The sequence below is a fragment of the Sciurus vulgaris genome (assembly GCF_902686455.1).
Source record: "Sciurus vulgaris genome assembly, chromosome: 11".
NCBI classification, from domain to species: Eukaryota; Metazoa; Chordata; class Mammalia; order Rodentia; family Sciuridae; genus Sciurus; species Sciurus vulgaris.
The window spans coordinates 26,164,023-26,308,201 of record NC_136472.1 but is presented as its reverse complement, the minus strand read 5'-3'; the positions used below and the strand labels follow the sequence as shown (position 1 = coordinate 26,308,201).

At 40.4% G+C, this 144,179-nt stretch overlaps 3 protein-coding genes, 1 long non-coding RNA gene and 3 pseudogenes across 20 annotated transcripts in view; 1 reads left to right on the top strand and 6 right to left on the bottom strand.

Moving 5' to 3' along the window:
• Window positions 1–13,208, bottom strand: part of MTCH2 (mitochondrial carrier 2) — a 19,307-nt gene extending 6,099 nt beyond the window's left edge. Inside the window, exons 1-9 of the mRNA XM_079105048.1 lie at window positions 13,025–13,208; window positions 10,711–10,795; window positions 10,450–10,556; window positions 5,267–5,293; window positions 5,044–5,106; window positions 2,956–3,013; window positions 2,642–2,693; window positions 2,151–2,210; window positions 784–877 (exon numbers count right to left, since the gene is read on the bottom strand). Coding sequence (XP_078961174.1) covers window positions 784–877; window positions 2,151–2,210; window positions 2,642–2,693; window positions 2,956–3,013; window positions 5,044–5,106; window positions 5,267–5,293; window positions 10,450–10,556; window positions 10,711–10,795; window positions 13,025–13,111 — 633 coding nt within the window. The 5' untranslated portion in view covers window positions 13,112–13,208. The remainder of the gene's footprint in view (window positions 1–783; window positions 878–2,150; window positions 2,211–2,641; window positions 2,694–2,955; window positions 3,014–5,043; window positions 5,107–5,266; window positions 5,294–10,449; window positions 10,557–10,710; window positions 10,796–13,024) is intronic.
• LOC306638510 (sepiapterin reductase-like) lies at window positions 6,500–9,221 on the bottom strand (annotated as a pseudogene). Its single transcript has one exon. The product of its transcript is annotated as a sepiapterin reductase-like (transcript).
• Window positions 13,209–28,344: 15,136 nt separating the features above from the next.
• AGBL2 (AGBL carboxypeptidase 2) lies at window positions 28,345–91,902 on the bottom strand. 7 transcript variants are annotated; one of them, XM_079105030.1, is made up of 18 exons: window positions 89,842–91,902; window positions 89,515–89,578; window positions 88,155–88,289; window positions 75,043–75,228; window positions 70,290–70,397; window positions 56,729–56,882; window positions 53,637–54,419; window positions 51,644–51,800; window positions 50,173–50,299; window positions 49,775–49,875; window positions 47,629–47,756; window positions 42,594–42,660; window positions 41,622–41,744; window positions 41,016–41,123; window positions 38,616–38,699; window positions 36,520–36,592; window positions 29,964–30,043; window positions 28,345–28,403 (listed from the first exon to the last, which is right to left on the bottom strand). In XM_079105030.1, the coding sequence occupies exons 1-17, from the start codon at window positions 89,875–89,877 to the stop codon at window positions 29,967–29,969; spliced, it is 2,511 nt and encodes an 836-aa protein (XP_078961156.1). In that variant the 5' UTR covers window positions 89,878–91,902; the 3' UTR covers window positions 28,345–28,403; window positions 29,964–29,966. The 7 variants fall into 7 exon arrangements, with proteins under 7 accessions (XP_078961156.1, XP_078961155.1, XP_078961157.1 ...); XM_079105029.1 differs by lacking the exon at window positions 28,345–28,403 and having other exon boundaries at window positions 29,127–30,043; XM_079105031.1 differs by lacking the exons at window positions 28,345–28,403; window positions 29,964–30,043 and adding an exon at window positions 34,796–34,827.
• Window positions 61,908–65,988, bottom strand: LOC306640263 (myeloid leukemia factor 2-like; annotated as a pseudogene). The gene has a single exon. The product of its transcript is annotated as a myeloid leukemia factor 2-like (transcript).
• A 5,263-nt stretch (window positions 91,903–97,165) lies between the features above and the next one.
• FNBP4 (formin binding protein 4) lies at window positions 97,166–133,552 on the bottom strand. Of its 8 annotated transcripts, none has more exons than XM_079105022.1 (17): window positions 133,222–133,549; window positions 132,133–132,225; window positions 127,130–127,266; window positions 126,637–126,820; window positions 125,293–125,440; window positions 125,054–125,174; window positions 123,157–123,498; window positions 121,934–122,144; window positions 117,247–117,368; window positions 114,590–114,694; window positions 113,014–113,147; window positions 111,857–112,044; window positions 105,069–105,379; window positions 104,801–104,945; window positions 103,925–104,274; window positions 98,459–98,616; window positions 97,166–98,198 (listed from the first exon to the last, which is right to left on the bottom strand). In XM_079105022.1, exons 1-17 carry the CDS (start codon window positions 133,526–133,528, stop codon window positions 98,108–98,110), a joined length of 3,147 nt encoding a protein of 1,048 aa, XP_078961148.1. In that variant the 5' UTR covers window positions 133,529–133,549; the 3' UTR covers window positions 97,166–98,107. The 8 variants fall into 8 exon arrangements, 5 of the variants coding, with proteins under 5 accessions (XP_078961148.1, XP_078961147.1, XP_078961150.1 ...); XM_079105021.1 differs by having other exon boundaries at window positions 117,247–117,371; window positions 133,222–133,548; XM_079105024.1 differs by lacking the exons at window positions 97,166–98,198; window positions 98,459–98,616; window positions 103,925–104,274; window positions 104,801–104,945; window positions 105,069–105,379 and adding an exon at window positions 105,386–106,366 and having other exon boundaries at window positions 117,247–117,371; window positions 133,222–133,551.
• On the top strand, window positions 117,705–119,182 carry LOC306640649. Its single transcript, XR_013757842.1, has 2 exons — window positions 117,705–118,469; window positions 118,582–119,182. It is a non-coding gene; the product is annotated as an uncharacterized lncRNA (long non-coding RNA).
• Window positions 133,553–138,184: 4,632 nt separating the features above from the next.
• Window positions 138,185–141,082, bottom strand: LOC306639807 (glutamine synthetase-like; annotated as a pseudogene). Its single transcript has 2 exons — window positions 141,075–141,082; window positions 138,185–139,316 (listed from the first exon to the last, which is right to left on the bottom strand). The product of its transcript is annotated as a glutamine synthetase-like (transcript).
• Between the last annotated feature and the right edge of the window lie 3,097 nt (window positions 141,083–144,179).

The following is a 144,179-nucleotide window of genomic DNA, read 5'->3' as shown; positions in this document are numbered from 1 at the left end:
AGTGAGATCCTGTCTCTAAATACAATATAAAAAAGGGCTGGAGATGTAGATCAGTGGTTAAGTAACCCTGGGTTCAATACCCAGTACCAAAATAAATTAACAAAATAAAAATTAGGTATCACGGGAATGGTGGCACACGTCTGTAATTCAGTGGCTCAAGAGGCTGAGGCGGGAGGATCCCATGTTCAAAGCCAGCCTTAGCAACTTAGGAAGGCCCTATGTCTAAATAAAATATAAAAAGGGCTAGGGATATGACTAAGTGTTTAAGAGTCTCTGGGTTCAATCCCTGGTTTAAAAAATAAAAAATTTAGGTATCAATGAAAAAGTGATCTCAGCTGGGCACAGTGGTGCACACCTGTAATCTCAGCTACTAGGGAGGCTGAGGCAGGAGGATTTCAAGTTTAAGGCCAGCCCGGGAAACTTAGTAAGAATCAAAATAAAATGGGCTGTTATATAGCCAAGTAAAGCACTTGGCTAGCATGCATGAGGCCTTGAGTTTGATCCCCACCACCAACCTCCCTGCAAAAAAGTGATCTTTTAAATATCATGAAATAAAGACAGGGCTAGATCTCTCAGGCAAACTCTGTCACACCTTAGAGATTTTTTAGGTGCATCTCTCTATGTAGTACTTCATTAGCTTTTGAAAATTCGACTGATAATTTTTAGGTATATAAGGTTTAGTTTGGCATATTAACAAACTCCTATCTTACTTTCAAGCTAAAGGGGTTATCAGGAAAGTGGAAAAAGCCCATAGCAACACATTTCATCAAGGTCACAACCTACCCCGCTATCCAGTGCATAGGTATTGACGAGGTAGGCCAGTGAGTTACAGAGCCACAAAGAAATGATGTCACCTAGGAGGCGAGGAATTAGACCCCTACATGGAGAAACAATAAAAATAACCAAAAAATGTTATTAGTGAAAAGAAAATCCACTCATACAAACACTTCTCAAAGAACTGGAAATTTCAAAACTTTCTAGGGGAGTGAAGACATAAATTCCAGAACCTAGACCTCACAGCTAGTTCAGTGAATCTGACACACTTGCTCTCCAATGACTTTTGATCCCATTTTAAAAATGCAGTTTAGCCATGCCCTCTCAACTATGGCCAATGGCTCACTTTACTATTAATAACTGTAAGCAGGGAGGCCAAAGATTTGTGAGGTGCTTTGTACAGACTTAAATATGATTTTACTAAACAATGTGATCCTCAATTTGGAGGGCAAGGGTGAGAAAAAATGCCAAGTGAGAGAGTGGCCAAATATATATAGATGAGAGACATCAGAAACGTTTCCAGGGTCTGGATGACCTAGATGAAGCAGCATGGAACAGTGGGAAGAACATTATTCTGCAGACTGAAGACCAGGGTTCAAATGTCAGCTTCATCCTTCATTAGGAGGTGATAGGCAGCAATGAATGCCCTTTAGCATTGGTGCTTTTTCAATCTCTAAAATGTGACTTTTAAAGACAGCTGTCTATTTTCTGCCTATTTCCCAGAGTATTGATGATAACCAACTAACAAACAAACTGGGACTGGGAGTACTGCTCAGTGGTACAGTGCATGCTCAGAATGTGCAAATCCCTGGATTCAATCCCCGCAATAAATAAATAAATAAATAAAGTAGCGGAAACACTGAAAATTCAAAAGGACCATTTAGTTATTAACTCAGTTTTTCTTGTATAAGAATAAATGTAGTAGTCTAAGCTCTTCCAAAATAAATTCAAGCTTTGCAAAAACTTACTCTTAGGATAGGGAAAACACAAGCTAAGATGATCTTTCCATTTTTCAAAAATTAATTTTCCTGCTGGGTGTGGTGGCACATGCCTGTAATCCCAGCAACTTGGGAGGCTGAGGGAGGAGGATCACAAGCTTGAGGTCTGCCTCAGTAAATGTGAGACCCTATCTTAAAATAAATAATAAAAAGGGCTGAGATGTAGCTCAGTGGTAAAGTACCCCTGGGTCCTGGGTTCAATCCCCAATACCAAAAAAAAAAAAAAAATTAAGTCAAAGGAGGCTAAACGGAGATTAACATGAAATAAACCCAGGGAGTACTTTTCTGAGGGATTAAAAAAAGATCCACTGGTTTCATTCTCAGGAGAGCTTTACTACCACACAAAAATCACATATAGACAAATCAGCATTTACTCACGCAAAAAATCCTAGGATGCCCTCTTCCCGATAGATGGTTACTATGGAGTCACAAAGTCCACTAGATAAAGAAGAAGGAAAGATAAAATATGTTACGATCATGTAGGAGCTATAAAAGAGTAATTCTGATGATTACTTTTGGCAAGGTCAAATTTACAACTTCCTTCCCTTGCACTTTCCTAGCACCTTCTCACTCTGCAAAGATAGTTGAATTTGAAGAAAAAAGTGCACATATCAACTATGAAGGGTGTAGGATACAGTTCAGGGTGAAATGGGCTTCAGTGGCTCTGCAACTTACTCTGTAGTCCTCGGGAGGCTCCTAATCCTGCCCGGGTCTTTTTGTCCTATTTTAACACTTTTTGTGCAGATTTAATGATGTAACATATGAATTTGTTCTGTAAATGTTAAGAACTCGTAAAAATGGAAAGTAGCAAAGCTCTACCATTTTGGCCTCAACAGATTTCTTTAAGTACTTAAAAACAAAATACTTACCAGTACTTGGATTCTCTGCCAATGAATTGTACCATAGATCTCAGAGTGATCACTGCAGAACACAGAGAAAAGATTCTTAAAACTATGTTGAGATAGATTTTGATAGCCCTGAAAAAAAAAAAAAGGTTTTTCCACCTAAAGATACTTTGCTCTCTGGAAAAATCAGAGAAAAGCCAAAACAAACAAGCAAGCAAAATACATGTACGTAAAGCACTTCGGTCAACTGCCATGTCAACCTATTTCAGTGGGCAGGAGAGATCAAGTTGTAAAAGAAAGATAAGAAATCAGATTTCAGTTATCAACTGCAAACATACCGTGGAAGGGATGGGTGATGAGGGTAGCAGCAGAACGAGCGATCATCTCTCGAGTTGTCTAGAAATAATCAACACACAACTTCTGAAATCTAAATAAACAACACTTGAACTCTGTGAGAAGGAATGTGGGCAAGTATTGCAATACAGGATTTTTAAAAAGTCGGGGTAGGGACCCACAGCCCTCCTGCTTATTATATAGATATAATACTCATCACATCTCTCACTCCTAGATTTGAATGTTCAGTTATAGTTACTTCTCAAAATCTCTCTACAAACCAGATTCTTCAAATTGAATTTTTAAAAGTTTCACTCATTCAGAAAAAGAAAGAAACAGAAAGGGCCACCAGCTGGAATAGAGGACGAGGCCTATGTCTAGACTACTGAATTGGTCTCTCGTTGTGAGTAATCTCAGGGAGACGCTATCTATGCTAGACAAACGTCAGGCTGCTCTATGAAATCTGTACAACGTCTCAGCAAGAACAGAACAACTCTAATTTAAGATCAAACCCTGTTACTGCAGTCTGAGAGCTGCTGTGATTATCCTAATTTATCTTCTTAGTTTGGGACTCTGTAAGGAGATGATGAAGGAAGTTATACCACAACCCATGGAGGCTGGTCCTGGTGTTGTAAAGCCAAGTTTGTCCTTTTTTTTTTTTTTTTTTTTTTTTGCAGGGGTATAAATATAATATCCAACACGCACAGGGCCTGACTCCTACTTTAATACTTCTGTACTAGAAGTCTTCAACACTATTAGAAGACTTTCAGTAAAAAAATCATTTTATTGAGGGGCCTGGAGGTAGAAGGAGGAAATAATGAAGTGCTAAAGAGGATAACGAGATATGACATTCTTGGCAGAAGGCAGATTCTCACTATTGCCAGAAAAAAACCCTATCATTCTTTTTTGCATTTAACCATTCCCTTCAGTCATGGAGTTGACATTCTTCACCTCTATACCAAAGGTAGTTCTGAGAAGATCCTGTGGGACAGGATGGCTAACTAAAGTTAAGGAAATACAAAGTGTACATTACTATAGCCCAACTTTTTAATTTATTAAAAAAATTTTTGGTACTGAGTTACATCCCCAGCCCTTTTTTTCCCCTTCACTTAATCACTGAGCCACATCCCCAGCATTTTAAAATTTATTTTATTTTTTGAGACAAAGTCTCAAAAATTTTTATTTTACTTTTTGCTTAGGGCCTTGCTGGGTTGCTGAGGCTGGCTATGAACTTGTAATCTTTCTGCCTCAGACTCCCAAGCTACTGGGATTATAGGTGATCACCAATACTCGCACACATAAATTAATTTATCACTGAGCCAGACCCCCAACCTTTTAAACAAACTCCCTACTTTTAAACAAACTCATCTCACAAAAAATTTCAGAAAACATTTGATTTATCTGATATCTAGACCTTTAGACATGTCTGTTCTGGAATAAATATTTTAGAAGGCAGTAATTATTGAAAAGTTGTTACCTCATCAAAGACAATTAGACAATGTGATGTCTAAGAATTAAGAGTGGTTCTGAAAGTCAGGCATGAAAGAAACCTCAATGACAGAGGATGAAGGTGGAAAATGAGTGATAAGACACATTTCGGTGTCAGAATAACATAGAAGCATCTCTGGATAAATAATACCCAACACATACAGGGCCTGATCCCTATTTTAACACTTCTGGAATTTTTCAACACTATTAGAAGACTTTCAGTAAAAACTTCTTCAATTTTTTTTTTTTGTTATTAGAGTCTTATGGTTATTCATAGTAGTTATACAAACACATTCATGTATGGAAATCAATTTCAGTTCATGATTTCCCCCCCACCTTTTTCATCCTGTCCTCCTAATAAACACCTCTTCAATTTTAAATATGAAATGAGTGGGCAAAAAAAGTATCCTTGATTTGCTAAGCAGCAAGCACTGCTCCTCTCTTATTTATGTCATGCATGTAGGAAAGCCCGATTTAAATGGAAGGTTTAATTTCATTTGGGAATAGACACGGAAATACAGGTCATTATGATCCTGATTCCACAGATGCTGCACCACTTACAGTTTGAGCTAGGTAAACAGCAAGGAATATTATCTATCTCTTACCTCTTTGATAACTCGGTCAAAGGAAGATGAGCCTTCTTTTTGTACATTTCCAGGTCCTAACTCCTAGAAATTAAAATCAAAGAAAACAGAGATCTTGAAGGTTTTAAATAGAACTTCAACCAAAATAAAAATGAAACTAACTTGGCTTTTCTCCCAAAGTACAAATAGCAATGATAACTTGCAAGGAAAAGGGAATCACACACCGACATCAGCTTCCACATACCTCAATCTTGTCGCTTTCTTGGTAATGCTAAAGAAATGCAAAGAAAGATGGTTAGGGCCATTAATGTGTCATGTGAGAGAAGACAAAATGAAAATTCTATTGGCATAAAATAGCTGATTTTTTTTTTGGGGGGGGCTGCAAATCACCTATTGATTTCTACTTTTAATTAATCAACTGGAAATAAATGTCTCCAAGATGATATTATTGCTAAGTTTAACACAATGGTCAGCTGGAGAAACAAGCAAATGCTCATGAAAATGTTATTTTTCTTGTGGAACTGGGGACTGAATCCAGGGGCACTCTAGCACTGAACTATATCACCAGCCTTTTATTTTGAGACAAGGTTTTCCCCAGGCTGACCTGAATTAGTGATCCTTCTGCTTCAGACTCCTGTGAAAATGACTATTTAAACAAAATAAAATGCAGCTGCGCATGCTGGTGCAAAGGTGAAGACCCAGCACAGGAAGGGTAAAGTGGGAGGATTCCTTGAGTCCAGGAGTTCAAGACTAGCCCACCAACATACAGAGACCCCACCCACCCACCATGGTCTCAAACAAAACAAAAAATAGGGAAACAAAAAAGAACATTATTTACTAAACATACGTTTAACAGAAAATAAGTTGGTAAAAATGCAGCTTAAGGTTCCAACTCCTTTCATGGAAAAAAGCAGAACCAATACCACATTAGGACAAAACTCTTTTCTTTGCTATATAAAAGAACAGAGAATTGGTGCTGAGTTTGAATAGCTAAAATCATCTCAGTTTTCCTTTAGTCTCTGACTCTTTCTAAAACAGGCAAGTGAGACTTTTTTTTTTCCTCTTCTGGAGAAAAGAATACGAATACCACTAAAGCCCAGACTATACTAGATGAGGAAATATTTGTGGGATATTACAGACATAGAAAGTGGGCTAGGTAAAAATAAAAGAATCAGACAAATGAGTTCCTTATTACATGACAATAAATTTTATTTTCTAGTCATATCAGATTTTAAAAATACAATTTTATTTTGTATAAAGAATTACTTAAAAAAAAAATCATAGGCAAGGGCTGGGGGTACAGCTCAATGGTAGAGCACTTGCTCAGCTCTGGGTTCAACTCCCAGCACTACAAACAAATGGAAGCAAGAGAAGAAATGTTAACATTAAGCAAAGTCATGTGTTTTGGCTAAATTGTGGGTTTGGCTAGAATTAATTCTAAGAGTTTCAGGTCTCTAAACATTTTCACTCATTTCCATTTTTGTTTTTTACTTCACTGATAAAATTATCTACTTATCTCTTCTACATTATCATGAACAAAATGAAATTTAATTTTTATTCAGATATAAAGAACACTCTCTTGTAAAAGTTAATAGTTTTCTTCATCCCGAATAGGTCTTTCTTCAAACTATGTAAGTGGCTTTTGATACTAAGTGCTACCTCTTTTTTTTTTCCACATTTAAAAAATTGGTACATTGTAGTCTTATATAATGATGGGATTTGTTATATATTTGTGCATGCACACAATATAAAAATATAATTTGGGCAATATTATTCCCCAGGAAGTACTGCTATATTTTACTGCACTACATGTGAAACATACTCAGGGTACCTGGCCACCTAAAGTTTGTCTTAGTTTTCCTGTACATAAAGAAACTTGTTCTCAAGCAGTAATTTCACTTTTGCTCTTAGTCTATACACAAAACTCTGAATAGATAATGACTGCCTTTCCACATATGAATCTCACTGAGTTGAGAACACCTTCACTGAGCCCAGAGTAGAGTGTAGTTGGAAAGGAAAGAGTAGTCATCAACCCACAAAACACCGGTCCATTAACACTCCCCAGCACTATGTACTCTGGCTTGGGGGTCACCCAAAATGATGCTTCTAGATTCAGCAAAACAAATGAAGGGTGAAAGAGTGTCTATGAAAACTGCCTGAAAAACCTCTCAAAGTCAACAAAGGCTGCACAGAATTCAAAATCTGAGCCAAGTAAGGAAACTGTCCAATAAAATCATGATTTGTTTATCAAATGATAAAACATTAGAACTGGAGGCAACTTTAAAATCTGAGCCGGGTGCATGACTGTAATCCCAATAATTTAGGAAGCTGAGGCAGGAGGACTGTGAGTTCAAAGCCAGTCTCAGCAACTCAGTGAGTCTCTAAGCAACTTAATGAGACCTTGCAACCTCGTCTAAATAAAATATTTAGGGAACTGAGGATGTGGTTAAGCAACCCTGGGTTCATTCCCCAGTATAAAAAAAGAAAAAAATACACTGAGGATTGTATGAAGTACTATTTACATGAGCTTAGTAAACACTTACAATTTAACATGATATATATACTGTATAGTTTGAAAATATTATATAGATTTGGTGAGCAGATCTCAGCTCTTGCACATATATATGCATGCACTCTCCCTCTACTGTTTATTTTGTTTGGTGCTGGGGGATTGAACCTATGGTCTCCCACAAGCTCAGCACGCACTCTAGGTATAGCCCTGCTGCTATATTTTTTAGGAGTTACAGTAAAGAAAATAACTTACTTTTGGTCTCAGTAAGAGACAGAAAAACAAACTAGGAAAACCCTTATTTATATTCTTAATCATACTCATGCTATACAACCTTTTTCTGTGCTGTTTTAACTGATAGAGAATTCTCATTCATAGCACCTTTATAAATATAGCAAAGGACAATTCTGCCTGTAGAAGCATTTTCTAAATCTAAGACTGCCTTTAAGGTTAATTCAGCTTGAGCTACACTGTAATAGGTGCAACTGAGAAACCAGTACAATCGAAATAATAGGAGCTTTCCTATTAAAAGTAAAAATAAAGCTGGCAAAACAAAAGGATCACTAAGAAAGAAACAAATGTAACTGATGTTTGTAACTTTGACTTTTCTTTCTTTTTTTGGAAGGATAATCCACATTTTATTTGTATATGCCTTTGCCATGTATATAGAATCCCTGTAGAGGAAGGATGGTGGGTGCCGGAGGAAGAAGTCACCAGGATGAGGATATGACCTTCAACAAAAGGTCCCCCTATCCTGAGCAAGGAAGGGGCATACACATGGGCTGGAACTCACACTGTCCTCCCTTCCTTCCAGGCCATCTGTGAACCTACATGGGTTTTTCTATTGACATCAGATCACTCCCTCCTGTCCCCATACTGACCATGGGCAGAGACCCAAACTTCTCTCTTTGATATTTCAGCTTCTTTGTTTTTTCATCCCAAAATTCTATTCTGAAAGTGAGAGAGCAAACTGACACCCTGACCGAACCTCTCTCCAAGCCTCCTACAGAAGCAGCCTCATCACCCAGGCTGACAAGACAGACTCCTGACAATTGGTGACACCAGCCATCCTGAGGACAAGACAGTGGGCATCTGTGCCTTACATGTGTTAGGCAGGACCACTATGGCAGGACGTGGGAAGTCACCGGACTCTTGGGGGGTGCCTGAAAGTGGGGACTGAAAGGCCCAAGAAGCCAAGAACATACATTTATTTATCATGGAAGTCCACATGGGCTCCAGACTTGAACATGTCTTCTTGCAGAAAGTTCCACAATTTCTGGGCTGATGATCCGCAATCTACCAGCTCCCTCTTCATCCTCAACTTCTGTAGCCTTTTTTCTAGGTATGGGTCTATGGATATTTCCCAGGTCAACTGCTGCATATTTGTGTCCAGGGGGCTGGGGCATAGTTCAGAACTCTCACATTAGGTTCCTCTGTGGCCAGGAGTACAAAACCCTGTCACAGGCAGTCTTCCATGCACAGTATAATGTCCAGTCCTTGAAGGACTACAGGGCACAGAGGTATGAGATGTTAACTGCAGCCCTGCTGTGGATAGGACTGTCAGGAAAGGCCTTCAGGATGCTGGAGGTCAGGTCCAGAGCCCAGTAGCTATTCACTTCAGCTAGGTCATTCAGGTTCATGAAGTCTTTGGAAACACTGCCAAGAGTGCCATGTTGTTAATGAGCAGCAATCATAACGAGCTCATGAAATGTGCTGAACAGTTGCTGCCAGTTGGCCTAGAAGCCCAGGTTGGCAAGCATTTAGACCACGTGCAGGCCAGGTACCACAGGTCTAGACTGGCCTTCAGCTGCCATAGCACCTCACTGTGAGCACTTAGGAGGAACACCAAGTTCGGAGTTGGGCCAGTGACCTGCTGAAGCCACTCTTCTTGCCATTGCCATTCTTCAGGCCACTGACCTCTGCTATTGGTACTGGGAACTAAGACCTAGCACTGACCACATAGTCATAGCAGAAGCCTTGAGTGGTGTGGTCAGAGCTCCACACAGCATGGGCCAGGGTGGGAACCTAAAATTTAGGGGGCTCAGCGCTGGGAGTTGATGTTTTCTAAAAATATTTTATGGGCTGGGGGGTAGCCCAGAGATTAAAAAAAGTTCATGCTTATCGTGCGCGTGGCACTTGGTTCTATCACTTACATCATTAAAAAAAAAAAAGACATCTCAAATATATGGAAATAATTTAAAATACACTTCCTTATACTTCCATCACCAGGGAACCATGCCCTTCAAGGAACCTAGTATGAGGGTGCTGAGCTATGCCTCAGGTGCCCTGGACACAGATACATAGCAGATAGCCTAGGAGGATACTGTGGACCCTTAACGTTTTGCTCTTTTTTGCTCAAGATAGCTTAAGTTCTACCACTCATCCTTGTCTCCTTCTCAAAAATAGCTACCATGAGCTGGGCGTGGTGGCACATGCCTGTAATCCCAGAGGCTCAGGAGGCTGAGGCAGGAGAATTGAGAGTTCGAAGCCAGCCTCAGCAAAATCAAGGCACTAAGGAACTCAGTGAGACACTGTCTCTACATAAAATACAAAATAGGGCTGGGGATGTAGCTCAGTGTTGGGGTGCCTGCCTAGCATGTGTGAGGCACTGGGTTCGATCCTTAGTACCACATAAAAATAACAAAGTCATGCTGTCCATCTACAACCACAAAAAAATTTTTTTTTAATTAATGCAATGTAACATATACACAGAATAATGCACAAAACACCCATGTACAATATAATAATCAAAAGGTCAATGTCCATATAGCCATGTCCATAGTAATTTAAATCCAATGTCCATGTAACTCTTGTAGTTAGAGTTATAAATGCACCTATGAAATTGCTCTTAATTAGTAGAACAAACTGCATAAAAGGCAACCAAAACCTATAGGAAGATTAACTGATTTTCCTCTTACCTGTAAAACTTTACCATGGACAACAGTTCCAAGGACTCCCGAACACAGTCTTGGAGTTAAGCCTGTGAACAACCCACGCCTCCCATCGATGCTCGCAATGTGCTGAGCTAAGAACACAAGTTAGAGATTTAAGTTCTAGTTCAAAGAAATGGCTACGTAGAAATTTCAAGGCAACATGATTTCTATATATATATTCTTTTAGTAACTCTTGTCTACCACAGTCTTCATATCACCTATTCCCAAAAAATCAAAGACACTTACCGTAACAAAAGAGACCAGGAAGCTGACATACTTGCCGCCCAAAAATATTTCGTCCTATTGTTGGGGGAAGAGGCTCATATCCCACCTTTAAAAGTAAGGGAATAAATACTTTAATACTAAGCAATATTCCCAGTAATGCTTTATCTGCAAGGTCTTGAACAAAGAACAAAATCAGGGTTAAAATTTTTAATATAAGTAAAAATACACTTTGTTTTCCCTGTCAGTTTTTTGCTCTGTCAAATTAAGACTGGTTTCAATGAACTACATGTTGCCTTTTTGTTCAAAATCTATAAAGTAAACTATGTAGCCAAGATAGACTAATGTCAGGGTTTTTTTGTTTTTTAGTGTTGGGGATTGAACCCAGGGGAGCTTCACCAATGAGCTACACTCCCAGTCCTTTTCATTTTGAGACAGGATCTTGCTTAAATTGCATAAGCTAGTCTTGATCCTCTTGCCTCAGGCTCCCAAACAGCTCAGATTATAGACCAATAGAATAATATCAGTTTTTTGGTAACTGAGAAGAAGAAAACTTTTGTGTTAGGAACATTTTACTGAAGAGGCTCAAAAAATATATTCTACAAAAAATTTAGGGCATTTAAAATATTTGAACAAAATGAGAAACTATCCATCCATTAAGCCAGCACCAACTGCCTTTTGGCTAACTAGACAAAAAACTCAAAAGGCAAATGCAGATATACCCGGGTAATTGACTTAGGAAAAAAATTACAAGTTAGGTTCATGTTAAACAAACACACTCATTAACAGTCTAATGAAGGGTATCTTATACAATTAATGACTGCCATTTTATTTGTACAATATATTTAGGATTTCTAGTGCTATGGGGGATAGTTGAGAAAATAAATGTCATAGAACACAATTTTGACTCTCAATTGCTTTGATTCCTTACAATTAAATAACTACTGAGATTGCTACCATGTAACTATTTTTAAAACCAATATTTGGGAATTTCACCAAAACCCCTGAGATACTTGGCAACACATATATGTTATGAAATCAGAATTAGGATATTCAAGTTTTTGAGGAAAGAGCTCTGAATGTCACTAAAAAACAATGTCTCCTGAAGAACTATTGAGTGGTGGATTCACATTAGGTATACTGTAGAATGTTGTCATTTCAGGCTATCTAGCCCGAAATGTGTCAATTCTCTGTTTTAGACATAACAGTACATTTCAATCTGTCTTTGTTTTAGTTCAAATAATTTATTTTACAATATTCTTTTACATATGGAATCTGAATCTACACGAGTCAAGTAAGCAACAAATAATTTGGATTAGTAACACCTCAAGAGTAAGAAAAGTGGTCCTCCCTAGTGAATTGCATATATTTTACAGAAAGGTAGGGGGCAAGGGTTCTAAAAACTATTTCCCTCCTTGTTACCAAACATAAGATAATCACGTCAATGCTCAATAAAATATGGGGGGGGGGCGGGGAGAGTGACCTGGCCATAAAGAGGAAATTTAGAAAAGCAATTGAAAACGCTATCTATCATCAGCTAAAATTTGGCCTACTTCTCTGTGACTAGAAAATACCATTTAATAAATATTTTACAGTAGATTAAAAACTAAGGGCTGGAGACATCAGGAGTTTAATGCTCATGTTCAAACTCGCTAGAACTCTTTTAACAGAACTGATTTCCAGCTCTGACAAACGTGATTTTCACGGCCATGAACCACATGGGCTGCAGGATAGCACTCAATGGAGTCTTCCGAAATTTGACTTCAATATCACTTCTGAAAGAACTCCTTGTGTTTATCTGAGTAGCTGGTGTCAAAATCTCCGAACGGAATAGCAATAGTAACAGTAGCAAGGAAAAAAGAAAGAAAAGCGAATAAAAATAATAAAATGTCGGGTCCCCTATGATTTTAAATGTGTCTTCATCGAGTATTTCATGTCTTGCGTTTGGGAATTTTTTTTTTTTTTCCGGTGGAGAGGGAGCCAGGTAAGGTGAATGCTAATACCAGGGGAGTGAAAGGGGAGTCTGGAGCCCTAGGTGGCGACCAGCCAGGATTAACGCGGGGAAGGAAAAAACAAAGTTCAGCGGTGCCACTGAGCAGGACAGGGTGGCAGTTGGCTGCGGGAGAAGGAGCGGGCCTCACCTCCCGGAGGGAAGGCGGGATCTCGGGGAGGCCCACCAGAGGAGCCGCGGGTCGGTGGAGAGGGAAAGGGGCAACAGAGAAGGGGCAGCATCCCGGAGGCTGAAGGCCGGGGAAAGGCTGGAGCCGATCCGCAGCAGCCTTGGGCAGTGGCGACCCGACAGGGCGCTGGTGGGGAAGGAAGTGGCGACGACTCATACCTGGATGAGCACTTTCACGTACATGAGCGGCTGAGAGAGGATGGTGAGACCGGAGCCCAGGAGCACCTGACTGGCCGCGTCCGCCATGATGGCACCCGCGGACGGACAGACAGACCCAGCCACCAAGCGACAGAGCCGGTCGCAGATCACGTGCCGGGGCCGCCGGCTCCACTGGCCCGCCCGCGGCGCGCGCGCGCGCACACAGCAGCACGCCCCGTCCCAGGCCCCGCCCACCACCCCTCCCAGAGAAACGGCAGGCGCTCGCGAACGGGCGTCGGGGGGCGGGGCGGGGCTTACGTGCCAGGAGCGCATGCGTACTGTGGTGGGGCCACGCCCTCAACTGGGAGTGACAGTTTTGCGCATGCGCATTGTGGAACTGTCCGGGAGGAGAAGCAAGGGAGTGGCAATGGGGGGGTGTGACCCTGACAGCAAAGGCAAGGTCAGAGGAATAAAAAGAACTGAATGGGTTTCTGAGATATGCTTCCCTCTGTGCTTGCCTGTAGGCATCATCAACGTAAGATTCAAGGGGTATTCCGCGAAAGAGACTTAACAGATTAGTGGCCAACAAACGCTAAATAAGGCTGACATCGAATAATGAATTGTTTGAGGGTTGCTCTTCTTGCACGCATGCATGCATTCATTCAATTAATGTTGTCTTCTCAGAACCGCCTTTGACTACTCTACTACAGTCACCTCCCCTTTGTTTCCTACCCATCGCGCTGTAGCACTTAGCGCTGTTTGCTCCTCCTCCGCTGGAATGCGCACTTCACGAGTTGGAGAACCTGACGGCCTTCTCTCACAGTTGCATTTCCAGTGCCTGGCACATATTACGTGCTCAATAAATATTAATTACACCAATGAACAACTATTTTAGTGCCGACAGGCTGCAGAATCCAGGCTTTTCCTTTATATCTGTCGTTTATACTTTGCTTTCAGAGTGCGTACCTAAGTCTATGGTTAACACTGCTACTTACCTCCCAGGGTTGTTATGAGCATTAAAGAAATTGTGCATAGAAAAGGATGTTAAAAAACTGTATTGAAATATAAATGTTAGTTTTATTCACATCACTCTGTAGTCAGTTCAGGCTAGGTGATATTGGGAGGCAGTTTGTAGGGCAGAGGGTGCATGGGCCTTGCAGTCCAATGGACCTGGTCCAAATTCTACCTCTGCCAGTTACTGTGTGACCTTAGATCACATTACCTCCTTGGACCTTACACAGTTGAGTATAGCAATGGCTACTTCATAATGTTGTGAGGAATAAACGATATAATATGCCTACTGAGCTTGGCACACACATGAAAAGCAATATCAAAAAGAAGGAGAAAGAAAAGGAGAAGAAAATAAAGAAAAAAATCAAATGGTAGCTTTTAGAATTACAAGAAACTTACAAGTTACCTTTCACTAAATCCAGAAACATTTATTTTGATGGTACTAGGATTGAACCTAGGTGTTCTACCACTAAGCTACACCCTCAGCCCTTTTTATTTTGTATTTTGAGACAGTCTCACTAAGTTGCCCAGGCTGGCCTCAAACTTGCAGTCCTACTGCCCCAATCTCCTGAGTTGCTGGGATTACGTGTGTCACAAGGCCTGACTTTTCAGAAACTTTGACATCAATCACAACCAGAGAGACAACTTACTAAGGGAACTCTTTATTCATAGATTTGTGCATTAGTGGTGCCAAAAAATATTCATTAACTCTAGCCCACTGAAGCCTGTAGGCAACGAGAGGCACAGTGTATTTTGCAAGGGGAGATGGTTAATTCAGGCTGCTCCACTACTTTCTCCAATGGTGCAGTGCAGAAGCTGCCCAAGAAGTTTTGGGAAGTCTCTGCAGAGGGTAGGGAAATGAAGTCAGTATTATAGATAAGAAAAGTGCAGAAGGTACAGAGCTGCTGTGTTCAGCTGCCCTGGCTGAGCACTGCACAAATGGGACCATTCATAAAAACTATGATCCGAATGGCATTCCCTGGTATAGTTCAATATGGTGATCCTTAAATGGCTTCTAACCAGTGACTCATTTAAGTGGTGAGAAGAAATGCCAAAAGGTAGCAGAACTAATTGGGAAGGGAAACAACTAGGACAACATAATGTTACTGAAGTCAAGAAAAAAAAAAAAAAAAAAAAAAAAAGGGTTAGAAAAGCATGGCCAGTAATGTCAAAAATTTCCAGGTGCATGCGGTGGCACATGCCTGTCATCCCAGCAGCTCAGGAGACAGAGGTGGGAAGATCACGAATTTGAGGCCAGCCTCTGCAACTTAGTGAGATCCTGTCTCAAAATAAAATAAAAAGGGCTGAGCGCATAGCTCAGTGGAACAGTGCCCCTGGGTTCAATTCCCAGGACCACAACACAAGCAAAAACCCAAATAAAACAACCCTTCCAAGAGGTCATTAATAGTGAAGCCCAGGAAAAGATAAGTGAATTCACCAATTAAGAGATTCCTGGCCGGGGAGGCAGTATGACTTGGGAGAGGTCAAAAGTTCTCCTGTTTTTCAATTCTGATTCTTGCACTTTCTAGATGATTTTTTTCTTTCTTTTTTTTTTTTTTTCAGATGCTTTTATTTATTTTTGTGTGGTGCTGAGGATGGAACCCAGTGCCACGTACATGAGAGGCAAGCGCTGTACCACTGAGCTACAAGCCCAGCCCCATGACCTTGGTTTTTGATCTCTTTGAGCTGAGGTTGGGTGGGCTGTGGTCTCACGGTATCATCCTTACTGGTTCACTTTGAAAACATTTAGAAATAACCTGGCATTCCCTGATCTCCTTTTTTTTTTTCTCTCCTTAGCCTTTATCATCTTCCAAAGGACTGTATCATTCATTTAAAAAACGTTTTTTTTGGCAGTAGTGGGTATTGCATTTTTGATTTTGAGTCTCACTAAGTTTCTGAGGCTGGCCTTGAACTTGGGGTCCTCCTGACTTAGCTTCCCAAGTAGCTGGGATTACAGGTATCTGCCACAGCACCCAGCTAAAATAGTTTTTTTCCTACTAAAAAGTCTATGAATTTTATTATCTATAGGCTTAATGAGCACTATTATCTATTAACTTAATCAGAATTTTCTGGGTACAAAAATCTCACCCAAACTGGTTGGGAGTAGGATGGGAGGAAGGGAATTTATTGACTCACAGAAGCGTACTGACTTCAGGCATGGCTGGATCCAGGGTCTTAAAAAAAATACCATACCTGCATTGAGCCTTTCTACACAGATAGAATAGCTCCTCAAGGAGGCCTCTTTATCAATGATCACTGGAGAGATAAGGTTAGTATTGTATTTCTTAACTAAAAAGTGCTCCGAGAGTTAATTTATGCCTGGAATTTGGAAGGTCTTCAAGGAGTTGGTTCATGATTCTTTAGTCAGTCTACATGGTTGAGCCTACTATAAGACCACTGCCTCACAGTTCAGAATAGGTTGCAATTTCTAGTGCTACTTCGCATACGTTGTCATTTATTGGATTGTTATAATGACCTTGTGAAGTAGGGTGGCAGGTGATCCTCTGCTTTTATTTTTAACTAGTTATTTATTTTGCAGTACTGGAGATTGAATCCAGGGTGTCACACATACTAGGTAAGTGCTTATCACTGAGCGACACCTCCAGCCCTTCCTCTGTAGTTTTATTTTTTGGCACTGGGATTGAACCCAGGGGCACTTTACCTCTAAGCTATATCCCCAGCCCTTTTAATTTTTTATTCTGAGGCAAAGTCTCACTACATTGATTAGGGCCTTGGTAAGTTGCGGATGCTGGCCTTGAACTTGTGATCCTCCTGCCTCACTCCCAAATTGCTGGGATTACAGGCATGTGTCATAGCACCCAGCTTCTCTCTGTTGATGAAAAAGATGAAAAAGGAATTTTGGAAATGTTAGTGACTCTTCCAGGGTCACCTAGCTACTCAGTTGAGGTCTTACAACTAGACATAGGTCTTCCAACACAGGGTTGCGAGCTAAATTTCAAAAATGTATCAGTTGGGGCCTGCAGAATTTGTAGTTCAGTTAGGGACACCAACCTGTTAAGGACTGAATTGTGTCATAAATGCATACATGCAGAGAACAGAGAAATCCCTGAGGATTAGAGTTTGGAATGGACAGTGCTGCTTAGAGAATGTCAGAATTGAACTGAAATTTTATTTAATTAATTAATTTATTTGGGGGTACCAGGGATTGAACTCAGGGGCACTCAGCCACTGAGCAACACCCCCAGCCCTATTATTTTATTTAGAGACGGGATCTCATTGAGTTGCTTAGAGCCTCTCTTTTTCTGAGGCTGGCTTTGAACTCATGATCCTCCTGCCTCAGCCTCCCAAGCCCCTGGGATTACAGGAGTGCACTATGGAACCAGGGCTGAACTAAGATTTGAAGGAGAGAAAATTCACTCCACTCATTCATTCTCTCTCTGCCTCTCTCATTTGACCAATATTTTTTGAGAGCCTCCTACTTGCTGGGTCTTGGCTAGAGAAAACTGCTTGAGCAATGCTGTGTGGCTCCAGTGGAAGGAAATTTGTGCAGCAGGGAGGGTTTGGAGTTGAGGTAGGATACGTGAGAAAGGAAGGTTCTGGACATTTTGGTTATGAGGCCACAGGGAGCCTTGCAGGTATTTTTTTGTTTTGTTTTGTTTTGTTTGTTTGTTTGTTTGTTTGTTTTGCTTTTATTTGCCATGCTGAGGATTGAACCCAGGGCCTCCAGCATGCTAAGAAAGCACTGGACCACTGAGCCACATCCCTAGTCCTTTTTATATTTTACTTAGAGACAACTTTGCTAAGTTGCTTTGGGCCTTGCTAAGTTGTTGAGTCTGGCTTTGAACTTGTGATCCTCCTGCCTCAGACTCGCAAGCTGCTGGGATTACAGGGGTGTGCCTACAGGTTTTTAAACAGGGAATAAACAGTACACATGGGAAGGCCACTTGGCTGGGAGTCAGAAACCCAGAAGTTCTGCTCTTGTTTGCTTTATGACTGTGGGTCCCTGCCCCTCTCCAAGCCTCTGTTAGAAAAGGGAGGCTGAGGAGCTCCAGGGACCACGCAGGGGAAAGTCTGTGGACTCACAGGGCTCCAGCAGCAGCCTGGTCCTGGGTGTCACAAGGATGAACTAAACAACAAAGACGACATTTGCTTTTTTCCTGCTAGGGCCTCACCTGCAAGCCTGCTTTCCACCCCTCTGCTCCCTCAGCCCCGGGGACCATCTTCTCCTTTAGTATTCAACCTCCCTCTCTCATTCTCTTCTCTGTTCTGTGGGCTTCCTCCAGGCCTTGATATTGTGCTTTCTGTTTTAAGATATATTAAATCCTACTCCAAATGTAAATAATATAGCATATGTTTCGTATTACAGGAACTCAGGAGTTCAGGTGGCCTTTTGAGTTGGATGAGTCTGTGACCAGAGGATGTTATCAAGGGCTGGGAACAGTAGCTGAGTGCTTGCCTAGCATGCCCAAGGCCATGGGTTCAACCGCCAGCACTGCAACAGGGGAAAATGTGTTGAAGTCTGCCATGGAACATTTGGCAATGTCTGGAGATATCAGCAGTGTGGTTGTTAAGGAATTCCAGGGTCAGGGTTGCTGAGGCGCCAACTACAACACTCACTCCAGTCAGGGAAGTTGTGTCAGCTGGGGTCTTGAATTAAGTCTAACAAGGACCACAAAGGGTCATCTAGTTAATGGCACAGGGAAACTCTGCTGGACTAACACCTTCCTCCTGTCTTTCATAAGCTTACTAAGGCATATCTAAAACTTTCCTTGCACCTCTGAAGGCCTCTTAATTGAACAACCTTTGCAAAGCTTCATGACAGGCTCCTCTCTTTTGCACTAAGTTCATGTACTTTAGACACTTATTCTCATTCTCTGATAAGTGGATGCTGATCCATAGTGGGGGTGGGGTAGGGAAGAATGATGGAACTTTGGAATGTGCAGAGGGGAGTCGGGGGAGAGGTGGGGTAGTGGGGATGGGAAGGATGGTAGAATGAGACAGACAATATTACCCTAAACACATGTATGATTACACTACTGGTGTGACTCAGCACCATGTATAGCCATGTATGCTCCTTTTGTGTACAGTGTGTCAAAATGCATTCTACTGTCATGTATAATGCATTAAAACAAATTAAAAAATTTATTGGCAGAGCATGGTGACCCAGTCCTGTAATCCCAGGGGCTCAGGAGGCTGAGGCAGGAGGATGGAGAGTTCAAAGCCAGCCTCAGAAAGAGTGAGGCACTAAGCAACTCAGTGAGAACCTGTCTCTAAATAAAATACAAAATAGGGCTGGGGATGTGGCTCAGTGGTTGAATGCCCATGAATTCAATCCCTGGTACACACCCCCCCAAAAAAGTTTATTTTCAGATCTAAGATGGGCACAGGGGCGTACCCCTGTAATCCCAGCAACTCAGGAGACTGAGGCAGGAGGATCACAAGTTCAAGGTCAGCCTGGGCAATACAGGGAGACCCTGTCTCAAAATTAAAAAATATAAAGACCCAGGGGTATAGCTCAGTGGTAAGCACCCCTGGGTTCAATCCCAGTACTGAAAAAAAAAATTGTTATTTTCAGACCTCTGATAATGGGAAGATGTACTTGTATTATATTTTACCCTCCCTCCTTCCTTATTATAAGACAAGATCTTACTAAATTGCTCAGAATCTCACTAAGTTGCTTAGGCTTGCTCTACTTGCCTCAGCCTCCCAAGTAAGTGGGACTACAGGTGTGCACTATTGCAACCAGCAAAGCATTTATAGCTTTGTTGCTGCCCACAGCAACAATCTCATGGTAATTTATTGGAGGTGGACTGGAACTGAACTACTTCTATTATCTTTATCTGGGCCACTTCCTTGCTTGTTTGCTTGTTCGCTAGTTTATAGAGGAAGAGAAGCTTTGCTTACTTTTAGTCTTAGAGGAAGAGAGGCTTTGAGAGGAAGAAAGACTTTGCTTAATTTTAGAGGTGCTACTTCTTAGAGTTCTGCTGCTTCTTCTTAGAGGTGCATCCTGCATCCTGCGTCCTAAAGGTGCGTGCTAGAGATGCGTGCTATCAGAGGTGCTTTCTATCAGAGGTGCTTCTTCGTGGTGCGTCCCGTGTACTACGTCCTTCATTCTGCGATCTGCAACCTAGAGGTGTGTGCTTCCTCCCGCGTTCTGCAATCTGTAATCCCCGCGTTCTTTGATCTCCTCCCAGGCGAAGAGAATGTCTTATATACCCTAAGGCAGCCAATCAGCTTAGATTAAGTAGCACGGTTGGAGCATGCGCTATGGTACCAATCAAGAAAGAATGATCAACAGATGTTGACCACTAGCGCAGAAGAGACATTAACTAATCAGGCAAAAGTAGATCACGCCGTGTTAACACTAATTATGCGCCACCTCTTGGCCCAACGCCAGCTGCCATCCTAGGGCTCTCTACACGGCTTCTAAAATAGTTTTTGTTCATAGCTTAGAAACAAACTTTTAGTATATGAACTGTTAGCATATTATTTGAAAAATTACTGTTTTAGATAGAGTGGTTATTTTTTGTGACTACAACTTTATATTATTTTCTTAGTCTCTTTTTTAGACAGTATTGATTTCCTACTCTGAGCAATCCTGAAATAAATTTACACTCACTTCTTTCCTTTTCCCAAGTATTTCCGACTTCAAAATTCCACATAATTGAATTATTTTTTTTATTATTATTATTTTTTTGGTGTGTATGTGTGGTGCTGGGAATGAGACCCAGGGCCTCATACATACTAGGCAAGCATTCTACCTATGAGCCACACCCTCACCCCCTAATTTCATGTTTTGAGTAGATGGATATTCTATTTACAGGATTGAAAAATGCAAACACAAAAGGTAGACTTAAAGCAAGTTAAAAAACAATCTATACAATATGATCTCATTCTAACAAAAAATACATTGATATTTATATTAAAATATTTGGAAAGCCTGGCACGGTGAGGCATGTCTGTAATCCCAGAGGCTTGGGAGGCTGAGGCAGGAGGATCATAAGTTCAAAGCCAACCTCAGCAACTTAGTGAGGCCCTAAGCACCTCAGGGAGACCCTGTCTCTACATAAAATACAAAAAGGTCTGGGGATGTGACTCAGTGGTTAAGTGCCCCTGAATTTAGTCCCCGGTACCACCCCCCCAAAAAAAAATCTGGAAATATTAAAAGATGGCTGGGACTGTGGCTCAGTGGTAGAACGCTCACCTAGTATGTGTGTGGTACTGGGTTGAATCCTCAGCACCACATAAAAATAGATAAATAAAATAAAGGTTTTTTTTTTTTTTGCAGTACTGGGGATCGAACTCAGGGCCTTGTAAAATAAAGGTATTGTGTCCATCTACAACTAAAAAAAAAAGATTAAAAAAAAGATTAAAAACTAGTTTACTGCTGGGCACAGTGCACATGCCTGTAATCCCAAGGGCTCGGGAGGCTAAGGCAGAAGGATTGTGAGTTTAAAGCCAGCCTCAGCAAAAGCAAGGTGCTAAGCAACTCAGGGACACCCTGTCTCTAAATAAAATACAAAATAGGGCTGGGGATGTGGCTCAGTGGTCAAGTACCCCTGACTTCAATCCCTGATACCAAAACAACAACAACAACAACAACAAACAAAATTAGTTCACTATGATAGATATTGGAAATTAAATAATACACTTTTTGTTTGTTTGTTTTTGAAAGGTTAGGGATTAAACCCAATGACTCGCAAAGGCCAGGCAAGGGCTTTACCAGTGAGCCACTTCTCCAGTCTCCAAATAATTATAAATAACCAATGATAAATAATCTATTTGTAAAGAAAAATCATAAAGGAAACAAGAAAATATCTGAATGAAAACAAAAATACAACATATCAAATTTTGAGATGCAGCTAAAGTAGTGTGTAAAGGAAAATTATAGCTTTAAATATTTATTTTACTGAGAGGAACAGAGATTTAAAATCAATAGGCTTCCATTTCAAGAATCTAGAGAAAGAAGATCAAATCAAACTCAAAGTAAACACTAGGGAGGAAATAATAAAGATCAGAGATCAAACAGAAAACAAACAATAGAGAAAATCAATGAAACAAAAAGTTTGTTCTTCGAAAATGGTAAAAAAAAATGCTGATGAACATTTATTTAGACTCATCACGAAAAGGAAGAAGAGACAAGCTACCCAAATCAGGAATGTAAGACCTTGCAGAAATGAAAAAGGGTCATAAAAAAAGTTATGCCAAGAAATTAAGTAATTTGGATGAAATGGACACATTTCTATAAAGACACAAATTATCAAAACTGACTCAAGGAAAACTGAAAAGCTGATCAGAATACAACAATTAATTGAGTTATAATTAAAAGTCTTTCCACAAAGAAAAAACCCAGACCCAAACAGCTTCACTTTTGAGTTCCATCAAATATTTAGGGGGTATAAATCAATACTGAAAAAATTCTTTCAGAAAACAGAGAAGGAATGAATATTTTCAACTTATTTTACTAGATTTGTATTACCTCAAAACCCAAGCCAAAGTTATTACAAGAAAAGGAAACTAAGAACCAGTATTCCTAACAAACATAGCTCTAAAAATCCTAAGTACTCACAAACTGAATTCTGCAAATATTATACACCATGACCAGATAGAATTTATCACAGAAATGCAAGGTTCATTTAACATCTGAAAAACAATGCATGTGATACATCATCTTACTAAACAACAGAGCTGTACGATAAGCTAGGAATGGTGGTGTATGCCTGTGGGTCCATCTACTCAGGAGGCTGAGGCAGGAGGATCCCAAGTTCAAGGCCAGCCTGGGCAACTTAGTGAAATCCTGTCTCAAAATAAAAATGAAAAGGGCCTGGGATGTAGCTTAGTGGTATAGTACTCCTGAGTTCAATCCCCAGTACAAAAACAAAGAAAATACCCTCCACATAATAATTATGTCAATAGATGAGAAAATAGTTTGACAAAGTTCAATACTCATTCATGAAATACATTCAAAATAAACTATGGGGATGGGCTGTAGCTCAGTGGTACAGCTCTTGCCTAGTATGCCCAAGGCCCACAGGGTTCAATTGCGAGCACCAGAAAACAAACTAGGGATAGAATGGATCATCCTCAACATGAAAAAAGGCATCCATGAAAAAACTTTAGCTAACAAAGTTATATGATATAGGATAAATATACAAAATTCAACTGTATTTTTATATACTAGCAATAAAAGAATCTGAAAATGAAATTAAAGAAATGATTCACAATAGCATAAAATAAATACATAGGCATAAATTTGACAAAAGAAGTGTAAAACCAGGGCTGGGATTGTGGCTCAGTGGTAGAGTGCTTGCCTCCTCGCACATGTGAGGCACTGGGTTCAATCCTCAACACCACATAAAATGAATAAAAAAAATAAAGGTATTGTGTCCATCTACAACTAAAAAAATAAAAAGAGAAATGTAAAACCGGTACACTGAAATCTACATAACATCATTGAGAGATATTTTCAAGAATCTAAATAAATGGTGAGACATACTATATTCATGAATTGGAAGAATTACAATTGATAAGATGGTAGTTCTCCCCAGTTTATCAATAGATTCAAAGCACCCCTTTTCAAAATTATGTCAGTCATTTTATTGTAGAAATTGACAATTCAATCCTCAAATGTATATGGAAATGCAAAGGACCTAGAAGAGCCAAAACAATTTTGCAAAAGTAGGACAACTCAGATCCAAGATAGTGGACTAGAGGGAGGCTGCGTTCCTTGTTGCTCTGTAACTCGGGTTTCAAGCAGAGGAAAATCCGTTTCTCTGTGAGGCAGTCTTTGGTGCTCATCAATCCCCTGCTGTTTACCCCATTTGTCCACCGAAATCACCTGCCATCTGCCAGCATATCACCTACATTTTGAGTGCAGATCACTCACTGATTGCCACCTATCATCTACCATTTGCCGATTTGCCTGCCTCTTGCCTGTCCATTGCCTACCTTTCACTTACCCATCACCCACTGTCTGAGGTCCACCTACCAATCGTCCACCAGTAACCTGCAGACTGCCCGAAGGCTGATAGCAGATCACCAGCTATTGCCTGGAAGTCCACTGTCACAGTACCCAAAGGTTTGGATACAAGTGGCTGCCACTCTTTTGGGACAACAGCCAGGACCTGCAGGACCCCCGGCCTGACTGACTGTGCCTAACCTCCAGGATCCTGGACCCGAATGAATTCACCCCACGTGGACTTGGGGCCCACACCCCATGCTACAACTCCCCATCTACCAACATGTTTGGAACCCAGTGCAGCCATCTTGAATAATCCTGGAAGTGGAAGCCACCATCTTTAGGTAGGGCCAATCCCATACTGAGACTCCTGCCAGAGACTGGAAGCTCATTGTCAGGTGCCTCTCATGCATCAGGCTACTGAAGACTGAATAGTAAATGACTGTTACAGTGTAGATTTATTTCCTCCTTTTTGAAAAATTTTAAGTTTTTATTTCTCTTGTTCTATTTTCCTTTTGTTTACCTGTTTCCTCAGAGTTTCTTTCTCTCCTTTCTCATGCTCACAACCAATTTTTTTTGTGTGTGTGTGCTATTGGGGTTTGAACCCAGGGTCTATGTGCATGCTAGGCAAGCACTCTACCAACTGAGCTATATCTCCAGCCTCTAACCAACTTCTTTTGATTCTGCTTTCACTCTTCCTACACTCTTCCTACTTCTATACACTCTTTTCTTATCCCATTAACAGTTACATCCTACACCCCTCCCCATCCTCAATGTCCACCTTAGAAACTGTTGACCTCATTGCAAATCTCTTATACTGTAGATAATAATTGAACTCATCCTCTCTGTTTATTATGACAATATTGTTAATGTCTTCATAGGGGCTATTTGGTTTAGGGCTGCAGATTGTCTGTACTGGGTGCGGCTAATATTGACCTCCCCCTAGAGAAGAGGTTTTGGAAACCTGCAGGGTCACTATAAGCCTATGGGGGGAAACTGCAATACCCCAGATCTGCACTGCAAGAGAGGAAGATACATGAACAACATGTATGATTACGTGAATAGTGTGAATCTACATTGTGTATAACCACAGAAATGAAAAGTTGTACCCCATTTGTGTACAACGAATCAAAATGCAGTCTGTAAAAAAAAAAAAAAAATAATTAAAGTATATTTCATAAAAAAAAAGTAGAACAACTTGGAGGCTTAACGCTACCTTATCTGAAAACTTACTATAAAGATATGGTTTAAATAATGTCAAGATGGACATAGTATTGGTGTCATGGAACAGACTTGAGAGTCCATTAGTATTCAATTAATTTTTTAAAAATATTTTTTTAGTTGTCAATAGACCTTTATTTTTATTTATTTATATGTGGTGCTAAGAATCGAACCCAGTGTCTCACATGTGCCAGTCCAGTGCCCTACCACTGAGCCACAACTCCAGCCCTCAATAAATAGGAACTTAGACCTTATCTCATGCAAGATACAAAAATTAATTTAAAATGAACCGCAAGACCTAAAAAAGAGCCCAATCTATTGAACTTCTTAAGACAACAGAAAATCTTTGTGACCTTGTGTTATGTAAAGTTTTCTTGGATGAACCGAAAAGTGATCCCATCGCTTTCAGTGTATGGAAGAGTGTGCTTCTATTTGTTTAGTCTGAGATCTGCAGCCAAAGTCATCTTTTCTCATATCTCTCTTTGACTTTCTTGTTATTTGACAACTCTTTCCTACATTTGTTGTTTGGGGATTTTGGATGTCTCCAATTTGTCAAAAATGGAGTTCACAATTGGTTTTATGTTGTCACTTTTGTCATTTTTGGAAATTCCAAAAGCCGAAGAAGGTATCACTAAATTTACTATGACATTTTAAAAATGTAAATCTCAGTTTAGGGCTGGGGGATGTGGCTCAATGATAGTGTGTTTAGTATGCACAAAACCCTGGGATCAATCCCTGGCATGCACACAAATGTGAGTCTTCTAATGAATATTTGACTGACTGATAGAATGACTATTTAGATAATAATAGCAGCAATGGCCATACTTATCCTATGTAATTAATATGATGTACTTCATTTTTTATGATAATAATTCTCCTTTGCACATATTATCTTATCTGCACTTAGGGGTTTTTGTTGTTATTGTTGGAACTGGGGTACTGGGGATTGAACTTGGTTACAACCCCAGCCCTTTTAATATTTTTATTTTGAGGCTGGTCTCAAATTTGTGATCCTCCTGCCTCAACCTCTGGAGTTATTGGGATTACAGCATGTGCCACCATGTCCTGCCTTGTATGTATTTTCAACCATTGCTCAAAGGAAGTTTAAAAAGATTTTATTTTTTGCAGATAAGTGACTAATTCAAGTAATGAGCTTTCTCAAATCTTTCCTTCTAGAAATAATTAAGGAAACAAAATTAAATATGATGAGTTAATGGCGGGAATGAAGCCAATAATCTAATTTTCTTGGCACCATTTCACTAATTTCCTTGGTTTTACCCAATACAAATTCAACCCATGAATGAGAAGCTTTTCCTCATTTGAAAACAACTTTCATATCTTACTGATTGGAAACCATCTTTAGGAAAGCATTAATATCAATATAAAAATACTATGTACACTTAAGCATGTCTGTCTTCTCTTGGCTGTATTTTTGCAATGTAATTGGGGCCATGTCTGAAGGTGTCCTTGTGCTTCCACAGAAGGGGAAGGCACAGATTAGACAAGTGTGTCAAGAGCCAAGGCGGTAGTTGCTGTCCTCTCTGGAAAACAAAGTATAGCAGATACAGATACTTCTGGATCATTTGTCTTCCAAGTGAAGCAGATAAGATCTGCTCTGTGGGTCCAACCTTAATTTTTTTTTTTTTTTTTTTTTGATACCAGGGATTGAACCCAAGGTGCTTAAACTGAGCCACATCCCCAGGTCTTTTAAAAAGTATTTTTATCTTGAGACAGGATCTTGAGAAGTTTCTTAAGGCCTTGCTAAATTGCTGAGGGTGGCTTTAAACTCGCAAATCATCTTGCCTTGGCCTCGAATTACGTTGTGCACCACACCAATGCCCAGCTTAAAATGTTAAAGGGAAACATTCCTGTTTCTCCTTTAATATATGCCTGCCTTAGCCCACATCTGGTTGTTTGGATTTGCATTTCCACGGCTTAGTTTAGAGATTGCCAAGATTGCTTAATGTCTAGTAATTTTTCAAGGGAAATCTTTGAAAGTCTAAAGAAATACTGAATGTTTTAATCTATAGGTAATTAGGTGTAAATGACTTAAGTATTTATTAATAACTAACAACTTGGAAGCTTTTGAAAATGCCATATATAATTTGAAAGTAAAAGGAATCTTTAAAATTTTCTTAAATCATCAGTTACTTTCTAATAGGATATGTGTACCTGTTGAGCTGAACAACTTCATTTGCCTGCCAAATTGGACAGTTCTAGACTGAGGTAGATCTAAGATCAAATCTTCTCTGAGCCAGGTATGGTGGCGCAGATCTGTTAGGCCAGTTGCTCTGGGAAACTGAGGCAGGAGGAGGTTGGAGGCCAGCCTGGGGAAGGTGTTAGAGAGACCCTGGGCTAAAATAAAAACGGCTGGGCATGATCTCAGTGGTAGAGCACTAGCCTAGTACACACAAGGCCGTGGGTTCAGTCCCCAGTACTGCAACAAACAAACAAAACAAAAGACTTCTATGAATCCGGGCTTTCTCACCTGTGAAATAGGGGCATACTAGCTACCTTTCAAAGGAAGGTAAAGTTCTTTAGAAATAGTGGGCCTACTGCAATGGTGGCTACTACTGAGGGAGGTGATAACTTTGAAAAGGGAGGAAATGGAGACGGTAAGGAATGGAAGCTTTTGTGCTTTCTTTAAAGACAGGAAAAGGCTGGCATGTTTTTAGGACACAGAGAAGTTGTTGTTGGAGAGGGACAGAGACAGAAGAGAAGAGAAAGCAATGAGGAGAGTTTGGGAAGATAAAGTGGGGCCATGGAGTTGAAGCATGAGATAGAAAGATTAGCCTTAAGTCCACAGTTAGGCATGTTTATTCTGTAAGAACAAAGGACAGGGAGGCAGGTGGACGAGGACGATGGCGACAGCCATCCTTGAGTGATCATGTGTGCCAGGCACTCCACTGAGGGTACTGCACGCACCTCTCGTCCATTCCACCCAACGACCTGGAGAGGGGATGCTGCTAGTATTCCCATTGTACTGAGGAGGAAACTGAGTCTTTGGGAGGGTGACTTGCCTAACATCACAGAGCAGGTGGAACCAGCCTTTGAACCTGGGCACCCTGAGGCCAGAATCTAAATTCTTCTTGGTAGAATGCTCCTCTGTGCCTTTGTCTGATGTTTCCTTATGATTAGATTCGGGGGATGCATTTCCAACCAGAATACTTCATAAGTTATGTGTCCTTCTCAGGCTTCACATCAGAAGGTACCGGATGTTCACAGATTCAGCTGATGTCCAGCTTCTCCCTGATCACCTGGTTAAGGTGCTGTCCAATTTTCTCCCTTATATATTATTATTATAATTAATATTTTTCCCTCTCCGACTAATAAGCAATCTGAGTGGAGACACTTTAAAACCATACAAATAGCCTTCTCCTCTTATTTCCTTCTAAATGTAGCATCAATAGATGATTCTTGTCTGATCCATTTTAATATAATTGCAAAATGAACTCCCAAGTCCAGAACTCCCTCCACATTGACCATTGACCCCCAGCTTCCTTCTCCTTGAGGAAGAGCTCTCCCCCACCTTTTCCCCCCCTTTTTCATCAATATGAAATCACTGATACCTAATTTTTTCAATGGGTTACAATTTATTAATGACCTTAATCTTCTTGGTACCTAATAACACAGATTTGGCTGGTAGAAGCCCCTTCAGAGTGGTTCCTTAATTCTGTGAAATGCCTCCTGTTTTTAAGTTCTTTTGTATCTTCTGGAATAACAAAATGTTCCAGGTTCCTCATCTCATATCTATAATGCTCCAGTCTCCAGAATCAGTCAGTTCTCTAATGATCCCTGATACTTTTTAGTGGGAATGGTATTAGAAACCAAGATCTCAGTGTACAATGTGCTTATTACTAATGGGGTATATTTGATTTATAGGCCCTTTTAGCAGACAAAGCAGAATATGCATACACACATATACACATATATTTAAAAAACATATGCACACATATACTTGTATGTGCATACATCTGTATTTACATACATATACAACTGACCTTCCAAATTCATGGGTTCCACATTTGTAGATTCGACCAACAGCATACTGAAAATACTCAGGGAAAAATTTGCATCTATGCTAACTATGTGCAGAATTTTTTCTTGTCATTATTCCCTAAACAATATGGTATAGCAAACATTTACATAGTGTTTATATTGCATTATATATTATAAGTAACCTAAAGATTATTTAAAGTATACGGGAGGATGTGGGTAGACTAGAGAGAAGTGCTATATCATTTTGTGGGTTTTTTTGGGGGGTGGTTACTGGGATTGAACCCAGAGCCAACTGCATGCTAAGAACACTCTCTACCCCTGAGCTACACCCCCAGCCTACACCATTTTATATAAGGGACTTAAGCATATTTGGACTTTGGTACACACAGAGGGTCGTAGATCTGCCCCCACCCCCAGACATGGAGGGATGAATGCTACAGCATGGGTTCATACAGATACCTCCAATTCCAATCCATTCTCATAGTGGTTTTTTTTTGTTTGTTTGTCTCCCTCTGTTCATTTTTTTTTCTTAACATCATCAACACATTTATTTATTTGTTCTATCATACATCTAAATTTGTTCTGGAATCATTTTGCCAAAACCACAGCAAAACAAACTTGCCAAAGAGAGTTCTGCAGCCCCCCCCCACACTCCAGCCTGGTTCTGAACCACCTGCCTCCTAGCAGGGCTCCTGGCTGGTGGAAGGTGGGAGCAGAGAGGAAGCAGGGGAATTGAGGCCAGGGAGAAGGTGTGACATAACCATGGAGGGGGAAAAGCAAGGCAACTTCAGTTTCAGAAGCAGAGGATACAATTCAGAGGCTGGAGGGGAAATGTGTGCCGTGGCCCTGGTCCGCTCGATAGCAAATTTTCCTGCAAGCATCTTGGCAGCCTAGGCATAAGAGTAGAAAGGACAGATGGTTGAGATAGCTGGCTGATCCAAAGCTGGGGAACTACCAGGTGGACGTGGCAGAAGGGCAGAGGGTGAGGACTGCTGGCAAGTGAGTAAGTGACGCCATGATTCCTGGAGTCTGGGCTGAATGTGGGAGGAAGTGAAGCCAGGAGGGAGAAAGGGGAGCTAACGGGGCTTTGAAGAGGGTTACTGGACTGACTGGTCACTGAACCCACTGATCAAGGAATAGCTAGTCCAGGGGGCTGTGAGGTGAGGTGACTTGTGACAAAATTAGTTGGGACAACATGGGAGAGAGCATACTCAGAACAACCAAAGAGACCTTGTTCCCTCAAGAACCAGAGATTAGTTCTAAATGGGCTAAGCTGAAGAGGGACACCATTTAAGGTGCATTATTGCAGTGTATGACCAGTAGCTGGGTAGTGTTCAAATACATGCAGTTTTGTACAAAAAAGAGAGAGAGAGAGAGAGAAAGATCTATTGGGTGCAGTGGTGCACACCTGTAATCCCAGTGGCTCGAGAGGCTGAGGCAGGAGGATCGTGAGTTCAAAGTCAGCCTCAGCAACCGTGAGGTGCTAAGTAACTCGGTGAGACTCTGTCTCTAAATAAAAATACAAAATACGACTGGGGATATGGCTCAGTGGTTGAGTGTCCCGAGTTCAATTCCTGGTACCAAAAAAGAAAACAATAAGCAAAAAACCAGAGACCTTAGAGATTGGTAGACCTGCATAGTCACTTCATTTTATTTTTACTTATTGAGGTGCCAGGGATTGAACCCAGGGACACTTAACCACTGAAACACATCCCCAGCACTTTTTATCTTTAATTTAGAGACAGGGTCTCGTTGCGTTGCTTAGGGCCTGAGTTGCTTAGGGCCTGAGTTGCTTAGAGATTATAGGCATGCACCACCGTGCCTGGCTGTCACTTCACTTTAAAGGTCAGGAAGTGAGGGTCCAGAGCAGTTCAGTAATTGTCCCACCTCCCCCGACCCCCAATCTGGGTAGGATCCAAACCCAGGTGTTCTAAATGCCAAGTTGGTGTCTCTTTAATCCACTCCTGCATTCTGAAGCTAGCAAAATGTCTGGCTTGTTTTTGTATACTCATTTTGGTTCTCCACCTGGACTTTAAGCTCAGGGGCAGAAATGGAAGCTATGCATCACTGTTCTCTCCATAGTTCCTAAATCAGTTACTGTTCCAATTCTTTTTTTTTTTTTTTTTTTTTGTACTGGGGATTGCATCAAAAGTGCTCTACCACTGAGATATACCACTGGACCGTTTTATTTTTATTTTGAGACAGGTCTCACTAAGTTTCCCAGGCTGGTCTCAAACTTGCTACCCTCTTGTCTCAGCCTCCCACATAGCCGGAACTACATGGGTGTGTCACTGCACCCAGCCCCACACATTCTTTTTGGTTCATGAATTGGTGGGAATAGCCCGTATCTTAGTGTACATGTGCCAGCAGGGAGTCAGGATTTTTAAGCGGCATTATAGATGATCTGAAATGTTTGGGACCAGAAGGGTTCTAGATTTTGTAATTGTTTGAATTTTATAATATATGCATATACATAATGAGGTATCTTGGGGATGGAAACCAAATCTAAACATGAAATTCATTTATGTCTCATATATACCTTATACACATAACAGGAAGTTACTTTTATACACCATTTTTCTTTCTTTCTTTTGGCAGTGAACCTGGGTCTTGTGCTTGGAGCACTCTGCTGCTGAGCTACATCCCCAGCCCTTCTTTCTTTATTGTTTAAACAGGGTCTCACTATGTTGTCCAGGTGGGTCTCAAACTCCTGAGCTCAAGTGATCCTCCTGCCTCACTCAGCCTCCTGAGTAGCTGGGACTACAGGTGTATGCCACTGCAACTGACATTACACTATTTTTAAAAATTTTGTACATGAAACAAGTTTGTGCTGGGGATGTGGCTCAGTGGTGCAGTGCTTGCCTAGAATGTGTGAGGTCCTGGGTTCAGTCCCCAGCACCGCACAAGCATAAACACAGGTTTGTGTGATGCAGCTGGAGGGGCTGGGAGGATCTTTTCCCCCTTGGAGACACTGAATAAACTGTGTGTTGTGTACTTGCCTTTTGATCACAACCCATAACATGAGGTCAGGCACAGAATTTTCCACTTGTGGTATCATGCTAATGTTCCAAAAATTTCAGACTTGGGAGCATTTCAGATTTCAGACTTTTGGATTAGGGATGCTTAACCTATATTTCTTTCTGTATTCTTAGGGCATTTTCCTTTCTTATGACCCTAATTAAACTCTGGACATGGAACACAGTTTGTCACTAGAGCTTTATCAGTAAATACACACTAAAACAATGCTGCTCAGAACCTGATTTCACAAGGAAGCTTGTTTTTCGTAGAGCACATGACTCAGCTGCAGTGCCAAGGTGGAACCCACTTAACAGGGAAAATAAATATGGGATTTCTTTCTAGTTGATCACACAGCATCAGAATAAAGAAAAAGGGATAAAGATGTTGGACCTTGGTAAGCATTAACAGAGGTGAGCTTGCCCTCCCCAGAATAATCTGCTAAGAAATGGACAGAAATGACTTTGGTGGAATTAATTCAACAAATCTTAGCCAAGTTGTACAGTTTGTCTTTGTAGTTTAAAGGACAGAGTAGGCTCTGTCACTTCAAAGGCATCTTGCACAGAAGGTGCCAAATCTCTGTGACCTGAAAACATCTCTGCTATTCTACATAATGAAACCAGAATTAGTCTGAGAACAGCTTGGAAAATCAGAAGTTTGTAGTTCTATTTCTGCAAAGCAGAGCATTTTATGGGATATTCTTGCCAATAGTTGCTGCTATGGTTTAATTATGTGCACCAAATCTCATGTGTTAGAAATTTGATCCCCAAAGCAGCAACGTTAATGGTATTTGGAGGTAAGACCTTTGGGAGGTAACTGGGTCATGAGGGTCCTGCCCTCATGAATGGCTTAAGAGAGTAAGTAGCTTTGTTATAAAAGCAAGCTCTCTCTGGTACGCTTGCTCTATGCCCTGCACCACTCTGGGACTCTGCTAAGTCCCCACCAGCAACAAGGCCTTCACCAGATAGAGCTTAGTGGTGGAGTGTTTGCCTGGCATACACAAGATTCTAGGTTTGATGTCTAGCACTGAAAAAAAGTAAAAATAAAAAGGCAGCCCTCACCAAATATGGTCACTAGACCTTGAACTTCCCAACCTCCCAAACCATAAGAAATACATTTCTCTTTTCATAAATTACCCAGTCTATGGTATTCTGTTATGGCAACAGAAAATACAGTAATATAGCTGTGATCAAATTTGGTGATAACATAAATAAAGCCAATGGTGATGGTAGTTTGAGTGGCTAAGTATCTAACAAATCTCCAAATCGCAAAGTCCTTGCACTTAATGACAAGAGTTCCTATGGTTAATGCTCCACCAAAAACATCTTAAGAGTGATGCTTACTGTTTTTGCCTTACCTGTTTATATGTATGCCACTTATGTCACTTTCAAGAGGTGTTGTCACCTCTCCAAAAATAGAAAACGGGCTGGTTGCAGTGATGCAGGCCTGTAATCTCAGCAGCTCAGGAATCTGAGGCAAGAGGATCAGGAGTTCAAAGCCAGCCTCAGCAATTTAGCAAGGCCCTAAGCAATTTTGCAAGATCCTGTCTCTAAATAAAATGTTTAAAAGGGCTAAGGATGTGGCCCAGTGGTTGAGTACCCCTGGGTTCAATCCCTGGTACCAAAAAGAGAAAGAAAAAAAGAAAGAAAAAGAAAAAGAAAAAGAAAAAGGGTGTGCTGCCATCAGATGGTAAAACTACACCTATTAGGTCACGTGGTCCTAAAAGTAAGACTTAAGAAAGTGTTGACCTGAAATCCATTTTGAATCTCAAGAAATTACTTTTATTAGTAACTATGCAGTTAGTTTATAAAGAAAACAAAGCACCGAGTACATTCATGGTTCTTCCCTATGTCCCTGACCTCCATCAACAACAGTTGGATGTAAGTTGAACTTGTGTGTCCAGAGACCTGATTGAAATCAGGTCTTTTTCAGGGCTTATTTTCAGGGCTGGGGAGATAGCTCAGTTGGTTGAGTGCTTACCTTGCAAGTACAAGGCCCTGGGTTCAAGTCCCCAGCACCGCAAAAAAAAAAAAGAAAAGGAATGCTTATTTTCTGCTTTACTGTGATTCCACTCTCCTAGCTATTCAAAGTCTTTTTTTTTTTTTTTCGATGCCAAGGACTGAAGCCAGGGTACTTAACTACTGAGTCATATTCCCAGCCTTTTAAATTTTTGAGGGTCTCTCTAAACTGCTTAGGGCCTCAAAAAGTAGCTGAGGCTGGCCTTGAACTTGCAATTCTGCCTCAGCTGGGCTGGGGAGATAGCTCATTTGGTAGAGTGCTTGTCTCACAAGCACAAGTCCCTGGGTTGAATCCCCAGCACTGCAAAAAAAAAAAAAAAAAAAATCTGCCTCAGCTTCCTGTTAGAAGTGTGTACCAGCATGCATAGCGCTGTTCAAAAATTTTTGCTTGGGTATAGTACTAGAGATTGAATCCATGGGTGCTCTACCACCGAGCTTATGTCCTTAACTTTTTTTTTATATTTTGAAACAGGGTCTCACTAAATTGCTAAGAGTCTTACTAAATTGTTGAGACTTACCTCAAACTCACAATCCTCCTGCCTTAGTCTCCTTAGTTGCTGGAATTATAGGTATACACCGCTGTGCCCAGGTGCCATTCAAATATTTCTAGCCAGAGTGACTCCTTTAGCCTCCTACCAAAGCTGAAGGAGAAATGACAGGCACCTTGGCTCCTAGATACTATAGCATGAAAATTCCTGTGTGGTACTTCTTCCATATCTGAGAAGGAAAACTTGCCACACTCTTCTGAAAACAAACAAATACCAATCCTTTATAAAAAATGCCACTTCATATGAGCTAAATAGGGCTAGATATTTGTTATCATGGTCTTTTAGCAATTATTATTATTAGTGTGTGTGTGTATGTGTGTGTGTTGCTGGGAAATTGAACCTAAGGGCTCATGTATACTAGTCTTTTAGCAATTATTTGATGTGGTGCCTCTCCTAAGTTTCATAGGATTCTCTTCAACACACATCCAAGCCACATCCTTAGGAAGCTTTGTGTTCAAAATACTTTTCTTTTTTTTTTTTTGAGATGGGCATCTATGTTGCCCAGGCTGGTCTGGAACTCTTGGGCTCAAGTGATTCTCCTGTCTCAGCCTTGTACAGGCATGTACAATCAGGCTTGGCTTCAAAAAGCCCACATGATCAGTGATAAAAACCACTGATCATGTGTTCTGAATTTCTTCCAAATTTATTTGGAGCAAAAACAAGTATTTCTGAACAACTTTCAAAGTTTGCCTCCAGCATTTTATATATATATATATATATATATATATATATATATATATTTTTTTTTTTTTTTTTTTTTTTTTTTTTTTTTTTTACAAAGGATTGAACCCAGGGTCCCTTAACTACCTAGTCACATCTCTAGCCCTTTTTATATTTTATTTAGAGATAGGGTCTCAAAAGTTGCTGAGGCTGGCTTTGAACTCTCAATCCTCCTGCCTTAGCCTCCAGAGGCACTGGGATTATAGGCGTGCACATCATACCCTGCTAGAAAACTTTCAATCCAAAGTGATAGGAAAAGTCAAAACTAGGGGTGACCTGGCATAAGCTGTAGTGATCTTCTTTAATATGACTCTAGCATGCTGACATGACATGCTGAAAACAGCAGACAATGCTTGGTGTTCATGAGGGACCACTGCACAAAAAATGGCTAAAATAAAATATCTGTTCACATAAGATTATGCAGTTAACCAATCAAAGGAAACAAGTGTTTAGAGAGAAAGAACTTTAATCATTGAGTTAAAAAATTTACATAACCTTGTTGAACATAATATATGCAATATTAAATTCTGGGTAAAACATGAATTGTTATCTCTCTGTGGCAATAACTTACTTTGAGCAAACCTGATATACAAAAGTCTAATTGTTTATCAATTGAAAGCTTTGACACAAGACTTGTTTTAACATAGCACACTCCCCAAACATGTTTATAACAGAGTTTGAGCTATTAAAACTTATTTGCACCTAATTTTAGAGAACATATATTAGTTAAAATGAGATTTATCTGTGTGGTAGTTCCATGAGCACAGACGTCACCATAACAAAATTTCATCTTAAGAAAAAAAAACTGAATGCATGAGGTATGCATTGAGGATGCGCATGTGGTGTAAGTACAAAGCGTAAGGTCAGTGTGTGATGAATGTACAACACGTACAGCGCAAACCCTTACAGAATGTGTATGACCCAAAGGCTGAAAAAGTGCCTGTGTGGCACAGCCAGGGCACACCTAGGGGTAAGTGTTTATGTGCAAGGATGGGTATGCTGCCATGGCAGTGTGGCTTCTTTTTGTGACAGGATTTCTGTTCCTAGGCCAGTTCGGCTTCATACCTGGAACTGGCTCGTGGCTGGAGTCTGTGCTTCCTCTCTGGGGGCATGATGCTGTAAAACCTGACTTCTTACTCTGTGCAAACAAGATAAAAAAGTTGAATTCACTTTCTGTTGCAAATTCTAGAGTTATAGTTCGGACTGAGGTTGGCCTTACTAGGAGTTAGTGGCAAGTATTTGTGTTTCTCCCCCAATACCCAAGTGGTCAACATTGTTACAGGGCAGAGGTAAATCAAGCATTTGTGCTGTCTCTCAAACAGCCAAGTCAAGGTCCAGAGGCAACACTTTAATTGCCCCAAGAAGCACAGGGACTGTATTTCATAAGTTGTCTAGAAACGTTACACAAAGAGAAAAATTTGATCCATCAAGATGGCTGCCCCATGTGTTCATGTTCGTTTATATGACATGCCCACATCCCTGTTAGACAAGTATTCCACTAGAAATTTTAAGCAAATTAAGTAAAGATAAAGGTTTGGATGGCATACATCCAATGTACTGAATTTAATTTAATCCTTGGTTACTTGTTACAGTCTAACCAGCATGTTTCAGTTTGGGGATATGGTTTTAAATATCTAGAGACTTTGTGAAATTCATGCTGAATGAGGAAAGAGAACAAGTTCATCATTTACCAGTCTTCATCTCCAGTCCTTTTTATTTTCATTTGCTTTTTAAAAATTTAAGAAAGAAAATTTTGGCGGGCTGGGTTGTGGCTCAGTGGTAGAGCGCTCACCTATCATGTGGGAGGCACTGAGTTTGATTCTTAGCACCACAAGTAAATGAATAAATAAAAATAAAGGTCCATCAACAACTAAAAAGATATTAAAAAAAAAAAAAAACAAAAAAAAAAACTGGGAGAACAGGGCGTTGCTAAGTTGTCCAGGTTGGCGTCAAAGCGGCAAGCCTCCTGTCTCAGTTTATACATGTGCTATAACGCTTGGAAGATTTCCTGAAACTTCCTTTCCTTGCTCTTCAGTTTCTGTTACTCCTAGAGGATCTTGTCTTTACGGTCTTTAGGAGTCCCACACATGGTAAGCAGGTTCTCCAGAAGACCCTGATAGGTAAATGAGAGCATCAACCCAGGAATTCCCGAGTCGCATACTTGGGAAAACAGCAGGGTCACCATGGCAAGACTGTCCATTCTGTCTAGTATGCCTAAGTTAACCCAGTTGATTCTCAACCTGTGTTACAGTCAGACTCGTGTGAGCCACACCTTCCCACAGATATGCCCGGGGCTATGTGAAAGGACAGCTTACTAGCTGTATGCCCCTTCCTCACCATTTCCTCCCTCTCAGGACAGTATATGTAAGTGCAAATGAGCATGAGAGATGTATTCAAGGGACTAGGTTAATTCTTGTGAGAAATACCACAAAAGCAGGTTGTAATAAAGTGAGGCTGCCCCTGTGCTTTGCATTTTTAGTTTGTCCCACTTGCTGCTCTATTTTTCCACTATGTCATGATATAGCACAAGGCACTTGCCAGAGGTATATGCACCCAATCTTGAAATTCTGGCCTTTAGCACTGTGAGCTAAACCAACTTCTTTCAATTATAAATCACATAGTCTCAGGTCTTGTGTTACAACAACAGAAATGGATGAAGTAAGACATTCGTAAACCTCAGATTGAGTGATCAGTGGTAACACTGGCTGTGAGGTACACTCACAACTGATGGTGATATCCCATGTGTTACTAATGCTGCCCTGGGTATTCTCTATCACTATCTAACCTGACATGTTGCCATGCAGTTACAAAACAATGGCAGTCTAACAGATGTTTGTTTAAATAAAATTAAATTCTTGTTAGCAAGTTTTCAGCTCTGGTTGGTCTTTCTCAAGTTCTGTAGTACCTTGTGGGCTAAGTCCCAGGGTGGCCCACAGTCCCAGTGGTTTATAGCCTAAGGGCATAAACTGCCTTAGATGTTTACCTGGGCAGACAAATCTGAGAAGGACAGTGGCATCACCCCTCCAAACCACATAATACATTTGAAAAATAATATTAATTACTGGCATATATATATATATTCCATACATACGACAGCAATTTATACACACACATACACACAAAATACATAAATATATACACAAATATACTATGTGAAGTACCTGCATTTTCTCTTTATTCTTACGTAGAATCAGGGTCATTTGTGGGTCCATGGAGGTGTTTCTCTCTCTTCCACTTAACTGTGTCTAAAAGAAATTAACACATCCTCACTAAATTTTCCATGTGAGTGTGATTTTATTGAATATATAGTACTTGTGTGCATTTTATTCATACATGTTTACTCATGATGATAGTCTAACACAAAAAGAGGCAAGACACAAATGAGCAACAAGTCAAAGAACAGAAGGTGATAATGTTAATTGTGAGCCTATGATATGCCACATACTTTATAGTTTCACTTCTAATGTTCACAATAAGTGAAGATGAAGAAATCATCACCCCAATATTTCAGATGCGGAAACTGAATCGTTGGCTGGTTAAGTAACTCACAGAATTCAGACTTCAGTATCCCTCATCAGAAATGCTTGGAATTGGGCACAATCGTGCATGCCTCTAATCCCAGAAGCTCAGGAGGCTGAGGCAAGAGGATCGTGAGTTCAAAGTCAGCCTCAACAACTTAGCAAGGCCCTAAGCAACTCAGCAAGACCCTGTCTCAACATAAAATATAAAAAAGAACTGAGGATGTGGCTAAGTACCAAAAAAAAAAAAAAATCAAACAAACAAACAAACAAACAAACAAAAAAAACGCTTGGAACCAAGAAGTGTTTCAGATTTAAGATTTTTTTCTGATTTTGGAATATAATGAGATAGATAGCTTTTTTTTTTTAATGTGGTACTGGGGATTAAACCCAAGGCCTTGTGCTTATAAGGTAAGCACTCTACGAACTGAGCTATATCCCCAGCCCTGAGATAGATATCTTGGGGGATGTGATCCAAGTCTAAAACTGAAGTTAAGCCAAGAGTGGTGGGCACACCTTTAAAGCCAGTGGCTCAGGAGGTAGGTTGAGGCAGGAGGATTACAAGTTCAAAACCAGTCTCAGCAACTTAGAGAGGCCTTAAGCAACTTAGTGAGACCCTGTCTCAAAATAAAAAATAAAAAAAGGGCTAGGGATGTGGCACCCCTGGGTTCAATTCCTGGTACCAAAAAAAGAAAAATAGAAAAATGAAGTTCAATTATGTTTCATATACACCTTATGCACATAGCCTGAAGGTAATTTTACACAGTATTTTTAAAAATTTTGTGCATGAAGTCTCGGGCTGTAGCTCAGTGGTAGAGCACTTGCCTTGCATGTGCCACGCTTTGGGTTTGATCCTTAGCACCATATAAAAATAAATAAATAAAGATGTTGTGTCCATCTACAACTAAAAAATATTTTTTAAAAATTTTTTTGTGGGCTGGGGAGATAGCTCAGTTGGTAGAGTGCTTTCCTTGCAAGCGCAAAGCCCTGGGTTCAATCCCCAGCACCACAAAAAAAAAAAAAAAAAAAAAATTTGTGCATGAAACAAGTTTTGTGGTACAGAATTTTCCCTTGTGGTGTCAAGTTGACGCTTAAAAAGTTTCAGGTTTATACAGCATTTCACATGTTCCACCTGTATTAAATAGTGGGGATGGGGCTGGGGTTGTGTGGTTCAGTGGTAGAGGGCTTGCCTAGCATGTGGGAGCCACTGGGTTCAATTCTCAGCACCACATATAAATAAATGAATAAAATAAGGTCTATCAACATCTAAAAAATAAAAAAAAATAGTGGGGATGGAACTGGAACTCAAGACAGACTCAAAGCTTGTGCTCTTGCCACTGTTACACTGGACACCAAATGGTCCCCGATACTGAACGGTGCTCTGTGGGGGTTCCCCAGTGTAGAGTGATGAGACGTTACTACACCACCATAAACCGCATAGCGGCATTCCATGCAAGGGATTTTGTACCATATCCTCTAAGAATTAACTACTATTGTGCCAAAACCTATTTTATATATATAAAAGAACCAAGGATTATATAGTCACAAAACTTTCAAGTTCTAAAAATTGGGTGCTCTCCTGTGTGTTGCCACTGCATCCTACTGACATAAATTCCTGCTTGGTTATTAAAATCACACCCAGTCTCGGAGGCCCCTGGTATTTTATGCAACGTTGCATTCTCAGCATCCGGTAAAGGGCCTATTAAGTAATATGTACATGATAAAATATGTTATGTGAGTGAACGGATGGCTAAATAAGTGGATGGTAAGTTCACAGCCTGGTCCTGTGTTCTTGGTATGAAATCATGAATGACCAATATTTGCTACTGGAATTCAGCAGTGTCTAAACAAAGCTGTGTCAGTGTTGTCCCCTAGCACCACACACACACACACACACACACCAAATTTTATGTTCCCCTGCTTCCAGGGGCACTGACAGGTAAGGGTAACAGAAATGGCTATTGCATTCTTTACCCTGTGGGAGACATGCAAATTGGAGAAGTGAGAGAATCTGTGTGACAGAATCAAACAAAAAAATATTACCTCGTCGAGGCTTAGCTTTTCATTTTTCATTACTGAAGACGTGGAATTCTCCAAATTTTTGTAAAAGGTAGGCTGCTTTTGCAGAGTAGGAGCAAGTTCTGCCCTTTCCTAGAAGAAATGAGTGAAAAGAGAATATTTTTTCAGTTGATTCATTCATAATTGACCCATTGTACACAATAGCAACACTCACACCTCTGAAAGCATTTTTGTCTTTAGAGAGCAGAGGGTTCAGGATAGGTGTGGCATCTAGGAGCAGGATAGAGAAGGAGCTGTCCTGGTGTCCTTATCCTGGACCAGGCCTAATCCCTCAGCTACCCAGTCACTCTGAACTAGCTCTAGCCACCTCTTTTCTAGTACCCACCTCTTTCCTCTGGAAATCTAGACTTGATCAAAATCCAAACTTGCAATGCCGGACTGTAGGAAAGGATCAGTGGGCCATGGCTGAAATCTGCTCAGAAATAGTCAGAGGACCCAAAATAGAAAGTCCCCCCTGCCACTTGCTAGCCCCAACCCTTTCTGGTTTACAGTAAACTTTAGCTTTTTTCCTGCTCCCTCTATGGAACACTCAGGAACCAGACAGCAGAGTGAACAGCAGGGTTTTCTTACTGAGGCCTCTTCTGTTAATGTGAAGTCTGGCATCAACTTATTTTTCTGATGTTTCTCATTTCGCTGTTTCCTAGTCTGAAGTGGCTTCTTTTTTTTCTTCTTTGACATCATCTTTTGATTCAACTGTTCCAGAAAGTACAGAGAAACTGCTCACTGGGGGTTCCAGAACTATGCTTCCCCTCACATGCACTCTTTTTACGCAATGGTCAAAATACAGTGTGGGAGTGGGGTGCAGTGACATGCCTGCAATCCCAGCAATTCAGAGGAGGCTAAGGCAGGAGGACTGCAAGTTTAAGACTTGCTTCAGCAGCTGAGCAAGACCTTGTCTCAAAAATTAAAGAGGGCTGGGCATGCCTCTTAGTTGTAGAGCATCCCTGGGTTCAATTCCAGGCACCAAAGAAACAAAACAACAATAAGAACAACAGAACGCAAACCCCAAAAACACTGTGGCCCTCATGTTGTTGGCCTGGAGAATAAGTAAACTGTTATCTCCTTACCAAGCGGTACTCCCTACTTAACACACTCGGATTCCACTATTACAGGTATACTGCCAAAGGGGCACTTACACCAATAACAAAAAACCTGTGATTTACAAGATGAAATCAAATTACCACGGCAATATGTCAGATCTAGATCATTAGGTATGTGGTTAAAAGATTCAGTTTGTTGTTACCATAAAGCTTTAATAATTAAGCATAAAAAGTTATAAAGGACAAAATGAAAGACTCTAGGACAGAGTGACCCAGACAGAACACTATTGCTCTTTTCTCTTTCTTTTTTTGCAGTTCAGGGGAAGGAATCCAGGGTTTTGCCCATGCTAGGCAGTGTTCTACCACTGAGCCACACCCCCAGCCTTATTGCTATATTTTCTGTAGCTATTAAGACATTTGGAAAACTCATGAAATTATGCAGTAATGTCATGATTTTTTTAAGATTGCTAGTTCCTGGGTATAAGAGTCAATATAATCTTACCTGATCTACTATGTTCAGTAGGTGAACAGGTAGACCATCTGAGAGGGAGCTGTCAGAACCACTGGTGCTAGTTGCAGAAGGAAAGAAGAAAGGGAAATAGCTGTAGGATGTATTAGATTTACCAGACCAGCCACATGGGATTAGGATATCTAGTAACTATTTGCTGTATTGTCTATGTATCAATTATAAAAAATTCTTTTTTTTCCCCCACTAGGTACTGGATATTGAACTCAGGGGCACTCGACCAACTGAGCCACATCTCCAGCCCTATTTTGTATTTTATTTAGAGTCAGAGTCTCACTGAGTTGCTTAGCACCTCACTTTTGCTGAGGCTGGCTTTGAACTGGAGAGCCTCCTGCCTCAGCCTCCCAAGCTGCGGGGATTATAGGCATGCGCCACTGTGCCTGGCAAAAATCCCTTTTTAAAAAAATACTGTTTAGATGTTGATGGATCTTTATTTTATTCATTTATTTATATGTGGTGCTGAGAATCGAATCCAGTGTCTCACACATGCTAGGCAAGCTGTCTACCACTGAGCCACAACCCCAACCCCTCAATTATAAAAAATTATTGACAAGCACATTCATTTATTCCTTCTGAACACCTACTGTATGCCAGGCAGTATGTTTAGCACAGAGGAGTTGGAGGAATGAAGCAGAGGCTCTGCACCAAGACGTTCACGATTCATGTGGCAAAGGGATACTGGCCCGAAGTGCAAAACTGCAGAGTGTATGAGGCCACAGCATTCTTAACGTGTAGCCCCAGAGAACAGCAGAGGCTTTTCCTCATTCATTCCTGTCTGGCTAGCACTAGTTCTGAAAGCCAGAATCCTACCAGGTACTCTGAAAAAATGTGTTGAATATGTAGAAAAATAAATCTAAGAATTTACTGGCCACAGACCAGGACATACCCTTCTCCCCTGCTGGGGTGGAGAACGTGCAGCTAAGGAGGCCCTCAACCACTGAACAACACTGAGCCCCAGAGCAGTGTTACTTTTATCATCCCAATTCTCCCTTCAAAAGTTTTAGATGCATATCTAGACTAAAGTCTTCCTCCACAAACTGTCCCCTCCTCTCTTTTACAGGGGCTAGAATGAATAGGGTCTCAGATAATTGATCCTTTCTTCCTTGCTCATGTCCTTTGCTTAAATGGTGCCTTATATTTTCCCTTTCCTGGGGTTTGGTTGGCTAGAACTGAGAGCTATGATAAGGACTCCATATAGTAAGTGTCAGGCACAAAACTCAAACCTCATAGGAAAAGACAAGATTTGAAATCATTCTTTTGCCCAGCCCTTCATTCTTTTAGGGTCCCCCTTACCCCAGTGCACACTGAGGAGCCCTATGGCAAGATAGCAGGAAGAAAGCCCTGTCTTCTGTGATCGAATTTCCAATTCCCTGTTCTCATGAGCTTTTCCAGTCCAGCCAAGCCTTTGCTCTGCTACTAGTCTCTGAAGTTCTTTTTGGAGATAACATAAAACGTTAACAAGTGAAATTTAAAAAAGCATTAGATGTAGTATCTCCCAGAAAGTGTCAGAAACCATGTGTGCACATGTAGAGCAAACTCAAACAGCTTGTGCTCTCACCGCCTGCCTTTCTGCCCAGTTATGAGAATGGACAGGTGGCGCCCTCTGGAGGCTTGTGATATCTGGTTTCCTGCTGCAGAAGTTGGCAAATCGTTTTCAATATATATATATATATTTTTTTTTTTCTTTCTTTCTTTTTTTCTGGAACTGAGGATTGAACCCAGGGGCACTATACCACTAAGCAATATCCCCTAGTCCTTTTCTGATTCTTATTTTAAGACAGGGTCTTGTTAAGTTGCTTAAGCTGGCCTCAAACCTGTGATCCTCCTGCCTCAGCCTCCCAAGTTTCTGGGATTACAGGCATGCACCACTGAGCCAAGCTGTTTTCAATAACTCTTAACTAAATTCATCAGTGTCCCTATGGAGCCAGCTACAGTGGAGAGTCTGGCTAATTCTGAGCTGATTACCCTGGGCTCTATATCCATATGTTGACATGCAAAGGACATTTTCGTTTTGAAGCTAAACATCGAGAGGGGTTGGTGCAGTGGTTTTGGAAAGTTAGGCAAAGGACTGAGGAAGAGTGGAAGGGGTGATGTGATGAATGGGGCACCCCACCTGGCCTGACGGTCTGGTTTAAGGTCCCTAAGGAAACATTTATGAGACAGACAAACCTGCTTTAGGGCCCAGATCTTGATGTAACACATAGAGGGGATAGAAAGCCAGCCCTTTTCACTGTGCTCTACAGACCAGAGTGCAGCCTCCAGCAGAACTCCAAGCCCAGACTAGCAATCTTTTAAAGGAGCTGGGGCAGTCCAAGGCACCCTGACTGGTAAGCTGGAGTAGAAGGTGGTACTGCACACCTGTGAGATACTCACCCACTGGGGGGCTTCTTGAAAGAGCTGGGGAGACTATAGGGTGGAAGTGAGATCCTGCATCCTAAATTAATTCAACAAACATTTATTGAGCTCTCCCTCTGCTAGGTACAGAACAGGTCCCATTCCAGGTACATGAGACACATGTAAACAAAATAAAGATCTTTACTGCCTCCCAGAAGGGGGAGAAAGACAATAAACAACAGACACAATGAAGACTTTTAAATGATAGATGTCAGAAGGTGATAAATGCTATATGTAAAAAAAGTAGAGCACCTAAGTGGGAACAGGGTAGCAAGTTGCAGTTTTAGAGTAATGAATATGGGCCACATTAAAAATGGTAACATTTGAGCCAAGACCTGAAAGAGGCGAGGGGATCAGTCATGTGTTTATCTGGGGAAGAGCATTCTAGATGTCAGAAACTATTAGTTCAAAGTCTCTGAGGCTGGAGAGGGTCTGGAAAGCCTGAGGAAGCATGAGAAAGCCAGTGTGGCAGGAGCAGAGTGTGAAAGGAAGGGCAGAAAACACCGAGGTGCTGGAACCTGCAGCTTTGTAGGCCACTGAGGGTCTTTGGCTTTTTATCTAAGTGAACTGGGGAACAGTGAAATGCTGTATGTTTTTAACTTTTTAATTTTTTGGTATTGGGTATTGAACCCAGGGACACTTCACCACTGAGCTATATTATCAGCCTTATTTAATTTTTTATTTTAAGAGAAGTTCTTAGTAAATTGCCAAGGCTGGCTTCAGCCTCAAACTTGCAATCCCCCTGCTTTAGCCTCCCAAGTCACTGGGATTATAGGTATATGCCACAATGCCTGGCACCATTGTTTTAAACAGAGGAAAGGCATGATCTGATTTAAGTTTTTTTAAAAAATTCACTCTTCTGGGTTTCTTCCAGCTTCTCGGTCTCCTTTGCTGGTTCCTTCCTATCACGTTTTTTAAAAATAATTTTTTAGTTGTAGATGGACACAATAACTTTATTTTTATGTGGTGCTGAGGATTGAACCCAGTGCCTCACACATGCTAGGCACATGCTCTCCCACTGAGCCACAACCCCAGCCCCTCCTCCCTATCACTTTGACCCTACTGAAGTAGAGATCCCCAGGTTGGGCTTGGATCTCTTCTTTACTCTGTATGCACCTACTTCCTCCAGGTCCCACCCTGTCTTAAGGTTTGAAGATCACCAATCTAAAGATGATGCTCCATGACTTCTCCACTATACTCCAGACTCAAAGAGTGAACTGCTTATTTAATACCTCCATTAAATATCTAGTGTGAATCTCAACCTAACAAGCCCAACACTAGACTCCTGATCTTCATCAACTTCCCTAACTTTTTTGAGTTCCTTAATTTTCCCCATCTCAGGTAAAGGCAACTCTATCCAACCAAAATTCATTCTTTCTTTCAGGTTCTGTATCTAAGCCATAAGCAAATTCTACTGTTTTTAACTTCAAAAGATAGCTGGAGGGCTGGGGCTCAGTGGCTTAGTGGTGTAGTACTTACCAAGCATGCACAAGCCCTGGGTTTAATTCTCAGTACCACTAAAAATATATATATGTATGTATATGTATATATATGGTTGATTAGTTAGTCAGTTAGAAGCACAATCTTTCATGGAGGTTGGGCCATTAGGTTTGTGTCCTTGCCATGTGAGGGCTCCCAGGTGCCCACGTTTGCTAGGAATTCAGCTCCTCCAGGGCTGTGGTTGCCACATCTGCTCCAATGAGAAAGAGAACACCAGAAATGACCACACGCTAGCAGGAGGACCCAGATCCTGAGGATAAAAATCTCTATGAGAAGAACCCAGACTCCCATGGTTTTGACAGAGATCCTGCTGTGAGTCTCTGGAACATGCAGATTATTTTCTTTGGCTTCTCCATCATCCTGGTCCTTGTCAGCTCCTTTGGTGACCTATCTCCTGACTATGGGATACAAAAGTGGGCCTGCTGGTAAACTGAGAGGCTTATGAAATACCAAGAGGTCAACAGCCTGTCAATTTGACTCCAAGATTCAGCTATTGGAGGATGAGGACTGACCAGTTGTTGAGGGGGACTCAGAAGCACCAGCTTGCCCACTCACTATCTGCCTTTCTGCCCTCTCCTCAGAGCACTTAATTAAAGTGACTGCAAATTTTGGGGGGGAAATCATGAGCAAATTCTAAAGTTTGTAATTTCAATCTAGAATTCAAGTCCAAAGAGTCATGCATGATTCACATACCTCTCCCTGGTCTAAGCCACCATCACCTTTCACCTAGGGAGCTTCACAGTCCATTTTCCACAGAGCAGTCTGTGTTCCTGTTGAAACTAAAACCTAAGCCAGATCATGACACTGTTCTACTCAAAACCTTTCTATGTCCCATGGATTCAAAGGCAAAGGTTTTACAATTGCTTCAAGGCTCTCCATAAACTGTGTGCTCAACTCCCTATTTCTTTCTAGTGCCTAGAACAGAGGCTGGCCCAGACATGTGCTCAGTTTGTGACTGCCAAAGGAATGAAATGTATTTAAGTGTGCCATGGACTGAGGATATGATTTATTCTGTCTTTTACTCTTGAAGTTCAAAACCAACAAAACAAGGAAGCAAACAATACAACTTAAAAATAAAATAAAACTTCTTATTTTTCTTTGAAATGAAATTTATTACCTGGATTCAATGTCAGACAAAGAGATGTCACTCCAACTCCCTTCTAAATTCACATCTCCAAGTTCATTGAATTTCTTGTGGATTTCCTGTTGTAAGAGTTCCCTGAGTTCGGCTAGACACTGAGTAAACTGTGACAGTGAAAAAAGAACTATTTTTGATCATCTATGTATTTTCTCATCAAATATTTCCTGCGTATATGTTGAAAGGGGGGAAAAAAGATGAGTTGAGTTGCAACCCTTGCTACTAAGGACAGATTAACAGATAAATTACATAAGCTGTAGAAACAGAAGTATTTTTAGGGCAGATGAGGCATCTGCTTTAGCCTCTTTTCTCTGGCTGTGGTCAACTTCTTAATAATGCAATGGTCTGATTTATTTCATTTTTCTAAGCAGCAAGGAAGAAGAAATTTGAATGGAGTTATTCAGATTTTGGCCATGTAAGGATGACTTGGCTGGGAGTATAGCTCAGTGATAAAACACTTGCTGAATCTGTGTGAGGCCCTGGAATCAATCTCCAGCACAACAAACAAACAAAAAAGCAAGCAAAAAGAGATTAAGCAAGGCACAGTGGTACATGCCCGGAAGCCCAGTAACTCAGAAGGCTGAGGCAGGAGGATGGGAAGTTTGAGACCAACCTCAGCAACTTAGCAAAATCATATCTGAAAATAAAAAATAAAATGGGCTAATTTAGCTCAATGGTAAAGCAACCCTGGGCTCAATTCTCAGCACTGAAAAGAAAAAAAAAAAAAAGGAGAGAGAGAGGAGGTGCTAGGGGGTCAAACACAAGGCCTTGTGCATAAGAGGCGAGTAGCATTCCATCAGTGAGCTACAGCTCTAATCCCCAGATTTTCCTTTTATTTTTTTTATTAAACAACTATATTCAGAATGGTGCATATCAAGCCAACATTTCAGAAGGAGTATAAGAGATGAGTTAGACTCTTAAGTACATATTCCCTTTTAAGTTGAGTGATGAAGGGAGATAGAAATAATCCTCTGGAGAACCAAGGCCAAAGGAAGCCTTTGTGTTTTAGGAGAGGGGCAGTTTGAGAATATCTACGGTTGAGGGAAGAGTAAGAAGATAAAGTTGGGGCTGGGGTTGTGGCTCAGTGGTAGAGCATTTGCCTAGCATGTGTGGGGCACTGGGTTCGAATTTCAGCACCACATCAAAATAAAATAAAGGGGGGCTGGGGCGATAGCTCAGTCGGTAGAGTGCTGGCCTTGCAAGCACAAGGCCCTGGGTTCGATCCCCAGCACCCAAAAAATAAATAAATAAAATAAAATAAAATAAAGGTACTGTGTCCACCTAAAACGAAAGAAAAATATTTAAAGGAAGAAGATAAAGTCCACCAGTGCATAAAAGGCAGGTTAGTTTGGTTTCAGCAGCTAGGGAGGCTAAGGCAAGAGGATTGTGAGTTCAAAACCAGCCTCAGCAACTTAGCAAGGCCCTAAGTAACTCAGTGAGACCCTGTCTCTAAATAAAATACAAAAAAGGGCTGGGGTTGTTGTTCAGTGGTTGAGCGCCTCTGGTACAATCCCTAGTATTTAAAAAACAAAACAAAACAAAACCAAAAAATCCACGGGTTTGTTTGGGAGAAGAGCAAGGACACCCGATTTTCTTAAAGTATGTGTACCAAGAGAAAGGAAAGGAAGAACTGGTGCTGCCATGAGCAAGGCCAGAGGTGAGGAAAAGAGTGCTGAGGGAAGGACAGCCTCTACCTCGAAGAGAATTATGAGGGCTTACCACTTCTTGACAGTGTGCAGGATGGGGCTTTTTAATTTTCCTTAATTATAAAAGTTTCAGAAAAATATTAAGATGAAAAGAAAGATCACATGTAGGGCTGGGGTTGTGACTCAGTGGCAGCATGCTCACCTAGCATGTGTGAGATCCTGGGTTCAATTCTCACCACCACATATAAATAAATAAATTAAATAAATAAATAAATAAAGATCCATTGACAACTAAAAATATATATAAAAATAAAATAAAGGTATTGTGTCTACCTGCAACTACAAAATATATATATAAAAAAAGATCACATGTAATATTACTCTACTGACTTTGGACCCATGAGAAACTGATCATAGTAAAAGCACCATATTTGATTAAAAAATCATTGATTAAAAAATGATTAAAAAATCATTTTTACCTTGGTTTGGTCAGGATCACAGAAATCCAGAAGGGTGTCACAGACGTGATAACCTAGGGACTTCAGGTCCTCAATAGTAAAGTGAATATTTCTTTTACTGCCTGGAGAAAAATCCATAAACATTTCTTATTATATCTTAAGGACTGAATGGAAATCTAATTTATGAATAACTTTTAAAAAATACCACCTCTGATTCTCGAACAGTAGGCTTCTGAACAATACAATACTTTCAAATATTGTGTTGCACATTCATGTGCAGGGTACTCAAACTTAGCAGAGGCTAGACAAGGAATCCTCTAGATCACTATCTCCCCAGCATTCCAGGCTTTTCATCTCCCGAGGTGCTATGCGTGGTTTCCCCTTGCTAGGTGACTCATGATATACACAGGAGAGCTCACCTAGGGTGGACCCACCGAAGGTAGACTCCATGGTATAGCTGTTTAGGATTCCCATTCGCCACATCACGACTCGTCCTGTTCCTTCTTTGCACTTTTGGACCTTAAAATTACAACTATGAAAAGAGAACTAAAGAGAAATCCAAAACTGTTAATTATAAACTGGCAAATATGTCTACCATTCATTAACATCAAACAAGAATGGTTCTCTTGGTTGTCTTTACATTATTTCCTAAAGTATGTTCCATAAAACATGAAGTTTGGGAGATGTCAACAGTCTTCAGCGGGTGAGAGAAGAGGAGTTCTGTGGTCATGTCAGTTGGGGAGGTGAAGGGTTAACAAAACTGAACAGACTTCCTCTGCAGGACCACTCACAGCACTGCATATGACTGTGATCCTCCAAAGGGAAGGGAGTACATTATTTTGTCTTCAGTCTTACTTGCCCACCACTAATGGGCATTTTGCTGGAATAGGGTTCCTAGAACAACTGGAAACACTGATTTACTTTGTCAATCACAGGATTAAAGATGATAGATAACTTTGCCTACCAAGAGTTTCAACTAATGCAAAAACTCAGCTTGGGCTGGGGTTGTAGCTTAGTTGTAGAGCATGAGCTTAGCATGAATGAGGCCCTGATTTGTTGCCAGCACCAAAAACTAAAAAAAATCATTTTTACTGAGATATAACTCAAATACCATAAAATTCATTCATTTAAAGTGCACAATTCAATGTTTCATGGAGGTGTGTAACCATCAGCATAATTTAAGTTTACAATATTTTCATTACCTCAAAGATGAACTCAAGGGTTGGGGATGTAGCTCAGTGGTAGAGTGACGCCCTGGGTTCAATCCCCAGCACTGCATGCACACCCATGCATGCACAAAACAAATCATGCCCCACTCCACCCTCCCCACCAGCCCTGGGCAATCACTGAACCACTGTCTATCTCTCGATTTGCCTTTTCTGAACATTGCACAGAATGGAATCATATGTTAAGTAGCTTCTTGTGTCTGGCTTCTTTCACTTAGCTTAATGTACTCAAGGTTCATCCTTACTCTACAGTATCAGCACCTTAATCTTTTTATTGCTGAATAACATTCCATTGTGTGGATATACCACACTTCATCAGTTCACTGTCTGATGGACACAGAGCAATTCTTTTAAAAAAAATTTTATATGTATATTTTTAGTTGTTGATGGACCTTTATTTTATACATTTATTTATATGCAGTGCTGAGAATCAAACCCAGTACCTCACACACGCTAGGCAAGCGCTCTGCCACTGAGCCAAAACCCCAGCGCCCAGAGCAATTCTTTAAGTCATACTTTTCTAAATTCTTAAAGTCTGTGTTGCTGGGATTTACCAAACATAATAAAAAGATATACAAAGTGCCAAATAAAACACTCCATCTAAGAAGGAGTAAGCTCCCTTGTCCCTGAGTCTAATGGACAGAAAATTACCTTACGTGCTTACCTTATCTGGTGCATTTTTGCTTAACATTAAAGGAAAGACGCGCTCGTGAAGCCAGTGCTTGCGGTTATTGTTATTGCAGCCATATAAGAAGATATTATTCTTGCGGCTGTGACCATGAAAATCACAATATAAAAGAACCTCTCTTTCTTCAAGAAGTCTGTTGAGAGGGCAAACAAAGGACTCAGGAACCTCCAATTGCATGCAAACGATCCAGGATAATATGGATTGTCTTTCAGTAGTATGGCTGTTGATACCTTCCCTCCTCAGAAAATCTCAACTCTGGTGGCCTTCAATGGACCTTATCCCCTTCCACTGCTGGAAACATGCTATCAGGTCAGGTGTGGTAGCACATGCCTGTAGTCCTGTGACTCAGGATGCTGAGGCAGGAGGATCCCAAGTTCGAGGCTAGCCTCAGCAATTTAGTGAACCGTAAACAACTCAGTGAGATTCAGTCTCAAAAATAAATTAAAAAATAGGACTGGGGATGTAGCTCATTGGTAAAGCACCTCTGAGTTCCATTCCTACTATGAAAAAATAAAAAAATAAAAGTAACATATGCCCCTGCTAGAGGGGCTCAAAATGGAAAAGTTCTGTGAAAAAAGTAGTGAGTAGACCTGGATAAGTCAACAAGAAGTGGAGAAAATCTATTAAAAGAAACCCACTGTGAAGACAGAGGGCAGAGAGACTTCAGTTGTAAGGGGTGGGGGGGAAGAATCACAGATTGTTGGTTCCTGACTTTCCAGAGCCATTTTCTACAAGACTCAGGCCTTCTTTGTCTCTTGATCACTCAGGACACTTACTCCAACTTTTCAAACGTGGTCACTTTCTCCATGATGATGATGATTGGATGAAGAGGGTAATAATAATTATTCACATTTAAAAGGTCCTGGTACTATGATAAATAGATCACATGGATCGTCTCATTTAATCCTAGGAGTAACCACCCAATGCAGGTATTATCATTATTACCATTCTACAGATGGGGAAGCTGAAGCTCACTGAGGTTAAATCACTTGACTAAGTACACAGATTCAAAAAATAGTGAAACCAGGTCTCAAGCCTGGGCCAATCTGACTCCCACACACATGCTAGCCACTGTCTACCAGTCCAACACTACTCACGCCTGTTCACACAGATATGGTTAGAAGATGTGCATCCACACTTTTTTTTGGACTGAGGATTGACCCCTGAGATACATCCCTAGTCCTTTTTATTTTTTATTTTGAGACAGGGTCTTGCTAAGTTGCTGAGGCTGGCCTTGAACTTGTGATCCTTCTACCTTGTCCTACCCAGTTGCTGGGATTACAGGCATGTGCCACTGTGCCCAGCTGTATCCAGACATTCTTACCTGCTGAACTTTCATTCCTTTAAGGTGGGTACTATTACATTTTAACGTTTGACTGCTTTTATACAGGCATGAAAAGTGCTGACTGATTTATTATTCTTTCTTCATGAGAGGCAACATAAAATGGTAATAAGGGACTCAGACTCTGGAACTAGAGAGACTGTGTTCAAATATCTACCCTATCACTCACTAGCTGTATGATCTTGTTCAAGTCATTTAACATTTCTGGTCCTCAATTTCCTTATTATATATAAGAGGATCTCATTAATGTGGAGATTAAATGGGTCATATATGTAAAGCACTAGCATACTGTCACTTCATATATATGCACTAATTATTGGCTACTATTGTTATTATACAAGTTTCATCATGAAAACCTATAACTCCTCTGACCTTTTCCACTTAGTCATCTGACTTCTAAGTGAAACGACTCTAGTCAAAGCATTGTGTGTTTAGTTTACATCCAAAGATCTGATGTGATTCAAAAGTCTAAAAATTAACAAAGCCACTTGATGTCAAAGGGACTGGTAAAAACCCTCCAAAGCCATACTTGATGACAGAACAAGAGACCTCATTCCCCATAAGACTGAGAGGTATCTGACACAAGGCTCAGCACTCACAGAAAGACCAACAGATAAGAGGTCTCACCTTTTGACCATGTTTCTGGTGTGCCAGATGCAAGGAAAAGACTCCTTTAGGAGGGTTTGATAATGCCTGTTCAAGTCCCTTCCAGCCAATGAACACCGGTAATTCCCAACAATCACACCATCTGGATTTAACATGGGAACTACCTTGAAGACAAAAATATCCCTGAGGAGCTGGGCATCTGGGGAGTTACTAAGGATGAAATCCAAAAAGCCTTTCATAATCCAGGAGGCATTACTTTCCCCAGGGTGCACTCTGGCACTCAAGACCACAGCTTTCTTTGCAGCCGCCTCATGAGGGGTCAGGGATGGGTTGGTGATGGTGAGCAAGTAGACAGTATTTCCTGCTAAGCTCCTGCATAAAGTTCGGAGCTTGCAGAACTGAGACTGGATGGGGTTCTTTGCCACTGACAAGAGGTAGCACTGCAAATCAGTGTATGTATACGGGTAAAAGTGTGCAAAGAAGCAAGTGTCCTGATCATGTGGAAACTGAATGGTCCACGTGAGACAGTAGAAAGACTGCTGCCCATCCTCTGTGTTGTTCTTGTAGTACTTGATGTCATCTCCTTCTCTCCTCCAGCCAATGTTGTAGGTGTTGGCATCCAATTGGGAGTACATGAGTGGCTTCATCCCCACAGCGTACAGGCTCTTAGGCTTCAGCAAGTTGACAATGGTGAAGCGATATGTGACATCTTTCCTGGTGTTCTGAACTCGAAAATAAAACCACTGAGTGTGTTTATTGGTGTAGAGGTCAGTTCGCAAGGTGAGTTCATACTCGTAGGTGTCTCTGCAATAGAGAAAACAGAAGAATATCTCTGTAATCTCACACTCTCTTCAGAAATAAATCTGGGAAAACATATTACAACAGAAAAACCTTCTATATCATGTTTATTTACTAATTCTCCTAACCCCAACTCACATAATTAGACAAGCAGAAACTTGGGGAAGGAAAATTTGGTGTGAAAAAGGAACATTCAGGATTTTAAAAATCTTTTAAATTCTTTTGGCTTTTTGGTATCTTTCTAGAGTAGTGTCTACTAGCAGTTTCTAACCACTGCAATATATTTCTCTAAAACATACTGAGCGGTAGGGAAGTCACAGCCCTCTTTTGGCAACTAGCCGTCTATCCTAGAGATCACACTTTGGAGGAGACCCTTAAGCCTCTGTTATTTTTATCTCCAGCCATCAATTATTTCAAAATGAGGGGGCACCTCTCGAATGCATTCACCTTGCATAAAAGATGCAAGAGTAACTTGAAAAAGAGGAAATACAAATGGCAAATAAAATAAAAGATGAAAAGATATTCACCCACATGGATAATAAAAGAAATACAAAGCAAAACAAGATGTGGTCTGGGGGTTAGCTCAGTGGTATGGTGTGTTTTTAGCACATAGGCCTTGGGTTTAATCCCTACACAAAAAATTTTTAAAAGTTAAAAAAAGATGCATCTTCCCCCTTTATCTGCCATTATTCCAGCTTTGGGAAAGAAACACTTTTATATACTGATGATGAGAAATAGAATCACATCAGAAGGCAATTTGGGAATAACTAGTGTTTAAACCCTTTGATCTCACAATTTTATTTCTAGAATTCATCCCCTAAAACCACAAATAGTTAAAAATATAATGCATAAGTGTGTTAATTCTGCAGAGATTAAACAAAACACTATAAACATCATAATTTCTACCAGTTTGGAACAAGGTAAATAAGCAATGAAATATCCAAACAAGAGAATGATGTGCACTATTTAAACATTTAGAGATGGGGTCTCACTAGTTGTCCAGGCTAGTTCTGAACTCTTGGGCTCAAGTCATCCTCCTTCCTCAGCCTCCTGAGGAGCTGGGAATATAGGTGCATGCCACTGCATCCAACTTGCACTATTAAAAATAAGGAGGAGCCACATCAATTTTCATAGCTGCTCAATTCACAATAGCTAGATTGTGGAACCAACCAAGAGGCCCTTCAATTGATGAATAGATAAAGAAACTGTGGTATATATACACAATGGAATATTACTCAGTCGTAAAGAAGAATAAAATTATGGCATTTGCTGATAAATGGATGGAGCAGGAGAATATCAAGCTAAGTGAAATAAGCCAAGCCCAAAAAACCAAAGGCCAAATGTTTTCTCTGATAAGTGGATGACGATACATAGCAAGGCAGGGTGGTGTCTGGGGGAGAGAAGAATAAAGGAACATTGAATGGTGTAGAGGAAAATGGGGCAGGAAGAGTGGGGGAAGGAAAGATAGTAGAATGAGACAGACAGTTTTACCCTATGGATATGTATGGTTACCTGAATGGTGTGAATCTACATTGTATACAACCATAGAAATGAAAAGTTACACCCCATCTGTGTACAACGAATCACAATGCAGTCTGTAAGAATAAAAATTTTAATTAAAAAACAAAAAACAAAAAAATGAAGCAGGGCTGCAGATGTAGCTCAGTGGGAAAGCACTTGCCTAGTATGTGAGGCCCTGGGTTCCATCCTTAGCACTGAAAAAGCAAACCAAAACCAAAACCAAGGGGGCATATCTGTGATATTCCCATAGAAAAACACCTACATTTTATTAAATGGGGAAAAAAGCAATTTGCAAAACATTACATATAGCATTATCCAATTGTTATTTTTAAAAATACATGATTTGTGTAAATTATACACACAAACAATTAAGGCATATACACAAAACTATTAACAGTTACTGTATCTGGGAGGTCTGATTATGGGACTTGGGGGCGGGCACTGGGGATTGAGCCCAAGGGTGCTTTACCACTGAGCTACATTCCCAGTTCTTTTTATTTTTTATTTTGAGACAGAGTCTTGCTAAATTGCTGAGGCTGGCCTTGAACTTGCCATCCTCCTTCCTCAGCTTCCCAAGTAGCTGTGCACCACCATAACTGATTTAGAAGAAACAATTTAGATAAATGCATTATTCTGGGGAAAAAGAGGAGTCATAATTATTGTATTCTCCACCCTTGTAACCATTTCTCATCACCTCTCTTTCTAGCAAACACTCCTCACTCCTCGAATCCATTCCTGAAGACACCTCTAAGGCTCTCAGTCATCATTCTATCCGGAAATTCCTGGTTACTCACACTCGGACAGCTTTTTGCAGATTCCCACTCTCAAACCTTGATTCAAAGAGTAGAGTATTATCTTCTGGTCCTTGCAATGTGACAGAAATTTCCTTGATAATTCCTCGTTTGCCTCCCACTCTTGAACCAGTGAAATAGGAACCTTCAGTGGGCACTGTAGATAAGAGACATCTTTAGGTCAGGTTCCACTCAATCCATTCATTCAGCACCTACTTACTGAACCCCTCAGGAAGCGTTTCAGCTATCTCGTCTTGGCCAAGCTGCTCCTGCGCCTGGTTTAATCTCAGGTTGCTTTGCCCATCAGGGCCTGGCAGCACCAGGCTAGACCGTGTGTGGACCCTCTACCTGATCAGCACTACCCTAGGTTGACAGCAATAAATGTTTAAATTTTCAATTGTCCTTGCTGAGACTTAATTTTCAACAATGCATTACTTTGAAGTCTTTAAGAGTTTAGAACACTTCCTTTTTTTTAAATAAAGCTATAAATTATTTCTTTGAACATTTTTTTAACCTTTATTTTATTTTTTATTTTTAAGTGGTGCTGAGGATCGAACCCAGTGCCTCACACATGCTAAGCAAGTGCTTAACCACTGAGCCAGAACCCCAGCCCCAGACCGCTTCCTTTTGCTTCACAAATTGCCCTTAGCATCTCAGGTGCGTCTTGTCCCAATCAAAATCCTAATTTAAAAGGATGTTGATAAGACATAATATTCTCAATGCTTAAACTTGAATGTAATCAGACAATGCTATTTCAACTACTTTCCATGGAGAACTTAAAAATATTTGCAATCTTATTCTACTACTACTACTTCTACTATTAATACTAATATTAATAATAATACAGCTGGGTGTGGTGGCCCATGCCTGTAATCCCAGCACAGTGGAGGCTGAGGCAGGAGGATTGAGAGTCACTAAGCAACTCATTGAGAAATAGTGTCAAAATAGGGCTGGGGATGTGGCTCAGTGGTCAAGTGCCTCCCCGCAAAAAGAATCAACTGCTGAATTATTTATTTATTTTTACAATGCTGGGGATCAAACCCATATGTACACTAAGTAAACACTCTTCCACTGAGCTACTTTCCCATACCCCAGTAGATTTTTTTTTTTTTTTTTTTTTTAATACTGGGGATTGAATCCAGGGCATTGGGTATGCTAGGCAAGAATTCTGGGGCTGGGGAGATAGCTCAGTTGGTAGAGTGCTTGCCTTGTAACCATAAGCCCCTGGGTTCGATCCCCAGCACCAAAAAACAAACAAAGAATTCTACCACCATGTTATATTCCAGTCCTGTTTTTTTATTTTTTTCTCTTGAGGCAGGGTCCCTCTCACTAAGTTGCCTAGGCTGGCTTCCTGCCTTAGCCTCCAGAGTACCTGGGATTACAGATACGTCCCACTGCACCCAGCTGTTGTTGATTTTCTTTTTCTTTCTTTCTGTCTTTTTTTTTTTTTGGTGGAGTTGTAATCATTCAGACAGACTCAGTGAGGGTGCCATTTAACATTTTCTACTTTTATAGTTCTATTTACAAAAATATTTAGAGCTTCACTTCTCTTTATTCCACAATATTGTTATTATTGTGACCTATTTTGTCATCTTTCTTTGGCTTTCTCTTTGTTAACTGATGAAAAGTTTCCAGATCCTTATTTGTCAAAAGCTTTTTGATTCAATTCTTTAATGTTCATCAGCTTCATAAAACCCTGAATTTCTTATAAAGATCACAATTTCACTTTACAAGTAATTTTTATTCTATTTGTATTATACTGTCAGATATCAACAATATGTACCAAATGGCAAGAGACTGATAAAGCTGTTGATCATAGGGCAGGCTAGATCATAGGGCAGGCTAGATCCTAGCGTTAAACAAATAACCAGCCAGTTCCTTAGCAAACATGTCCATATGAGGGCTTTTGCTTCCATATGCAACTGTGCTACTGTGAAAAGTTAGATAATAAACACCTGGACAACCAACTAGCGCAAAGGAGAAAGCAAGGAGGTAAAAGTGAACAAAAGGGAGGTGGGGCAGAAGGCGGGAAGTGCTGGGGAGTGGTACTGGCAAGTGATATTGTTATATTGTGTGCATGTATGAATATGTAGCAACAAATTCCATCACCATATACAACTATAATGTGCCAATAAAAAATGTGGAAAAAAAAAAAAAGAAGTGAACAAAAGAAGAAAAGCACAGAAGAGGAGCAGAAACAGAATCAAGGGGACATACAATCCAACTAAAAGCTGGGGCCCCATGTGATTTGGTCTCTTCATGGAATTGTAAAGATCAGTAATCAAATATTATTAATGTACACTTTTCAATATTTTCTTGGGTATCTTAAAGGAAGATTAAGGTGAGCCAATTTATAGTTCATGGTAACCTTTCTTAAAAATCAAATTCTTGTAGGATTTTATAGTACAAGCCTGTAATGCCAGTGACTCAGGAGGATGAGGTAGAAGGATCTCAGGTTGAGGCCAGCCTCAGCAACTCAGAGAACCTGTCTCAAAATTTAAAAAAAATAAAATAAAAAGGGATGAGGGTATAGCTCAGTAGTAGAATGCCCTGGTTTTAATCCCACAAAACAAAAACAAAAAAGTGAACACCTTTCTTCTTGTTCCCCCAACATTCTCATAGCATATAGTTGCTTGGGAATTCCCAAACCAATGAATTTCTGAATCCTCCTGGAACCCCCACCCTCAATTCTCAGTTTGTTTCTTCATTCTTTCAATAAGTTGGGCTCAACTTTTTTACCCCACCCCCCAGTGCTGGGGATCAAACCCAGGGCTGTGTGCACACTAGGCAAGTACTCTACTATTGAGCTACATCCCCAGCCTCAACTCTTCTCGTTTCTTTTTTTTTTTTTTGGGTGCTGGGGATCGAACCTAGGGCCTTGTGCTTACAAGGCAAGCACTGTACCGACTGAGCTATCTCCCCAGCCCCCCTCAACTCTTCTCAATGAATCCGAGGGACAAGATGATCAAGGCAGCCATCACAGGCGCATGTTAAGAGGTCAACTGAACAATTCACAAAAGCTGCCTTATCAGAAGATAACCCAAGTCTATTCACTTGTGAAGGCATCCTTTGTCTAGTGTCTCTGGAACTGTTTCAGACACTCCATAAAGTGGAGCTGGGTAGATTGTAGTTTGCTTCACTTTATTTACTTCATTGCATTTACTTTTTTTGTCACAACATTAACATGAGGAAAAATTAGAATCAAGGCAATTAGGAGTGAAGTTGTGTACTTTATATTTTAGTTAGACCCTCTGCTTAGTTCATTTTATTCTTCTACTTCTAGTAAGGTAAAAACCATGAAGTTCCTCTCTCCTGTTTCTCTAAGAGCCTCCCCTAAATTCACTGAAAATACATTCTAACTAAACTTGGTATATACTCCTCCTTCAATAAAATAGATTTCCTTTCTGATCATTATTATTTAGAAAAGCTTGGTTTTGAAACTATGAAATTATGCTATTTTAAGACAGTATTTCCCAACTGTAGAGAACTTTTAAAAAGTTTTGTCTAGCCCTGGTGTGTGCGTGTATGGGCATGAGCATCAGATGACTTGGGGTGATGACCAACAGTGTCCTATGGGCAGCTTCTCTATCTCCCCATGTCCATGCCTATTACCAAGGTGCATCCTATTATTCACTTAACTTCCCCTTTCTTGGAAAGGTTCATAGACTTTTTTTGTTTCTTATTCTTTAATATTATGTTCCTTATTTCTGTCTGAAATGTTTCTGTTACCACCTGCTCCACATTCTCCCTAGACTTGGTAATGTTTATCTTTTTAATGTTTTTTTAGTTATCAATGGACCTTTATTTTATTTATTTGTGGTGCTGAGAATCAACCCAGTGCCTCACACATGCTAGGTAAGTGCTCTACCACTGAGTCACAATCCCAGCCCATGTTCATCTTTTTATAATAGCTCTTCTAGTGAGTATGAAAAGCACCTCCAGTTTAAAATTTGTTTTTGTTTTTTTTTTTGGGGGGGGGGGGACTGGGATTGAACCCAGAGGTGTTCAATCACTGAGCCACATCCCCAGCCCTTTTAATATTTTTATTTAGAGACAGGGTCTCACTATGTTGCTTAGGGCCTTATTAAGTTGCTGAGGCTGGCTTTGAACTTGTGATTCTCCTGCCTCAGTCTCCCAAGCTGCTGGGATTACAGATGTGCACCATAAATTTGCATTTCCTTAATGACTAATGATGTTGAACTTTTTTCCTATGCTTGTAAGTCATGTGTATATTTTATTTGGCAAAATATTCAAATCTTTTGCCCACTTTTTAGTTGTGTTCTTATCATGGATTCTGGATGAGTCCTTTATCAAAAAGCATGATTTATGCAGGATTTACAGCTCTGGGGCCCCTTGTCTTCAGAGAAGCCCATGTTGCTTTTGCAATAAACCTGCTGCTTGCTATCTCTGTGCCCTGTTCTTCCATTCTTTGCTGAACAGAGGCAATGAACCCAGCACTCCTAGATGGTAACAGAATGGAGGACTCATCCCAGACAGAAACCATTGACTCAAAGAGACAATAAAACTTCAGATGGTTCTACAAATGGAGCCTGAATGGACATCCCTCTGGACTTCTACCACAGACCTCTCAACAGATCCAGTGACGTATACATCATCAACTTTAGCCTCTGGATCAGCCTGCTGCTTCCCACTTGTCCTAGACCCTCCTCAGAAGGATAGTCTGATTGCTCTGACAATGCCTCTCATCAGTCTGAAATAGCTAGAGCAGTCTTCACTCCAACTCCCAACAGTAGTCAGGGTATCCTCTAGAGGGAAATGAGGGAGATAGAGGACTTAGGCAGCCAAGGCAAGATGGCAAGTGAGGAGGTCAGGGGCAGGAGCAGAACAAAGGAGCAGGGAGAGGGTTTTCTGATGAGGTCAACTTCCTGCTTTATGAAAGTGCTCCTGGACACAAGTGGGGATCCAATCAGACAGACACTTCTGTACTTATGCTTCTAAGTGGGGGATCCAAAAGAGAAACTAAAACAGATACTTGGACAGAGGGGGCACCAATAAGTAATAATGAGGAGAGCATGGACAGGGGAGGAGATAAGGAAAGGAGGAAATTCCAGAGACCATAAAAAGATCAGGCCAAAACTCCCCGACCAGATTCCCATCTCTGGGGTCCCTTCTCTTTGGAGAAGTTTATCTCTGTTGCTTTTGCAATAAACCTGCTGTAAAACAAAACAAAACAAAACAAAATCCATGATTAATGCCATGCATGGTGTCAGACTCTTATAATTCCAGTTACTACTCAGGAGACTGAGGTAGGAGGATTGCAAGCTGGAAGCCAGCCTGGGCAATTTAGCAAGGCGCTATCTCAAAATAAAAAATTGAAAGAACTGGGGAATGTAGCTCAGTGGTAGAGTGCCACTGGGTTCAATTCCTGGTGCCATAAAAGAAAAAAAAAGGTTTATCTGCAACTCTTTTCTCCTATCAGTTTTAAAATGTATACATATTTTCAGTTGGAGATGATCACAATACCTTTATTTATTTATTTTTCTTACTTGGTCTTTTTATTATTATTATTCTTTATTCTATAAACACCTAGTTACAGTTTGTACAAACCAAGAAATAAAGGCAAAGAAGGGTGTAGGGAAGGTTTTTGTAATGTGTGTGGATGGGAGGGTGGGGAGGAGGAGACAGAGTTGGGAAACAGTTTGCTCCCTCCACAGCCCTGGACAGGACTATGGTTCCTGTAGTTGGTCTCTGAGGAAGATGTGGGCAAAGATCCAGGGTAGCTGAGGGATGGAGAAGGTCTCTACACCCAGAGCTCACCCCTTCGATTAATGGCAGGGGTACAAGGGGGAAAATGAGGTTTGAAGATGAACAGCAAAAGGAAAAATCAAGTTAGTGGATAGTAGGACAAATGGAGTCATTGTGGTAAGGGGAATTAAAGACAAAATGTAGGTATCGGGCAGTGTAAGATTCTCCCTGAGACCCCCAGGGAGAGGTGGGCCAGCTTGCCTGTTAATTTAATACTAAATTGGGGGTAGGAGTTGGGCAGGAAAGGTTGTTCAGGGGTTGATTTTTCAGCCTCTTAGCCTATACAAGAAAGGCTGAGGACCTAGGGCTTTCACCAGTCATAGAGGCAGGACTGTGAGGAGTGCGGGTCGCAGGTCCCTGGATGGCCAGGAGGGGAGGCCCCTCAGCCCTTCAACCCGCACTCTTACAGATGTCTCACACCATCAAAATTCCAAAGGGCACTGCTGCTGGAATCTGGATTTCTTCTGCTGCCACTCATCAAATACTGCTGCCTCACTCTCATCCAGGTTGACACAGGCCTGCTGTTCCTCCTTGTCTCCTGTGCAGTGATTTCAGGAGGATGCAAGTCCTGTTCCAGACATGATGCCCAATGGACATCCGCTCTAGTCCACTGTCTGAGTCCCGGAAAGCTCTCTGTGTCTCCCGGATCCTGTCTGGTGCTTAGCGCATCTTCTGATGTCTCCTGATATACCTTGGGGGCACCGTCACCGGTACTGGAGTAGGAGATGACAGTGGAGGATGAAAAGGTCTGGCAATTGCCTCCAGCTACCATGTGCTCCATATTCCCAATCATGTCGTTCAGCATCCCAAACATGTTCATGAAGCCACCCAACATTTTCAGCATCCCAGGGGGAGACAGCCCCAGCCTGCATCCTGTAGCTGGCACGCCAGGTCCCTTGCATGTTGCTACCTGTGATGCTAGGGAAGGGGCTATATCCAAAGCCACCTGACAACATGAGGCTCACAAGCTGACAAGTGGTCATCCATCAGGAACATGGGATCCTCAGGCTCCACGTCCTTCATGAAGCGGAACACCCTGATCTCAGCTCCAGGGGGCTCCAAATGGTCTCTGACTCAGGCTCAGCAGTCCATCTAGCCACTTTTGCTTGTCAGTGCGCTACAGGCTCAGGATTGTGGCCGGGGATGGTCCTGACTTGAGCTCCAGACTTGAGCTCCACAGCCTCCTGCACCGCCTCCTTCCTCAACTGCCACCTCTGTACCTTCCAGCCTATCATTTTTAATGATATCTTTAAAAAAAATTTGTTTTAGTTGTGGATGAACATAATATCTCTATTTATTTTTATGTGGTGCTTAGGATGGAACCCAATACCTCACATGTTCGAGGCAAGAGCTCTACCATGAAGCTACCTCCCCAGCTCCAATGATATCTTCTCAATAGTGAGAAGTTCTTAATTTAGATAAAGCTCAATTTATCAATTTTTTCTTTTATGAATCATGCCTCTGTTTTTCACTGCTTGGGATCAAACCCTGGGCCTTGCCCATGCTAGTCAATACTCTTACCACTCTGAGCTATGTCTCCAACCCTCTGAATTGTCTTTGGTCTTACATTTTAGACTGTGTCGCCAAATCCAAGTTTACATCTGTTTTTTTTTTTATTTTTTGCAGTACTGGGGATTGAACCCAGGGCCTCATGCATGCTAGTCAATTGCTTTACCACCAAGCTACATTCCCAGCCTTACACCTACGTTTTCTTAAAATATTTATAGTTTTAGAACTTCTACTTAAGTCAGAATATCCACTTTAATTTTTTTAACATGGTGTGAAGTACAGATTCAATTTCATTCTTCGGCATGTGCATATTCAGTTGCTCCAGAATCAACTATTAAAGAGATTATTCTTTCCCCACTGAAGAGTCTCAGCAACCTTGTTGAAAACCAACTGATCATTCTGGTATAGATTTATTTCTGGGCTCTCAATTCAATTCTATTGATCTATGTGCCAATTCTGTGCCAGTACTATATAGTTTTGATTGCCATATTTTTGTAGCATATTATAAAATTAGGAAGTCCTCCAATTTTTCATTTCTTTTTCAATATGGACTCTTGTAATTCCATATGAATTTGAGGGTCACCTTTTCCATTTCTGCATAAAAGGTCATTGGAAATTTTTCTTTACAGTTATGAAATTCTGATAGGATTTTTATTTAATTTGTAGATGTTTGAGTAGTACTGCCATCTTAACAAATTTAAATCTTCCAATCTGTGAACATGGAATGCCTTTCCATTTTTTAGGTCTTTAGTCTTTTTCCCCCTGATCTAATTGTTTGACTAGAACTTCTAACACAATGTTGAATTGTAGTAGTAAAAGTGGGTGTTTTTTCATCTTTTTCCTGATCCTAGAGGGAATGCTTTTATTCATTTACCATTAGAATATTACTCCTTGTCATGTGTAGTCATTTAGTCTTTGTTACATTCAATCAGTGGTCAACCAGTGAACTGACAGATATAACCTTAAATACCTGGAGCTAAAACAAAAACAAAACACTAGGTGTGGGGGCACACACCTATAATCCCAGCAGCTCAGGAGGCTAAAACAACAGGATCAAGTTTGAAGTCAGACTCAGCAATTTAACAAAACCCTGTCTCAAAAAGAAAAGAAAAGAAGAGTGGGGCATGGGGGAGCATGGCTCAGTGGTAGAATGCCCCTGGGTCCAATCCACAGTACTGTAAACAAACAAGCAAATGAAAAAAGAGAAAAAAAAAAAAAAAAAAAAAAACGCCACAAATCTTTCCTAGCCTTTGCAGATTGGCTGAGGCAGTGCACTCCTTAATACTAATCCAGCCCATAAACAACTCACCCTAAGCCTTCATTCACCTCCTTCCTACACAAAGCCCAAAGTCCACCCAAAGTCCAACCAGAAGTGCAAGTCTACGATCTTCTCAGGTCTTTTCCAAATGGGTCTAGCCTATGCATGTCACATTCTTTGATGTATGTGGTAACACTTCCAGAACCTCATCCCCATCCCCACAAGAAGAATCTTTCTCCTCACCTCTTCCTTCCCAGGCTTTTGGGCCTGTCTTGCTTTCCCCCCCTGACATCCCTTGGCCCAAGTGGCAGTAGGTAGTGTATGTCTTTAATTGTTTTTGACAGATGCCACTTGGTAAAACTGTTCCAACCAGATAAGAGAAACAAAAGTCAGTGTTTGCTCTGGGTCCTCAGGGAGTTGAAAGATAGACAAAATAAATCACAACCACAGAGTTTTGAGGATGTGGCCCATATTGCTATCCCCAGTACCATGAGAAGGTCCAACCAGGAATGAGGGTTTCTTTCCCCACAATCTCCACCAACTGGGGATGGGGATAATAGATGGGTAAACAAGCTGGGGTGCTTTACCACTGAGCTACATCCCTAGTCCTTTTTATACTGAAACAGAGTCTCACTAAGTTGTTGAGGCTGGCCTCAAACTTGTGATATTCTTGCCTGTCTCCCGAGTTGCTGGGATTACAGGTGGGCGCTAATAAAGCTGAATCTTGAGACTTTTTTTAAAATTTATTTTTACTGTTAAAAAAATGAGATACATCTTGTTTCTCTGTTTGGACATGAAGTAGAGGCATATCATTTGTGTAATACATTTACATAGGGTAATAGTTTTTTTTCATTCTGTTATTTTTTCCTCCCCCCCACCCCTCCCACCCCTCTTTTCCCTGTATACAGTCCCTCCTTCCTCCATTCTTGCCCCCCTTCCACTCCCCATTGTGTCATCATCTGCTTATCAGTAAGATCGTTCGTCCTTTGGTTGAGATTGGCTTATCTCACTTAGCATGATATTCTCCAATTTCATCCATTTGCCTGCAAATGCCATAATTTTATTATTCTTTATAGTGAGTGATATTCCATTGTATATATATACCACAGTTTCTTTATCCATTCATCAATTAAAGGGCATCTAGGTTGGTTCCACAATCTGGCTATTGTGAATTGAGCAGCTATGAACATTGATGTGGCTGTATCTCTGTAGTACGCTGATTTTAAGTCCTTTGGGTATAGGCCAAGGAGTGGAATAGCTGGGTCAAATGGAGGGTCCATTCCAAGTTTTCTAAGGAATCTCCACACTGCTTTCCAGAGTGGCTGCACTAATTTGCAGTCCCACCAGCAGTGTATGAGTGTACCTTTCTCCCCACATCCTCTCCAACACCTACAGTTGCTTGTATTCTTGATAATCACCATTCTAATTGGGGTGAGATGGAATCTTAGTGTAGTTTTGATTTGCATTTCTCTTATTACTAAAGATGTTGAACATTTTTTCATGTTTGTTGATTGTTTGTAGATCTTCTTCTGTGAAGCGTCCATTTCCTTAGCCCATTTGTCGAGTGGGTTATTTGTATTCTTTATTTATTTATTGTAAACAAATGGGATACATGTTGTTTCTGTTTGTACATGGAATAACAGCATACTATTTGCATATTCATATATTTACATAGAGTAATGATGTTTGATTCATTCCGTTATTTTTTCCTCCCCCCCCACTTCTCTTTTCCCTCTATACAATCCCTCCTTCCTCCATTCTTGTCCCACTCCCACCACCCATTAAGTGTCATCATCCACTTATCAGTGAGATCATTCCTCTTTTGGATTTTTAAGATTGGCTTATCTCACTTAACATGATATTCTCCAATTTCATCCATTTGCCTGCAAATGCCATAATTTTATTATTCTTTATAGCTGAGTAATATTCCATTGTATATATATACCACAGTTTCTTTATCCATTCATCAATTGAAGGGCATCTAGGTTGGTTCCATAGTCTGGCTATTGTGAATAGAGCCGCTATGAACATTGATGTGGTTGTATCTCTGTAGTATGCTGATTTTAAGTCCTTTGGGTATAGGCCGAGGAGTGGGATAGCTGGGTCAAATGGTAGGTCCATTCCAAGTTTTCTAAGGAATCTCCACACTGCTTTCCAGAGTGGCTGCACTAATTTGCAGTCCCACCAGCAGTGTATGAGTGTACCTTTCTCCCACATCCTCTCCAACACCCATTGTTGCTTGTTTTCTTGATAATCGCCATTCTAATTGGGGTGAGATGGAATCTTAGTGTAGTTTTGATTTGCATTTCTCTTATTACTAAAGATGTTGAACATTTTTTCATATATCTGTTGATTGCTTGTACATCTTCTTCTGTGAAGTGTCTGTTCATTTCCTTAGCCCATTTGTTGATTGAGTTATTTGTATTCTTAGTGTAGAGTTTTTTGAGTTCTTTATATATTCTGGAAAAAAATGCTCTATCTGAAGTATGAGTGGCAAAGATTTTCTCCCATTCTGTAGGCTCTCTCCTCACAATGCTGAGAGTTTCCTTTGCTGAGAGAAAGCTTTTTAGTTTGAATCTATCCCAGTTATTGATTCTTGCTTTTATTTCTTGTGCTATGGGAGTCCTGTTAAGGAAGTCTGATCCCAAGCCGACATGTTGAAGATTTGGACCTACTTTTTCTTCTATAAGATGAAGGGTCTCTGGTCTGATTCCAAGGTCCTTGATCCATTTTGAGTTGATTTTTATGCAGGGTGAGAGATAGGGGGTTTAGTTTCATTCTGCTGCATATGGATCTCCAGTTTTCCCAGCACCATTTGTTGAAGAGGCTATCTTTTCTCCATTGCATATTTTTGGCACCTTTGTCTAATATGAGAAAATTGCATTTATTTGGGTTTGTGTCTGTGTCCTCTATTCTGTACCATTGCTCTACCTGTCTATTTTGGTGCCAATACCATGCTGTTTTTGTTACTATTGCTTTGTAATAGAGTTGAAGTTCTGGTATTGCGATACCCCCTGTTTCATTCTTCCTGCTAAGGATTGCTTTAGCTATTCTGGGTTTCTTATTCTTCCAGATGAATTTCATGATTGCTCACTCTATTTCTGTGAGGTACGTCATTGGGATTTTAATTGGAATTGCACTGAATCTGTATAGCACTTTTGGTAGTATGACCATTTTGACAATATTAATTCTGCCTATCCAAGAACATGGAAGATCTTTCCATCTTCTAAGGTTTTCTTTAATTTCTTTCTTTAGTGTTCTGTAGTTCTCATTGTAGAGGTCTTTCACCTCTTGTTAGATCAAGTCCCAAGTATTTTATTTCTTTTGAGGCTATTGTGAATGGGGTAGTTTTCCTAACTTCTCTTTCTGAGGATTCATCACTTGTGTATAAAAAGGCAATAGATTTATGAGCATTGATCTTATATCCTGTACTTTACTGAATTCACCTGAGTTCTAAAAGTTTTCTGGTGGAATTTCCGGTTCCTCTAAATATATAATCATGTCATCAGCAAAAAGGGATAGTTTGAGTTCTTCTTTTCCTATTTGTATCCCTTTGATTTCCTTGGTCTGTCTAATTGCTCTGGCTAGAGTTTCGTGGACAATGTTGAATAGAAGTGGAGAAAGAGGGCATCTCTGCCTTGTTCCAGTTTTTAGGGGGAATGCTTTCAGTTTTTCACCATTTAGAATGATATTGGCCATGGGCTTAGCATAGATGGCCTTTACAATGTTAAGGAATGTTCCCACTATCTCTATTTTTTTCTAGTGTTTTGAGCATGAAGGGATGCTGTATTTTATCGAATGCTTTTTCTGCATCTATTGAAATAATCATGTGATTCTTGACTTTAAGTCTGTTGGTATGGTGAATGACATTTATTGATTTCAGGATGTTGAACCAACCTTGCATCCCTGGGATAAAACCCACTTGATTGTGGTGCACTATCTTTTTAATATATTTTTGTATGCGTGAATCTTGTGACTTTTCAAACACATAGATTATTTAGAAATATATAGTTTAATTTCCAAATATTTATGGGTTTCCCAGGTTTTATCCTATTGTTGATTTCTAATTTAATTTTGTCAGAAAATATAGTATAATATTTTAGTCCTTTTAAATGTGTTAAGACATTGTGGCTTAGGATATGTCTGTCCTGGGAAATCTAACAGGTATTTTTGAAAAGAACGTGTATTTTTTTGTTGGTTACAATCTTCTTGCTCTCCCTTTCCTCTTCTCCTTTTCTTTTTTTTTTCTTTTCAGTACTAGGGATTGAATCCAGGAACACTTAACCACTAAGCTACATTCCCAGCCCTTTTTTATATTTTATTTAGATAGAGGGTCTTGCTAAGTTACTTAGGGCCTTGCTAAGTTCCTGAGGCTGCTTTTGAACACATGAGTCTCCTGCCTCCCTTCAGAGCTGCTGGGATTACAGGCCTGAGTCACCGTGCCCAGTTTCCTTCCCTTTTTCTTTTTGAAACAGGATCTTTCTGACTTTGAGACCTTGCTAAGTTGCTGAGGCTGGCTTTGAACTCGAGATCCTCCTGCCTCAGACTCCCCAGCTGCTGGGACTACACACCTGCATCACCATGCCCAGCAGATACCCTTCATATTTTTGCGAAAGACATGGATTCTACCCTGGAAGTCTGCAACTTATGCAGGCAACCATATCCCAAGTGACATCATTCACATGCACATAACAAAGTACTCACTAAAGTATAAACAGGAGGTAGAGAAAAGAAGGGTGGCTACCCCCAAAGGTAATTCAGTGTCTGATTTTCAGGGGTAATAATAAGAGAAGTAGCTGTAAAATGTACTTAAAGCTATTAAGAAAAATGTACAATGTACCATCATTTTAAAAAGCAATTTGAAATTTTAAAACTGAGTCATGACTATTGGGGCTCCCATTTACATTGGTCTGGAAAAGACAGTTTATTCATCACTAAACTAAGGATTTTTAAAATCACCTCAAGTATGGGAAATATGTTATTATAACTTTGTCATGATTAATCATTCACTTTTCAATATAATGATAATACCTGAATCTAAATGGTAGACAACTGTGCCTTTTTCCTCTCCTACAATTTCCGGTACTTTTTCATTTCCTGTAGGTTGATAGAAATATTCTGGCTGAGGTGGAACCCACTCTGAAAGAAGGCATTTTAAAAAGCACAAAATAAGAAACATAAAAGGTACTATCAGAACTAATACAAAATAACAATTATTCAAATGACTAGTTTGGTCAAATCAAAACAAATTCTTACTCCAAGTTTCCAGCATATTTATAAATTAATTATGTCTTGCTTCTATCCATAAAGAATATAAGGAGACTTTTTTAACAAAAAGTATATGCAATGAAATAATAAATTTTAAATCACGAGTTAAGCCTGAAAGGTCAATACAATTGCTACAATAGCTCTTCAAAACAGCCCTGCACTTCCCTGAAGTTAAGAAAACGTGGTCAGCTATATCTTTATTACTATAAAGAAACAACCCTATTATTTGTTTCAAAAGAAAGAAATCTTTTTCATTAGCACTGAATTAAAACGATTTCTGACACTGGGCATGGTGATGCATGCCTATAATCCCAGTGGCTCTGGAGGCTGAGGCAGGAGGATTCAGAGTTCAAAGCCAGCCTCTGCAAAAGTGAGGCACTATAAGCAATTCAGTGAGACCCTATCTCAAAATAAAATACAAAATAGTACTGGGGATGTGGCTCAGTGGTTGAGTGCCCTTGGGTTCAATCCCTGGCACCGGCACCCCCCCCCCAAAAAAATTTCTCACATGGGACTTGGGCAACTTCTCAACACCACTTCAAGTATGATGGATACTGATGAAAGCCAGGGACATTAAAAAAAGAACTCAGTACAAGATGATGATACTAATTTCTTCTTCTTCCTTTTTTTTTTTTTTTTTTTTTTTTTGGTATGTGTGTGTGTTACTGAGGATTGAACTGAGCTTCACAATGAGCTCTGTCCCAGAGCTTTTGAAAAATTTAAAAAGCTCTATTTTGAGATAGGGTCTTGCTAAGTTGCCCAGACTAGCCTTAAACTTGCAATCTCCTTATCTCAGTCTCCAGTCACTGGGATTATGGGTATATACTTCTGCACCCGGCAGATGCTTTCTTCAAGGCTTTGGCAATTCAGTTTAACTATAACGTACTTGGTAATAAACTTCCTTGGAAAAAAATTAGTGGGTTGGGTGGATACTGGGGATTGAACCTAGGAGTCCTTTACCACTGAGCTATATCCCTAGTCCTTTTTATTTTGAGATGGGGTCTTGCTAAATTGATGATGGTCTCACTAGGGTCACTGAAGCTGGCCTTCAACTTGTGAGCCTCCTACCTCAGCCTCCTGAGTTGCTGAGATTATAGGCATGTGCCACAAAGTCTGGCTGCTAGAATTTTTTTTTTAAGAATTGCTTCACTTGTAGTCCTAGCATTTTGGGAGGCTGAGGTAGGAGGATCACAAGTTCAAAGCCAGCCTCAGGGGCTGCAGTTGTGGCTCTGTGGTAGAGCACTCGACTGGCACGTGTGAGGGACTGGATTCAATTCTCAGCACCCCATAAAAATAAATAAATAAAATAAATATATTGTGTCCATCTACAACTAAAAAAAAATCAATAAAAATTTTAAAAGATAGCCTCAGTAACTTAGAAAGACCCTGTCTCAAAGTTTAAAAATTCTAAAAAGGGCTGGGAATGGGGCTGGGGAGATAGCTCAGTCGGTAGAGTGCTTGCCTTGCAAGCACAAGGCCCTGGGTTCGATCCCCAGCACCGCCAAAAAAAAAAAAAAGGAAAAGGGATGGGAATATAGCTCAGTGGTAAGTGCCCCTGAGTCTAATCCCAATACCCCACCCCACAACTGCTTTTTAAGATCTACAATTTTAGCCGGGCACAGTGGTACATGCCTGTAATCCTAGGGTTTTTTGTTTTTTGGTGTTTTTTTCCGTGTACATCTTAGATCAAGTTCTAAATACCCATATGAAGGCTGAGGATATAGTTTAGCAGCAGAACACATGCCTACTATACATTAGGTTCTGAGTTTAATCCCCAACACTGAAAAAAAAAAAAAAAAAAAAAAAAAACCTTGGAATTCTATCTTTGTTTGGTACCCACTCATTTTCACTCTTTTTATATAGGGAAGAGCAAATTCCTATTGTCTGACCAGATCAAATTGGACTTGTATATAAAAACTACAGAGTACATGATGATCTTAGGTCTCAGTCATTGTGCCAAATCAAAACCCCTCCTCCCCCATTTCCACACACCCCAAGTGCAGTGCTATCCCTAGCTGAGAATACTAAGTGGGCCCTGCAAGTATTTGCAGCCTCTCATCTCGTCTCTCATGTTCAATGCCCCATGGTTCCTAAAACATGCCATATTCTTTGTGTTTCTTCCAAATGTTTTTCCCAGATCCTCTCCAGTTAGAAGGGTCACTTCTAAATCATCCTTTGGAGCTCAGCTTACATGTCAACTCCTTTTGGAAACTTAAAGTGATCTCTAGGCTGAACAGATATCCCTAGAGGAACCTAGCTCCATATAATTGCTTGGTAAATGCTCAGTGTCCCCACTAGTCTGTGAGCACTGGGAACCTCCACCTTGCTCATCATTATAGCTCTACCACCAAGCATTTTGGTTAGCATATGGTGAATGCTAATATGCATTAATTGAATATTATAAGGAGGCAGTGGAAAAATACAAAACAACCAATCATTTATCCAGAAGCTTAAAGCACAGACTTATTGTTTGGTAGATTAATATTCTAGTAGTTAGAAGTCTCCACTTTTTCACATAAGCCACTTCTGTAAATGCTTCATAAAACAGAGGCAAAAGATCATGGGCTAGGGGTATAGCTCAGTGGTAGAGCACTTGACTATCACGCATGAGACCCTGAGATCGATCCCCAGTACCACACACACAAGAAAAGATTGTGCTTAGGCTGAGGTTGTAGCTCAGTGGTAGAGCGCCTGCCTAGCATGTGTGAGGTACTGGGTTTAATTCTCAGCACCACATATAAATAAATAAAATAAAGGTCCACTGACAACTAAAAAAAGTATAAAAAAGAAAAAAGATTGCGTTTGCTTCATTTTTATGGCCATTAATGTCATAAAAAGACTATATCATTCCCCCCAAAACTTGAATAAACTCAAACTCAAAATATAGTTAAAAACAGTAAGAAACTATTCTGGAATATATAGCTTTCATCAATTATACCAAGACTATAAAAACACAATTCGGTTGCCCAGAATTTCTAGGCCAAGTAACACAATGCCTTCCTTGGAGAACTGCATCAACTGAACTGTTGCTGCTATTACTTCTGATGGGAAATGACTGTGGGGTCACTGAAAGGTTTTGACTAGATCATTAATTTGATTTTGGATGAAAGTCAGGAATCAACATTCAGCTCTTCACAGGCAGTAGAGCAAGTGGGACTAGGGCTTGTTAAGAGGTGACAATGTTGCAGTCATTGAAGAAATTGATGAAGAGACAGATTCTGCACTTGACTTGGAGAACATTCAAGCAGCACCTCCAAACTATCACACTGAGGAAAACTACATACATTGGACATCTATAAATCATGTTCAAAAACTGATTAAATTTTGAAGAAGCTACCTGGAATTTTTAGGAATGTGCAATTGTGAATTTTGACCTCATATTAATTCATTACACTATGTAAATTATTTTTACTTTTTTTTTTTGGTACCAGGGATTGAACTCAGGGGCACTCAATCACTGAACCACATCTCCAGCCCTATTTGGTATTTTATTTAGAGACAGGGTCTCACTCTGTTGCTAGACATTTTTATTGAAAAAATATTTTGATAAATTATAAGTATAGTAGCTTGGTTTTATTTTTCCTTTAAATCTAAAAACAAAAATCTAATGATTTTGAAAACTTAGAAAAAATAAGTACTCTGATATTTTAATATTTATGGAAAACTAGTTGAAAAGAAAAATGTTTAGACCATATAAATTGTGCATGTTGGGCTGGGGATATAGCTCAGTTGGTAGAGTGCTTGCCTCGCAAACACAAGTCCTTGGGTTCAATCCCCAGCATGGCCAAAAAAAAAAAAAAAAAAAAAAAAAAATTGTGCATGTTGCCAGGTGTGGTGGTGCATGCCAGTAATCCCAATCACCAATCAATGACTTCAGGAGGTTGAGGCAGGAGGATCTCAAGTTCATAGCCAGTCTCAGCAACTTAGCAAGGAGGCCATAGGTAACTTTACGAGACCCTGCTTCAAAATAAAAAATAAGGGCTGGAGTCAGGGCTCAGTGGTGGAGCACTTGCCTTGCATGTGTGAGGTGCTGGGTTCGATTTTCAGCACCACATAAAAATAAATAAATAAAATAAAAATAAAAAATAAAAAGAGGGCAGGAGATTTGACTCAGTGGTCAAGCACCCCTGGGTTCAATCCCTAGTACCAAAATAAATAAATAAATGGAGCTTACAAATAAGATCAGTAATGCAAGCTAAAAAAAAAAGAACAAAACAACAACAAAAAAATCAAGCAAGCATATTAATCCTGAAACAAACTAACAAAAAATCATGTAAGCATTTATACATTTGGGCCTCTAGGAAGGTATGTTCCCATTTCAAAAACCTCCAGTTTACAGTTTGATGTAACTTTTCAATGATGAATGTATATCAGTTTCCCAGAGCTTAATCATTTCAGGGCGAGTTATTGACGTTGACTCTGTCCTGTCGCATACTTCAGAATACAGAACTTTAAATTCTAAGGCCTTGAAACAGTCAGGCAGAACAGCAAAAAGACTACACATAAGTTGTATTACCAATATGATGAATGCTTTCTTTGATGACCTCACATTCTATTGGCCATCTTGGAGCCTGAAGTGTTCCTTTACTAGAGAAAAAGGCAAAGAGTTCTCGAGGTTCTCGAAGACGTGGGTTTACTTGGTTCAACTCATCAAAAAGAAGCTGTTTGCTCCTAAGAAGTGGCGAACTCAACATAAGCGAATCTGCCAAAAGGAAGAGGAAATGCATGAACAACTTTCTTTTTCTCCTTGTGAACTTTATTGCTCATCCCTACCAGCTAAGGAACTCTTAAGCACTGTATTAAAATATTAGCACAGATGTCTAGTCCTATGATACATTTATCCTTTAAGAAGGAGATTTAGTCCAGGATAATAGATTTGAAATTATAAAATGTTATATTAAAATTCTCATAATCCTTTAAATATTTAAATATAAAGCTTCAGAGTAAGTTAGAAAAAAATTTAAATTATTAAGTCCAAGACATTTTGACAAAAAGATACTTAATATGTCGTACTATTTTATTTTGTTCAGAAAAAAATATATAAAATTTATTAATTATAGTGAAACAAACTACAAATTAGATTCCGGGTCCATGATATATCCATCTGAAAGTTCAAAGGGACTTAGAAAATAAAGAGGATGGAAAGGGACAGAAGAGAAAAAGAGTTTGTAGGAAGAGGGGGTGAGAAAAATGAGAATAAAACAAGAGCTTTCAGAAAGGCAGGGGAGGAAATGAGACAAAAGACAGACAAGGAAAGGAAAGTGGGAACCGCAGTCTGAAGGCCTCTCAGCGCCCACCAGATGTGAATTCCAGGTCTGAGGCAATTCTGGCTCTGGTGGGGAGAGGAGGAGAAGACACATTCTCACCAATTCTGAAATTCCTGGTCTGGAAGGACATGAAATACCTCTGCTTACAGCCTCTACCTGAATGTGTAGAGCTGATGATAAACAGGCCCTTGAAAAGAAGGCACACTTGTCCTAGGGTCTTTGTCCTCCTCTTTTCTGCCCACTATTCCTCATTCCTTCTCACCTCTCATCCCAATTTGGGCCTCAGCATTTCTTTCTTTCTTTCTTTCCATCTATCTATCCTTTTTTCGGTACTTGGGATTGATCCCAAGGGTACTTAACCCCTGAGCCACATTTCCAGCCTTTTTATATATTTTATTTAGAGGCAGGGTCTTGCTGAGTTGCTTAGGGCCTTGCCGCTTGCTGAGGCTGTCTTTGAACTGGTGATCCTCCTGTCTTAGCCTCCCGAGCCACTGGGATTACAAGAGTAAGCCACCCCATCCTGCTACATTTCTATCTTTACACCATAATTTAGTGGGGGAGAAAAAGCAATGAACATTTGAAAAAATGGAATAACTACTGGATTTCACTCACAATTACAGAAACGGAAATCAAAGTGACAGATACTTTTTTTAACTTAATGGGTAAAAAAAACATTTACATGAGTTTCCACTCATCCTAGCAAAACAGGTACTCTCAGAAACTGCTGAAAAGAGGTTAAATTGGTGCAATCTTCTCAAAAGCAGTTGGTAGTAGCTAGTAAGATTTACAATACTTTGTTGCTGCTGCTGCTGTTGTTTTCAGTGCTGGTATTCAAACTTAGGGCTTCACACATGCCAGGCAAGAGCTCTGCCACTGAGCTTAAGCCCCTTGGACTCTATAATACTTTCTGATCTACCAAACCCACTGCTAAGAATTTACCTTAGAGGTTTGATTACAAAAATTTGTCAAAATACACATATAAAGATGCTCACTGTGGGCTGGGGTTGTGGCTCAGTGGTAGAGAGTTTGCCTAGCACGTGTGAGGTACTGGGTTCAATTCTCAGCACCATCTAAAAAAAAATAAATAAATAAAGGCACTGTGTCTATCTACAACTTAAAAATTTTTTTTAAAAATTAAAAGATGCTCATTGCAGTAATGTTCGAATAACAAAAAAAGTAGAAACAACCAAGGCATCCATCAAAAGGGGAGTTAAAATAATCATGATACACTAATGAGAAGAAATACCATTAGTGCCTTTAAAAATTTTTTTTGTTGTTGTTTGTGGTTTTGGGTGCTTATGTGAAAAGGATCTCTCTATCTCTTCTCTTTGCATTATTATAGTTATCTCTTTGCATTATTAAACAAGACAAAGATCAAAGGAGATTATGTATGTGATCCCTGTATTGGCCAGGAATGTAGCTCTGTGGTAGAGCACTTCCTAGCATGTACAAGGCCCTGGATCCCTAATACTGGGGCAGAAGGGACTGTCTGTATAAAATCAAAATGAAGTTGGAAACAGTTGAATATGCCTGTAATCCCAGTGACTGGGGAGTCTGAGGCAGGAGAATCCCAAATTCAAGGCCCACCTCAGCAACTCTGTGAGGCCATGTCTCGAAATACAAAATAAAAGGGCTGGGGATATGGTTCAGTGGTAAAGTGCCTTTGGGTTTGATCCCCAGTACCGCCCCCCTCCAAAAACAGAAAAAAAAAAAAAGTGAAAAACTATATAGGTACAGAAAGATATACCTTTTCCCCGACTTTTCCACTTAAAAGAACTATAAAAATAGTAACCATATTAAAGGTGGGAGAGGGAGGGCTTTTAGTTTTCATTTATGTTTTTTCTTTTTTTCCTTATCTTTTTCTTTTTGTGGCCTTGCAAATGCCAGGCCAGTGTTCTACCACTAAAACTACAACCCTAGTCCTGTTTTTGTTTTTTGTTTTTTTTTTTGTGTGTGTGTGTATGTGTGTGTTTCCTGTCGTTTGAATTTTCTAAACTTACACATCCTTTAAAAAAACAGGTGGGAGGAGGTGGGAATGGAAAAACAGTAGAATGAAACACACAATATTGCCCTATATATACGTATGATTAAATGAATGTCGTGAATATACATTGAGTACAACAATAGAAATGAAAAGCTATACCCCATATGTGTACAATGAATCAAAATGTCTGTGAAAAAAAATATTTTAATAAAAAAAATTAAATTAAATAAAAAAAAAACACCAAGCAGATCATAAACCATTATTATTTCCTTTGTGCTTTTCTGGTTAAAAACAACAACAAAGAAACATAAGTGTTTTGCTATAAACAAAGAAAATATCTTTCTTTCTTCCATGACCAAAACAGAAAAGAAGTCAGATTACCAATTATACTAAAATTCATAATGTTGTGAATTTTGCATTTTTTTGTTTTTTATTTGTAAAGACTGGCAGCTTTTTTTTTTTTTTTTTTTTTAATAATGGAACTTTGTCAGCGTGCTGAAGGGGGGGGGTCACTGCTGACTCCTGAATCATCTCACCCCAACTAGTCTCCCTTGCTCAAGCCTTGCTTTTCTCCTCCCTGCCAGGAGCTCATGGACACAGTGGAAGAAGCTTCCTGGCACTGGTGTGAAGAAACATAAAGCACACATCTGAAAATGGAACTGCTACATCAAGGGTTGAGAACTGCTTTAATTTTCTCAGCTACTGCCAAATTGCCTTCCTAAAACATTTTGGTAGTGAAGATTTAACCCAGGGGCACTCAACCACTAAGCTACATCCCCAGCACTTTTTATTTTGAGACAGGGTCTTGCTAAGTTGCTTAAGACCCCACTAAGTTGCTGAGGCTGGCTTTGAACGTACAATCCTCCTGTCTCAGCCTCCTGAGTCACTGGGACTGTAGGCATGCACCACCACACCTGGCTGAATAGCATCTTTAATTAGAAGTGAAGTAGGGTACCTTTTCATAAGCTTATTGACTTACACATTATTGTTCACTATAGCCCTCCTGCTGTGCAGAACACCAGAATTTATTCCTCTTACCTAACTGTACCATTGTACCTGGTGGCTGAGCTCTCCCCATGCTCACTTAGTCATCTCTTATTTATTGATTTGCAAGAGATGTTATAAGGTTTTCTTGTTTTTGTTTCTTTGGTACCAGGGATTAAACTCAGGGGCACTCAACCACTGAGCCATAACCCCATCCCCTTTTTTATTATTTATTTATTTGTGTCTTGTGTGTGTGTGTGTGTGTGTGTGTGTGTGTGTGTGGTGCTGGGGATTGAACCCAGGACCTTATGCTTGGGAGGCAAGCACTCTACCAATTGAACTACATCCCCAGCCCCTTATATTTTACTTAGAGATAAAAAAAATCCAGTGAGTTGTTACATGTTAAGGAAATTAACCTTTTGACATATCATTGCAAGTATTTTTTTCAGTCTGTACTTTTATTAGTAGTACTTTTTCCAAACATAAATTCACATTATTTTCTTCCATATTTTTTTAGTTGTAAAAGGACACAATACATTCATTAATTATTTATTTATTTCTATGTGGTGCTGAGGACCGAACCCAGTGCCTCACTCATGCTAGGCAAGTACTCTACCACTAAGCTACAGCCTCAGCCCTTCTTCCATAATTTTTAATTGGTGTATTACACTTGAATACAATGTGGAATTTATTGTTACACATCAGTACGTGCACACAACGTGATGATGTAACTTAGTATGCCTCCCCAACAAGGCCTCCCTTGTTCCGGATCCTTGTTCCCCTTTCTGTTCTACTGATCTTCCTGTGCCTTTCATGTGATCATTCCCCATCTTCCTTTTCCTTTTTTCCCTCTAGCTTCTATATACGAAAGAAAATATACAACCCCTGACCTGAATTTGGCTTATTTCAGTTGACGTGGTGGTTTCAAGTTCCATCTATTTTCCTGCAAATGACATAATTTCATTTTTCTTTATGGCTGAATAAAACTCCGTTGGGTATATATACCATATTCTACCATATTTTCTTTATCCATTTATCTGTTGATGGACATCTAGGCTCGTTCCATAGATTGGCTATTGTGAACTGTGCTGCTTTAAACATGGGTATGCATGTATCACTACAGTATGATGACTTTAATTCTTTAGGTTATATATCAAGCAGTGGTATAACTGGGTCATATGTGGTTCCATGCCTACTCTTTTTGAGGAACTTCCATATTGATTTCCATAGTGGTTGCGCTAATTTAGAATCCCACCAACAGTATAAAAATATTCCTTTTTCTCCACATCCTCTCCAGCATTTATTATTGTTTATTTTCTTGACGACTGCCATTCTCTAACTGGTGTAAGATGAAATCTCAGTATAGTTTTGATCTGCAAGAAGTTTAATTTTTTTTTTTTTTTTTTTTTGCGGTGCTGGGGATTGAACCCAGGGCCTTGTGCTTGCAAGGCAAGCACTCTACCAACTGAGCTATATCCCCAGCCCGAAGTTTACATTTTTGATGTAAAAATTATCAGCTAGACATGATGGCACACGCCTGTAATCCCAGCAACTCAGGAAGCTAAGGCAGGAGGATTGCCAGTTCAAAGCCAGCCTCAGCAACTTAGCAAGGAGTTAAGCAACTCAGTGAGACTTGTCTCTAAATAAAATACAAAAAAGGGCTAAGGATGTGGCTCAGTGGTTAAGTGCCCTGAGTTCAATACCTGGTACAAAAAAAAAAGAAAAATTAACAGTATTATATTCTATGGCTTCTTCTGGGTACTGGGGATTGAACCCAAGGGATTGAACTTAGGGATGCTTTAACACTGGTCCACATCCTCAGTCCTTTTTAGTTTTTTTTGAGACAGGGTTCTGCTTACGATGCCCAGGTTGGCCTCAAACTTGTGATCCTCCCGCCTCAGCCTCCAGAGTTTTTGGCTTTATAGGCACTTGGCACAATATATGACCTTTTAAATCTGTATCATTCAAAAATTTTAAGTAAAAAAGGAACATATCTGCATATAAAAAAGAACACTACTGCTAGGTACAGTGGTACACATCTGTACTCCTAGTAGCTTAAGAGGCTGAAGCAAAAGGATGGCAAGTTCAAAGCCAGTTTCAGCAATTTAGTGAGACCCTGTCTCAAAATAAAAAATAAAAAGGGTTGAGGATGCAGCTCCGTGGTTAAATGCCTCTGGGTTCAGTCCCTGGTCCAAAACCAAAATAAAACAAAACAAACAAAAATATACTGCTGTGTGAAAATGGATTGGGGAGGGGGTGCAGCATAGAATAAGAGAAGAAATCAGGAGGCAATTTGGAGGCTGCTTCAATAGTGAGAAATGATGGGGAGATCCAAGATGGCGGTCTAGAGGGAAGCTGTGTTCCTTGTCCGCAACGCCGGATTCAAGCAGAGGATATCTGTTTCTCTGTGAGGCAGTTTTTGCTGCTTATCGATCCCCTGCTCTTTACCCCATTTGTCTGCTGTGATCACCTGCAATCTGCCAGCATATCGACACCTTTTTTGAGAGCAGATTGCTCACTGTCAGACGTCTATCATCCACCATTTGCCTGCCTCTCGCCTCTCGCCTGTCCATCGCATGCCTTACCCCTATCCATCACCCAACGCTCGAGGTTCACCTCCCGATCGTCTGACAGCTGCCAGCAGATTGACCGCAGACCGCCAGTGGAGAACCAGCTGCCTGCTGCTGCCTGGAAGTTCACTGTTACAGTACCCACAGGTTTGATTACACATGGCTGCCGCCATTTTGAGACAACAGCAAGGCCCTGTAGGAACCCTGGCCAGACTGACTGAGTCCCATCTTCAGGATCCCTCAGCCCAACCGATCACTCCCTACCTCTGGAGCCCTCACATCAACTGACTGCTCCTTGCCGCCAGGACCCCCAGACCAACTGACTGTGCCCTATCCCCGGGAACCCAGACCAACTGATTGCATCCGGCCTCCTGAATCCCACAACCACACCAAACACACCTGACCACCAGGACCACTGCCGGACCAACTGCATCCTGTCTCCAGGACCTCCAGCTGACCACGTCCACCCCTGAGCTGCAGCTCCCCATTTGCCAACACATTTGGAAGCCAGAGCAGCCATCGTGGATAATCCTGGAAGCTGTAGCTCCAATCTTCGGGTGGGGCAAATCCCATCCTGAGATGCCTGCTGGAGGCTTGAAGCTCATTGTCAGGTACCTCTTACACATCAGGTTACTGAACACTGGGAGGTTTCATTCGTATATGACTATTATACAGTAGATTTTCTTTTTTCTCCTTTTTTAAAAAAAATATTTAAGTTTTTATTTCTTTATGTTTCTTGCTTTCTTTTCCTTCTGTTTACCTGTTCCCTCAGAGTCGCTTTCTCCCTTATTTACATGATGTTATTGTCCCCATAGGAGCTATTTGGTCTAGGATTGCATAGTGTCTGATATGGGATCTGCTAATATTGATCTCCCCTTAAAGAAAGGGTTTTGGAAACCTATAGGGCCACTGTAAGCCTATAGGGGGAAATCTGCAATACCGCAGATCTGCAGCGCTAGAGGGGAAGATACATGAACAACATGAAAAAACAAGGGAAGAAAATGATCCAAACAAATCTAGATTCTATAGTAATAGATTCCAATGACAGTATGTTAGAAGAAATGTCAGAAAAGGACTTCAGATTATACATGATTAAGATGATTCGCGAAGCAAAGGAAGAGATAAGAGAGCAAATGCAGGCAATGAATGATAATGCCAATAAGCTGAAAGAGCACCTGCAGGAAGCAAAAGATCATTTCAACAAAGAGATAGAGATTCTCAAAAAAAACCAAACGGAAATCCTTGAAATGAAGGAGACAATAAACCAAATAAAAAACTCAATGGAAAGCATCACCAACAGACTAGACCACTTGGAAGACAGAACCTCAGAAAATGAAGACAAAATATTTAATCTTGAAAATAAAGTTGCCCAAACAGAGAAGATGGTAAGAAATCATGAACAAAATCTCCAAGAACTATGGGACATCATGAAAAGACCAAATGTAAGAATTATTGGAATTGAGGAAGCCACAGAGATACAAACCAAAGGAATGAACAACCTATTCAATGAAATAATATCAGAAAACTTCCCAAACCTGAAGAATGAAATGGAAAATCAAATACAAGAGGCTTACAAAACACCAAATGCACAAAATCACAACAGATCCACACCAAGGCACATTATAATGAAAATGCCTAACATTCAAAATAAACATAGGATTTTGAAGGCCGCGAGAGAAAAGCATCAGATTACATATAGGGGGAGACCAATACGGATAGCAGCAGACTTCTCAACCCAGACTCTAAAAGCTAGAAGGGCCTGGAACAACATATTTCAAGCTCTGAAAGAACATGGTTGCCAACCAAGAATCCTATACCCAGCAAAACTAACCTTCAGATTTGAAGATGAAATAAAATCCTTCCATGATAAACAAAAGTTAAAAGAATTTACAAATAGAAAGCCTGCACTACAGAATGTTCTCAACAAAATATTCCATGAGGAGGAAATGAAAAACAACAATGGAGATCAGCAAAGGGAGGAACTACCTTAGAGAAAAATCACTCAAAGGAGAAACCAAGCCAATTTAAAACCAATAATAAGCCAAATGACTGGGAATACAAATCATTTCTCAATAATAACCCTGAACGTTAATGGCCTAAACTCCTCAATCAAAAGACATACACTGGCAGAATGGATTAAAAAGAAAGACCCAACAATATGCTGCCTGCAAGAGACTCATCTCATAGAAAAAGACATCCACAGACTAAAGGTGAAAGGATGGGAAAAAACCTACCACGCACATGGACCCAGTAAAAAAGCGGGGGTTTCCATCCTTATATCAGATAAAGTGGACTTCAAGCCAAAGTTAGTCAGAAGGGATAAGGAAGGACATTTCATACTGCTTAAGGGAACCATAAATCAGGAAGACATAACGATAGTAAATATTTATGCCCCAAACAATGGTGCATCCCTGTACATCAAACAAATGCTTCTCAATTTCAAGAATCACATAGACCACAACACCATAATTCTGGGCGACTTTAACACACTGCTGTCACCACTAGATAGATCTTCCAAACAAAATCCAACCAAAGAAACCATAGACCTCAATAACACAATCAATAACCTAGACTTAATAGACATATATAGAATATTCCATCCATCAATGAGCGGGTACACTTTCTTCTCAGCAGCATATGGAACCTTCTCGAAAATAGACCATATGTTATGCCACAAAGCAGCCCTTAGGAAATGCAAAAAAATAGAGATACTGCCTTGTGTTCTATCAGATCATAATGGACTAAGAATAGAAATCAATGACAAAGTAAAAAAAGGAAATTACTCCAACACTTGGAGACTAAATAATATGCTATTGAATGAAACATGGATAACAAAAAACATCAGGGAGGAGATTAAAAAATTCTTAGAGGTCAATGAGAATGATGATACAACATATCAAAATCTCTGGGACACTATGAAAGCGGTACTAAGAGGAAAATTCATTGCATGGAGCGCATTCCAGAAAAGAATGAAAAGTCAACAACTAAATGACCTAACATTACAGCTCAAAGCCCTAGAAAAAGAAGAACAGAATAACAGCAAAAGTAGTAGAAGACAGGAAATAATTAAAATCAGAGCTGAAATCAATGAACTTGAAACAAAAGAAACTATTCAAAAAATTGACATAACAAAAAGTTGGTTCTTTGAGAAAGTAAACAAAATAGATAAACCCTTAGCCACACTAACAAAGAGAAGGAGAGAGAAGACTCAAATTACTAAAATACATGATGCAAAAGGAAATATCACAACAGACACCACTGAGATACAGAACATAATGAGAAGCTACTTTGAAAATCTGTATTCCAACAAAATAGAAAGTACCGAAGACATTGACAAATTTCTAAGAGACATATGCTCCTCCCAAACTAAACCAGGAGGACATACACGATTTAAACAGATCAATATCAAGCAATGAAATAGAAGAAGCCATTAAAAATCTACCATCCAAGAAAAGCCCAGGACCAGACGGATTCTCAGCCGAGTTCTACAAGACCTTCAAAGAAGAACTCATTCCAATACTTCTCAAAGTATTCCAGGAAAGAGAAAAAGAGGGTACCCTACCGAACTCATTCTATGAAGCTAATATCACCCTCATACCCAAACCAGGAAAAGACACATCAAGGAAAGAAAATTTTAGACCAATATCCTTGATGAATATAGATGCTAAGATCCTTAACAAAATATTGGCAAACCGTATCCAAAAACATATTAAGAAAATTGTGCACCACGATCAAGTGGGGTTCATTCCTGGAATGCAAGGATGGTTTAACATCCGTAAATCAATAAACGTAATCCATCATGTCAATAGACTTAAGGATAAGAATCATATGGTTATTTCAATTGACGCAGAAAAAGCATTTGACAATATACAACACCCCTTCATGCTGAAAACACTAGAAAAAATAGGGATAGTAGGAACATACCTGAACATTGTAAAGGCTATTTATGCTAAGCCCATGGCCAACATCATTCTTAATGGAGAAAAACTGAAACCATTCCCTTTGAAAACAGGAACAAGACAGGGATGTCCTCTTTCACCACTTCTATTCAACATTGTCCTCGAAACTCTGGCCAGAGCAATTAGGCAGACTAAAGAAATTAAAGGGATACGAATAGGAAAAGAGGAACTTAAGCTGTCACTATTTGTGGATGACATGATTCTATATTTAGAGGATCCAAAAACCTCCTCCAGAAAACTTCTAGACCTCATCAATGAATTCAGCAAAATAGCAGGCTAGGCTATAAAATCAACAGGCATAAATCTATAGCATTTTTATACGCAAGCGATGAAACAGCTGAAAGGGAAATGAGGAAAACAACTCCATTTGCAATAGCCTCAAAAAAAAATAAAATACTTGGGTATCAATCTAACCAAAGAGGTAAAAGATCTCTACAATGAAAACTACAAAACACTGAAGAAAGAAGTTAAGGAAGACCTTAGAAGATAGAAAGATCTCCCATGTTCTTGGATAGGCAGAATTAATATTGTCAAAATGGCCATACTACCAAAAGTGCTATACAGATTCAATGCAATTCCAATTAAAATCCCAATGACGTACCTCACAGAAATAGAGCAAGCAATCATGAAATTCATCTGGAAGAATAAGAAACCCAGAATAGCTAAAGCAATCCTTAGCAGGAAGAATGAAACAGGGGGTATCGCAATACCAGAACTTCAACTATACTACAAAGCAATAGTAACAAAAACATCATTGTATTGGCACCAAAATAGACAGGTAGATCAATGGTACAGAATAGAGGACACGGACACAAACCCAAATAAATACAATTTTCTAATACTAGACAAAGGTGCCAAAAATATGCAATGGAGAAAAGATAGCCTCTTCAACAAATGGTGCTGGGAAAACTGGAAATCCATATGCAACAGAAGGAAACTAAACCCCTATCTCTCACCCTGCACAAAAAACTCACAATGGATCAAGGACCTTGAAATCAGACCAGAGACCCTGCATCTTATAGAAGAAAAAGTAGGTCCAAATCTTTACCTTGTTGGCTTAGGATCAGACTTCCTTAACAGGACTCCCATAGCACAAGAAATAAAAGCAAGAATCAATATCTGGGATAGATTCAAACTAAATAGCTTCCTCTCAGCAAAGGAAACTATCAGCAATGCGAAGAGAGAGCCTATAGAGTGGGAGAATATCTTTGCCTCTCATACTTCAGATAGAGCACTAATCTCCAGAATCTATAAAGAACTCAAAAAACTCTACACCAAGAATAAAAATAACCCAATCAACAAATGGGCTAAGGAAATGAACAGACACTTCACAGAAGAAGATGTACAAGCAATCAACAGATATATGAAAAAATGTTCAACATCTTTAGTAATAAGAGAAATGCAAATCAAAACTACACTAAGATTCCATCTCACCCCAATTAGAATGGCGATTATCAAGAACACAAGCAACAATAGGTGTTGGAGAGGATGTGGGGAAAAAGGTACACTCATACATTGCTGGTGGGACTGCAAACTAGTGCAGCCACTCTGGAAAGCAGTGTGGAGATTCCTTAGAAAACTTGGAATGGACCTATCATTTGACCCAGCTATCCCACTCCTCGGCCTATACCCAAAGGACTTAAAATCAGCACACTACAGAGATACAGCCACATCAATGTTCATAGCGGCTCAATTCACAATAGCCAGACTATGGAACCAACCAATGGATAAAGAAACTGTGATATATATATATATATATATATATATATATATATACACACAATGGAATATTACTCAGCTATAAAGAATAATAAAATTATGGCATTTGCAGGCAAATGGATGAAATTGGAGAATATCATGTTAAGTGAGATAAGCCAATCTCAAAAATCCAAAAGAGGAATGATCTCACTGATAAGCGGATGATGACACTTAATGGGTGGTGGGAGTGGGACAAGAATGGAGGAAGGAGGGACTGCATAGATGGAAAAGAGAGGTGGGAGGGGTGGGGGAGAGGAAAAAAATAATGGAATGAATCAAACATCATTACTCTATGTAAATTTATGAATATGCAAATGGCATGCTGTTACTCCATGTACAAACAGAAACAACATGTATCCCATTTGTTTACAATAAAAATAAATTAAAAAAAAAAAGAAATGATGGCAGCTTGGACTGATATGTATGGTTTGTATGGTTGAAAGGGAGCTTGCAGAGAAAACAAATGGTCTGACATTTGTTGGAGATGTATATATATATATATATATATATATATATATATATACACACACACATACACATACACTTATTTTTTTTAGTTGTAGATGGACACAATACCTTTATTTTATTAATTTATATTTATGTAGTGCTAAGGATTGAACCCAGTGCCTCACACATGCTGGGCAAGTGCTCAACCACAGAGCTACAACCCCAGCCCTCCTTGGATACATATTGAGAGAAAAATTCAACTGAATTCGGGCCATTAGATTTGAGATGAATATACCCCTGTAAAAAATTGCTTTTATTTAAGCTAGCTGGGATTGGTTTATATTCTACTCTTATGCAAAAAGCCTTACAAGTCCACTCACCAAAACTGTGTGAAAAATCAGTATGTTCTCTTGATAAAAGAATCTTAATACATTTTCAACAATTTTAAGAAAATCCAGAATGTACAGCACTTTAATTTAAATGTATAATCCAAAGTAGACCTAGAGGACATTTTTGAGTGAGGTCAAAGGGCCAAGGCCACTCCCCTGGCCTCTCCCCACATGAGGCCACATTTTCCTAAATTTCTGGAGGAATGGTTAAGGCAGAAACATTCTGGGAATCACACACACACACACACACACACACTGATTACTACTCACATAGAAGTTTCTCCTTTTGCAGGGTATCTGGTATCAAAACGTTTCTCTCTCCAAAAGAGACATTCAGTAGGTACCGAGAATTATTCTTCTGAACATGCTGATGTGTAGCTGAATTTGGTGAACTGCCTCTCTGAGCTAAGAATAAATGGTTTAATTAAAGTTGTTGGCAGGCTGGCTTATCCCCTCTAATATCACAGTCAATACCAAAACACAGCTACCCAAATCACCACTACTTTTATCGCTGCCTATCTCCTTGGGCCTTTACAGTGAAATTATTCCATTTTTAAAAGTTTTCACATTCTAATTCATGTGAATTAAGCATAATTATCCCCATTTTACCACAGAGGAAATGAGTAAGGAGACTTGAGAAGCGGTATGGTAGAGTGGAATGAAAAAGGACTTGGGAGAAAGATCCAGTGACTGCAAAAGATGCCAACAGAGCCAAACCCAAGTAAAGGCAGGTTAATAAAGTGGAAGTGAAGTACTGATGCCAGAAGACATTTTTGTCCTGAGGGCATGTGCTGAATCTGGTAAACTTGAAATTCAGTTTGACAGATAGGTAATCACTTAAAAAATAAAACATTCAAGTCAGGCACCTGTAATCCCAGAGAGTTGGAAGGTTGAGGCAAGAGGATTGCAAGTTCAAGGGCAACTTAGTGAAAGCCTGTCTCAAAATAAAAAATTTAAAAAGGGTTGGGGATGTGGCTCAGAGGTAAAGTGTCCCTGGGTTCAATTCCCAGTAGCAAAAAAAAAAAAAAAAAAAAAAAAAAGAAGAAGAAGAAGAAAAGAAAAAGAACAGTCAAGACTCTTCTGAAGTACAAGTAAGTAAGTACAAGGGGCAAGGTGGGAGGGCATGCCTTCCAGATATCAATAGTTATTTTTTAAAATATTTTTTTAGTTCTCAATGGATCTTTATTTTATTTATTCATTTATTCATAATTCATTTATTCATATATTCATTCATTCATTCATTTATTTATTTATACATACATACATACATACATACATACATACGCAGTGCTGAAGATTGAAACCAGGACCTCACACACCAGGCAAGTGCTCTACCAATGAGCCACAACTCCAGTCGTTCAAGAGTATTTTAACCTCATATAGTAATTAAGGGTATATTGGCGCAAAGGCAGACAAACACACAAATGAAACAGAACACCTACAATAGACCTTTGTATAAAGCAAGTCTCTCACTTGATAGAGGTAACACTGAGCAGATCAGTGGGGGGAGGACTTTTCACCAGTGGACTGGAAAAATTACTTTAGTATCCAAGCACAACTCTCCCAGTTAATGAAAGGATTCACCTCCTGAACCCGGGAAAGATGATGTTGGATGAGAACGTGGTATTACCTTTAAAGTAGCCATAGTACTGGAGATGACGGTACATGAAGTCCTCATAGGGATCAGGAAGAATCTGTGAAAAGAAAAGCCATCTCAGTCAGGAACGTACTTTAAAATGATACTGAATTCCTAAGGTAAAGCGCAGAAGCCTTGTTGCACAGGGCAGTGTACTTGAGGGCCTTTGTAAACAAACCAAGTGAAATCCATGCGACTTATTTTATCTTGAAGATCAAGATCTCCAGCTGGACAAAGGTGCCACCAGAACGTACCTTCTGACCTAGGGTTGGATTTCTGTGGAGTGCTGCGGGGAGGGGTTGGTGCGGGGTGTGTACCGACCTCTTGCTTTCGCTCTGTTTCCAATGCCGGGAACATGTTACTTCTGCATGGTATGCTCAAAGCCAGTCAGTGGCGTCGCATGCAGCCGCAACCCCTGCCTAATTTCCAAAAGGGCGGCGGATTACACAGAAGCTAAAAACCAGAAGAGGAAAAGTCAAAGAACTGTGCTTCCTGCTCCTCCCGGTCCCCGGCTCCCGCTGGGACTTCAGGAAGCCCTACCGACCCAGCCTCTCAACCAAGAGCCGGCCGAGGTTCCCACACCGAGGCCGGCGGCGCACCTGAGCAGTCAGGGGCGGCAGCTTGTCTTCCCGCCTCCTCTTCCGGAGGCACCGCGACCCTGGCTGGCCCCATGCTTCGCCCTCCCTGAGAAGGGAGATGACCACCACCAGGACGCCACAGGCAAGTGAAAGAAACGCGGGAGTCTCAGCGGTTGAAAAAGTCAGGTCAGGGGTCGAGAGTGGCTCCTGAGAACGGATAGGGGTTCAGAGCCACCCGGTCGAGGACGCGTGGACGGGCCTCCTGAAGGGCCGAGGAGGGGAGCAGGACAAAGGGCGCGGCAGGAGCCCGGGGGAGGCGGAAGCCCACCGCTCGCAGGACAGAAGCTCGGCGGTCCACCCAGCCCGGCTCACCTGCCACCGCTTTCTGCGCGGGCGCGGGTAGCCTAGCAACCGCCACTGGCGACCGGAAGGACTGAGCGCCGGCGTTCCCGGAAGCGAGGCCCCTCCCGAAAGCGCCCTGGGGAGCCCGGGGAAGGTGGGCCGCCGGCAGGGCAGACGCCAGAGGTCATTCATTCTCCCTCTTTCCTACTTTACAGCATGTAAGGAAAGTGGAGTCGATCCGCCTCGCTCACCCCGATACCTAGGAAGCAACGGTTAAGACGCTTTACGTAAGGCAGGAACAACGGCGCATGCGCCTTCTCTTTTGGGGCTTGAACCCAGGGGCCGTGTGCCTGGGCCTTGTGTTGTAGCTCTAACCACTGCGCTGCATCCCCAGGCCGCATGCGCATCCTTATATAACCGCCTGGTGGCATGTTTGGCCCGCTGCTGGATTTGTGGTAATTCTGTATACAAGCCAAACAGGACTTAGTTCTCAGTGGATTGCCCACCCATCGCTTAAAGGCACGTCAGATTTCTCTATAGCTCAGCCTTTGGTCTTCAGCATGCACAAATCAACAGCCAACCTGTCTGGGATCGAGTGGTTGCATTACAGTTAGCCTAGTTGGCAGGATTTGCAGTGGCCGGACATGGAACCCGCCGCACTTAGGGAGGAAGGGATGGAGGGATGGCCAGCCATGAGCATGTAGAGCATGTGGTATTCTGTTGCTGAGCTTCCTTGTGGTAGAGAGTTTCTCAGAACAAATAAAAAGGTAATATGGAGCTTCTAAGTAGTAACTAGCAATGAGCAGTGAAATGCTGACAAGGTCACAAGTGTTCTTTAAATTACTTTAGGGCCTTCTTTAAATAACTTTCAAAGTCAACGAGAAAGCAAAGGGTGGTAGTTAATTTGTAGAAAATGGAAGCAAGGGAGCTAGTTGAAAATCACATCAAGAGAAAAAGTGTTGGGGCAAGGGTTGTGGCTCAGTGGTAGAGTGCTTGCCTAGCATGTGTGAGGCACTGGGTTTGATTCTTAGCACTGCATATAAATAAATGAATAAAATAAAGGTCCATTAACATCTAAGCTATTTTCTTTAAAAGAGACAAGGATTAATGGGACTAACTCTTGGCAGGGCCCATTGATGTGGATGTAAAGCTAGGAATTATAGCTATAAGTTCCTTAGATTGTCTGGGAAGGAAGAGTCCTTTAGAAGTACAAGCGCATTAAAGTAACCTCTGACCAGCTCTTGACCCAAGTGCCCACATTAACATGGGATTGACTTGTGGATGCAGACCCTGCAAAAAAGGATGGCCACCATGACAGTTCCAGAGAGGACCAACTAAGGTCAAAAACTCCACCCCCAACATGAAGAAGGAATTGAACGCCTGACTGTTGAAGAGTAAAGAAGGTGGTCCCCAGTTCTCCTGGGAAACATCAGACAGTAATAAATTTGGAGGGAGCATTGTCTCCTTTATGGGTCTGTTTGGAGATGGTCCACTCTCTCAAGAGTGTTTTAGCTTAAGCCTTACTTTGCTTTTACTTTACCTTTACCTATAATAAAGTTCTCTTGCATGACTTTTGGTGTCTGAATTTAAATTTTCTTTCATTGTAACACAAGAACAAAAGAACCAAGGTTTGGAGTTTCAGCTCCCTGCTATCCTGTGACAGAGCTATCAGATTCAATGTGAGCCCTCCACAACTTGGTTGTAACATTGTTGCTACTATGTAGTATGGAAATAGAAAGGTCAACCAGGAATGTGTATTACCTAATATGGACAAAGAACTAATACTTAAAAGAAAACTAACAAAAGTAAGGCTATGCCCCACTGGGCATCTGCTGAGCCAGTGCTGACACAAGCACTGCTTCCTGCAGAGAGACCTGGTGTCTTGTGTCTCTGAGTTTCCTACAACATTCTGGCTACCTGGGCCCCTCCACAGGAATGGGCAGAGGTTGATGGTACCTGTGGGAGACTGGAAAGGTCTTATGTCAGGTGGGAGAGAGCCTGGAAAAGTGTAGTATGCATGCAGCCGCTGGGGCCATTGGATGGTTGCTTCTTACAGCTCTATGGGAGGTTACCAAGGAGATGCAAGAATTAACAAAATGAAAAAGAAACCCTGGAAGTTAGAATACGATCATTAGAAGAGAACCTCCATACCTTGGAGAAATCATCCTCAGCCTCCCCATAGTGTTGTGGAGGCAGAGGAGGAAGAAGAGGGGGATCATCTGCAAACCCAACCAATTATAATGCAGAAAATAAAACAACAGCAGAATGTGGCTCCAGGTGAACAGTGAGAAGGGCCGGCCCAGGTAACCGAGTTCACCATGTACCAACCATTTACTGAAGCAGAGTTGGTATTTAGATAGAGGTCAGGAGAATCCCTGGTCATTGGTTATTAATGCCTATATATGGATAGCATATGTTTAGTGCCCTGGAAATGGAGAAATTAGAATCCATAACTATTCATCCCTCCTTGCAGCAGAGGTTGCATAACAGTCAATGCCACAGGGGTGAACAAGGAAATCACTCTATTAGATTGGGTAATAACTGCTATCTGCACTGTTGTTGTAACACAAGAACAACACACGAACAAATGTGGGGGATGTCCCTGAGACCATGAGTAAATGGCAATCATATGCATACCTGGTCCAGGTACTTCGAGAGTTGGGGATGAGACTGGCCATGTTTAACCTGAATATTCATGGGCCAGATGATGAACAGTTTATAACTGGCATGAGGGACCTAATATTACAGAAGTCCCTTTAACATCTTTTGGGACCCTCATGGCCATCTTAGTTCCTTATGTGGGTCACCTATTAATGAGGTAACCACTATGGTGGTCACCTTGGGGAAGGTGGAGGACAAAAATGGGTCCAAACCACTGCTAAGACTGCCCCAACAGTACCTCTTATGATGAGAAAGAGACCCATTAAGGTAACAAGGGCCCATTTAAAAAAAAAAAAAAGTAACAAGAATCCAAATGTGGGTAGAATGTTGGGGAGCAGGGGTCAATAGAGACAAAATAGATGGCAAACCAAATATTTGCTGGATTTATGGAAATAGTTGAATAGGGACCAGCAGTTTCTCCATGTAAAGAAGCAAAATCCAAGGGTAGACATTAAAAGTTCACATAGAGAGGCTTGTCCCCTACATCTAGAGGATTATCTCGTTTCCCAAGGTATTTTGGACTGTACCTTCTTCGAGTTTGAATAGGGAAGATGGTAACATATCCATTGGCCCCATATAGAACTGGCTATCCACTGGTTCCTCACTAATGTACAACAGGTATTAGCTCTGGTAGATACTGGAGCCAAATGTACTCTGCTGTACAGTAACCTGGATAAGTTCCAGGGGTTGATTTCTTTCATAGAATAGATGCAAAGAGCAAGCCATGGAACTCTCTTTGGTCATTGACTGTTTGCCCCACATGAACATCCAGTCTGTATATCTCCAGTCCCTGAGTACATTTTATGTATGGACATCCTCTGAGGCTTATGGTTGCAGATAATGGCAGGAGAGTTTCACCTGTGTATCTGTACCATAAAGACAATGGTGCTGCCGCCGCCACAATGCATCACCAATTTCAAGCAACATAAACTGCCTGGAGGTCATGAAGAGATAACCACATATGATGAAGAGCTGGAAAGGGTGGACATAATGTAACTTGTCCATCAACCCTTCAGCTCCCTAGCATGACCAATGAAGAAAACAGATGGATCCTAGAAAATGACTATAGTCTATCATGAGTTCAATATAATGATTCCCCCAGCACATGCTGCTGTCCCTTTGGTAGCTGACTTGATAAATGGATTGACTAATGATTTAGCGACATATCATTTTGTAGCTGATTTAGTTAATGCCTTCTTTTCCATAGATTTTTTCCCCCACAGATATTGCTGCTGATAGCCAAGACCAGTTTGCTTTCCTCTGGGATGAGCAACAGTGAGTATTTACCATGCTGCCTCAGGATTATTTGCATAACCCAGCTATATCATAGTGTAGTAGCCTCTGACTTGGCCCAGCAGCCAAAATCATCCACTGTATGTCAATTTCACTATGTTGATATTTTGTTAATCATTGATTCTCTTGCAGATTTAGAGACACTGTACTGAAATTGCTAGCACTAGTCCCTAAAATCCAGATGTTCCACCCATGTCTCCTTCCAATGATGTTATATTAAGAAGTACTTTTGAATTGTCCTCTGGTCAATTATGAATTCCTCTTTACTAATACAAATTGAATCTGAGAAGCGCATGGAAGCACTTCTGAAGGTGAGGTACTGCCAGCCAGGTCAGCCATGGCTGCCTGCAACAATATTGTCCACGGACTCAAAATTGGCCTGTATTTTGTGGGAGGGACAGAGTTGCCTTTGTTAATTACCTGTAACTGCCTTGCCTTTTCGCCCTTGGGTTTGTATGGGCCAATATGCTGGCTGACTGGGCGTACACATGTGCTACTGTTGCCAGTCTGCATGCTGGGTATGCACTGAAATGCTGCTAAATGTTGCATGTGACCTGTCATGACAAATTAATCCAGCATCAACCTCTATACGTGGTTGCAAACAGGGAACATGACTGACCCTCAGTGGAATCATACAAAGAGTCATATTAAAAAATTTGTTTTGGTTTTAGATGGATACAATACCTTTGTTTTATTTATTTATGTGATGCAGAGGATCATACCCAGTGCCTCACACATGCTAGGCAAGTGCTCTAACACTGAGCTACAACTGCAGCCCCAAGAACCATATTTTTGAAGGTGTACAACAGTGGATCAATCTCTCACAATCCTTCATTCAATATTGGATGACTTTGGATGGCTCTCTACTGAAGCTGTAAAAAACCAGGGGCAAAAATATCTGTGGGGTGGACTCTGCAAGCCTTATGTACTATAATAGTTAATGGTTCTAACACGAAATGATAGTTGTGCCTAATTTGTCCCAGGATATTTATGGGTATATGGACAACATGGATGGTCATATTTACCTACCAAATGGGCTGGCCAATGCACTTGGGGAAGCCATCCCTCCCAGCAAAGGTTCAAGACCTTATTTGGCTATTTAGTTGGGACACTTTCACGAAATGGCATCATATAAAATGTACTCCATGGTGGAGTAGCCTTGTTTTCATCATACAGGGCCACCGTTGTTAACGAGATATTTCAGTACTGGCACTGCATACAGCCAGAGCCCTCAATGCTATCCATGAGTCCCTTCCCTCTTAAGTGTACCAAATGAGGAAAGCAGTGTCGTAAAATCAAATGGCCCTTGAAAGTTTCCCAAGGTGGAGTATGTCCCCTTGTAGGCAGTGAATGCTGCCTATATATACAAGATGAGTGTCGTAATGTAGGCCAGGCACGGCAAACCCTAGCCCTTGAAACTCAGCAAATTGAACATTTAACAGTGGATCTCCTTCAAGAATGGTGGGCTACCATGGCGGCCCCATGGAGATGGGTCTTGTCTTTCAGGGAACAAATTATTAGTAACTTGCTGTTGTGGGTTATGGGAGCAGGGCTCTGCCCTCCTCACCAAGGGATCTTCATAGAAGACACCTGTTGTGTAGACTATATGGCAGGGGACTCCCTCACCTGGATATCTAAGAAGCAGTGAATAAGATGCCTTATGAAAGTCAGGAATGACAGTGCTTGTACACTCTTATATAACTGCATATCACTCTGCGTAGCCCTCTGCTGGCTTTGTTGCAATTCTGTACATACACTGAATGGAACTTTCTGCTTTACAGATTGCTCACCCATAGAATAAAGGCTTGTCAGCTCTCCCTATGGATCCATACAGCTTCTTCAGGGTGCCTGGGACTGAACAGTTGCACTACACAGTCCCAATCTGGGAATGGAAATTAGATTCACAAGTACAGTACCAGAAGTCTTCAATGTATTTCCATGCTTTGCTGGCAGCATTAGGTAACTTATTCACTGCTCGAGGGGGCAGACGGAGGCCTACGTCCCGTCTTTTCATTTTATATTCTTCCCACCCTCTAGGCAGAATGGAAAAATTATATTCTACGTTGAAAAACTAAGAAAGTTAGCAAACCCAAACCACACCCAACTAGCAAACTTCAAATTTTAAATGCAATGTGTAGGATGTGAGGAAGCCACTGATGATCTGTAATTCCTCCAAGTTTGAAAAACTGTTATAGGCAGGTAAGACAAAAGCTTTGACAGCTAGTTGATAGCCTTTATTTGCAGAAATTTACTCTATGCAAATAAAACAAATTTATGTACAAAATTTGCACCCCAACATTAGCATAATGGTAAATTAATCCAGCACACTATCACACAACTGGGTAAAATCTTTAGTTATATGCATAGCAATACACTGGAATAAACTTCAAGCTATTGTTCTTTGGTTAACTTTATAGGAATATATCCATATGTATTTATTATATATTTTTGTAATCAGCTATGTATTACTTAATGTAAAAAAGCTATAAAGCACCTTTTTCATTTTTGGTCAAAATTTCAACCACATTACATTATTTCCAGGACTTAAAACTGAGGTCTCATAGCACCATTTGGTGCTAGAGGCCTTTTTCTAACCCTGTCCCCCATCATCTCAAGATCTTGCTGCTCTTTTTCCTGAAAGTTGTTCAATGTTTTTACATGCCTCGCACCATATTTTACTAGGAAAAAATAATTAAGAACTGATGTAAAATTAAGCTCTGATTACATAATCATGGAATGACAGGTTTAGAAGAGCAAAGGGATAACCAATCACAAGTATAAAAAGAGCTTTATTAGTGCATATATACAAATTTACAAGGTCAGAAACTGGAGAAATACAAACAGCTTTAAAACACAATTTGCCTTTTCTTCAGTTTAAAGTGACTTTACCTGATTGTGACACAATAGAAAATACAGAACAGTAAACTGCTTTTTAAATACTGGAATTTTATGGAGAATACATTCACACATAGAAGGGAGGTGGATTTTGAAACACAGTAAGACCATGGAGACACATCAAAACAAAGTGGCTTTGTGAAACTTACTGCCACATACTTTGGGGGAAATTTCTGAAAATCAAGGATATGAACACCTGCTGCTACTGTATTAAAATTTAAATATGCCACCTAGCATGTAAAATGACTATCAATTCTAGGATTTGTGAGAAAGGGCTACTCTATGAAGAGTGTGGCCACCAGCACAAGGTATAACACTCAACAGATCTCAACAATTCAGGGGTGGCAGCCTGAGGAAGAGGTCAGAAAGAGCTCCTGATGATCGCAGTCAAACAAGGTAGAATACAGAGCTGCCTTCTTAATTGCACTTGTTCTGGAGTAGAAATCAGAGAATGTGCCACACTAGGAATGAAAGCAGCCTCTATTAGGCAGGGAAATCCTTCACTTTTTTTGTCAACGAGCCCTCTACAGGAGCCATACTCATGAGCCACATGGTCTTTAAGATTGACCAACTGATGCCTATCATGCTAAATCTGCCAATGTGAGAATAAAGGTAGTCAGGTCAAAGCAATTCCAACTGCCTCACCGGTGCTTCAGCAAAACAGAAAAATTACATTTCACAAATGGACAACTTTGAACATGTATGCTCCTGCCCAGGAAATGCATATGCTCACCCCCATTACATTTATAGTTTATTTGACAACAGTAAAACTGGCTAAGACTCTGAACTGAACACAAAACAATTAAAAAAATTTTCGACTATGTGTTTGGAGTCATTTTCCTTCTCTTCAGTCTTGCTCGCCAATCCTCAGGAAGGGCTTCAAAATTAGCATTTCTCTCTGCCATGCCACTGTGAAAACAACACACACATTACTTGACTCGAAATGAAAAGAACAAAATTTATTTTCTAGCAAACAAAAACCTCTAACTTAAAATGAAAACCTGAACATCATGAAATGTTTTAAGTTTCTTAGCCAAATACTATATTCTCCTCCTTTGAGGTCTGTGTTTTCAAGAATATGACTGTTCCAAGACAAAAGTACCACCATTACCCTTATAACCCGTGTGCCCCCAACTGACATTTCTTTCTTTCTTTTTTTTTTTTTTTACCTGACTAGCTGCTGCTGTTTCCACTCTTCAATTCGCTTCTGCGCAGTCGATTCCCGGTCCTCTTCACTGGAACTTGAGTTCTCTTCCTCATCTAATTCACGCTGGATACTCTGCCATTTCTTTACCAAAGATGGCATTTTGGTTTTACTTTTCTTTGCCTGTAATAAATGTTAAAGATCAGAAGGAATATGATACATAAAATAAGGAAATGGGTCCTCTACAAAGAGATCAAGATCTTTCCCTGATTCTAAGGAATAAGTGAACTTCCTAAGTATGATATATTGAATGAAGCATGGCAGAAATATTCCCTGTACCCTTCCTATTCTATATCCTGTCCCCGCCCCCGCTACTGCCTTGAGGTGGGGACAGAACCCAGGGCCTCACTCAACCGTCAGGTGTGCTGATGCACACCTGCAATCCCAGAAGCTTGGGAGGCTAAGGCCTTAGGCAACTAAGGCTGGGAAAGTAGTTCAGTGGTAAAGAACTGAGCTACATCCCAAGTTCTTTTATTCATGTTTAATAGGTATTAACTGATTTTGCTGCTCTTTTCAGAAAAACTGGGCCTTTACTTTTCAGTTTATCACTTGATATGAACACTATAACTCTGAGGAGACAAGAGCAACAGTTTTGAATTCTATACAATAGGAACACAGCTCAATGGTACAGCACTTACCTCTTGCTTGGTGTGTGCAAGGCCCTGGGTGAGGCCTCCAGCTTGGGGTTGGGGGGGAAGCTATGAGATCAAAGTAGTAATGATAAATTCCTTCCAAGATATGGTATTATAATTATTTTTCTTCTTCTGGCTTACTTTTACTTTCTAAAAATTTTCACAATAAAACATTTTGTAAAGTAGAAACATGTGTCCAAAATGGCCTGTTCTTTCATTATTATTTTGCAGTACTGTGAATTGAACCCAAGGCCTCACGCATGTGCTAGACCAGTGCTTTATCAATGGGCTATATTCCTGACGGTTGGCCTGCTCTTTCCTCACATGCAGGCTTATGTTCATTGCCACCCTAGCACAAAAGCCTTCTCTAACTGTCTTTTGAGAGATAGCACCACCTCCCCAAAGACCTTGTCTGTCCTCTTACACTGCTTATTCTTCTTTGCTGATTTCATTTTAAACACCTCCCATGTATTTATTTTTTGCTTATCTGTTTTCTCAGCCCATCCAAACACCCGACAGAGGAAATGCAACAAAGGCAGATTTTTGTTTCATTGCTGAATTCCAAGCCCCAAGGACAGTTCTTGACAAATAGTGTACACTGAACACATATTTTTTAAAGTCTGTGTTTAATTTTGTGAAATTAGAGAGCTATGATATTAGACATTCATAAGACCCATTTTTAACTATTTTTAACTGAATCTAACAGGTTATGCTAATGCCAAAGAGCTCAAGTGGCAGGTGTGATGGAGTATTACACTGGGGAGAACTGATATTCGTGGCTGTACTTGAGATAAATTGATTTCTTGAATAAAGTCTCCATAAATCTGAGAGAATAAGCTGAATATTTTCAGTTTTTTTTTTTAATACTATGTGGTTTCCTGCTCCATACCCTATTTTGACTGTCATTGACAGTTTCTGGGAAAAGGAGTGCACATCTATTGTGCTCAACCTTTAGCTCCCTTCACACACATTCTCACATTCTATTCTGTCACGTCACCTGTGGCACGATCTGCCTGCAAACATCCTTCCAACAAGCTCTAACACAGTCCATTCTGGGAAAGCATGAAGCCAACTGAATAAAAATAAGATGGATTAATAATGAGCCCAGGGAGCTCATGGGGATAAAACTTCTCAATCTCTGCAAACCTAATTAAAAAACCACAGATATAAGTATGATCCCGCTGTTTCACTTTGATGTCTATAGTGTTCAATGAATTTCTAACATATCTGAAGTTATGTGGGCCCTATCACATTTGAAACCTTGGGTCCAAAGAGTTGTACTGGCTGTTTGAGTACACTTTAAATAGGGGAACACGACAGACAGGAAAACAAAAGTAAATGTAAAGAGTAAAGGAGTCAGAACTCCTTTGTGGTAGCTTAGTTTTTCTTTTGTGGTACTAGAGATTGAACCTAGGGTCTCACACATGCTAGGCAAGTGCTCTACAACTGAGCTACATTTCCAGTCTTCTTTATTTTGAGAAAGGTCTTAAGTTGCCCAGATTGGCCTCAAACTTGCAATCCTCCTCCTGCCTCAGCATCCCAAGTAGCTGGGATTGCTGGCATGTGTGACAGTGTCTGCCCTTCAAATTAATTTCCTATTAATTTGTCCACAAACTCTTCAGGAAAAAAGACAAACTATTGGTCCCAAATATTCTTCAGTATCAGAGACATTAAGAATATAGTTTATGTTCTTAAAAAATGGCCTGTCACAACAAAGAGATAGGTCACCATTTATTTTTAGATATCAGGTATATGAAACTGAAGTACTGTCTTAACAACCTAGAATTACACAAAATTTTAAGACAGTAAAAACAAAACTGGTTAAAAAATTACTTGTTGAATGAATGGAGGAAAAAGTAGTTACCGCTCTTGGAGGACTGGGGGAGTCCTCAGAAGGCTTCATAAAGAAGTGATTCCTAACATTTGACTGTGTAAAGAATGAATAGTAGTGGAACTGGTGAACAAAGTAAAGGCATGGAAAGTGGTAAATGATATGTTGGCTTAGGAGCAGTGCATGCTATAGATTAGCACAGCAGATTAGACAGCGGTCTGTTCACAAGACTATCATAATTGTCACTCTTGATTCTTATAACATTTACTTCCAGATATTTTCTGGACCCATGTACCATATAAACATCTAATGAATGACTAAAATAGCATTGTGGAAGTTCTGGAAACCAGTCAAAGACCTGCAGCAGCCACTGAACGCTGAAGAAAAAGCCACACGAAATGGTAGGAAAACTTTTAAAGAGATATTTTCTTGCCTCAGTCCCACTCCCCTCCCAGTGCAGATGGGAGGAAGTGGACAAACTCCCAGTTCCCTCCCTTATGAATAAAGGAAAAGAATGGATGTGCTTGCAACCTTCTCGCCTGTCTGTGGCTGCCTGAAGGACTGCTCTTCGTACCGCCTGCATTGGACCTCAGATGGAGGCCAAGAAAGGTAGTGATGGGTACTGTGAAAACGGGACGGGGACTATAAACTGTCAGATGTCTGAGGTTAAAACTGTCTCTACTGAATGGTGACATTATCCAATAGTGGAAAATCCCAAAGAATTCACACACACACAAACACAAGAACTAACAAATTTGGCAAAGAGCAATACACAAAAATCACTTCCGTGTCTACATACTAGCAAAAAGTAATCTGAAATCAATCCTAGTGATGATACCATCTAAAAGAATGAAATACTAGGAATAAATTAAATCAAGAAAGCAAAAAAAAAAAAAAAAAAAAACTGTACTCTGAAAACTACAAAACACTGCTGAAAGAAATGAGAAGATCTAAATACATAAAAAGGAATCCTATGTTAACATGTCAGGAAGTTTACAAACAAGACACCAAATATATGCAATCCCTACCAAAATTTCAATGGCATTAGAAATTCCAATGGCTTTTTTTTTTTTTTTTTTTTTGCGGTGCTTGGGATTGAACCCAGGGCCTCATGCTTGCGAGGCAAGCACTCTACCAACTGAGCTATATCCCCAACCCCCAATGGCTTTTTTTTTTTTTTAAGGATTTATTTAATAAAAAATTTTTTTTTAGTTGTAGATGGACACAATACCTTTATTTTATTTATTTTTATGTGGTGCTGAAGATTGAACCCAGTGTCTCAAACATGCCAGGCAAGTTCTCCATCACTGAGCTACAACCCCAGCCCCTCTTATGGCTTTTTTAATGCAGAAATGGAAAAGATTCTCAAACTATATGAAATTGTAAGGTGTCTCAAATAGCCAATATTGACACACACTTTTCAATTTTAAAACATACTACAAAGCTATAAGCTACAGTAATCAAAATAGTATAATTCTAGGACAAGGGTAGACCTGTGGGTCAATGAAATAGAACAAAGTTCAGAAATAAACCCATACTTTTATGGTCAGCTGACTTCTAACAATAGGGCCAAAAATATTCAATGGAGGAAGGAACAGTCTTTTTGGCAACCTGTGCTAAACAACTGGTTATACACATGCAAAAGAATGGAGCTGGATATTTTTAGTTCATATCTTATTAAAAACAAAACAAAGAAACAAGAGAAAACTCCCAAAACCTACAGCCTAATTACTAAAACTATAAAACTCTTATTTTAACCTTTTAAAATTTTCTTTTGAGATAGGATCTCACTACTAAATTACCCAGGCTGGCTCTGAACTTGTAGTCCTCCTACTTCAGCTTCCCAAATACCTGGGGTTATAGGCAAGCACCACAATACCTGGTTATAGAACGCTTAAAACAGGAAAAAAATCTTTGTGACCTTATATTTAGCAATGGATTCTACACGTGACAACAAAGACATAATTCTTCACCAAAGAAACTGAGTCAACTAAACAAATTAAACTTTGTTTAAGAATTTGCTCTTTGGACTGGGGTTGTGGCTCAGTGGTAGAGCGCTCACCTAGCATGTGTGAGGCACTGGATTTGATCCTTAGCACCACATAAAAATGAAATACAGATGTTGTGTCTATCTACAACTAAAAAATATTTAAAAAAATACTTTGCTCTTTAAAAGATACCATTAAGCCAGGTGTGGTGGCACATACCCATAATTCCAGCCACTGGGGAGGCTGGGGCAGAAGGATCTTAAGTTCTAAGTACTTAATGAGAACCTGTCTCAATATAAAAAATAAAAAGGGGCTGGGGATGTAGCTCAGTGGTAGGGCACTCTTGTGTTCAGTCTCTAGTACAAAAAAATAAAAGGACAAATGGTCCAGAAAGTAATTTCTTCAAAGAAAATAAACGGTCAATAATAACCTGAAAAAATGCTCAATATCAGTAGTCACTAGAGAAATGGAAATCAAACTACAATGAAATACCACTTCATATCTACTAGGCTGGACATTATTATTCAAAAGATAGAAACAATCCAAATGTCCATTAATAAATGGGTACATCGTGGTACATATGCATTTAGCCTTAAAAAAGGAAATGAAGCACTGACACATGCCATGTACATGAACCACGAACACATTATGCTAAGTGAAGGAAGTCAGACACAAAAAGTCACAAATTGTATTGCTCTATTTACATGAACTATTTAGAATAGGTCAATCCAGAGGCAGAAAGCAGATTGGTGCTTCCCAGGGGATGCAGAAGAGAATAAAGGGGAGAAACTACTAAATGGGTAGAGACAAGTTATTCTTTTGGGTAAATGAAAATATTTTGTAACGAAATAGAGATGGTGGTTGCAAAACACTGTGCATGTATTAAATGCTAACGCACTATTAAAATGGTTAATTTTTGTTACATGAATATCATCTCAATAAAAGTTTTTTGAAATAAAAAAAGAAACTATGGTATTCACCTTTTCTTTCTTTCCCTTTTTTGTCTTCTCTGGTGGTGGCATTTTGGGAGCTGGTGGTGGTGGTGGTGTTGGAGGAGGAGGAGGAGGTGGAGGTGGTGGTGGTTCTATAATGGCAGTGGCTGGCACAGCACCTCGGGCCTGAGCTGGCTGTAATGAGGCAGAAGTCACTCCAATAGGGACAGAACATTCAGCATAACTCATAATTGTAGATGCAGCTGCAAGTCCAAGGTAATTTGACTGGAGGCTCATTCCTCTGGCCTGATGACCCATTCCTGCTGCTGGATGGCTAACCGATATTGCCTGGTGTCCAATCCCAGTAGCCTGGTGTCCAATCCCTGTTGTCTGGTGACCTAACAACAGAAAACAAAATACTATAAAAAGGACATCATGGCTGGGATTGTGGCTCAGTAGTAGAGTGCTTACCTAGTATATGTGATGCACTGGGTTTGATTCTCAGGACCACATATAAATAAATGAATAAAATAAAGGTCTATCAACATCTTAAATAAATAAATAAAAAAGGATACTGTCATAAGACCAGAAGCCAAAAAAAGAGAATTGGGGGTTAGATCACTCACAAAATGATTTTGATACATCTTTCCCTCAAAACACCAGTCATATTTGCTGGTAGCAAAATAATTTCTGAATATCTTGAAATTAAACACATAAATCACTGATGTATGCAAATGTACAAAAAACAATCTGGAAGGATACACCAAACCATTTTAATGATGGCTTTTAGTAAATGGAAGAAATGCATATAAGTAGTCTTTACAATCAAAAGTCTTTACTATTTCTTCGAGTTATGGCACCTGATACTAGAAATCAAAAAACACTACACTGAGAAAAACACACTTTAATAATCATGATGCTTACCTGTAGCTACAGCTGACTGGCTGTAGAGGACTGGAGAACTACCAATGGTAGCTGATCTCTGAACCACTGCAGTACTAATTTCTGTAGCTTTTCTCTTTATTGCTTTAGTGGAAGGAGAACTAGAGACGGTAGAATCAACTGAACTCTGAAACATAAATATTCTGGTCAGTGGTTGATGGCCACGGTTAAACATACTCTTCTAAAATAAAATGGAGTCAATCATGTTCTAGTCCTCACGAACAGCCAGAATGCTAAGGACATTACTTACCTGGTTAGTTACAACTGCTGGTTGTGCCGAAGGCTTCAAAGGAGTATCCTCCTCTGTTCCTGGTGCAGGAGGCTCCTCACTTCCCTCATCTTCCATCTCTACCTCCTGAATCTCACCATCTTCTACAGGAGGAGGTGGTGGTGGAGGAGGAGGAGGAGAATCTGGGGGTGGGGGTGGGGGTGGTGGCATTTCCAAGGGTAACGGAGGTTGAAGCACAGGCACATTTGACTGAAGGAGAGTCCAGAATGGAGTAAGTGGCATCAGTGATGATGAAGAAACTTGACCAGAAAAGGATTCTTTACAAAGAGAACCTATGAAAACAGACAGGAGTCAGGGAAAAAAAGCAAGACAAAATTTGCATCGATAATATGCATAGTAATGTTCAACTGATTTGAGAAAAACATCAATATCAACCTATACTGTGTTTCAGGGACTGGCTTCCCATTTCATAACAAAAATCTGACCCCTCTATACATCTATTGTATATTGGTATCACTGAAACAGTTAACAATTCAGTTCAAAATAACTTCCATGGGAAAGTTAATTTATGGCCCTCACAGCACCAGCTGTGTTATATTATTCTCTGGGTTCAGATTTATGAATAAGTAAATGAACAGCATCATTTACTCAATGAGAAATTGGGCATCTCAGTCTAGTTTGTTTTTTGTTTTGGTACCAGGGATTGAACCCAGGGGTGTTACCACTAAGCCACATCCCCAGCCCTTTTTTAAAACTACTTTTTGAGATAGGCTCTTGCCAAGTTCTTTAGGGCCTTGCTAAATTGCTGAGGCTGGTCTTGAACTTGTGATCCTCCTGCCTTAGCCTCCAAAATCCCTGGGATTACACGCATGTACCACCTGCCTGGCTGGAATATTTTTTATTTCAAAACAATGTTTCCAACATATACAAGACAATGCTCGAGGTTTTTTTTAGTCTCAAAAGTGAAAAGATAAGTGAAAAATGTACATATGTAATATTGACTCTATGTTTTGCTTTGAGTTGGGTAAGCAAGCTGGGGTGACAGAGAAGTCTATTTAAAACACTCACAAAAATTCTACCCACTTTGATTTACATTTTTTCCCCCTTTCTGGTACTGGGATTGAACCCAGGGGCACTTTACCACTTAGCTACATATCCAGATTTTTTTTTTTTATTTTCAACTTTGAGAGAGGGTCTCACCAAGTTTGCTCAGGGACTTGCTAAATTGCTGAGGTTGGCCTTGAACTTGTGATTCTCCTGCTTCAGCCTTCCGAGTTGCTGGGATTACAGGTGTGTGTCACTGCGCCAGGCTTGATTTACTAGTTTCAAAAAATTTTTTTAAGGTGTTACTGTTGACTCTGATTCCTTCCTATCTCTGTGTAAATTAAATTCATTTGTTAAACCACAGCAACAGAAGTGAGGTAATTTTTAGTTTTGTGATGATTTAAAGGGAAATTCAGGAGAACACATCTTCAAAATAAATGGTAATTCAGATTACTGAAGAAAGTATTAGAAGATGCAGAGGATATGAAATTTCTGTTGCTGAAGTTTGAGTTAAACTAACTGAGGTGGGTATGGTAGCACACACCTGTAATCCCAGCTACTCAGAAGGCTGAGGCAGAAGGATCACAAGTTCCAGGCCAGCATGGGCAACTTAATGGCAAAAGTACCCCTAGATTCAATCCTCTGTACAAAAAAAAAAAAAAAAAAAAAAAAAAATCCAAACCAGACAAAAACACCCACAAACAACAACTGAAAAGCTGCAGGATCAGCTTTTTTCTCAAATTTTGCAAAGCCACTGTTGAATGCTGTGGTTTCTGTTGGGAAAAGCTTTTAGAGATTAGAGAAAATAGTAGGATATACTTACTTGTAGCCTTCCCCATCCCTCTTTATCGTCAATAGGAAAGTTTCACAATATATGGGACTATTAGATATATATCCCAGGAATGTTGAGGGGATTTTCTCCCTAAAAACCATAGAATTTAGGAGTAGAAGAAACATGAAAAATCATCTAAGTTCAACTTCCTCATTTTTAAAAGGTAATGAAACCCAGGCAGGAACTGACTTGCCCAAGATCACATGGCTATTAGTGGCCAGACCAGAGACAGAACTCAGGTCTGACTCCTAATCTAGTGTTTTCTCTTTCACCAAGATTCCCTGATGAAATATCAGGAGTCCAAGAGCCTTAGAAATCTCTATCAAATATGCTCACTTCTCATGGAGTAGATATCCAGATGCAGTCTCTTGTCAAATTTCATGGTCAAAAGTAGTAGACTGACTAAAGGCTCTGTTATGAAGATATAATTTAAATCACATATTGGAAATATACTGCTTTGGCACTTGACAAGGTAAAATCCAGGTGACAAAAAGCCATTTAGCTTTTAGAGCAAATTTACTTTTAATAGAAACAGCAGATGATGCAGTGTGGAAATACTCTAAGATGATGATCCACACTGTTACCCTAATTATTTTGAGACATGACTTACGGAAAAAAAAAAATTTACCAGAAAACATGAATAGTTTTCGAGCTAAAGGAATTCAAATGACTCATTAAATTTTTGTACTTGGAATTAGGTAATACTAATTTATATACTAACTTTCAGACAAATGAAATCTGGGTATCGCCAGGAAGCCTACATTATAAAACAGGATATCAAGATTACATCAGAACTAAGGCAATAAACCTGGAGGATTAGTGACTTAGTTAGTAATTAAGAATTAAACATTCTTGTACTAAACTAGCTATGACAAAGAGTGGACAAGTAAGTATGTCAGATTTGATGACACTGGTATGTTTAAGATGGTGACATGCTGCTATGAGAGGAATTCATGGAAACAGTAGGTTCAGGGTTAATAATGTGATTTATTTGATCACCTCCAACAAATCTAGGGAGAATTAACATTGTATAAATATGAGATTAAACCACATTTGGTAAATTCAGCCACAAATGAGCATTTTTAGAAGATGTAAATCTCAAACTAAGTTTACTCAAAACATACAAGCTGTATCTTAAACAATGATAATTATTTCTTTCAGCTTAAGTACAAAGAACTTCAAGAAATCCCAGGTATGAATATTGCAGATGTCTATTATAATGATGCTTACATTTGTTTCTAAATTTAATCCAGTTGGTATTTTTGCTATTTAAGAAAACATTTGCCAGGAATGGTGGCACATGCCTATTACCCCAGCAACTTAGGAAGGTGAGGCTGGAGGATCACAAGTTCAGGGTGAACTTCAGCAACTTAACGAGAACCTATCTAAATAAATAAATAGCACTGGGGATGTGGCTCAGTGGTAGGTACTCCTGGGTTCAATCCCCAGTACCACAAAGAAAGAGACGCAAGTATTGAATTCTGAAGTCCGAGAAGAGATTAAAATGGTACAAAGCTTTTACCACATGCTAAAAGTTTTTAAAACTATTAAGGATAGAATAGTGTGAGGATACAAATTTTTAATTCTAGGCTTTTTTTTTTTTTTTTTTGTTACTAGGGATCAAACTCAGGGGTGCTTAACCACTGAATCACATCTCCAGCCCTTTTTTCTGTATTTTTTATTTAAAGACTGGGTCTCACCGAGTTGCTTAGGGCTTCACCAAGTTGCTGAGGCTGGCTTTGAACTCACGATCCTCCTTTTGTCAGCCTCCTGAGCTACTGGGATTACAAGTGTGTCACTGCACCCAGCCTAGTTATCTTAATTTCTATTTATAGGGAGTTTTATTTACCCTCAAAGAATAATTAATGCTTAGTATTTTGAATCAATAAGTTTAGCAATATAACACAAGAAACTATATGAAAAATAGTTTTATAGATTAAAAAGAGAGCTAAATTAAAAAAAAAATTTTGATGGACTTTTATTTATTTTTATGTGGTGGTAAGAATCGAACCCAGTGCCTCACACATACTAGGCAAGTGCTCCACCACTGATCCACAACCCCAGCCCAAGACAGCTAAATTTAATCTAAATGAATAAGCCCCGTTAGAAATACGTTACATAGCTTGAAATATCCGAATTTAGAAACATGATGTTAAATTCAAATAGTGAAATGATGAATAAGGATTAAAAATGAAATAAAACTTAAAACATCCTTGGCTCCTTAAAATGCAGTAATTTCTCTCTCTTCTTTTTTCCTGCGATGCAAAGGATTGAACTCCAGGTTTTCCAACATAATTGCCAATTACTCTACTACTGAGCTATACCTCTAGGCCTCAATCTTTTTCTTTCTTTCTTTTTTATTTTTTTAAAGCAGTACTGGGGACTGAACCCAGGGCCGTGCACATGCTATGTAAGCACTCTAACACTAAAGTACATCCCTCATCTGCCAATCTTTTTCTTTTAATTTTTTAGAGACAGAACCTGTAGGTACCTGTTTATATTGAGGTGCAACCTGCATGGAAGGGGACCCAGTGTGGGAAAAATGTTAACATATGACAAAGTTGTGTGCCACACTTGCACAGGGTGATCTTCTCTGTATTGTTTCATTTTTAAGTATATGTGCTACTGAAGCAAGCACCCAATTTTGCTTTTATAAAGGTGGTATTAGTCCTTGCTAAGCCAACAAAGAGCATATGTATATTATATACTCTCTTCAGAGGCTTACAGCAGTAGTAATCAGTACTACTTTTAAAGTTCACAGACCTTGTATAATATTTGGATTTTATTTAGATCAAGTTTATCATACTAGATCTACCTTTTGCCAGACAGTACCAACAGATGTGTCATCCATGAAAAGGAAGAAAACCAGTTTAAGGTACAACTCTAAAGTATACATAGTACACTTCAGAGTTTGTAACTGTATTTAACTTTGAAACTTATAAGATAGGGACATTAGACTATGGTCAGGAATAGAATTACCAGTAGAACTATTAGCAACTCTTTTCACTCCATTAATTAATAAAAAAGCAAAGAAAGGGAAAAAAAACCACTATCAAGCATGTCTATCATTTGTTATCAAAAGAGGGGCAAAGGACTGGGGATATAGCTCAGTTGGTAGAGTGCCTGCCTCACATGGCACAAGGCCCTGGGTTCAATCCCCAGCACCACAAAAAAATTTAAAAAGGGGTGCGGGGGAAAGTATACAAAAGAAAATCTCATCGTGAAAAAGGAAGTGAAATACTCTGTAACATGAGAAAATATACTTTTTTGAAATATGAAGTAGAATAAAACCACCTTTTTGCTATGTAAATTTAAAATGACCACTAGAGTCTGATGTGGCTTTTTTGTAGGCTATTTAAGAAGTCAACAAAATCATTTTGTATAGGACCTGAACTTTTACATGAGGATCAAGAAACTAGTAGAATACAAAGCATCATTTTTGAAAGGCAGAAGACAAAAGAATTCAGTTCTTCACTTCCTAGGTCACCAGCAAATTTCACCTCTTTTTATTTTTAAAGGTCTATGACTTTAGAAAGCATTCCATAGTCTCTTGCCTACACATGTCACTTTAACAAATAAAGACTATTTTCTTAAGATCAAAGGTTATCATCGTTTTGTCTCTGCTTCATTATTCATTTTTATTGGTTATTCAAGAAAAACAGACTTGGGGGGAAGAAACAAATCTTCTAAAAGTACTGATCAAATTTATAGCTCCTAAGAGCTAATTAATTAGAGGGGCTGGGGTCATAGCTCAGTGGTAGATCTGTGTGTGAGGCACTGGGTTTGATCCTTAGCAGCACATAAAAACATAAACAATAACAAAAAAATAAAGGTATTGTGTCTATCTACAATAAATTTTTTTTTTTTAAAGAGCTAATTAGAGTTGCAGACTAACTGAGGAACTATAAAAGTCTATTTATCAAAAAGAAAAGAAGTACAAGGGCTGGGGTTATAGCTCAGTATTAGAGCACTGGCCTAGCATGTCCAGGGCCCTGGGTGCAATCCCCAGCACTGGGAGGGGGGAAAAAAAAAGCATATAACCAACCAAATTTCTTGAAGGACACCCTTAATAGGATGAGTCATTCTACTTGATCATTTAGTATATGGTGGGCAATTTTCATTATCAATGATTTGGCTTCTCTGAAACTAATACAGTACTAGTTTCACAGCATTTCTTCCTATCATTTTGATTTTTACCAATGATACCTGATGAGACTACTGGAGTTGAGAAATGAGGTTGTAAAATCAATAGACTAGGTGATCTAGTGGAATGTAGAACGAATCTCATATTATCACACTACATAGACATAGTAGTACATAGTTCAATTATCTAGTACCTTGTCATTACTATTCCATGTCTTTGGGACGTGACAGAATGATTATAGGAAATTTTTTTATTTTTAATGTGTATTTTTTCAAAGTATTATTTAACAGTTCAGTAAAATTGTACTCATTAACTGATGGGGTAATGTGATGTTTGATATGTGGGATTTTTTAAAATTCAATTTTAATAGTTCATCTTTTCATTTTGAGGCAGTCTGATATATAGTATTCTCATCTGCAACTAGTGACTATCTTCATATCGTTTCTTTTCTTTTTTTGGTACCAGGGATTGAACCCAGGAGCATTTTACTATTGAGCCACATCCCAGCTCTCTTATATTTTTATTTTGAGACAGGGTCTCGATAAGTTGCTGAGGCTGGTTTCGAACTCACAATCCTCCCTAAGACTCTCCAGCCACTGGGATTACAGGCATGTGCCACTGTACCTGGCTGCCATAATTTCTTTCAGTATAACTCATGCATTATTTGAATATGAGCCACTTTTTTTCCAATTGGTGATGTTAACATGATACAAATTAATTTCCTTTATAATATTTGTCTTTTTATCTAAAATCCTCATTGTCCAAGTAGCACAGAGTAAATTATCCCACCTGTTGAATTCTCAGAGGATTCTGTAGAATTTGAATCAGTGCCAGTTTTGTCTTTCAAGGTTGGTTTAGGAAGAGTCTCATCTCTATTTTCTTGCGCTTGGTTTTCTTCCTCCTCCTCCTCACCATCTGGGAACTCCCACTGAGACTCGCCCGACTGTTCGTTTACATAGAAATATCGTCTATGATCCCTAAATTACAAGAAAGAAAACACATGTTTTAAAATCCATTCTCCTACAAAGACACATTCATTTGGTCCTGTCCCAGGACAGCAGTCTGCTCTCACAGGGACGAACCTCTTCTTATGGACTGCTATTCACAAAGGCAACAAAGAGCTTTGACAACTGAGGATGGAGAACCAAGGATAATTCAAAGCTTTTTGCACTGCCAGCAGCTCTGTGAATACAGCCCTGAGCCCTCTCACTCCAACAGATGACTTAGACAACATTTTTTTTTGTTTTTTGCCAATACATAACAGGGTTCCAAGTTTCATTAATGAAGGGACTCAATCGCCTAGAACACTAATTTCCCTTCCAAAGAAGAGAACAACGAAGTTTGTGAAAGGTGACTCTTCCCCTCTTGGACCGTGGAATTCACATTTCATATTCTTGATATCAAACACAGTGAAAGCTAAAGAGAGGGAGAGGATCTGGGAGCTGAAAAATAAAAGAGCAAAGATTTCAAATAATGAAAAAAAAAAAATCAAGAAAAGCCAAATATAAAAAGAAATGTTTTCATCTGACCTGCTGGCAGAGGATAGTAATCTTGTTCTTCATTCACATCTTCAGTCACGAAGTTTTCCTTAACTTCACCGAGGTTAATCAGGAGTAGTTGCTTCCAGAGGTCCTGTAAAGCGCACAGAGCTCTCGCATGCGCTTAACCCCCAAGCCCGCCCTACTCCGTGCAACACTCTGGAGTAAAAACCGGCTTTGTCCAATCTTGGGAAAAAATCCGTTACATGGAACACTTTAAACATTGCTTTTTGTTTCTCCAATGTGTGGCTGGCCCAGACTCTGCTTGCGATGCTTTGCCTGCCCAGCATCGCTAACTGCAGCTGCTTTCAGTCTCCAGACAGGCTGTCATGTCGTCAGGTGGTGGTGATCACAAATCATGTCTGAGATGTCAAAGGTGAAAGGTGAAAAGGGGAGAAGAGTGCGTACCTGTCCCAGTGGCAGGACCAGCCTTTAGGAGTGGCGTTTATTTCATACTGTTTTAGTTGTTCTGCTGCATCCTGAAGTTTTCGTTTAAGGTAGTTTCCATTAAGAGCCCCTTCCCGCCAGTCTGCAATTCGAGTCTAGAATTGATGGAGACAGAAAAAAAAAAAATTTATCATGATATCAGGAGATAGAGGTAAAAGGAACATAAACCTACTCTGAGATAGTACTGCTATACTCCAGCAGAAGGCTAGACCAAAGAGAATGAGAAATCCCATCTTTTGTTGTTGTTGCTGTTGTATTGGGGATCACATATAAGGGCACTCTACCACTGAGCTACATTCTTAGCCCCTGCTTTTTTTTTTCCTTCAAGACAAGGTCTTTGCCCAGTTTGGAGTCAAACTTGTGATCCTCCTGCCTTGGCCTCCTGAGTTACTGGTGTGTGCACCACCATATCTGGCTGAAATTCCACCTTAATTTCATAAAACAAACTTATTTGCATTGTTGTGTTCTAAGAAAAGGGAACCTGATTCCAGTTTATTTTTACACTGCTAACTTTCCACTATTTTTGAAAATGAGTAGCAGTTCTGTGTTCCTCTTTGGATTTTATCAAGATTGATTACCCACCTATGATTTGAATTTTTACTTTACTTTTGTGGTCTGGGGATGAAGCCAGGGATGCTGTATAACTCAGCTAAATCTCCAGCCCATTTTATTTTGAGAAAGGGGACTCACTAAATTGCCCAGGTCACCCTGGAACTTATAATCCTCCTGATTCATCTGCCCAAGTCACCACCATGACCAGTACATTAACTTTTCCCCCCGCTTGGTAGATGAATCTTTCAATTTGATATAACTTAGTAATCAAAATTAAAGATTCAGTTTTGGGTGGGGGACCAGAGACACAGAGAAGTGGGGGAAGGGAAGAGATCCCGACTCAAAATAAAAAATAAAAAAGGGCTGGGATGCTGGGCACAGTGGGACAGGCCTGTAATCCCAGCGACTCGGGAGGCTGAGATGGGCAGATCATGAGTTCAAAGATAGCCTCAGGAACTCAGTGAAACTCTGTCTCTAAATAAAATACAAAATAGGATCTGGGGATGTGGCTGAGTGGTTGAGTGCCTGAGTTCAATCCCTGGTATCCCCCCCAAAAGCGGGGGAGGGCCTAGGATGGGTCTTGGGGTTGTAGCTCAGTGATAGAGTGCTTGCCTAGCACGTATGAGGCACTGGGTTCAATCCTCAGTACCACATAAGCTTAAATTAAAAAAACAAAAAAACAAAAAAACATTTTTTTTTTTAAAAAAGGGCTGGGATGTGGCTCAGTGGTAAAGCACCCTTGAGTTTATTCCTCAGTACCTACCAACCAACCAACCAATAAAGAGTTGGCAATGTGTTTCAGTGGTAAAGCATCTCTGGGTTCAATACCTAGCACCAAACAAAAAGCATATGCCCACTGATGGTGCTGCAAGTATCATCATTATAAACAAACTCTTAGTACAGCAAGACAGTAAGTAAGCAAGACAGATTCCTAACACACAGCATATCATACAAACACTGTTTAAACCAAAAATGATGAAATTACCTCAGTCTGTAAGAGCAGCACGTGAAAGTTGGAGATGGACTGTCTATTAATGCCTAGGAATTCAAATTTACTAGTCAGGGTATTTGCCAGTTCTCCAATTTGAAACTGCAATGCAAGTGGGGAGAGGGACAGGAAATGAAAAGCAGATCAGCATTATTTCTTTTATCATGTGAAATCTTTAATTTATTGTTATAGATCCTAGAAACATGAATCTTGGACTGAGATGTAGCTCACTGGTAGAGCACCTATTCAGCACGCACAAGGGCCCGAGTTCAGTCTGAGTGCTACAAAGAAAAAAATGAGTCTGCCTATAGAAAGTCCCTTTGAACAGCAGCATCTCGCTATGCAGAAGATAAAATTCTATTTTATAGTTGAAAAAAAATCCACATTAACAGTGATAAATAATGACGGTCTACAGGAATCAAATACTTATCTACTCACGTTGTCGTAATACATACTAATGCAATAAGGAATTCAACAGTTAAAAATAGATCTTAATCTTAATAAAAAACAAAATCATAGAAAGAATAATTAGAATTGTGGTTACCAGGGGCTGGAGCAACAGGGAAATGGATATGTTGGTCAAAGAGTATAAACTTACAGTTATAAAATAAATTCTGAGAATCTACTAATATAGCACAGTGAATACAGTTAATGCTGTATTGTTGGCCAAGTGCAATGGCGCATGCCTATAGTCCCAGGGCCTGGGGAGGCTGAGGTAGGAAGATCACAAGTTCCAGAGCAGCCTTAGCAACTTAGGCCCTAAGCAACTCAAACAAGAAAAACCTGTATTGTTTAACTGAAATTTGTTGAGAGGATCTAAAATGTTCTTACCATCCCCCCTCAAAAATAAAGAAACCTATGAGGTAATGGGTAGGTTAATTAGCTGCTTTGTGGTAATCATAGCACACTGTATACATTTAACAAAACATTGCAGTGTAATACACAGAAATACATAATAAATGTAAATATATAATTTTCGTAATTTATGCCTCAATAAAGCTAAGAAAAGAAAAAGACAGGGGCTGAGGATATAGCTCAGTTGGTAGAGTGCTTGCCTGTCCTGCACAAGGCCCTGGGTTCAATCCCCAGCACTGCAAAAAAATAAAGAAAAAGATCCTAAATGATGTAACTCTATTGACCAAATTTTCATTTACTCATTACTAAAGGCTTATACTAGCTGTAGGGGTTCCAGGCTAGCTCAGGTGCAGGTAAGGGCCGCGGAGTCAAGACCTCCAGACTCCAGGAGTTGGGTGAAAGCAGGCTTGTGGCGAGCAGCCTGTAAACTCATTTATTATGAAATAGCCATACATTTTATAGATTTCTTGCCCAAACACAATGTGCCACGGGGGATCAGACCACCAGGCTCCTATACAGGTTCCCTTGGTAACACCAGGTCAATGTGGGGCAGTTGTTTACTTTCCTAGGGAGGAGAAGTGGAATGCTCCTCCCTGCAAGTTTACCCACTTGAGACATTAACTGCTGCGAGCCAAGAACTAGGATTTCTCCCAACAATTAGCACAGGATAAAGCCTTAAATAAATTCTTAAGCACCTTCTACATGGTTGAACACTAACTGGTGATTAAATTATAAAGTCAAAAGAACATACAGAATATAAGATGGTTTAACAGACCACCTTAAAAAGTCAATACAGTAGATCCTCTATATCTATATTCAACCAAGAATATAGATTGAAACTATTCAAAAAACAGTTCGCTCTGTATAGAACATAAACTTCCTCTTCTTGTCATTATTCCCTAAGCAATACATTTCAACTATTTACACAGCATTTACATCGTATTAAGTATTATAAGTAATTCGGAGGTGATTTAAATAAAGTATATGTGAGGTGGTGTATGCCTGTTATCTATCACGAGCTTGAGACCAGTCTGGGCAAGGACCTGTCTCAAAAACAAAAAAGATAAAGGGTGGTAGTACTCTTCTGGGTTCAATGCCCAGTACTGTAATAAATAAATGAACAAATAAATAAAGCATACAGAAGGATCTGTATAGATTATATGCAAATAATGCACTAATTTATACAAAGACTTGAACTAAGCAAATTTCAATGAATTCAGCGGGGGGATCCTATAATCAATTCCCTACTGATACTGAGGGATGATAGTATTTACCTGATTCAATTTTCCACAAGAAATTACATTAGGAATGTGATTAGAAGCAAATCTGCCTTCGTTTAAAGACAAGTCTTTCCACACATGAATTATATTTAACTTTTAGTCTTTTAAGAACTTCCAAACCAGAGAAGCTTCCATATTTACGCACACACACACACGCACTTTTTTTTTTTTTGCAGTGTTGGAAGTGGAACCTAGGGCTTTCAGCATGCTAGGTAAGCACTGTACCACTAAGCTACATCCCTAGTATTGAGAATTACTAAGAAGCCAATACCGATAAGCTACTACTACTTTCCAAAGGCGGCTATCTGCAAACTAAGTAATTAAGCACTTTGAATTTTCAGGTAAGTTCTCAGCACCAAGCGAGCCCTGTAATTCCTTATTTCAGTCTTGTGACTGTTTTACCTTATAAAATGAAAAAAATAGGTTTAAACAGTAAAGCTTTATTACTTGCTAATACAAAGTAGTTTAAAGGTTGACCTTTAAAAAAATTTGTCAATTTACATTAAGAGATATACTTACTTTCAAATCCTGTTCTTCTTCTACTTTAGGTGCTGTTTGTACTTTTATTTTCTCTGAGGATTCTTCCGCTTCAATCTCTTTGTCGGAATTTTCATCAATTTTTTCTGAATTTTCAGCACCAACTGCTAAAAAGGAAAACATGAAATTAAACCAAAAGAACCTACACTAAAAGAGCCCCAATTCAGGCACGGTGGTGCACACTTGGAATCCCAGGAACTCGGGAGGCTGAGGCAGGAGGATCTTAAGTTCAAATGTTGCCTAAGCAACTTAGGTCCTGAGCAACTCAGCAAGACCATCAATCTGTAATAAAATATAAAAAAGAGCTGGGGATGTGGCTCAGTAGTTAAGTGCCCCTGGATTTAACGCCTAGTACCAGAGGGGGGGGGGGGGGGGGAGCGCGCGAGAGCGAGAGCACGTCCCATAACACATTTTCTTCTCCTTGTAGAACAAACAACTAAAAAAGAATCCGTTTTCTGTCCTTTGTCAATTTTCCTTAAGTACTGAAGAAAGTTCTATAACCTGTCATTATCTTTATATAACCTACTACTTTACAAAGCCCAAACTTTATCCCTTTCTTAGAATGTATTTACAAATAAAATGTCAACCACCTATCTTCCTTCCTGAACTGCTTAAAACCTATATGTGAGGTGACGTGCACTTGCAGTCCCACAGCTACTAGGGAGGCTGAGGCAGGAAAATCACTTGAATTTAAGTTCCAGACAGTCTGGGCAATATAGCAAGACCCTAAGTAAAATCAAAAAACCAAAAACAAAACACATACTAAAAAGCAAACAAAGGAAAGAAAATCCTACAGAAGATCTATTGGACCCACCTATTCTGGTTGGTGTTGCTTCCTGTTAGCAGAAAAGCTCCAAAAGAGAATAGATTTACCATCAACGTAAATGAAATAGAATATATGAATTCTCTTTGCTTCTTAACATCTATGCCCACAAATTCATACCCATACATATAATCTATTTATTTTCTGGGTACTGGGGATTTAACCCAGGGGCAATTTACCACGGAGCTATATCCCAAAGCCCTTTCTATTTTGAGACAGGGTAACAATAAATTGCTTAGGGCCTGGTTAAGTTGCTGAGGCTTGCCTTGAACTTGCAATCATCCTATCGCAGCCTCCCAAGCCACTGGGATTACAGGAGTGTGTCACTGTGACCTGTTCATATTATACACATAAACTGAATCATTCTGTTACAAAGATATTAGTTAGAAAAAAAAACACTGGGGCTGGGGAGATAGCTCAGTCGGTAGAGTGCTTGCCTTGTAAGCACAAGGCCCTGAGTTCGATCCCCAGCACCCAAGAAAAAAGAAAGAAAGAAAAAAAAAAAACACTGAGAACCTTTCTTTTTTTTTGGCTCTGATTAATCCTTGATATGAAGTAAAACTGTAACATAAACATTACTATCAGACCTCCCTTCTTTGAACTAATCTAATTTTTAGATCACTTTCATCTCTGGATTTGATATTGATTCCATACACACCTTAGCAAATGTGTATAATAAATACAAGGCTAGGCATAAAGCTACTCAGAAGGCTGAGGCAAGAGGATCCCAAGTTCAAGGTCAGCCCAGGCAACTTATGCGACCCTGTCTCAAAATAAAAATAAGTGGGTTTGACCCCCAGTACTATCAAAAAAGAAAACAGCTTAAAACTTAAAGTTTGGCTCCCCTTAGGTAATTTTCCTTCTATCTAAGCTTTGTGATTTTTAAAAATATCTAACAGTGAAAAACTGTGGGACATATGTGCCTATCATCCCAGCAAATCCAAAGGATGAGGCAGGAAGAGCACAAATTCAAACCCAGCTATGGCAACTTAGGAGACCTTGTTGCAAAACACAAAATTTTTAAAAAGACTATGAATGTAGCTCAGTGGTAAAGCACTGCTGGGTTAAATTTCTAGTACTGCAAACAAAAACAAAGACAAAAACATTAACAAAAATCTCATCACTTTGAATAGCTTTTAATGGACTAAACTTGACTTGCCAGGTGCAATGGTGCACCATGGAGCCTAGCTACATTTTCAAAACAAAACCTTTCTAACTAGTCCCACTTAAATTATAATATAATCACGTTTTAGAAATCTTACATCTAGTGAAGGTACAAGACTTTAATAATTCTAAGCATCAATATAAGACTGGAAAGTTTTTGAGGGCAGTTACACAGGATCTATCATTTTAAAACGGACACATGCTTTGACCTAGTGATATACATTAGTAATCTATGCTGTAGTGACACTAAAATATACTACGATGTTTAATGTGAAAGCCCTTAGTAAATGTGTATAATACATACAGTTTAAAGAATACGGCCAGGCATTAAGCTACTTGAAAGGCTAAGGAAGGAAGATCATAAGTTCAAGTGCAGTCAAGGCAACTTATGAGTTCGTATCTCAAAAGTAAATAGCTTTTGGGCTGGGACTGGGGCTCAGTGGTAGAGCACTCGCCTAGCACGTGTAAGGCACTAAGTTCAATCCTCAGCACCACGTAAAAATAAATAAATAAATACAGGTCCATTGACAACTAAAAAAAATTAAAGTGGCTTTGATCCGCAGTCCTACCAAAAAAGAAAAAAGATCAACAACACTCAAGTAACTACAACCTAGCTTAACAGAACATTTCTAGCGCCTCTGAAGTTCCCTATGTCCTTCTGTCATCATCTCCATGCCCAATATAACCTTTACCCTGGATGGTATCAGTGATTACCTTTAATTCATCATGGTTAAGAAAAATATCTTTGCCTATTTTCTGACTTATATATGCAAAATATCACCATATGCATTCTTCTGTGGCTTTTTTGGTTCAAATTATTTTCAAGATTAATCAATGTTGCTACACAGAATGAACTATGGTTCATGCTTCACTGCTGTTTAGTATTCCACTCTAAAAATACACAAGTTCTCCTTCTACCTTTGATGGCTATTTGAGTAAACGTAGGGTATTTTTGACAACATACATGTGGCATTATTCTTTAGCAGTGCCTGAGACTGCACACAGAGCTTTAAATATGCTATGCAAGTGCTCTGCCACTGAGCTACATCCCTAGTCCTTTTTATTTCTTGAGATAGGGTCTGCTAAATTGTCCAGTCTGGCTGGAACTTTCAATCCTCCTACTTTTGTCCCACCTCCCTGTAGCTGGGATTACAGGTATATACTGCCACACCTGGCCCAGAACTATTTTTTTTAAGAATAACACATGGGGGGTTGGGGTTGTGGCTCAGAGGTAGAGCGTTTGCCTAGCATGTATAAGGCACTGGGATTCGATCCTAAGCACCACATAAAAATAAGTAAACAAAAAGGGAGGTGCTGAGCAACTCAGTGAGACCCTTTGTCTAAATAAAATACAAAATAGGGCTGGGATTGTAGCTCAGTGGTAGAGCACTTGCCTAGAATGTGTGAGGCACCGGGTTCAATCCTCAGCATCACATAAAAATAAATAAAGGTATTGTGTCCACCTACCAAAAAAAAAAAAAAAAGTACATGTATATAAAAGAAAATGTATAGCAGGGTAGGGGATGAGAATGAAGGAGAGAATTTTAGAATTTTACTTCATGTTAACATTGATGGTTGGGGAAAAAAAAATCAAATAAAAATATCCACATTTGTTGTTATCAGTTTTTGGGGGGTGGGGGGGTAGCGTAGCAGGTACCAGGGATCAACCTAGAGGCGATTAACCACTAAGCAACATCACCAATCCTTTTTATTTTTTTAAGGAAGGACTCTCAGCTCAGTGGCAGAGCACTTGCCCTGCACATGTGAGGCACTGAGTTTGATCCTCAGCACCACATAAAAATAAATAAAATGAAGGTATTATATCCATCTAAAACTAAAAATTAAAAAAAAAAAAGTAAGGGTTTGCCAAGTTGCTTAGGCCTGCCTTGAACTTGAGATCCTCTTGCCTCAGCCTCCCAAGTCGCTGGGATTACAGGTGTATGCCACTGCACCAACACTGGTGTTTTTTTGTTTTTTTTTTAACCAAAAGTAACTTCTGCTAAATGTTCCAAACATTTGGTGGTGTTCAGATCATACCATCAAATTTACACTGCACAATTATGGTCAAATGGATATTAAAACATTAACTTTATTCAAAGTCATCTAACAGATTGCAACAATATATCAGGGTTTCTTCCATCCTACTTGGAATGAAAATAACTTGAGTCCTCATGACAAATCAAACTATCTACCTACCCACAGAGACTGGGCCAGAGGTAGTCCTTGCCTTCCTTGCTTACCAACTAGAAAACAGTAAGCAAAGGAGAACCCAGGGGCCTCTAATTTTTATGGCAAGCAACACAAAAAAGAGGGGTGTCAGTCTCATTTTATGCTTCTGAGGGAGAAGTAACCCCTACTCTGTAATGAACACACCATACCACCCAATGAATGACAGCCTCAAATTCTTAAGAGACATGGAAGGAGGCTTACTTCCCAGTACTTTCCCCAAAGCATAAAAATAAAATTGCTATCTCCTTTTTTGGCAGGAGAGGAAAGGGGGAAAAAAGAAGTACGAAAGGGTATCCCCTCAAAAGTGCTCAATTGTGAAGTTTAGCATGGGCTGGGAATAACTCAGTAGGAGAGCATATGCCTTATGTGCACAAGGCCCTGGGTTTGATTCCCGGTACCACAAAACAATTAATTAGTCAAATAAATAAAGTTGAACCTGAAGCATAAAATTACCATTTTCTCCATTTTCTGGAGTCTCTCGTCCAGTTTTACTAGAACTCCGGCTGGTGGATTCTGGACTGGTAGCTCGAACAAACATCTTCCATTTTCCTCTTTTAGACATAAGTCTACGCATTCCATCCTGAGATGCTGGCTGGCTGATATCAGAACGTGGACTAGACCCTGACACACTACCATCTCCTTCCTCCAAGGCTCGTAATTCTGCCTACAAAGAGTGTGATGATAAAATTAGAGAATCATGAACCAATATCAACATTTAACCATTTGTAAGCAGCGAAAAATGATAGCCTTGACTACATTCTTGGATTTTTTTTTTTTTACACAGTTGTGGGGATTGAACTCAGGGGTGCTCTACCACTGAGTTACATTGCAGTCCTTTTAAATTTTCATTTTGAGAAATGATCTCACTAAGTTACTAAGACTAGCCTCAAACTTATAATCCTCCTGCCCCAATCCTCTGGAGTCACAGGGATTACAGACATGTGCCACTCCCTGTACCTGGCTTTTCTTGGAATTTAAAACTTTTGAAAACAGGAAGAATTTCTAAATACTCTTTTCCGTCACAACTGAACATTGTGCCCATATACTATTGGTACTCAGCAAATGCCTATTCACAATTATAGTAGCAAGCATTGCTTTGGAGGGAATTGGTTTTAGAAAGCCACAAATGTATTTACTGTCCGAAATGCATACCCAAAATAGAAAAAGCTTAATTTATATTTATATGCATATATTTTATTATTCTTTTATTTTTGAAAAATAAAAAAAATTTAATAAAAATATTTAGTCTTTCCCCATATCTTCAGATTTCTCAAATGGGGAAAGCTTAAAGAGCAATGAAATGTTATAAACCCTGCTAAGCTCTTGCTTCACATTGGGTCTCTTAAGGTAGTCAGAGGTGAAACTGCCCCAAAGATAAAGAATGCAGAAAAGAGGTAAAAATCAACTTTTCAATGAAAAAAGTTTCCTGAGAAGCATCTTTAAAAAAAAAAGGACTGAGAATTAAATAAGTTTCTCTCAATTCTGCTATTTTACAAGGTCCATTTATCGATTGCTACAACTCAAGTTTTTATTGCAATAACTTAATGTAACATACTAAAATAACAGGGATTAAAAACAAACAGACCAACCCACCCAATAATGGCTGTTGAGTGCGATGAACCCCACATATGACAATATAAAGGGGAGGGAATGTATTTTAAACCTTCAAATCTTACTTTTTTCCGTTCCAAAACTAGTTCCAACTCAAGGGTATCTTGTTCCTCCTCTTCTTCACTTTCTCCAGATTGAACGACACTACAAAGATCCTCCTGAGAAGGGTCTTCTATACTGTCCAGCATAACTTCCTGTGGCTTTACCGTTGTCGCTGCTTCCTCTACTGTTGTACTAGCTTCTTTCACCTCTGAAATTGGCTCCACTTCTTTACAAATTACTTTTCTTCTCCATCTTTCTTCTTCCTCTTTTATCCCCTCAGGCAATAAAGGAGCAAGTAGTGAGGCTGCCACTCCTTTCTTCTCCTCCTCATTATTTGAGAGAGCCTGAATACCTTCATTTACTTCCTACAAATAAAATCATTTAGCCTCAATTCTCAAGAAATCTCCCCAGGTATATAAATCAACAGTTCATATCAACTTTATTTTCATTCATTGGATACTCATAAAAAGCACCTAGAGCGAACAGATTAATGTGCACAATGGAAACATTGTTACTTTAAAAAGGCAGAGGTTGAACTAGAATCCTGTTGAGTAGGACTCAAATATATCCTACCCCTATTCTCAAATAGTCGAAGGACAGACCAATACAAAGCACAGGCAGACTAAGATCAGTATTTTGTTAATTCAACACATGACTGAATAAATTTTCACCTTCCTCTTCTTTAAGATGAGAAAATCTCACAGATACGCTGTGAAAGCCAATTTAGAGACATGTAAAATATTTCCAAAGTGAAATGAGTAATTATGCTTAAAACTTTTATTTCTGATTGGGAAAATATTTGTTCCACACTTCTGTCCTGGAATTATAAAGATTAAAAATACTTAAAAAAAATTTCCTTGCGGTGTTGGAGATAGAAGTCAGGGCCTCTCACATATTAGGTAAGTGTTCTACCACTGAGCTGTACCCTGACCCATAAATGCTTTTTGAGCTAGAATCAGTGATGCATGCCTGGCTGAAGCACAAAGATCCCAAGTTTGATGTCAGCCTCAGCAACTCAGCAAGACCTTGCCTCAAAAAAAAAAAAAAAAAAAAAAAAAAAAAAAATAGGGTTAGGGATGTAGCTCAGTGGTAAAATGCCCCTGGGTTTAATCCTCAGCTCCAAAAGGTACTTTCTGATAAAAAAAATCCATCATTTTAAATCTGAGATTAGTTGTAATTTAACACACTCTCTTCTCTAAAGAGTACAACTCCTTTTCTTCCTAATGATGACTTAGAAATGCTAGATTTCACTAGTATAGGCTGAGCATCCCTAACTTGAAAATCCAGATGCTACCAAATCTCAAACTTTGAGTGCCGGCATATCACAAATAGAAATTCCACGCCTGACATGCTCATAAGTGTCATTAGTCAAAACACAAGCACATAAAAATATTGTGTAAGATTACCTTTAAGCTATTTGTGTAAGGTGTACAAGAAACAAATGAACTGAGTTTGGACTTGGGTTCAATAACCAAGGTATCTCTTTACATATATGCGAAAACTAAAAAATCCCAAAATACCCTAAACCTGTAATGCTTCTGGTCCCAAGCATTTTGGATAAGGAATATTCAATCTGTAGTGTTTTTAATTTGTAAGATAATTTATCTTCTCATTAAAAAAAAAAAAAAAAAAAAAAAAATCCTACATGGAATTCTAAAATAATAGAACAATTCTGTCTGAAGTGGGATGGGGACCTGGAGCCCTGCCTCTGTGGCTTGTCCCAAATTCTTCTCAATGACCCGAAGAACTTCGACGGCACATTAACACCCTAAAAGAGAACTAAGTACTATAAATCCTAAAAAATACACAGAAAGACATTCAAGTAAAACTAAAACAGAACCCATTTTTGTTCTAAAATATAATCTATATCAAGTTTGTTAGACTAGAAAAAGCGCAAGCAGGATTAGTCACAACACTTACCTTTTTAACTTCTCGTTTAGCTATGCCTGGTCCGCTTTTACTACTGGAAACAGGAATTGCTTTCTCCTTTGTATATGTGTCTGTATTTACCACAAAACTACCTTCAGCACCTGTTACAGAACTACAAAAAAAAAAAAAAAAAAAAAAAAGACTTAGCAACTTAGTAAGAGAAAGAGAAGGTAAACACAATCAACAAGATGAGACTAATTTCCTTCAAGATAAATTAAGTTTCCTCTTACCTGGGCTGGTAATGTTGTAATCCCTGTACCTGGGTGGCAAGATACTGAGGTAACTCCCAAGTCACTTCATTTGTTTGTGTGTTCCAATAATAATAGCATCCTGTGTTCTCATCCCAGACTTCTTGCCAATCTCCCATCTCAATTCCCACTAGAAAGAAAGAAAACAAATTTTAAGTACAAACCCCTTCACAGACTTGACTTACAAGAAGTTAGTTCTAAAGCCACAATAATCTAACAGTTTAGTTTTTCAAACTTGGTACTATTAGAATATTTTCAGTTGCTAGGTCTTTGCTGTGCTGGTAGTCCTAGGTAGATTATTTAGCAGCATCCAGGGCTCTACCTACCAGATGTAACACTCCTGCACTGTGAGAACCAAAACTATTTCCAGGCAATGTCAACTGTCCCTTGGGTGCATCCTGCCGCCATCACACACACGTAACCAAGAACCACCAGTATAATATCAAGAATTATTTTCTCACTAAGATGGGTGCATTGAAATATACCTATAATCCCAGTGATTTGGGAGGCTGGGCAGGAGGATCATTAAATTTGAGGACATCCAGGGCAACTGTGTGAGACCCTGTCATATAATAAAAGGGCTGAATCCAAGGGCATTTTACAATGGAGCTACATCCCCAGTCCTTTTTTCACTAAATCACTGAGGACAGCCTTGAACTTTCAATCCTCCTGCCTCAGCCACCCAAGTAGCAGGGATTACAGGAGTACACCACTGCATTCAGTCTTTAGAATTATTTTCTCAACAAATATTTAGTTGTCTTTGCATACAAGGTTAAAAAAAAAAAAAAATCGGGGCTGGGGAGATAGCTCAGTTGGTAGAGTGCTTGCCTCGTAAGCACAAGGCCCTGGGTTCGATCCCCAGCACCCAAAAAAAAAAAAAAAAAAAATCACTTTGCTACTTCAAAAATATATGCTGGAGGGGCTGGGGAGATAGCTCAGTTGGTAGAGTGCTTGCCTGTTGAGCACAAGGCCCTGGGTTCAATCCCCAGCACTGTAAAACAAAACAAAACAAAACAAAAAAACAACCCCTCCCCAAATATTCTAAAATGACTTATTATTTATTTACCTGTCAAAATATTCATCTGGCATATTATGCAACTGGTTAAAAGGACAAGCAAAATTACTTTTCAAAAGTTAGAAATTAGATCTGACAAGTTCTCAGAGATCTATCCTACCAATTATTTTCCAAGTACTGTATTTAAAAGGCCAGAATCTTACAGTCTGGGGCTAAAGTATCTGGGATTTCATCCTTAGGAATGCCAATGTCTAGAATACTTTAAGGACTATACTTAACATTTCTATAAACAAGGGGTTAGTCACATTCACCTCCTGCCAGTGAACACTGGGTATCATATTGCCACCCTGGTGTTTGGGTTGAGTCCGTTCCATTTGATGTAGAAGAAAGGGCAGATGTTGCTGCTTCCTTTGGCTCTGGTCGAGGTGGAGTTGGAGGTGGAGCAGAAGCTCCCACGGGAGCTGCAGGCTGAGGAGCTGTTATGGCATCAATCTCCTACAGAATAAAAAGGGCAACAATGACACAGAAACCAGAAACTTTCAAAAATGGTGAAAACTGAAAAATCCTACTGCTCCATTTGCAGCTCAAAACTGTTTCTAATTATACAAGTTCCCCAAACCTTTCCATTCTCCTTCCTTCTCCTTCTACTAAAAGCTTTTTAATAAAAGATAGGGAGGGACAGAGCAAGACAGAGGCAAAGGAGGAGAAAGGAGAGGGAAACATCAAGAGTGACAAGCATGCTGATCGTGCTTGGTCCCAGAGTGGCTGTAATAACTAAAAAATTCAAACAAAAGCACCACTAACCGCAAGGAAATTGGCCAGTGTACTATCGATATCGGCTGACTGGTTTCCATTTGCTTCTTTGGATTGTGCTGGTTTTTCAGAAACATCACTCTCATCATCATCACTGTCAGCATAAGCACCAAGTAAGCATAGACCGCCTAGAAACAAAAAGGAAAATCTTAGTAACCAAAATGCCAGTATGTCCTAGGAAGTCTCTAAAAATTACAACTGATATATCTGTAGCTAGAATTTAGGCTGAGGGAGGAGGACCACAAGCTAAGAAACTTAACAAGATCCTGTCTCAAAATTAAAAAACTTAAAAACAAAATTTTTTAAAAGGAGGCAGGCTAGGGATATATCTCAGCAGTACAGCACTTGCTTTTTATGCCTAAAGCCCTGGGTTCAGTCTCTAGTACTGCCTGCCCCGCAAAACAACCAAGTCATAAACGTATGTACTTTCTAATTAAACTTCTAGAAAATGAAGCACATACACTGATAAGGAGCAGGCTCGGATTTAGAATAACACAAAAGAAAAACGCTCACAGTATTGCCATGTAACATTGCTTTGTCCTAGAAAAATAAAACCCTCACAAGAGTGTTAGACTACTACTAAGATTTGATGCTACGTTAAAACCTAAGAAAACAGGGCCATTCTTCAGAACTACAGTGCTTAGCAGTGTCTTTCTGAGAAGACTCCTGACACCTCAAACCTCAACCTGCTTACCTTTAATAAACAGAGGCTGAATAATACTCAGAGGAAGAAGTGTAGGAATAAACATTCAGTTTCTCCCATTATGCTCTCAAATCATGCTTCTGACACCAGATGTGTAGTGTTCCCCCACACAACAAGCAAGCAATCAATTCTGTGTTGTGTCCTTTAATTCAATTCAATTAAACTCAGACACTGTACCTGTGCTAGTGTGAGACTTCCCACGTTGAGAGTTCCATCCCAACACTGCCCCCTCACACTTTCAAAGCCAACAGCAAGCCCCAGGTATTTTTTTTTCCTTACTTTTTTTTTTTTATTGTAAACAAATGGGGTACAACTTGTTTCTCTGGTTGTACATGAAGTAGAAGTGTACCACTTGTGTAATCATACATTTACATAGGGTAATGGTGTTTGATTCATTCTATTATTCCCCTCTCACCCCTCCCACCCCCCCAGGTGGTTTTACCTGTCCTTCTAACCGACCTTAGGTTCAATTAATTTGCTGGAACAGTTCACAAAACTTGTTTACCATATATAAATAATTACCATATATAAATTATTATATTATTTACCATATATAAATTATTACCAGTTTATTACAAAGCATAGGACAATGGATACAAATGAAGACAGATGTACACAGGGTGATGCAGGGGAAAAGGGGCCCAGAATTTCCAGAAAACCTCCACAGGTTTGCCATCTGGAAGCTCTCTTTACCCACACCCAGTATTGGGATTGACTGCCTGCTATGTTAAGTGCTCTACCATGGAAGTACATTCCCAGTCCCTCCTATTTTTTGAAACAGGGTCTCCCTAAATTGCAAAGGCTAGCCTCAAGTTTGCAATCCTCCTGTGTCAGCCTCCTGAGTAGCTGGGATTGCAGACTTACCCTACCATGCCTAATTCTTTTGGGCTTTTATGGAGGCTTCTTCACATAGGCTTGATAAAATTACTGACCCACCACTGGTGATCAACTTACCCTTTAGCCCATCTCCCTTCTCCATAAACTGGAATCAGCCCCACCTATCCTGAAGCTACCTAGGACCTGTCACCCATTAATCAACTCATTAGCATACAAAAACACTTTATCACTTTAAAGATCCCAAGAATTTTAAGAGTTTTATGCCAGCAAAGGGAGACAAAGAACAGATACATAAGCTGAAGATGTAGCTCAGAAGACCACTCCTACCAGGCGGAGCCCCTGGGTTCAATCCCCACGGGGAACAAAATTCAAAATAGGCTGGGGTTAGAGCGCGTGCCTAGCATGTGTGAGGCACCACATAAAAAAATAAATAAAATAAAGGTATGTGTACATCTACAACTAAAAAGAAAATTTAAAAAAAAAAATCAAACCAAGCAAGGGGCATCTGTAAGCCCATAATCCCAGCCATTTGTGATGCTAAGGCAAAAAAATGGCAAGTTTAAGACCAGCCTTAGCAATTTAGGGAGACTTAGTCTCAAAATAAAAAATAAGAAGGGTTATACCTCAGTATAAAACAAATGGTGTGAGACACCCTGGGTTCAATCCCCAGTACCAAGAAAAACAAAACAAAACAAATGAAATCCCCAAATGTATGTTCACAAAATCACAGTGCCACACAATTTGCAAATCCAATAACTATTGCAGATAGTAAATTACATCTCAGGTACATATCCTGCCTTCCAGACAGGCTTCAAATAGTAAATAGTCTTATACTTTTATAATTACCATTTCTTTGCTTTTCCAGTGCTTTTTAAGTCTTTTGAGTCATTGACATATGGCTATAGAACCTCTCTTAAAAATACTTGGCTGGATGAGGTCGCACACACTTGTAATCTCAGCAGCTTGGGAGGCTGATGCAGGAGGACCACAAGTTCAAAGCCAACATCAGTAACTTAGTGAGGCCCTAAGCAACTTACAGAGACCCTGTCTCAAATAAAAAATAATAAAGGGCTGGGGATGTGGCTCAGTGGTTTAGCACCTCTGGGTTCAATCCCTGGTGTCAAAAAACCACCAAAACAAACAAACAAACAAACAAACAAAAAAAAAAAAAAAAAGAAAACACCAAAAAGCAACAAAAGCAACAAAACAACACCCCCAGTGCCCCAGCAAACACTTGAGTGTGTTATTTCAGGGAATTCATAGACTCTGAAGATCATCTGTAGAATACATTAAATACCCCTTTCTCAAAGATACTTAATACTGTTGGTTATCATACTGGTCTATTGACCTAATTTAATAGAGATCATTTCAAATTTTTTAATGGATAATTTCCCATGCAGACACTATTTTTCACTGTGAAAGTACTATACCCCACCCCCCAAAATATAGAGAGATAGACATAGATACAGATATGTATATGGGACTGGAGATACAACTCAGTGGTATAGAGTCTCTGGGTTTAATTCCCACTAACACACACACACACACACACACACACACACACACACACACACAACCACCCCAAAAGAAAACAAAACTTTGCAATCTCAAAACTGTGTTCAGGGTAAGCCCTGTCCTACAGAAAGAAAAAAATTCTTATTTGCCTGGCCTGGTGGCACACACTTGTAATTACTAAGGAGGTGGTGTGGCAGGAGGATTCTAAGTTCAAGGCAAACCTCAGCAAATTAGTGAAAACCTGTCTCAAAATAAAAGGGGGGCAGGGAAAAAAGGTATTACATGGCTCTGAAATTTTACAACTGTTTTAGTGTTTCAATCCACAGCTTTTTTTTTTTTTTGGGGGGGGGGGGAGTTTTAGATGGACATATACCTTTATACCTTTATTTATTTATTTTTATGTGGTGCTGAGGCTGGAACCCAGTGCCTCACACGTGCAAGGTAAGCACTCCACCACTGAGCTACAACCCCAGCCCCTACACTGTTGTTTTCTTAAGTGGCAAATGGTATGGAGGGAAGTATAAGTCTCTATTATTTTAGGTGTCAAACAGTATAAAATGTATTCCAAACTTTGAAAAAAAAAGTAATTACTACCAATTACAGATTTTTTTTTAAGTGGGGTGGGGTGGGGGGCCAGGGATTGAACTCAGGGGCACTAGACCACTAAGCCACATCCCCAGTCCTACTTTGTATTTTATTTAGAGACTGGTCTCACTGAATTGCTTAGTGCCTCACTTTTGTTAAGACTGGTTTTGAACTCGTGATCCTCCTGAGCCTCCCAAGGCACTGAGATTACAGATGTGTGCCACAGTGCACAGATATACTGAAGATTTAATCCAGGGTGGTGCACATGGTAGGCAAGTGCTCTACAACACAACCACATCCCAGACCCCCCCCCCCCCTTTTTTTTTGCCGTGCTGGTGATTGAACCCAGGGCCTTGTGCTTGCAAGGCAAGCACTCTACCAACTGAGCTATCTCCCCAGCCCTCAGCCCTTTTAAGTTTTATTTTGAGATAGGGTCATGCTAAGTTGCCTAGGCTGGCCTCCAACCTGTGATCCTACTGCTTCAGCCTCCCAGAGCAATCACAGGTGTGTGCCACCATGCATGGCTCTGAAGAATATTTGACAGTAAAACACGTTTTAATCTTTCAACTATGAAAAAGGTAGAGAAAACTAACATTCTTGCACTTACTGTGTCCCAATTTTATATATATTATTCAGTTTGATTTTCAAAATAAACTCATGGCTATAAGATCCATTTTATACATGAATGATGTCTGGCCCAATTAATAACTGTCTCAAAGTCTTACAGTGAATGCTAGAGTGATGGTTTGAACTCAGGTGTGTTTATGAAACCAATGCAGCAAATATTCTTTGTGCTTAAAAAATATTTAATAAAAACAATTTTCAGCTCCACAGAGTGTATGCTAGAATACCAATCAAGGAAGTGTTAGAACAATATGAAAAGATACATCTGGTGTCCCTGAAGGACGAGTTGGAGGAAGGGCTAGAAAACTAACTACAAAAAGCATTAGAAGAAAAAGTAATAAAAATTATTTGGATACAGAGACAAAGCATAAATTTTGCATTGCTTAAGATGTATTTACTAGGCTGGGGATGTGACTTAGTGGTAGAGTGCTTGTCTAGCATGCACTAAGCCCTGGGTTAGACTAAAAGGAAAAAGTGTAGTTGCCAACAAGCTCTCACAAATAGAAAGGTTGTGTGTGTGTGTATGTGAGATGCTGAAGATTAAACCTAGGGCCTTGCAAATTCTAGCTCAACAACTGAGCTACAATCCCAATTCCAGAAAAGATTTTAAATTACACTTATAGGAGAAATATAAATTAGCAACACCAAAGCATTCAACAAAGCATTCAACTTGAACTTAATAAAAGATATTCTAGATAAGATGTAAAACAAAACAAAACAAAATCTATACCTGTTGCTTTAACGGCTGTGGGTCTGGTTGTCATGACTGGTTTTGGAGGGTTCTGAGCAACTCTGGGAACCTCCACCACCACTTCCTGTTCATCTGCGTTTTAAAAAGGAACAAAAGAAAAAAAAAAAGAACCTTCAGTTAGTTGGTGGACCAGAGAAACACTAGAGATGGCAAATCAATCAGGTTTGCCCTTTCGAGTCTAGATTTCATCGACTTAAAAACAGGGTGTATCAATGACCCAGATAAGTGGGAGATGAAAAACAGGCATAACTAGAACCTTCCATATGCCTAGTGACTTCAACTTTAAGAATTTGAACACTGTATATGAAAATTACATCCGTAATATTTCAAAATTCACACACAAAAACAATAAATCTCCAGCCTTTCATGAGGTTTTTACAACATGCACCGCTACAGAATGTTCTGCACAAGTTTTTCAACGTGATTTACTAGTGCCTGAAATGGTCGCGGCTTCTCCAGCAACTACCCCTGCAGCAACGTCATACAGTTACTCTTAATGGAAGTACCATTCCAGGGAGAACCACACAAGTACTCGGGAACCCACTTCTCCAGGAATTTTCGGGATACCTGTTAATTTGGGTATACTACCGCTTTGTCTGGCATAATAAAAAGGGTCTGTTCATTTCTAAAGAGTCTCTACTCCCAATTTCAACAACCACCACCAAAGGACGCAGATGACGCGTAGAAAGGCCAGATTCCACCGTCACTAGCCTAGCACGCCGAAACTCCCATCTGCCTTCCTACGTCATCAAAACCAACCCGGGACGTTTCAGAGGCCAGGGTGCCTGGGCCTCAGTCGGATTTCAAACGTTCCCGGGGAAAGCCCTGTACCAGCGACATGCAATGGCGCCGCCTTGGGATGGGCCCGGGCGGATCACGCACAGCTCTGCAGGCCTCTTCCGCCGCCCCTGGGCCTCCGCCGCCCTGCCCGCAGTCCCTGCGTCCCCAAACAGGCGGGCTTCGGGAGGGTGGATCTCGCCCGCCCCGCCTTCTCCCCCTTATGGGGTCCAGGAAGCGGCCCGAGAGGCCTAGGCCGCAAGCCCCGCGCTCGAGTTTCGGATGTCCCACCTTCTGAAGGCGAATCATCCGCGGCCGCGGAGGCAGTCACCGCGGGCGTCGTCGTGGTCGCTGCCGCCGCCGGCGGGGCTGGCTGGTTGGAAGCCGCCGCCGTCGAATCCGGCTCGGTGTCAGGTTCCGGCTCCGGATCTCGGCCCGGCGTGCTGCTGCGAGGACCCGGCGGAGAGAGCTGCAGGATGGGCCTGCGGCCGGGTACCGCCCGGGACTTCTTCCCCATCGCGAGCCCGAGCGCGAGCTGAGAGCGTCGGCAGCCTAAAGGGGCGGGGGCTCGGCGCTGCGATGCGTAATCAATATTCATGTACCGCGGCACCGCCTTCGGCCAGGATCCGCTTTTAACCGGCGGAACGCGCGCCTGCGCAAGCGCCTTGGGCCCCCGGGTCGTTCAGGCTCCTCCTCCCCTGCGGTAGGCGGGCTTTATCCACGGAACGAAGCGATTGGCTGTTTTGACCCAGGTCAGAAGCCGGTAGCCAATAGAAAAGGAAAAAGAGTGGGCGTCAAGCCAATAGTGCAGAAGGGCCTGCATTTAGAGTGACTTCCTCCATGGTAGGGTTCCGTGCGTGCGCTTTTTGCGGAGTCTTTTCTTTACCCTATTGTCCTCCATCTTGTGGCTGTTCTGGGCTAGTTGTTCGTTATTTGCCCTTTAGGAAGCTGTGCTGCTTTTTGGACTCTTTCCAAGTTTTCCTCTGGTTACTGTGGTTTACTTGGGTATAGCATTGAACATTAAATATGATAATGGGTCTGAGGTTTTTGCAAATTCTTAAGACCACAAAGATGGTGTATTGTATTGTGTTGCTTATTAGCTGGGAAGAACGACGTTGTCCTCCCTATAAGTAAATCGCCTAAACTGTTCAGATAGGTTGAAGGAGCCTTGCCAATCTGATTCCACTAGTAACCTTATCCTCTTTACTTATCTTCCATTAATACTCTTACCTTCAGATCCAGTCTCTTGAAGTTCTTGGAAATACTCTCACGAAGTGGCACATTGAGTTAGCCCCCTACCCCCATCTCTCGGTAGTGGGGATCGAACCCAGAGGCGCTCAACACTACCACTGCGCTACGTCATTTGACCTGATCCACCTTCTAGTTGCTTCCACCATACTCCCATATCCTTAATATATCTATTTCCACTCATGTTCTTTCTTTCCTTTTTTTTTTTTTTTGAGACTTGGGGTAGGGGGCGTTGTCTCGCTAATTAGCCTAAGATGGTCTCAAACTTTTGATCCTGCCTCAGCCTTTCTAGTCACCTAGATTACAGGTGTATGCCACCAAGCCAGGCTCTGGTGGGTGAGTCTTGTTAGCCTGCAGAGGCTCTGGCATCCTGAACCTGTAATGACTTCCCTTGAAGCAGTTGCCAAGCAAGACAGTGCTTTCTTCTCAGGACCCATCCCTAATACCTCTCATTGCTTTTAGATCTACAGTATCCCCAGCAAATCTCTAAAGTTCAGGTTTAAAATGTGACAGCCAGGCGTGATGGCACACACCTGTGATCCCAGCAGCTCGGGAGGCTGAGGCAGGAGGATCGAAAGTTCAAAGCCTCAGCAATTTACCTAGGCACTAAGCAACTCAGTGAGATCTTATCTCTAAATAAAATACTTAAAAAGAGCTGGGGATGTAGCCTAGTGGTTAAGTGCCCCTGGGTTCAGTCACCAGTATCAAATAAAATAAAATATGACAGGGAGGAGGTGCACTATACTTCAAAAGAACTGCATAAATTTTCTAATGTATACCAGCGGAAATTTGGGAAACCTGTGGGAATGAATATTAAGGCTATGGGATAATGGTGGAAGCATCTTGAATTTGGTTTAGGTCAAATTGAGTGCTCTGAGCCCACTAAACAGAGATTCTGTATTTAAAGTTGCAACAAAAGGAGCTAGGAAATCTGCTAAGTTTGGTTGGTTGACTGAAACATAAATCAAAAGATGGCCTCCTGTGAATGAGTTGGAAAAATCTAATCTCCTTGGTTTACCATAGTGGAAAGGATTTTTCCCCCCTGTAGTACCCGGGATTGAACCCAGGGGTGCTCTACATCCCAGCCCCCTCTTACTCTTTTTTGGTGCCTGAGATTGAACCCAGGAACATTTAACCACTGAGTCAAAACGTTTTATTTTATGACAGGGTCTTGCCAAGTTACTTAGAGCCTTGCTAAATTGCTGAGGCTGGTTTTAAACTCGCCATCCTCCTGATGCAGCCCTTCAGCCTCCCCTGGCTGTAGTGGAAGGTGTTTAAAGGTTTAAGGAAGTGGAACTTCAGGGTCCACATCTGTAATCACATTTACTCCAGATGCTGAGACAGGAGGATTACAAGATCAAGGATAACCAGAGCAATTAGTGAGAGAACCTATCCCAAAATAAAAATTCAAAAAAGGACTGGGGCTGGCTGTGATATTACAGGTTTATAATCCCAGTGACTCAGGAGACTGAGGCAGAAGGATGGCAAATTTCAGGCCAGCCTGGGAAACTTAGCAAGACCCCATTCAAATAAAATAGAAAGGGTTAGAGCGTGCTCAGTGGTAAAGCACCCCTGGGCTCAATCCCCAGCAGGGCTTGGTGGCAGCATGCCTGTAATTCCAGCGATTTGGGAGGAGTGCAAGTTTGAGTTTAGCCTCAGCAATTTAGTGAGACCCTAAGCAACTAAGTAAGACCCTATCTTAAAAAACAAGAAAGAAAGAAAGAAAAGGACTGGGGATGTGGATCAGTGATTAAGCACCCCTGGGTTCAGTCCCTGGTGCCATTTAAACAAACAAACAAAATCTTCCTTACCATATTGTAGGGTCCAGAAGACTGACAGATTTATTTGCCAGGGGAGCCCCAGCTTCCCTGAGGAGCTCCATGTTTGCTCTTTGTAGGTTAGTCCTTACAGGGGAACTGTAATCCCTCACTTGGAAAAATTAAAGACAGAATGAATAATTGAATCTTGGAGTGGCAGGGCCTAAATGGTGGCACTCAACTGTCAGAGATAAGGTGTAAATACCATAATGAACAGCACAGGCAAAGCAACAATCAGAATATCATGACTCATGTAGTTCTTTGGCATCGACTCATTAATGACAGTGTTCCTGGAAGTGAAATAGATGGGAAGCCTACTAAATTCTTACTTGATTTATATAAGCAGAAAGCTTTCAGGTCAAGTGAATAAAAGGCCAACTTGAATCATAAAAACAATTGTGGCCCTTTGATCAATTCCCTGATTTCTGTCCTCTCTGGAGATGGCTGCTGACTAAACTTCCCATCTACCTCTCTCAATTTCAGTACTTTTTTTTTTTTTTTTTAATGTTGGGTTGATTTATAAGTGCTGTTCTGGGCAGTTCCAGTTTGTTTGCAACAAGGAGTTACCTAACTCATACTGTACACAGCAATTAGAAGTTTTCATGGCAAGAGAAAACCACAACTGGCCTGCTTGTGGCCAGCACAAAAACCAGAAAACAGTAGGGGAAATGCAGGATGGAGGGGGAGTTTCTTTATTATAAAAGAAAAAAGGAATAACTCCTTAGGAATCTTCACAAAGAAGGGAATATTCTGCACTGGGAGAAAAGACCATAGGATACAACATTGTAAGTATTTTTACGCCAGCCCTGACCCCAACTCCTCCAAGAGAAGAGTGAAAGGAGACAGCTGAAGAAGACAGTTTTGAAAAATTAGACTTAGGAACCCTACAGATTGATTAAAATCTAAACTTCTGTTGTGCTTTTTAAAAATTTAATGTATCAAAAGGCCTGCTTTAGTGACATGCTGGTTTCACCAGAAAAGAACACAAAGAACCCATGTCAGGAACATGATCATGTGGGCCAGTCAACTTGCTCCCCACAACCCATGTGGACAACTACATGTGTCTTAAACCTCTTCCCTGGGCTCAGGTGACCACCAGGAACATGCATCCATCTGGTAGCTACCCAGGGTCGACCTCCTGAAGAAGAGTGAACAGGACAGGGCAACCCTTAAGTAGTAATGAAGACTCAGAGCCCCTAGTAACCAACATTTCCAGTACCTTCCCCACCCCTGCTCCAAAGGATCTCCTATATTTCTAAACCAAAATAAAGTTTAGCACCCAGTGACAGAGATGGTTTCCTCCCTTAGAAAAACACATACCCACACACCCATAATTTTTTTTTGTCTTTATACTCTAATAAAAATATACTCTCCTTTGTGTTATAAATAAAGGACCAAGCACCAAGAACTTTTTCTTTTAAGATAGGGCTCTCTATCAGTTTACTCAACTTTGTGTCTCCAGGAGAGTATGTGGCCCCAAGCAAGGGAAGTTCTGCAGCAGGGGACCAGGGCATGTCCCTCGCTGAGCACCACCCTGCCTGGGAAGTTGGTTATACCTTAGGAAATAGAGCTTTCCACCACGAGGGGATATTCTAACCTCACCTCACCAGGCCTCCTCTTTCAGCGACCTTGAAGAAAGGTACTTACCCCCTGCTCCCCCAAAATGCGCTGCATCCCACAGCCATGCCTATCAGACAGTCACGCCTGAGGAGAAGGAGCATGGCTCTGCTTCCCACTGTCATGTTAAAAAGCTTCAGTGACAGGAAAAAGGGGCTGGGCAAAGAGGTTAAGCACTTAACACCTCTGTCCTGGACAAAGAAAGCAAGACTAACTGGGCCCGAGGAATAAAAGAAAACCTTGGTGTTCCACTCTTAGAATCGGGACAAACAGGACAACAGAGAGGGTGAAGAGTTGAAGTGGGATGCAGAACTAGGAGGGGCTTACGCCTGGGCGAGATGCCTGGAATCCCAGAGGCTCCGGAGGCTGCGGCAGGAGGATCACCAGTTCAAAATCAGCCTCGGCAAAAGGGAGGTGCTAAGCAACTCAGTAAGACCCTGTCTCTAAATAAAATAGAAAGTAGGACTAGAGATGTGGCTCAGTGGTTGATTACCCCTGAGTCCAGTCCCTGGTACCCCCGCCCCCAGAAAAAAAGGAAGGAGGAGGGGCTTGATGGCTGATGTTTAGTCCACTTAGTTTTTGTCCTGGAAGAGTTCATCACTGGTTTCATTGAGAAGACACATGTGGATAAGGGTTTCTGTCACTGAATAGGGGTTGCAGTTGGCAGAGGGGTGACAGTCTTCAAAGTAACCCTTCCTCTCCTAGCCAACTGTCCCGGGAATGCAGATTCTGGCACTACGGTTGGCCATGCCAGCAGATAAGTTGTTGATGGTGGTGGTTTCGTGGAATCCAGGTAGACACCAGGTATTGTCCAGGACCCCCTTGGATCATAGACACGAATGTGGTCTGCTTGCTTAGTTTCTCGATGGCCTCCTCAATGTACTTCAGACCATTCTCCTCCCTCGTGGCCTTGGTACTAATGTTGGTGTGGCAGCCGGCACCGTTCCAGTTCCCAGGAATGGGCTTGGGGTCAAAGGTAGTATCACTCCAGAGTCTTCACATACATGATGCAAGATGAAACGGGCCACTCAGAGATGACCTCCCACGTGGATTCCTTCACAAGGTTCTATTTGGAATTTCCACGCAGGCAAGACCTCAGCATTTGTCCCCGTAGTCTTGACTCCAGCATACAAGCAGACCTGGTAATGAGCCTCCACCATATCCTCACCATAGGCTCCCACACACGGTAATACAGTAATATGGATCTTGGGGATCAGGAAAGCCATTGGAAAGTCAACCAAAGGGATGACCATCCATGCCCATGAGTGTGTTCCTGCTCCATTGCAAACCATGGGTGCTGGTTACTCACCATGTCCATTATTTGTTTGCAGGTGTGCCTTAAATTGGTCTCTGCAGGCTTTCAGTTATATTTGAAAACTTCACAGAACACCAGCTCGTTGGGATTCTTGTGGAAGGGGTCCCAAAACAGCAAGTACAAGATACATGTCACTATCAGAGCCTTCAGGCTGAAAAGTACTAGAGCCATCAAAATTCCACTCAGGCGACTCTTCTACACTCTTGGGCTCAGAGTCCAGGGTGCTGGGCTTGCAACAAAGTCCTTCTCCAGGACCATCAGTCCAGACAGACATGGCTTGGACTTGCTCATCCTGAGGCAGGGTCGTATAGACCTGCTTGATGCCCCTGTTCACGTGGGAAATTGCTGAGGTGACTGTGGTGACTTGGGCAGCAACAAGTGGTGGTGGGCTGTGAGAGCAAGGTTAGGAGAGAGGAGAGGAGTTTGCCCTGCCTTTTGGTTGCCACCCTCTCCTTCCATTCTCTGCTCTCAGCTTCTATACTTCAACTAGTTGGAATAAATAGTGCATCACAGAAGAAAATTGTCTTCATTCCTCAATGAGCCAGTACAGATAAAACCTCTCTGAGCCTTAGTGTCAGGCTTCCCCTTCCTAGCATTGATATCCTACTGGGTTGTTTTTTGTGTTTTTTTGGTGGTGCCGGGGATTGAACCCAGGGCCTTGTGCTTGCAAGGCAAGCACTCTACCAACTGAGCTATCTCCCCAACCCTTGTGTTTTGTTTTTGTTTTTTGGTACTTGAAATTGAACTCAGGGGCACTCAACCACTGAGCCACATCCCCAGCCCTATTTTCTATTTTTTATTTACAGACAGGGTCTTACTGAGTTGCTTGCCGTTGCTGAGGCTGGCTTTGAACTCATGATCCTCTTGCCTCAGCCTCCCAAGCCGTGTGGGCCACCATGCCCAGCTGATACCCTACTGTTGATACTAGTCTCACCCTCTAAACTCAATTTGGAAGTAACACCAGTGGTATTTGCTTTTTATATCCCCAATGGCTCAGCTTCTATTCAAGCACAGTAAAAACACCTATCATTTATTGAGCACTTACTACATAAACTGTGTGTCAATCACTAAGCACTTTACAACTTTTTTTTTTTTTGCACTGGGGACTGAACCCAGGGGCATTTTATTAAATCTGTACTACATCCCCAAAATATTTATTTTTTTTTATTTTGAGGCAGAGTCTTGCTAAATTGCTTTGGGCTTTGCTAAATTGCAGAGGCTAGACTCAAATTTTGAATCCTCCTATCTCAGCCCTCTGAGTCACTGGTATCATAGGTGTGCGCTCCTACACCAGTATCCCAGAACCTTATAGGGTAGATATTGTCATCCCCAATTTTGAGTGCACTCTCAAATTGATTGTTGAATGCAAAATCCACTATAGCTGTGACTTTTCTAGTTTTTTCCCTTGTGTATGAAATATACTTTCTGGAACATAAGAAGCACCAGGAAATTTTTAAAAAATTTAAATTTTCAGTGCCTTATGTTATTTATCTATATGCAGTGCTGAAAAATCAAACCCAGTGCTTCACACATGCTAGGCAAGCACTCTACCTACCACTGAGCCACAACCCCGGCCCCTAGCCAAAATTTTTTAATAAATATATACAAACTTGAAATCAAGTTGCAAGACTGCTTTTCTTTTCTCACCTATGGAAGGGATTATCCAGATTATTAGGGTGTCCTGAGATTATAGACTCAAAAGATTTCTAAAACAGCTAGCAGCAAGAGAGAATTTGCCATTTTGAAGCTGTTAGCATTTTTAAAATTTATTTCTTGGTGTAAGGAGCAAAGTTAAATTTGTGACATTCTGTGTGCTGTGTAACTTACAAAAAATAACTTGTTTACTCTGTGCTGTGTAATTTACAAAAAACAACTTGTGCTGTGTAACTTGCAAAAAAACAACTTGAGTGCTCTGTGCTGTAATGAGGTAATGATGTGGTGTTGCCCCAAGATAAGATTGACGTTGCCCCCAAGTTGGAGACACGTGCAACTGACCCCAAGTAAAATAACTAACTTCCCTCGGACCAAGACCAGCTGGCAGAGTCTGATAAAAAGGATTTAAAAGGACTCATGATGAGCCTAGCTCCAGACCCCATTTTACACCAATGACGCTAGTGTTGCGCCAAGCCTGAAGGGGACTCACTGACTTGCTCATTGCTTGATGGACCATCCATCATCCTGACAGTGACCGAGACGTTCCTGTGGAAGTAACAACGGAGTTGCCTGTGTGCGGCCTGCCTGCCGTGACCTCTCCCCCCTCCTTTGCCTTCCAACCGTCCTCGCGGATCAGGACTCCAGCCAGAGGGGGTTCCCCAGCAAGATCTCCTGAGCTGTCTTCCTGAATGACCTCTGGGAGTCGCTGCCCTTCGACTCAAGACATGTCACACAGGAGTGGCCCTTAGGAACAGGTCTCAGTAAGGAGTGAGTCTTGTTTATTCGGGGCTTATAATAATTTAGTGATTAAGTTATGTGTGATATTGGTGTGACTAAAGGTTAGAATAACTATAAATAATTGTGTGATCAGCATCAAATAAAAGCCAATTGATTTTGGACCAAATTTACTCTCATTGACTCCTCCTTGTTGCTCGAGACACTTGGGGAGAGGGACAGTAAAATAGGGTAACTGTAGGAATTCTGAAACCAAACATCTGAATTCAAATTTGGCTTCAGGACTTTTGAGATGCTGTCTTGGAGGCATTTCTGAACATCTCTAAAATTGTTTCTTCCACTGTAAAGTGTGTTGGTAACAGTATCTAAGCCGGGTGTGGTGGCTCATGTTTATAATATCAGCAACTTGGGAGGCTGAGGCAGGAGGATCACATGTTCGAAGCCAGTCTCAGAAACTTAGTGAGGCCCTGTCTCAAAATAAAAAATAAAAAGGGTCAGGCTCTGGCTCAGTAGTTAAGCACCCCTGGGTTCAATCCTAGGTAACAAAGGTAACAAAAAACAACAGTATCCAGAGTTATTGTGGGGTTTAAGTTAGATCAGAGCTTTAAACTCTTTGCATTGTACCAGAAACAAAATAAGCGTGGGAACTATTACTACTATAAATGAGCCTTTTGTTTACACAAATATCCACATACTTTCGGATAACTGGAACCAAATTGAGATTGAACTAAACTGAAATGTACAGATTCGTGAAAATCTGTTTTCCTTGGTGAAAACGGACATTTCTGGAGATGACTGGCATGTTTACAACAGGGGCTCTCAAACCCCACTAATTCATAGATATGTCTGGAGAACATTAAAGCATAAAAGAATTTCAATTAGTTGGGCTGGGGTAGAGGGGAGTGTGGGGTTCACTTCTTTTTTTTTTTTTTAATTCTTTAGCCTTTAACTGGGTGTGGTGGCGCACCTGTAATCCCTGCTACTTGGGAGGCTGAGGAAGGAGGTTCAAAACCAACTTGGGCAACTTGGTGAGACCTTGTTTTTAGAGTAAGAAAGAACTGGCGATGTAGCTTAATGGTAGAGTGTCCCTGAGTTCAATCCCCAGAATGACTCACACACACACACAGAGTTGGGGCAGGCCCCCAAATGGCTGTAGCTGGGCTCTCTCACCGAGACTTTCAGTAGGCTGTTATGTTTTTAGTGTGTAGCCAGGGCTGGGAACGATATTATGGTTGGTCAAGGCCAGAAACACTGTGATTCAGTGTATGAACTCAAGGGCATAAAACATTAACTCGTGAGCATGTCCCCCTCTAATGTAACCTGTTGGCAGTGTGCCTTCTTTGTTTGGCCTGCATATAAAAAGGGTGAAAGGGAGGGAAGGGGGAGGCTAAAATGGAATGGCTGGGGGCTGGCTCATGGCTGTGGCCACCACTAAATAAAACATGTCTACCATTCTGGGTCTTGCATCTTCTTCACCTACTGAACCCCATTCTGTTTCCTGGGTCAGAGATTCTGCCTCTCTCTCTCTCTCTCTCTCTCTCTCTCTCTCTCTCTCTCTCTCTCTCTCTCCCACACACACACACACACACACACACACACACACACACACACACACACACACACACACTGGAAGAAATGAGGCTCTGGAATTGCTGAGCTTCTCCCTCCCTGCCTTTGTCTTGGTTGTTATGATGTTTCAGTGAAACCAAGTTATCAGTGTTGACATTTGCCAAGTGAAAGCTGGGAAGATCATTTGAATAAACATGTATTTTCAAATATACTTGGTCACACTCGCTCATACTTGGTGTCCAAAGCTGACCTTCCTAAACCCAATTGAAAGCTCTGGCTTTTGGAACTTCAGCAAGAGATCATCCAACAGTGGTGGAATATTCACTGAAGTTTTACCTTTTCTTTCTCTTCCTTCCTTCCTTCCTTCCTTCCTTCCTTCCTTCCTTCCTTCCTTCCTTCCTTCCTTCCTTTTCTTTCTTTCCTTCCTTCCCTCCCTCCCTCCCTCCCTCCCTCCCTCCCTCCCTCCCTCCCTCTCTCTCTCTCTCTCTCTCTCTCTCTCTCTCTTTCTTTCTTTCTTTCTTTCTTTCTTTCTTTCTTTCTTTCTTTCTTTCTTTCTTTCTTTCTTTCTTTCTTTCTTTCTTTCTTCTTTCTGAACCAGGGATTGAATTTAGTGGCATCTGACCACTGAGCCACATCCCCAGCACTTTTTTTGTATTTTTGTATTTTTTTTTGGAGAGAGGGTCTCCCTGAGTTGCTTAGGGCCTCACTAAGTTGCTGAGGCTGGCTTTGAACTTTTGAACCTCCTGCCTCATCCTCCCTAGCTGCTGGGATTACAGGAGTGTGCCACTGCTCTTGGCTGAAATCTCAACTTTAGAATGAAACTATGTGGTTATACTATCTAAATTTTATCATTTATTCAGTTTCAGCCCAAGTAGGTGTACTTCAATACAATTCAATTCTGACTTTAACTACCTGGAGTAAGCAAAGGACTCCATAGGTTTAAGGACTTGTCCTTAGGTCACCCACACTTTTGACTGGCTATAAATTTGGGATCCCAAGACCTCCTTAGTTTCCATCACTCACTAGGACCAACCACTTGAAGAACTCAGGAAAATTCTATGATGACTGACTTCAGACAAGTTTTTTAATGTTTTGCTATTTGGTTAACCTCTTATATAAAGTAGGGTTGATAGTAGCTATCTTGTAAAGGATTATGTGGGCATTAAAGGAGGTAATTTTGAGTATATTGCTTAAAACAGTGACAGTGGTCCACAAAAAGAGCTTAATAAATAACTTATTTCAAACATGTTTGTTAATTCAGTCTATAGTTGTTTTAAAGGCCACTAACTTCTGAG

What these genes read in the sequence shown, in the direction of transcription:
- AGBL2 (XM_079105027.1), bottom strand. Translation starts at nt 89,877, where the DNA reads ATGTTCCCGGCATTGGAAACAGAGCGAAAGCAAGAG. An exon ending in GCAAAAATGCACCAGATAAG is followed by an intron (nt 50,300 to 51,643) that starts GTAAGCACGTAA and finishes ATTTCTCTTTAG; the next exon opens with TTCTCTTTTCATAGTTGTAA. An exon ending in CTTCGGTGGGTCCACCCTAG is followed by an intron (nt 49,876 to 50,172) that starts GTGAGCTCTCCT and finishes ATTTTTCTCCAG; the next exon opens with GCAGTAAAAGAAATATTCAC.
- FNBP4 (XM_079105021.1), bottom strand. Translation starts at nt 133,528, where the DNA reads ATGAATATTGATTACGCATCGCAGCGCCGAGCCCCCGCCCCTTTAGGC. An exon ending in AAGAAGAACAGGATTTGAAA is followed by an intron (nt 114,695 to 117,246) that starts GTAAGTATATCT and finishes CTTGCATTGCAG; the next exon opens with TTTCAAATTGGAGAACTGGC. An exon ending in ATCCTCTGAGAATTCAACAG is followed by an intron (nt 105,380 to 111,856) that starts GTGGGATAATTT and finishes CTGTTTTCATAG; the next exon opens with GTTCTCTTTGTAAAGAATCC.